Here is a 144,179-nt window from a genome sequence, read left to right as displayed (position 1 = left end):
ACAAATGAATGATTAATGTTTCATCTCACCCATGTCTTATAGTTAATTTGCTTCACATGTGGTTATTTTCACATGCACTTTTAGATTTTTATGTGATCTAATCTCTTTTATTTATAACCCCCCTAATCCAAAAAAGTTGGGACATTATGAAAACTGGCGATAAACCCAAAAAGTAAAGTCTCTTCAATTGTATTTTAAATGAAAACTCTACATCTACATACTATTTGATGATTTACCTTGTGAAATTAAACATTTGTTTAAAATATCCACTCTGTTTACCAATGGGTAGAGTCACCATTTCTGTTAATAACACTTTTTAAGCTTTTGGGCACTGAAGACAACCTGAGGTTGGCCAAGTTTAGCTTATTATGCAGGTCTTTAGCTGTGCATTTGTTTGGGTTATCGTTGCCATATTTTGCATTTCATAATGCGCCACACATTCTCACTTGGATCAGGGGGGCCAATCCACTGTAGCACCCATACTCTGTGTTGCATGTGTAGGATGAGCAGAATGCGGTTTGGCGTTCTCCTGCTGGATAATACAGGGACGTCACTAATAAAGATGGTGTTGACTCCGAAAAGAAAATTTCTCTGCATCAATAGTGCCCTTACAGAGATGTAGTTTACCCATGCCATGGGCACTGGCACACACTATGCTATGACTGATGCTGGATTTTGAACCTGATAATTACTTGGATGGTTCTTTACCTCTTTCACCAAGAGAACCTGTTGGCTGTTGTTTCCAAAACTATTTGAAATGTTGACTCATCAGACCACAAAACACATTTCCAGTGTACAGTACAAGTGTCTACCTTAGAAAAGACAGATTTATAGACAGAAAAGACAGAGCCTTTGGACAGCATTGATATATGGCGTACTTAAAGTTGCATTTGTAAATGCTGCAATGAATGGTGGTAACCAAGCCCACATCATGATAATCACTACAGAGGCATGAAAGTTATATTCAGTAACAAGCTTATTCGAAAACTAGTTTTCGGTCCCTACCATTTTAACGAGATTTGACGAGTTTCCTTGAATTTCTTAATAATATTGTGTACTAGCATTGGGGAATGTTGTCCTAAAAGTCTAGGATAATTTGCTAGCACATCTGTTGGCAGCACATCAGCTAGCCTCTCCACATCCTTGCTCTAGAAGAACTAGGAATTTCTTTGAAACATAATTGATTCACCTGTTTAACAGCTCTTGTTTCTCATCACCTTGTACTTTATTTCAAGCATTTCTACTTGTCACCTTGTTATTAGTCCTAAATTGGCCCTGTCACAACTTCTTTTAGTGCAGCCAAAAGATTTGAAATGATTAGCATATTTAAAAAAAAATAAACAATTAAATTCACATGGCAAAAAAAAAAATCTAATAATGTGTTGGTGTAGTGTTTTCAATATAGTACAACGGGAAAGATACTTTACAGATGATTCCTTATTAATTATATTGCCAATTTCTATACTTTCTAGAATTTCTAGAATTGGGGTTGTATTTTTACATCATTGTACAGGCTTTTTTAAACGCTACATGTGATTTCTTTCAGTATGTTGCATTAACTTTACATTGCTTTATTGACTTTCATTGTTATTGATTACATTTTCATAAATTTTACATTCTTGATTGATTTGCATGTTATTTCGGATGTCATTTATTTCCATACAAATCATTTTTAATATGTTTACTTGAATTTATATGTGCTTTGTCATATTTTAAAATCCACTTTCACATGCTTATCTTTCACATTAAACAGCCACAACACTAACCTCATCAGGAGGTGAATTGAATAACATTGATTATCAATTATATTCCAGTCATACTTATCTATGACCATGGAGCCCAAAGGCTAGCCTGTCTGGTCCAATCCTATAGAAAATAAAATATTGTTCGAATGACTGAACAAAGTTATTGCATGCTATGATAGAAAAGTATTAAAACACAGGCTGCCACATATTGAGCTTAGAAGGCAAAGGCTGTCAATGCAACCTCCAAATTTACCAGATCTCAATCCAACCAAGTACCACTGGTATGTGCTCAGTGAATAAGTAGAGGGTCCACCCTGAAACCCTATGACTATGTGAATTGCCCTTGTTGTAACCATATTTGTATAAACATGCATCCCATTCATGGTGTATTCTAGCTGCATAACCCCAGGACATTTTCCCAGGATTGAAACCTGTTACTGAATAAATGAATGAAGTGTATCGTCATGATCACTACTGATTAAAGCTAATTAAAGGCATGCACATTCCAACAGTAGGTAAAAGATACTACTAAATGGACAAAACATGCATAATTGATGATGCATCCACAAGATGGTTCTGTGTCTTTTTTGATGTCCGAAAGTGCAATAAGCTTTATGGTGGCTTTATGGTTAGCGCTGTCAGCTTGCACCTCCAGACTCCAGGTTCGATTCTCGCTACCTCTCGCTAGTTTGCGTGTTCTCCCTGTACTTGATGGGTTTCCTCCCATTCTCCAAAGACATGCAGATTAAGCTAATTGTTATTCCCAAATTGCCCGTATTGTGTGTGTGTGTATCCTGTGATGGATTGGCACCCGGTCCAGGGTGAGAAAATAGTGAGAGAGTGCATTGGAATTTTTTTTTTTAAAAATGAGCCAAACATGATTAGGTAGGTTTTTTTTTTTTTTTTTTTATCTGGAGCTCTCACTGAGTTTTGATATCCACTTGGGGGTGCCAGACCACCTATTTGCAAACATTGTTCTTGTATCTTTGGACAGACTTTCAAACATTTCCAGAAGAAGTGAACATATTACAGCTCATACAAAAATAACATTTTATCAACAATTACTTTCTGTAGGAATAGTGGTTACAGCCATCATGACTGTCATCATGTTTTTTGTTTTTTTTTTACTTACCTTATAATGACATACATCACCAGGCAGTTTCCCACCAGGCCAACGACGAACACCACGGAGTAGACAGCTGTGATGACAGGCACGATGGGGGACAGGGTGTCGACCTCGCTTGTCCAGGTCTCATTCCCTGAGGAGTTCACAGGCGCTTCCAAGTTCCCCAAGCACTCCTCAACAGCAGCAGATGCACACTGATCCTCTTTAAAAATCTGCATCACGCTCATATCCATCTAAAAAATTACAATGATTTAAAAAGCTAGTTTTCGCTTTATTCCTCACACACACATATCTTAGGCACCAACGTTCAATAGAAAACCCAATCGAAAGTCAATCAGCAAGTTATAGGTGAGACAGATCAGATGAGAGCAGCAGCTCAACCCCTAAAGAAGAAAAACAAGAAGCTTACCGTGTTGTTCGGTCAAACAGACAAGGAGCGAAAAAATGAATCAAACAGTGGGAGGAAAAGAAAAAAAAACCTTGTGGAAAGTCTCCGACGCGATTAAAAAAAAAATAAAGCAGTGTTTGTTCTCGCACAGGATGCGTTTTTCACGCGCACGAGCGCTCCAGATGCGCTCCAGCGGTGCCCGCGTGATGACATCAGAGCGCAGCGCAGCGCCTGAACCGCCCGCAGAGACACACACCGACTCTCAATGAAGTTTCCGAGAGGAAGTGTCGGTTTGGCAGTGTGTGTGTGTGTGTGTGTGTGTGTTTATATTCCTAAGATGTCATCCCTTGCTGTAAATGGAAATGGGACGTGAAAGAAAATCCTCCTGGAACACATGCAGGGTTAGAAAATAGTCCTCTCAGTCTTTCCTATTTGATGTCCAGCCACGTTTATCAGGACAAAACGTACCCGTACCTGGAGCTTTCCTTATTTTACACACTTCACGTGTAGTATGTTTCTTTTATATAAAAATATACCAACCGTTTTATCTACAGGACCATTGTTTGAACTTTTTATTAGCTTAATCAGAGTAATAAATGTCTTGTACCTTAAGGGTCTGGGTTCGATTCCTGTCTCTGGTAAGTGTGTGGAGTTTGCATGTTCTCCTCGTGTTTAGTGGGTTCACTCCGGGTATCCCGGTTTCATCCCACAGTCCAAAGACATGCAGATTCCTCTAACTGGTGTTCCCAAATTGCCAAATTGCTTGTAGTAGGTGTGTGTTGTTGTTGTTGTTGTTGTTGTTGTTGTTTTCTCACAGTAGATGTCATCCCTTGCTGTAAATAGATGTGGGACGTAAAAAAGAAAAGTCTTTTTAGTCTTTCCTGTTTTATGTCCAGCCACGTGTATCTGAACCTGTTACACACTCAGAACAAAACATACCCGTACCTGGAGCTGTTTTTATTTTACACACTTCACATACCTGTAGTATGCTTCTTTTATATGGAAGTACGAACTGTTTTATCTACAGGACCATTGTTTTAACTTTTTATTAGCTTAATTAGAGTAATAATCTGGGTTCGATTCCTGTCTCTGGTAAGTGTGTGGACTATGCATGTTTTGCCCATGTTTAGTTGGTTTCCTCCGCTTACTCCAGTTTTCTCCCACAGTTTAAAAACATGCAGATTAGGCTAATTGGTTTTCCCAAATTGCTTGCATTAGGGGTGTGTGTGGTGTTGCTGTTTTTTTTTTTAGATGTCATCCTTTGCTGTAAACCTATAAAAAAAAGTCAGTTTATCTACAGGACCATTGTTTTACCTTTTTATTAGCTTAATTAGAGTAATAAATGTCTTTTACCTCCAGGGTCTGGGTTTGATTCCTGTCTCTGGTAAGTGTGTGGAGTTTGCATGTTCTCCTCGTGTTTAGTGGGTTTCCTCCGGGTATCCCGGTTTCCTCCTACAGTCCAAAGAAATGCAGATTTCTCTAACTGGTGTTCCCAAATTGCTTGTAGTAGGTGTGTGTTGTTGTTGTTGTTGTTGTTTTAGACGTCATCCCTTGCTGTAAATAGAAGTGGGACGTAAAAGAATTGAATAATTCAAATAGAGTAAAAATTCACCTCCAGGGTCGAGGGTTTGATTCCTGTCTCGGGTCCGAATGCGTGGAGTTTGCATGTTCTCCTCATGATTAGTGGGTTCTTGCGGGTGCTCTGGTTTCCTCCCACAGTCCAAAGACATGCAGATTAGGCTAATTGATGTTCCAAAATAGTAGGTGTACAGTATAGTAGGCCTTTGTAGTACAGTAGTTGTGCGTGTGTGTGGATGTACGTGTGTGTGTTTTTTTAAATGTCATCCCTTGCTGTAAATGGAAGTGGGACGTAAAAAACATCCTTACAGAAAATAAGGAACACATGTTGAGCTGAAAATAGTCTTCTCAGTCGTTCCTGTTTGATGTCCAGCCACATTTATCTCTACCTGTCACACACAGAACAAAACGTACTGTACCTGGTGCCCTTCTTGACAGTAGTGTCATGTACTTAGTAACAGTAATATGTTTCTTTTTAATGGAAATACAAATCTTAATTAAAAACCTAACTGCAGTAATAATTACCTCCAGGCTCCAGGTTTGAATCTCACCTCAGGTCTGAGCGCATGAAGTCTGTATGTTCTCTTCGTGCTTGGTGGGTTTCCTCCGGATACTTTGGTTTACAAAGACATGCAGATTAGGCTAATTGCCATTTCCAAATTGCCTGTGGTATATGAATGAGAATGTGAAAGTGTGCGTGTGTGCCCTGCAATGGATTGGCATCCTGTCCTGGATGTACCCCATAAGATCTCCAGGCCCCCTGTAACCGCAGGATAAAGCAGTATAGACACAGATGAAAGTGGATGATGAAAGGTTGTATAAATAAATATATAGTAGATATATAGCATAAGGATTTACAGGTTGGCCCAAGAGTGCACTGTATTTTCTAAGCCATGGTGGTTCTGAAATACTATAATACTAGAATAATATATTTAGAAAATTTTTTTGGGGATTTGTCCTTTTTATTCTAGAAGTTGCCACATTGAATCATTTGATCCACAAGATCTATAACAGGTTTTAACGCCAGATGCCCTTCCTCCCGCAACCCAGCATTCAGTGACTGGGTTGTCGGGGTGTAGATCATGGCTAGGCAAGTTTGGTCTTCAGTTCTGCAGATTTCAGCTCTGTAGGATTGCGGCTCTCTACCCCTGTTGTAGGGTTAAGGGTTTTGCCCAAGGATCCAACACCGGTGACCCAGTGGTGGCAGGGCTCAAACCCCCAACCCTCCAATCAGCAACCCAGAAAGCCTCAACCACATGAGCCACCACTGCCCCCAAAACTGAAAATTACATATAAGGCCCACCCTGTACATACAGTAGCTCTGGGTGCCGTCAATGTAAAGTTTCTCTGAACGTTCTTATGTTCTCCTGATGCAGACATATGGGTTTTTACTGTGTTCTTTAGTGTTGTTGCACATATTGTCATGTGTATCAGGTATGCATGAGGTGTAAAAGTTTTTGTAAAATCATCCATTCAACACATTGGCATCACATCCAGGTTGTATTTCTGCTTTATGCCCAGATGCTCCTAATACACTGTGACTCTGACTAGGATATATATATATATATATACTGTATAAAGTTCAGAGTCACAGTGTATTAGGACATCTACTGTATATATAAAGTTATATTAAAGACAATATTTTCATTTTTTCATTTGACTTTTACACATCAGATCAGATACTCTTTGCAGCTTTGTGTGCTTTTTGAGTTTACAGTTGGAACGATTGGCTTATTCAGCACCACTGCCTGGTCCCTCACTGTGCTGTTTGCTGTGTTCTTAATGAACACATACTGGGTATTTTTTTTCTTCTCCAAGCTGCACTTTCATCCCTCCTGCTGGTTAGTTGCTCTCTAAGTATTTGACTTGTCGTCTGAATCAAAGCTTTTCGTTTCTTTCCTTACAGGCTGGAGAGCACCCTGGTGCCACAAAGGGATGGGGACATATGGCCTCAATCGTGAAATCAGAAAACTGTACCCAGTTGGTCTGTTATGTCCTCAGATTCTTCATATTCTTATTAAGATGTTCACATACTGTAGGTTTATTCATTAAGACTCTGTTATCAGCCATCAACAATCACAAGGTCGATGATCTCTCCTCAGGTGGGTCCATTCATGGTGATTCTCACAAAAAAGTATCCAAGGAGTAAAAAAAATAGCCAAACACAAATGGATCTTTTAGCCATTGTAAGGAAACACATCGACAAATGTGCTTCTCTCTGGCAGAGCCAGACAACCTGCTGGTAGACGATGCCGCAACTGGCATAGCTGTCATGTCTGGGAAGCACATGTGACAGAACTAGCTCATCTTACAAGGCTTGTTTTTTTGTTACTGAAACCATGTCTTATCCTATTTAACAATTTCATTTTATATCATTTTATAATTTTATATTTAACATGTTCCGAACAAATGTATATAAACCAATTAAGAAAATATATCCATGACAAATGTCACATACTGTAGGGTTTTTAACCCTAAAATTATCAAAATGTGTTTCATTTGGTCTTATCAGTCTGTGTTATATCCCCATGAGAACCAGGTCTGGGCTCCTGTAGGTTAACTAGACATCTCTTTAAAAAAATAACAGTAAGGGAAAGCCTGCTTCAGCAATAATTTCCCTGAGTGTCTAACTTGAGTGGTAACTACTCCACTGCAGAAATGATATCCTTCAGTATTTGCACCTCAAGACCATGCAGTTTAATAACGCTCTGTTGTTTCGCTCACTTTGAATACATTTTTAACACGAAGCACATTTGCCCTTTAGTAGGAGATTCTTTCATGGCAGATGTCAAGTGAAAATGATTGCTCTTTTGACAGGGCTTTAAACTTGCCACATGCTGAAGCAGCTGCAACTAGACCAAAGCTTATGCTTTCTGCAAGTGGGTATAAAAAAACAGTCATATCCAGGTACTACCTGCTAAATCAGTGGCGGTTATGTTTTTATTACATCTTTTTTTTTTATTACCACAGTAAATTAACCACCCAATACGCTCTGTAGGCTAAATCCAGTGAACATAAAAGAGATAGGTGCAAGCACTGCAGCGTAAATGATCCCACTGACTATTTGTTCTTGCAGTCTGTACCCATGAAGCCTTTCACTATAAAATATAAGATTATAAAGACTGTAGACTTGATAACATCTTTTAAGAATTGAGCTATGCAAATATTTAGTAACTTGCAAATATCAGCCTGTTTCTAAATCTCACAAATCTTACAGACTATCTCAATTTGTCCATTCGCACTCAGTACAGAAAGTGATAATATGTACTGTATGCTGACTATACATAAACTATTTTGTGTAGTCAGGATACATACAGTATTACCACGTTCTGTATTCAGGACATCTATAAATAGACAAATTGTGAAATTTATGATCATGTGATTATGTTATGATTATGTTCATGATATACTGTAGCATGCAAGAGACAAAACTGTTAATTGCTGTATGTTTGGATTTATGAAAATTGTTCTCTTTGAGACAGCATAGTAGCTTAGTGATTAACACTTTCGATTCACAACCCCAGGATTGGGGTTCGAATGTTGTCTTAAGTCTATGTGCATGGACTTTGCATGCTCTCCTCTAGTTTCCTTCCAAAGTTTAAAGAGATGTAGGCCAATTGGAGTGTGTGCTTATGCTGTGTAATGTGTTGTTCCTTATCTTGCATATGTTTAAAGCTAGAATACTGAAGTAAATAGGATTACTGAAGTCCCATAAGGACGCAGCAGGCCTACACTTAAAATGAATGATGAATCATTGCTTATTGTCTTATTGTCTCAAGTCTTATTGTGCTAAAACTTTATTAGTTCAAACTCATCAGAAGGTCAGAAAAGACATTATTTGTGCCTGGAGTTTTCATTAATTAGCACAAATAATCTGTACCACCAAGTTCTAGCATAAAGTCGTACAGTTTGAAGACTACTTTTTTTAAGACCTGTCCATCAAAATTACATACATTAATATTACCATTAGCGGGCTTCTGTAACTTGGACATCAAGTGTTAAAATGCCTCTGGGTACCACAGGAGGTGTGGTAGGTAAAGGCCACATGTGTCAGGCATGGGCCTGTTGTGTTGAGAGACACTACATGTCACTTGAGCAGTGGTTCAGCATCCATGTCCTACAACCAGCTGCCAATTAGGAAACGTCAGTCTGTCTAGATGTGTTAATGGAGATGTTGTAAATACCATTTCCTGACCCAAAATAGCCCTGAATATCTATTCAAGTAGCAGTTACTGTACAACGAGGCTTGTTTTCGCCTTGTAAAAACATGCACTTTTCACCATGGTGACGGAAAACACAGGGCCAGCACTTGATGAAAGGTAACTCCTTATTTTTCTAAACAATGTTTATAATGTTTCCAACCATTGGATTCATAATGTGCTTTATTATTACAGGATATTAGAAAGATACCCAATTTGATCAGATCAAGTTTTAAAGCAAGCTTTCACTGCCACCACATGAAAGCGAACCTTCATTATTATAATATTTGCATATTTTGTTTCTTCCAACGATAGCACCAAGAACCGAAACTTCTTCGTTATTAAATTCTTTATTACCCCAGAGCTGTTGAATTCTCCGAACCTTGGTCGGAAGTTATCGACTAATATTCTATAACAATATCTCAGGCAGTGGGTCTGGTTACATTTTAAAGAACTTTAATTAACTAAAGTTAATTTTAAGAACTCATTTTATTCATTACTTTAGAATGAGGATAGTAATAAACAGATTTTTAAAATCTGTTTATTTATGAAAATGTATAATCTTAAAAAAAAAAATTATGATTGTACATCTTAGGATAATATATATAATATTTATACTCTGCAGGACAAAGGGGTGAAGTTTTTCAGTTTCTTGATAACATTCCACTTTATTTATTTATTTATTTATCCACAGAAAGAAACTTGTTTCAGGAACAATCCATGACATTACATGTAACTATTAATAATTAAAGTACATACATTTTAAGTAGCCCTTAAAACCTTTTTTTTTTTGTTTTGCGGATGTTTTTTAATAGGCATATACTTTATAGGCCTCAGGATTGTGCAGTATAGAGCACAATGCAAAATGTTCAATATGATCAACTGAATTTTATGTTACTGTAAATTTTAACTATACAGTACAAATATGACTGAGCAAACAAAAAAGGGTCACATCAGCAAAGAAATAGCACATTTTCTACATTATCACATGTTTTATGGTTGTTTTTACGACACAAATTCTTATTTAAATAAATAAATAATAAAAAAAATCAAACAAATAATAATAATAATAATAATAATAATAATAATAATAATAAATAAATTAATTCTTTTTTGTTAAATAAATGGCATAATGTAAAAAAAAAAAACTTTCATTCAAAAAGTTGTTGTTTGTCTGAGGTTGTACAGTTTTTGCCCAATACTAAGCTCAGTTATGATCAGTTCATATTTATTAATATTTAGTAATTTTATACTTAAATTAAAAGATGGGGCACTAAGTTTTACACATGAATATACATGCGTTTATAAGTTTTACTGTAACAGTACGTGACACCAACAAAATTAAAATAGAAGCTCTATCAATATGTGTCATACTGTATTCTGAATATTCTTTGATGTAACTATGGATACAGGGCAGCAATGTTTTATTGCTCAGGCATTTAAGACTTTGAAAAAGAGAAGCAACCGTCATTGGTTTGACAGGAGCATAAAACATAGCAAATTTACAATGTGAATAAAAAAGCACTTCATGAAACAGTGAAAATCATTCTCATCATTGTAAATAATTGTTTGTGGTGACGTTATAGTTCTGAGTAAGAGTAAGAAAAAGCTTCAAATACAAAAACTGCAGCAGAGCAAATAAAGAGCGAGTCTTCTAATGACCTCCTTCCCATATATGCATCACACCACCACACTGATTTCATCTAAGCACACTACTAATGGATCAATATACTGTACATTACTATTAAATGTCCAGAACCCACGTCCTTACAGTATATGAAACCAATATGATGTGGAGATGACATGTTGCTAAGAGACTGGTATTTTTGTGTCAGGCACTTTATTTTTCCTGCACTCTCCTTTCTTACATCGCCTAATGTAAGGGATTATTGGGGCAGAAAGCAACTTCATTCTGCTTTTATTTTAAAAGGTTCATGTTAGAAAAGAGCCATGTCGAGTCAAGTGTTCTTTGGCCACCTCTGAGGCTCGGTTCAAGTGGTTGATACTTCTTGTGGGGACATGTAGGAAGAAACGCAAGAGCAGCTCATTCAAAGAAACCATTGCTCAAAGGCTTAATTAGAGTTCTTCAGAACTGTCTGTGCCATAATCTTGTAAGGTTTATGCATGGAAGGAGCTCACCAGCCCTGACACTACAATGGGTATGAAGATTATAATAAGAGTGTTTGACTGATAGTGCATCTGGTCAGTAACCTAGTGAACCAGTGTAAGGATATATTTATTGATGCACACTTCGAAGCACGTATGTAAGTTGCCCTGGCTAAGGACGTCTGCAAAATGCTGAGAATGTATGAAAGTAAATGTATCAAAAGTATTAACCAGGATGTTTCCTGATCAATAAAGAAGTCAGAAAACTTAATCAGTGAGATGCTAAAATAAAAAATTTTAAACACACAACATAAGGTCTCTCAACCACAACACCACCACAGGACTAATACTATTTTCTAAAACATCCACAATCATGACATTGGCTCTTTACACTCATGGACACATTCATGCGCACTTTATATTTATATTTCATTTCTTGGATCATTGCACACAAGTCATTTTAATAAGTCACCTTCATACATATTTGCACATTCCACAGTCATTTTTCTTTATTTAAACTAAAATTTTCATTTTTTTATATATATATTTTTTTCTATATTGCACAGAATTTTTTTTTGTTGTACAAAAATATTTTATTTTTGTTTTACCTAGCTAAATTTTTTTTTTTATTGTATTACTTTTTTATTCATATTTATTTCTTAATAATAAGCTTTTGTTTTTTAAGGTCGTTGGCGGTCGTGTAAGCATTTCACTACATATCGTACTGTATATGACTGTGTATGTGACAAATAAAATTTGAATTTGAACAGGCTTTGATGCTGTGAATACAAAAATGTTATATTTTTGTGACTTAAACAGAATTGGTTTTAATATTTAAAATACATGGCGATTATTAAATATAATAAATGTAAGAGTTTTTTTTTTTAGTGTGTGTGTGTGTGTGTGTGTGTGTGTGTTGGGGGCTGTACACACTCCTTGCTGCTGAACATTTAAGAGGTGCAACCAAAGTATAGACTTGTGAAGGAAGATGGGGGAAAAAAATGAGAATTTCATTCTGTATGAAAGGAGATAGTGAAAGAGAGGCAGACAGAGCGAGAAAAAGAGATATAGGTAGGAGTGTTCTCATGCTTTCATAATGACCTTGAAGTGTGAATGCAGGACCCTGAATGCAGCAAGTTTGTTTAGAGGCTGTGATGTTTCTATGGCAACCAGAGTTTCCTTGGAGAGCATCAGGAATCTGGCAGTTCAAGATGTTATTCCAGACGTCATATCCTTAATCTGTGAGACAGATGAGGTGAAGCGTTATGAATGAGATCAATTACAACTGGGGTGGATTCGATTAATTAAAGACTGCACCTTTTGTGCTCGGTAGGTAACAGGTTTTCTAAATGACTGAATGAAAGTTAGGGGCAGGAAGAAGACTGGACTTTGCATGCACTATGGTATGTCTCAGAAGATACAAAGGGACAGAGACATCAAGACAGTCTCCTGGAGCTGTCAGCCTGAGGCAGTGACTGAGGCATTTCCCTTCCCTGGGATTAAGAGGCCCAAACCTGTTCCGGCGTGACAGTGTCCCTGTGCACAAACCCAGTGCCGTGAAGACATGGCTTGCCAAGTTTGGAGTGGAAAAAACTTGACCTCGACCCCATCGAACACCTTTGGGATGAATTGGAATGCCGAGTGCACAACAGGCCTCCTCATACAGCATGAGTAATGTTCATGTGGCTGAATGAGCAAATCCCCACAGGAAAACTTTGAAATCTAGTGAAATGCCTTCCTAGAATATTGGAGAATATTGTAAAACTTTGGCAGTCACGTCCCCTCCATGACATCAATCACAACAGCTGATGGCAGAAGTACAGTATTGTTAACCGACATTAGGCTACTATGTACTGTAGCTTTGTTGATTATTATCTTCTAGGTGTTTTTCGAACCCCTCCCAGACCCCCCCCCCCCCCTCCAAAAAAAAATATAATAAAAATAAATACAAATTGAAACAGATACCTAATGATTATCTGATTATCTACAGGATTACCTGGGGATTTCTCATACAGATTAAAGAGTAAGCTGGCAACTGATAGCTTCAGTTCTGTTGATAATTTTTATATGTATTTTTCAAAAAAGAAGCAAACCTGTGAACGTGTGAAGAAGGTAATAAAGATATTAATTTGATTTATTATCATAACAAGATTACAAATATGAGATTCCTCCTGGATTTGGGGCCATTTGCTAGCATTAGCATTAGTGCAGGTAGCGTTGACTAATACTGACTTTTCATGCTTTTGAATTAATAGCTAACTAATTGTGAGCTAACTAACCGTTCAGGACTTGAGTCCCAAATAGACAGTTTAACTTTAAAAAGCAGACAATGGAAAGCGCACAAAAAGTTAAAATCTCTTTTTCCACACACTAAGTAGTGCCCCTGATCAGGGGCTAGAGAGGATTTGGGACTCAGCCTTGTGAAGCTACAGTAGATATCTCTGTAGCTCTCTTTGGTTTTAAAACCTAACATTGGTTTTTCTAATCCTAAGCCAATTACTAAGTAGTCAAGGTGTTTGAGATGACAATGTTAGCAGATGTGTTTTCTTGCTAAAAGTACCTCCGTGCCTGGTTCTGAATGTGGGTTTTAGCACTTACATCCAGTAAACAATGTCCTTCTTTCCATCTAGAAGTGGATGGGACCATGGAGGAGAGATGTCGTGACATCAGGTGCAAAAGAGGAATGGATCTAGAGACTTTTTTTTGGTTGTGAGTGCATAATATGCAGTCCTCTAAATCGAATAGAAGACTTACTACTTTACAACAAGGGGTAATTACTTCTCACAGCTAAAGGACAAGGGGCACTCCAAAAAGAGCCATTATGAACAAAGAAAACAGCTGGTTCAAATATAGGCGCTGGAACAGAAAGCTGGAACGACCTATTCTGAGGTCATGTAATCTCGTTGTATTGCAATTTCTGAATTTAATATTAAAGGGTCCAGTTAAAATAGATTAAATATTTTATGTTTGATAAACTGTATGAAAACACACAAAATACATGTTGTTTGGGTAGACATATTCTGTTAGGTAATGAACAAAATATGATAGGGGTGGTGTAATAGGGTAATAAATTCAAAATTCAAATTAAAATTTTTTTGGTTACATACACAGTCATACACAGTATGATATGCAGTAAAATGCTTAGACATAAAAAGGTAAAATAAAATAACTGTACAACAAAAATACACAATATAGAAAATATATGAAGAATATATGAAGAAATATAGAACAATAAGAGCAGCTGTACAAGTAGTCCACATATTTAAAGTGTCTTGTGCCGTGCAAATATGCTTAAAAGTGATTTATTTAAAGTGACTTGTGATAGAGTGATTTAACTAATGACCACGAAGTGTAGTTGTGCAGTGGCCACTAGTGTAAACAAATGTCCAGAATGTCCAGTGTGTGTGTAAAAACCATATGTGTGGGTCAGTACTATGTGTACTGATTGAGAGACCGTATCGCCTACGGGAAGAAGCTCCTCCTCAGTCTCTCTGTGTTGGCCTTCAGGGAGCGGAATCACTTTCCTGACCTCAACAGAGAGAACAGTCCATTGTTAGGATGGCCTTGGTCCAGCACCGCCTGCTGTAGATTGAGTGCAGGTCAGGGAGCTCGGTATAGATGCTAAACACACAACCCTCTGTAGAGCTCGTCTATCCTGCATGGTGCTGTTCCCGAACCAGGTACCTCACACTGAGGTATTTGAAGCTGTCCACTCTCTCCACTGGGCTCTCGTTGATGACGGGGTCTGGTAGTTCCTCTCCTGCTTAGTGCTGAAGTCCACTATCAACTCCTTTGTCTTACTGACGTTTAGAAGAAGGTTGTTCCTCTGGCACCAGTTGTCCAGATTCCTAATCTCCTTCAGGTAGGCCGTCTCGTTGTTTTATCAGAGATCAGGCCCACCACGACTGTGTCGTCAGCAAACTTAATGATGGTGGTGGAGCTGGTAGTGGCCACACAATCATATGTGTACAAAGAGTACAGCAGGGGGCTCAGAACACAAACCTGAGGGGCTCCTGTGCTGAGAGTGATGGAGGCTGAGACGTGTCCGCCCATCCTTACTGCCTGTGGTCTGCCAGTTAGGAAGTTGGAGATCCACTGACACATAGATGAGCTGTGTCCCAGATGCTCCAGCTTGGTGGTGAGTGTGGAGAGAATTATGGTATTAAATGCAGAGCTGTAGTCGATGAAGAGCATTTTAACATAATTCCCCCTTCTAGTGTCCAAGTGAGTAAGTGATGTGTGGAGGAGATGAGAGATGGCATCGTCTGTGGAACGATTTGGATGGTAAGCGAACTGTAGTGGGTCCAGTGTGTCTGGTAGTAAACAACGTAAATGTGGTGTTATATCAATATCATCCCAAACATTATTAATTTTAAGTAATAACAGTATTTTCTGAAGCTCATTTCTTCTTATCACTGTAATTTTCCAACTTTTTTTGTTAACAATGTAGACACATTAGCTCCTATTATAGTAGTTGTAAACAGTTATTCCCTCACCACTCTTTCTTTTTCTCTTTCTCCAAGACAAAAAAAATGCATTTTCTCCTATTACTAAGAAATCATCTGTCCTTAAGAGTCTCATGTGGTGAACATTACTGCCTGCTACAAAACTTTGGCACAGGAGACTCCTCCCATGAATTTTTTATAAAAGTCTGCATGCAACTATTATATTGTTTTCCTTTCAAACTTTTTAAAATATATTTTTCCGGAAGGCACAGTGGCTCAGCGGTTAGCACCGTTACCACTGAACTTTAGAGTCGGGGTTTAAATCTCTTCTCCGGTCTGCGCTTTTGGTTTTCCTTAGGAAATTGTCCTTGGATAAGCACTGTAGTCTGATTGGTGTTTTCAAATTGCCTACAATGTGTGATTGGGTGTCTGCCTGTGCCTTGTGCCATCCAGGGTTTTTGTCCTGACTTGAGCTCTGTGCTCTATGGAGTAAGGTCCAGGCCCTGCGTGAACACTAACCAGAATAATAAATAAATAATTAATAAATAGGTAAGAGAAAAAGGAATTGAATTAATGTACAGTATCTCACAAAAGGTAATGCACCCCTCACATTTCAGCAACCACTTTATGTTATGTTCTCAATGGACAATACTATAGAAATGAAAATTGGATATATTTTGGAGTAGTCAATGTGACGCTTGTATAGCAGTACAGATTTACAGCCTCTACAGTACATGCAGACTTAATGTCTAAATAACTGGCAACAAAAATGTCAAAGTGTCAATATTTTGTGTGAGCACCATGGTTATCTAGCATGGCCTTAATACTGCTGGTCATGAAATTCATCAAAGCTGCACATATTGTTGCTGGGATCCTCTTCCACTCCTCCATAATTCAATTCCATTTATTTCAAATGTATAGCGCTTTTAATAATTGACATTGTCGCAAAGCAGCTTTACACAATCAAAAGAATTATTGAAGTTTGTATAAAACGTGAATGTGTATGAATCAAAATGATAAGATTGTTTATGATGAGCAAGCCGAGGACGACGGCGCCAGTGGTGAGGTAAAACTCCCTGTCCCACATATCCATTTGACGAGATATCCAATAACGTCACGGAGCTGCTGGATGTTTGACACATGGCACTTCGCCACCTTCTGATTGAAGACAGGTGCTCAATAGGGTTGAGGTCTGAAGACAAACTTGGCCATTGACAAACACATGAACATGATGAATAAAACGTGATTTTTCATAGTTAGAGATGTACACTTAGGGTGTACTTACTTTTGTTGCCAGCTATTTTGCCATTATTGGCTGTATGTTGAGTTATTTTCAGAGGACAGAAAATGTACACTGTTATACAAGCTGCATATAGACTTTTACTCTAAAATATATCCAAGTTTCATCCTTTGAGACAATATACTGAAATTAGAGGGGTGTACTTACTTTTGTGAGTGAGTGCATATCATTAGTGCATATATGATGAGCATTTGCCATACAGGTTCATACAAGGAGTTATGGAGAGCACACCGATCTAAACCTTTGAATCGGCCGGCAATCAATACTCCATTCAGAGCTATTGTTATAGAAAAGTAATCTAAATACAGTACATTCCGAGCAATCAGAGTGGAGAATGCAGCAGAAACGTTGTAAACGGATTGTAAATTTTTATACAAGTCTCGTAGCAAGCTTGCACTTGTTATTAATATTCCAGCAATTCACTCATTACAAGATGTCTAATGTCATAAAAAGATATACTGTAAGAGACTGCAGCATCATGAGATTTTATAAAACAATCATGAAAAAAGTTTACGAGTTTATGCAATTAAAAAAAAATGAATACAGTAGTTTTTTAAAAAGAGCATGAAGGGCCTTATTGCTCATCTGTGAAATTGTGGCAGCGCTATAATGACATAATTTCAGAGTCCAGAGTCCTTCACCATGGTAATGTATGCCCTGTGTTTATAATTCAACACTGGTATTCACACGATGACATTTATGGCACAGTAATAGATCTGGTGATGTGATTAATCCAGAAGGCACAAACAAAGAAGAATAAAATAACTCCTGTCACCATGACAACAATCTGGCACGTCAATCTCTGAGAGTTCCCGTCATAGCTAGCTTTAAGACATTTCAGTTACAGTAAAGTGTGCTACTAAGCAGACTGTACATGTGCACAAGAACGCAGGAAATCTCCAATGATATCATGCCTTATTATAAATACTTGGGAAATGTATTGTAATGGGTCAGAAATTATCTGAAAATGTCAGTGTCTTAACACGCTGTGATCTTGTCTATATGGAGTTTTATAGTCACATGATCTTGTTACATAGATAAAACGTCAGCTTTCGAATGCAATTCGTAACTCTAGTTGGCTTTCCTATACATTCATCCAAACAGCATGTGTTATCCAGTCCTGTCTGCCTGATCACATACACTGTATACAAACATTACGCATGCCATCTCATCAGTCATTTCTCACTTCTCATGTCTACTTCTACAAGGAAGCAGAAAATTATGGGAAAGTAGAGATACTTTGTTCAGCGGCTCCTAAACGTGATCAAAGTCCTCGCGATGCGTCATACGAGCACAAAGCAAAAGATGGAGCTCTCACTAAAGCCATTAGTACTGATGGTGCAATAATGGAGGACCAATTTATGGACTCGCACCGAGTATGGGTGACCCTGTGGCCATTTCAGTGAGAAATGGAGGCTCATCTTAACCTTTTAGATCACGTATTATACTTGCTGAAGCATTCATGAAATGCTGCCACTGATTTCATTGTTCCTTTAATGCAAGGTTAGATTACGAGGGTCAGCCATTATATAGTACGAATTAAGCTTATTAACAGAGTTTCAATAATTGTAGGGGGGGAGGGGGCTGATTCATTTGATAGAACGGAGACGAAGCTGACATTTTGGTTTGGCTCTACAGCACTTTTCAGCGTCTGATGATTTTTGTTCACACAAAATGCCACAGATGTCAGTAATCAGGACCTAAATAGGAACTTGCGGTGGCTCTGAAAGGTTCATCGGCGCAAGAGTGGCTCGGCTGCAAGACGTGCCAAAAGGAGCCAATCACTGGCTGATTGTAACACAGCACAGTAAAGACATTTGTATAATGGTGCACCGTCTAAAAGAAGTGCTGTGGATTATACTTCAAAGGTCTCCCATACTAAGCCTTTTGTAATGTTTTGAGTCAGGAGATTAGGGTTAAGAGCTCCGAGAGAGTGTCATATCATATTAGTGGGGATGTTTTTGATCCTGGGAGGCTTTTTTAAATATTATTATTATTAGGAATTCCCATGCACCCATAGCAACCAGTGTGTATGTGTAGCTATATATAAGCAAGCTTGGGTGGCAGGGGGGGGCTCGAGTAGATGACAGAAACCAGACTATATACACACACACACACACACACACACAGTACATATTGGACAATTTAATGATGAAAAGGTCGCCATCAAGTAAAGTGAAGTACTTAATTTTAATAATTACTGCTTACATCCTATGAAAATGTGAAAAAAAAAAACCTGTATCTTGAAATATTAGAAAACTAGCATTTGGTATTGAAAAACTAGCAAGTTTGTGTATTTCATTTACGCAAAGTTGCTATCATTTCGTCGTCAGCCAAATATACTTCCTGTTCAATAATCAGAGAGTGATTTAAAAAAGGAGATTTTTGTCCTAATATGAATCCAGAGCATTAAAATTCACTGTTATTTCAGCTGTGAAAATATCAACTAATTCAAGTAAAAAATATTCCATTTAAATGTTGTAATTAATATCCATTAGTGCAGGTGTTTGTTTACATTAAGCAAGAGATTTATGATTAGCTTATTTTAAAGTAGATTATATAATCTAGCACTTAACTGTTTATAACATCCCTTTTTCTTTACACTTTGATTTTTCCTTTAAGTGCAGGTATTGTTCATCTGTATTGTTGGGCCCATTAAGAGTCGGGTCAGTCAAGGTGGCTGGCCAATCAAGCACGGTAATACCATGGTTTGAAAGACAGTGGAATTTTTGGCACTCTGGGCAGAAGTTCTGCTGTAACAAAGAAATCAGCATCTCCATAAGGCTTGTTAGCAGACGGAAACATGGAGTGCTCTAAAATCTCCTTGTAGCCGGCTGCGTTGACTTTGGCACCCCACTGTAGAAAATTCACACTGTACTTTGGTTCTGTGCCTCTCCACGCCTTCCCCCAGACACTGGGATCTTGATTTCCAAAATAAACTGCAAAATTCACTTTCATTTGAAAACAGGACTTAGGGTAACTAAGCAACAGTCAAGTTATTTTTTTTTCCTAAGCACAGATACTGTAAGACGCTTCTGACTGTCTCTGGTTTAGGAGTGGCTTACTAGGAATACTAGGAATGCAACAGTTCAAGTTTCCTGAATTTCCTGAAGATGTTGGTGTATGGTGGCTCCTGATGCACTGACTCCAGCCTCACTCCACTCTTTGTGAAGCTTTCCTAATTTCTTGAATGAATTTTGATCATCCCTGTTCATTGTGCACCTTTTCCCCTTCCAGTCAACTTCCTATAAATATGCTTAATACAGCACCTTCTGAGACTTCTGTGTAAATGCTATCTTCTGGATAACTGACAAGGTCATTAGTCTTCCCCATGCATGTACTGAACCAGACAGAGAGAGATTTTTTTAATGTTCATGCACATTCCTGTAAGCCATAAACAACACAATTAAAACAAATAGGCTTAGGAGATTTCACTTTACATGCGATGAATCTAGAGTGCACAAGTCTTTTTTGAAATTCCATTACTAAAGAAAATTAACTTTTTCACATTATTTTACCTTTTTAAGATGCACTTTATATATCTGTATGTTGGACATTTGTGCAAATCTGCAAAAATGCCTAATTCCCCTCACTTTCTCAGAGTCAGCCCAGAACTACATGGAAGGAGCTGGTCAATGCCATGAAGAGAGCTGGGACCATCGTTTCCAAGGCAACTATCAGTAATACACTAATCAGTAATACACTACTATCAGTAACACACTAAGACGTCATGGTTTACAATCTTGCATCGCATGGAAGGTTCCCCTGCTTAAGTCAGCCCATGTTTAGGTCCGTCTGAAGTTTACCAGGGACCGTCTGGATGATCGAGAGGAGTTATGGAACAAAGTCCTGTGGTCAAATGAGACTAAAGTAGAACTTTTTGGTTTTAAATCCATTCGCCGTGTTTGGAGGAAGAAGAATTGATGATGAGTATCATCCCAATAATACCATACCTACAGTGAAGCATGGGGCTGGAAGCATCATGCTCTGGGGGTGTTTTTCTGCACAATGGACAGGACGACTGCACTGTATTAAGGAGAGGATGAACGGGGCCATGTTTTGTGACATATTGAGCAAAAACCTCCTTCCCTCATTCAAAGCATTAAAGATGGGTCGTGGCTGGGTCTTCCAACATGACAATGACCCAAAGCACACCAAGAAAACCAAGGAGTGGCTCCGTAAGAAGCATATGGACTATTTAAAAGCAAAATAACTGGTCGTTGAGGGTCAGAAATCTGGCTGATAAGCAAGTGATCAAATACTTATTTGACACAGTTACTCACAAATAAATTGTAAAAAAGAAAAAAATCATACAATGTGATTTCCGGATTTTTCTTTTTAGATTCTGTTTCTCACAGTGGAAATGCACCTATGCTGAAAATTGTAGACCCCTCCATGATTTCTAAGTAAGAGAACTTACTTAGTTTCCCAGAATGTGCATAAGAATCAATTACCCTGGTTTAACCACAGACAGAAACACTGACATGTTTTAATGTAATGCTTAAAGCACGTTCATGAGGTGGTACATCGGACTAGACTCATTCAGCCACTGTGGCATTCCACCAAGCGTAGGCAGCATGACACAGAGACTTTCTGTAACACTCTGGAGTCAACTGTTGTATTAATTGTAACCAAGGGAACAGGCAATCTGGTGACCTGTGTCAACAAGTGCAAAAGGAGCTAGTCAATTTGAACTCATAATATTCCACCTGACTTGCCCAGGATATGCAGGACGACCAGAATAAGGGTTCGACTTTATTAAACAGAACCTTACCTAAATGCTTTGACGGAGAGAAATATTTCCTACATTAAAAAAAAAAAATTCTAATCTTCATTAAAATCTGAATCCCTTTATCTTTATTCTACACTCACATACTGTATGTCTCTAGAGTAAGGGCCCTAGAGGCGAAAAAAATCGGGAGACATTGCCCAGTAAAACCACTTCCAATACCATCATTACTCTCTTATCTTTCTTTCTCCTGAAGCTGTTGCCACTGAGGCCGGATAAAGTAGCACATAAAGCTTTAACTGCTCACAGCATTTCCAATCTGAAAGAGTTAACGGCGGTACCTGCATCAGTCAATGCTAATAGGGTGGAAGGTTATTTCCAGCAGGACATTGAGTAAGCACATAGGGTTCCCACCTGTTAACTACCAGCTCCACGGCTTGTTTTCCATTTCAGCTAGAGTCTGTACACAAATTATCCAGATGCTGCATCACACCCACCCCTCCTACCCCCACACGCTGTACAAAGCCAGTTATCTGTATTATTGCACTGGATGTGGTGTCTGGAGGTCATTTGGGAAATAGCATACATGCCAGGATGGCATTTGGAATAAAAAAATGACACTTTTATGCAACATTCGACCAAAAAACATTATGATCTATGCTTAAGTGCCATTATATATAGGATCTATGTATACTCAAGTTGAATGCTAAAGCACTAGAAACATCGTGCAATATAATAACAACCTTTCATTTTTTTCGAGTGCGTGGTCTGAAGCAGAGACGGACAATATTTTCATTGAAAATATTTTCTACCTGCCGCATGCAATGTTCTGATCTCTTCAAAGCTTCTGAGTTCACTGTGTGCAGGAAGTCTATTTTTATGTTACAGTACATATGAAACTAAGGTTATGTAAAATACAAAAACATTCATATGTAACAGACACTCTATCCAACACCAAGTTGTCAAGAGTAAGTCCGATCTGATGATCAAAAAACGTATATGCAACTTGAACCTTATACGCATGGCCAAGTGTACACCCTGGCCATGGTACCAATCCATCACTGGCTATTGCGCAATTTGAAATAGCTGAATCTGCATGTCTTTGGACTGTGGGAGGAAACCAGAACACCCTGCAAGACACATTTAGTCTCCTGCGTGCTAGATGTTGACTTAACATTCTGTGCTTCAAAAGTTACAGACTATAAGCTCCTGAGGGTTGCCAGGTTTCAGTAAAGTCCCCCGATACACTGCACAGAAAGACTTGCCCAAAACCACCCAGGCAATTGACAAAGAAGACACGTTATGCTTCTTTTAATTAGTCTTCATAGGAAACAAGTTTTTATTTAAACACGAATTAATTAATTAAAAAAAGCTTTTTTTCTGATTTATTATTCAGTTACTTATTTATTACAGCATATACAGTGGCATAGTGGTTAGGACTGTGGCCTCACACCTCCAGGGTCAAGGGTTCAATTCCCACCTTGGGTCTGTGTGTGCGTGGAGTTTACCCAAGAGACTCTTTCCCAAATAAGCTTATAACAGGATAATCGATATAAACAGTGAATGAATCCACATACACCACATGCTGTGTTCACAGGGTGCTCTAAATTTATGCATTTAATTAAAGAAGTATTAGGTTTCACATTCATTGCACATTTTATTTTCTTTCTTTTTTTTTTTTTTTACATGAAGGGAACTGAAATCATGAATTCAGGTAAAGAAATATCTAAATACACTGACAAATAAAAAGGCCCCCTATACTAAATAATTCAATTTAACTCAATTTTATTTGTATAGCGCTTTTAACAATTTACATTGTCACAAATAATGTTTAGTATGTTTATAATAATGTTTTCATATTTTATTGGCTAATTTATTTGTACTATAGTCATAATTACTGAACATAACCTTTAATGCAATAATTATGAATGTAAAAGTTTTGATTTCATAAAATATTTTTCTTTATGTCTCTTCAGTGAATTTAACTGATTATTGTTACAGTCTGTATCTCTAAGCATGACATGCAATACTACTGGTGAAAAGCATACTCTCATTCTACACCAGCATCATAATAGATCCTGACAGCATGTCTATTGAGCTTTACTGATCGTTATGGAATGTAAAATAATTTTTTTATAAAATATCATGAGATGGCTATTGCCGTTAAATATTAACAAAAATTTGTTGACTTGGGGGGAAAAAAGTGACCGTTTCTGTGTCCCAAGTGTCTCAACAAACAAATCACCTGCAAATTGCAAGCTCGAATTCTGGCAGATGCTACAGCCATGGCTGCCAGGATTAAGTGAAGGGGGGGGGGGGATACCTGCACTCTTACAACAATCATAGCAACACTAGCCAATCATTGGCATCCATGAGCTGGCAGTAGAGGTGGATAGCACTTTCCTGCTAGGCTTCGCCCTTCCTGTTTGGCAGCTGCCATTTAATTTGGCTATAATTAAATTCAAAAATTTAAAAAACAAACAAACAAAAAAAAAAAAAAAACATGCCAGAAAGTACCAGAGCATGTCTAGGTCAGGAATTTTTTTTCTAGGTCAAACATAAAAAAATAAAAAAATAAATGTGTTGGCATGGTTCTTTCTGTGCAGAACCATGCCAACTTCTAGTTTAAGTGCAAACACAGATGAGCATTTAAGGCAATAAATTAATACCGATGCCCGATGATGATCTACAGTTTAAGCAGCACTGGAGAAATGTATAGCAGACACCAGAATATGGTTTCTTAATTTAACCTTTATTGGAATGCATTACTATTGTATTACACATAAGACATAAATAACACTGAATATCACTTCCTTTGGAAACTACTCAACTGTTTCACAACAAGCATGAATATGCGCAATTCTACAAAAACTAATCAAATTTTGAGCAGCAGCTGCAGATGGGAAAATTTGCCGCTGCGTCTGAAATAGACTGCAAGTGTACACACTTCGTTGTAATGTATAGGATATATATACAGAGTATATAAAGTAATCATGCTCTGGTAGCACAGTAATCCTGGAGCAGTCGATTAAACATACAACATCAACACAGAAGGATCAGGGACGTCTCATAATGCAGCGATAACAGACATTCGCACAACATCAACTGATGCAAACACAGGCTCAGAGAGAGTTTAGCTGCGGGCGGCGACAGCCGGTGCAGTCTGCTCCGTGGACTGCAGCTGTTTGCCAAGATACTCCCTGCAAAACAAGACACAATCGTTAAAACCTCTTCACACAATTCCCTGTTGCTTCCAGTTTTATGGATTTTTTTAAATCAGCTGTGGGTATGTAGTCAGGTGGCACAGCAAGCTTTTCAGTCAAGAAGTTGAGGAAGGGGAAAGAAGTTTTTAGACTGGCGGTGAGATGTTAATTACCCTCCATTTTTAAAGGCAGTTCATTGTGACCTGTGTGTAGCTGAACACACTACACCTTGCAACTTTATCCAACTCACATTTGAGAATAATCTTTTGTTCACACGAAAAACGTTTTGTTCCAGAAGAGGATTCTAGGTATTGAAATCTGAAAGGGCTACTTTTATAAGCGGAACACAATACCATTTAGATTTCTTACTGTGTGAAACTACTTCCTGTTTAAAAGCTTTAAAAGCACTAAAAGCTCCCCGTATCTTTATTAAAAAAAAAATAAATAAAATCCTCGCATTCAAAGATCTTTGCTTTCCGGCTCATTTGGGCTGACATGAAGCAAATGACTCAATAATGAGAACATGCACTTGCATTTACACATATACTGTATGCCCTTTATTCATGTTGTTATCCAAAAGGAGTTAATACAAAGTATTTAATCAAAAAATGAATAAACGTCAATGCACCACGAAATGACTGTTGATACACTAATCTAGACAGGAACTACAGAAAAAAAATTACTTTGATTATACTTTTATCGTTTCAACTTCATGCTAGGACTTTGTGGAAGGGGCGTTATTCGAATGATGGGTCTGTGTTAGTACTGTATGCTCGTACTAATATTATCGTTTCTATGGTAACAGATCATTTACAGAGACCTGTCTAACAGATGCTCCATATAATCTAAGCTAATAGTAAAAGGAAATAAGGTTTATGGAAGGGATCTTGTTCGTCAGTAAAGCTTTCCGTACGAAAGTTAAACATTAAACAAGCAATGCATTACAATTAAATCACTTCCATCTCTGTTGCTGAAAACAGTTTTCTCCAAAGAGAAAAACCATCAAACAGCTGCTGGGACAAAAAGCGATAACAGCATGCTTCTGTGGCCTCCTAACTATCCCGGAGAGAGTGAGACATACGGCACAGCAAAAAGGAGCTCCAACAGTGTTCCACCTCGATAGTAACACAAGCTAAAACACCACGAACTCTCAGCAAGAGCTGAAACCTTCCTGACCTGTTCAAGTGGAGAGCAAAATCCCTGTTTATTTGCTCTGTAGCACTGGGAGCTCAACAATGCTTACAAATATCACCGAGATCTTTGGCAATTATGTCACTTTCCATCCTGTTAATTCATTTAAGTATTGGAAAAAAAACTCAAATTTATGCTAATTTAACAAGATGCCACCATGTGTCAGTTCCACTGATGAAAGACGGAGCATTGAAGAAAATGTGTGCTACATACAGTACAGTACAGTGCAAAAGTCTTGATCCAGCCCTCATTTCTTCATATTAAATACAATTAAATTATGTACATTAAATTGAAGAAATGGGAACAAATGTTTTCCTGCAGAAAGCTGCAAAGTGCCTAAAGATACAATTAACTAGTTTCTTACTGTCTTAAGGTACATGGTTTTCGATCATGGTGTGCCTTAACAAACAACAAACATTCCTCTGAAACATTTAAGTACAGGGACCAGATTGAAAATTAAAGTCAAACACTTTAAAAAAGATGAGAGCCAAAGAAGTTTATCAGGAATCATCGAAAACTATTCCTGAAGAATACATTAAAAATACAAGACTCTTTAGAAGGAAAAAAATAATAAATGAGGGCTGGCTCAAGACGGTTTGCACAGTACTGTACTGTATAAACAATGGACTCCAGCACTAACATCTGCTAATACCCCAACCCCATAGCAACCATCACAGCAATGAACATCGGTTGGTGGTTTAAGGCTAATGAATAACAAGTTTACCTGTGACTCCCCCATGTGTGAAATCATTAAATGTAGGCGTCCTACAGGCATCGCTATTTAACCATTGGTCTGAAAAGACAGCCATCAAACCTCTTTACTGGCTTACATATTTTTAAATTTTTCTAAGCATCGCTGTAGAAGCTTTCTTGCATACAGAGCTCAAAAGGCGAGGTAAACAGTAAACAGTGGGAACATATTTAGACCTCTTTACTTTTGCATATATTGTTGGTTATAGAATTTTGGCCATCCACCCACACATAGTGTAAATATGCATAAAACCAATGCAAAAGCAACAACATGCTTTTAGAGTCGAGTTTATTTTTCCCAAATGTATTAAAAACCTAAAGCTGAAATGCGTCATTTAGCTAAGTATTCCGACCCCTAGCTCACGCACTCCCAACTGAGCTCAGGTGTGAGCTGTTTGCTTATAATTATCTTAAAATGTCTCTAGAACTTGAATTGCACATGATTTAGAAATGAACATACTTGTGTGAAAAAGGTCACACACTTCATAGCACAGGTTAGATCAAAAAACCAAAGCGTGAAATACAAGGAGTTCAGTAGACCTTTGCAATCAATAAATGATGAGACATAGATCTGGTATAAGGGTATTAAAAAAATAAACACTGGGAGAGGTGTGGAAGCATCAGGACTCCCCAAGAGCTGCCTGTCTGTTCTGGTGAAATCTGGTCTGGCAAACCCCTACATCTGGTAAAAAATCTGCTTATCAACAAGTAAATACCATTTCTTCAGTAAAGTTTGGTAGATTAAGTATCACCAGGAAGAGTTTCTCACCAGCAAGAACTGGAAAAAAGGAAGAATTAAGCCAAATACAATGGGGTTCCTCAGACTATGACAAAAAGACATAACAAATGTCTTTCAGGGACTCAGATGAAGCCTTGATTGTTACGGGACATCTATGGGGGGACCTGAAAATGCAGTTCAAAGATGTTTTCTCTCCAATTTAACTAAACGAATCTTAGGATCTGCCAGGAAGAATGGGATAAGAAAAACTGATCAAAAATCCAGGTGTGCAAAGCTTGTAGAGAACCGAGTAGAGTCTAACCTGTATTTGATGCTAAATGTGTTTCTATGAAATACTGAATATAAGACTGTAATAACCTGAATGAGACATTTTATTTTCAGGTAGTCAGTATGAATTATTGTTTGTAGATTCATGGGCAAAAGCAATACATTTTTAATTAAATCTATGAAACAATAAAGTATGCAATAATTGAAGAAGCCTCTATGAAGACATAAAACTGAAAAAAAAAAACACACACAGTATGGTGATGAGAGTCTGTATCAGCATCTCTTTTTGTCCATTCTCACAAATGTTCACCTTAAAATCTTTTTCTTCCCTTATACTCTTTAAATGTTATAAGATTCAGAAAGCAAAGATGAATGATTAGATCTTTTAAGCAAAGATGAACATTATAAATGGCCAATTTACACACTAGAGCAAAGAATCAAAAAGAATCAAATACTGTGAAATCTAATTTATAGTATTATTTCGTTTTTTTGTCTATGAGTTGAACAAAGTATTGATGATCTTGAACAAAGTGTTTGTACCCATCCGATAGTGGCATCTGCAATGGCACATGTCCAACCTGTTAGCAGTCAATGGTAATTTTTTAAATGACCTTAGAGGGTCTGTGTGTATAGCCGTTATAATTAAAGGTGGTGAGGTCCTTGGAACACTAACAACAGCACATAATTGTTAGGGCATTAAAAACACATAATAAAAATTTAAAAGGTTGATTTTCATAATACAGATTCAGATTTCTATAAATGCAGACATTGTAATTCTATGAAAAAATAAGCTATTTAAAATATAGAGAAAAGTTTACATCACAGTGACTGACACGTGTAACACATTCCTAACAGCCATCCAAAAGAATTGGTTTAAAAAAACATTTTAATAATTACTGTATCTGAAATACCTACAAAACTTCACTCATTCAAGTACAAAATGGCCTCAATTAAGGTCAAATTAAGCTCTTTGGGCTGAGACGTGGATGAGAGAGAAAGCTAATATTTGTGGTTTTCTCCTTCTTGGCTTTAAGTGACTTTAATCAATATCTGCAACAGCATCAACATCAAAAAACGGTGAACGATTTTCCAACATCCTCATTTACCAAAAAGCGCATTTTGATAATTTTTTGATTGATTTGCTTTCCTTAAATGCCATTTTTTGAGACTTCCACTTATAATTGAAACTATTTTAAAGGAGCTTATCATCCCGAATCAAATTGCAAGTTTAAATAACAAGTGGCTCATGGGTATGTAAGAAATAAAACAAGACATGTTGTGCCCTTAGAGAAACTTTAAGAGAGTGGTTATTTTCCAATAACCATACAGTTATATTCCTCTTATACCACAGCAAGTTGCCAATATTTTTTATTTTTATTTTTATTCATAAATTCATAGCTACATTAAATGATAGTAAACTTTACGCAGGTATTCCTTTCTCAGCCTCACTTTACTTTACTGAATAAAAGGGGAAAATGCTTGTCATGTTAACGAGAAACTGTAAAGTGCCAAGTTTTCTTAAATCAAAACTTACTGCCGGTTATAAACCTGAGACACCAAAAACTCTTACCTAAATGTTAATTAAAGCTCTCTATGCGTCACCATATCAGTGATGATTTATCTTTTCTTTTAAAATAAGGCATGTTTTGAATGTATTTATTTTTGCTATAAGATTACCACCACCTGAACACTAGGAATTAGTTTTTGCTATAGAATGCAAATGAAGTCAAATGAGCACATTATTATAAGGTTGTCATTTGGATTACTGCCAGCACTATGACTTGATCATTTAATTAAATTTCAATCATTACTGCAAGTGCATTATTTATTTGCATCACCGACTGCATTATTTTTTTCTCTTACAGTAATTACAAACACTTTACCATGACTTGGGATCCTGATGCACCAGTTTCAAAACACTGCACCTGACATAAAAAAAAAATGCAGGTCTAATATTGTAATTTACCTGGACTGTCGAAAATGAAAAACTTACCAGTTATGCACCATCAGCTTCTGAACAGCCAGTAGAGCATTGTAGCGCACCAGTTGGTCCTCATGATGCATGTGGTTCATCACCAGCTGCTTCCCACCCAGCTGTTCAATCACCCTGATAGGGGTAAAAGGAAGAAATAAATGAGACAAAGACCAACATCCAAAAGAATGGGAAAAAAAGCAAGATGAATACAGGGCTGAGAGAACTCATGAAAAGGCTACAGAACAAAACAGTTTATCAGGATTAACATTATATATAAATATGATAGAGTGCTCTGAATCCAGAGACAATTAAAGCAATGTAGGGACATAGGGAACATACGATACCACTTCAACAATTAATCAATAAATTAAGGAGATTGGATTAGTGCACATATTGCTCAGTCATCATGAGTAGTGATATCCGAGGCTATACGAAACATAAAAGGACGAGACGTTTCTGCTTTAGAAAAAAAAAAAAAATAATAATTTCTTTCAAGATTGTTACGAAAACGTATGAAAACAGCTAATTTCAAGAGTCATACAGCTGAGTGTAAAGGCACTGTATTAACATTTCACTTAGCCTCATTTGCTAATCACTGCCAGCCACACCAGTCATTTTCAACAAAATCCATTTGGGAGCATTTGCTCATACAGTGCAAGAAGCACTGCTGTGTAAGGAGATTGCACTCTAAGGTACCAGCCATTTTAATTCGATGGTGAATATGTTTTTTTTTTTTTTTTACAGAAAATTATTTAAGCTTATAGGTTAAATGATAAACAGCAGAAAAAAAAAGTTCATTCAGAATAAACATACACCCTTTTCATCTTTTAAGTGTAATGAAAAAGACACAACAGTTGCTAAATGTTATGTAACTACCAGAGGAGAAGATGAAACAGTATAATGAAACAGGAGTAATTATCCTGGCGAAATCTCCAGTAGCGCAGTTCCATGAGACTAAATTGCTTTGGAGTGGTCTAATTTAAAGGTTAGTACCAGAGGTGATTCACAACAGCGAGCTCCTACGGCGAGCATTTAACTTCCTGCATAGACTTTTGATTGTTGAGAGCAGAGTAGAATGCGTACACTCGTGGTGGTCACCCACAGGACATAATGACAAGGAAAGCATCTTCATACTTCCTGCAAAAAAAATAAAATCACCTACTGCTGACTGCTGGAATAGAACCAATTCAGCGACAGGCTGGTGTGATGACGTTACCCCGAAAAGTTTATTATTTTCCATTAACAACACTGAGGCTGCAGCAGTCCACACGTAACTGTCACAGCAGCAATGTTTATATATGTATTTGCACCGTCATAAAGACAAACAGAGACTAAAAACGCTTTACACTGGCCTTTCCAAGGAGGGGAGGGAGGGTTGAACGGCTTACCTTTTGCCACGAGGGTAATGTCTCACGTACTCTCCTACATCGTGAGCAGCCACAGCAATAACCTGAGGGTCATCAGACTTCTCTAGGAGGGTGGTCAAAATCCTGGATCATAACAACACAAATAAACAAACGCTCATTTAATATCTGTGCAATCAAAACCTGAATTCGGGTATCTGGGGAGATATAAACTCTCCGATGCTGGCTTTAGACTGTGTGATTTTAGCAGCCGTTCGAGATTACTACTTGCCACAGTGTATGAGATGATCCTAATAAAAGCTTGCCAGACTTTTGTAACAGACTGTGCAATAACGTGTAATGTCTGCTTATACGACGGAGATACTCCAAAGACAGACCTGCGATTAAAGAAAATTACTATGTTCTACTTATATCCTCAATCATGGCTCATGCAGAAAATTTGTCACAAACAGGAACAAGCTCTTGGTCTAGCAATGCTATGTCTACAGAAATGACTTCAAAAAGACCAAGAAGAGAAGTCACGGCTTGCTCAAAGGACGCCAACGTGAATGGCGATTCTTCAAAGTCCACTTTATGTAATAAGGATACACCGAGCTGTATTTTATCCGCTATTTCTTTCTCTGCCATGTCCCTTTTTGTGCTGTCATAATAAATCTCTGATGAGACATCAAAGAAACATTCTCTCTGCTGCCAAAAAAGCAACAATCTGTTTTTCTTTTTAATCCCACATTTAGTTTCTGATTTGTCATTGCCACATTATGCATTCTACTCAGCAACCCCTATTGGAACACGATGCTACATCTTTGACAAAAAAATAAAAAAAATAAATACCCATTTTCTTGCTGAAATTTATTTGTAAAGCCAGTTTAACATAGAGAAAGACGAACGTTTAGGTGAGTCACAAGCCTAAAGATTCTCTTCCTTGTAATATGTAGCCTATTTCGCCTATTTCATGCAGGAGAAATACTGTACAGGCAGAAGTGTTATTTCAACAGAAGGATAAAATAACAAGCCATTCATCTAAAAGTATGCTCTTTATAATGACCCTGGTTCAAAACAGTAAGAGAACAGCAGCATGTGATTTAGAATGTAAATGATAAATACATATAAAAAAAAAACACTGTACAGTGTACTTCTGCAAGAATTAGAAGAGAGGGAACACAGACAACAGGCTGAAAATAAGCTGACGCTGCACTCACAAGAAGCATTGGTAATTAGGACAATTCTACAAGAATATATAATGGGTGACAGGCAAAGAGAGAAATCCATTAAAGTTGGAGACATTCGGATAATTAACTGCAAATAGTATAGGATGACGGACGGAATGAACTGAGCTAAAAGAAATTATAGGTTTTAAAAACAAGCCAGCAGTGATTATCGGAAAAGGAATGAGGAGACAAATGGGATGCATGAATTAAACCTTGTCAAAAGAACTAGAGGGAGCCATGATTAATGATTTAAAATTCCACAAAAAAAAATTAGTAATCCGAGACAACTTGTTCAATTTGTGCCAGTTTCAACTAGTATAACTTTAGGCTAAAAATCTTTTTTAAAAATAGAGGTTTGCATCCAACATCAGCTTTAATCCACTACCCAGATCAGCCATAGTATTAAAACTACCTGCCCAATATTGTGTAGGTCCCCCCTTATGCTGCCTAAACAGCTCTGACCTGTCGAAGCAGTGACTCTCATAGATCTCTGAAGGTGTGCTATGGTATCTGGCACTGAGACTTTAGCAGCAGATCCTTTAAGTCCTGTAAGTTATGAGGCTCCATGCATCGGAATTATCTAACCAGCACAACCCAACAGATGCTTGAACGGTTTGAGATCCAAGCAATTTTGAAGCGAAGTAAACATCATGAACTGTGTCGTGTTTCACAAACCATCCCTGAACAATTTTTTCGGTCTGGCAGGCAGCATCATCCTGCTGAAGGAGGCCTTTAGGGAATACTGCTGTTATGAGGAGGTGTACCTGGTCTGCAATTATGTTTAGGTATATGGTACAGTATGTGGTAAAGAAACATCCATATGAAGGGCAGGACTCAAGGTTTCTAATAACTACATAAATAAGCAGATGTTCATGTGTGCATATTATACAGTATACTGTATACAAACACAGACTCATTGATGAGACAGACAGTGAAAGAGCAAGGGAAAGAGCAAAAAAAAAATATATTTATATAAAATTTATAGTAAATCGTGCAAAAATCATAAATCGTTTTGTAAAATCAAAAACAATAGATCCACTCAATCCTCTTCAGTCTACACAGTCTACTCCCACAATGTCAACATCATAGTTAATTTAATATTTTCATGTTACGTCAGCCACCCACTTGAGCAGTTCGTAGTTTTTCTCATTCAGACGAACGGCATTCTCTCTCCAAAACTTCTCGGACTTGTGCACTGGGCTCCACTCAAGACGACCAGACTTCAGCTCAGAACTGTACTCATCAAAGGAGCTAAGCACAGATGGAAAGATAAAAGACATGAGCTTTGTAATCATTTCACAGATTGTTCTAAGCACATTCATAAATGCGTATTCCAATAATGTGATGAGTTGTTTTAATCGTTACAACATACAATCAGCTGACATTTCATCATGGTGCAGCTACACATTACAGTACATATAGGTGATGGTACACGGTATGGTAGTGAATAAGTGTATCAGGTAAAATAGTGAATTAGTGAACTCTGTTCACCTTTTCCTATTTGTCTTTATCAGTGTCACGTTTGGAATCCTAAAGGCTAGACATATTTGCTTGACTGATTATTTTTAATTCCAGCAGTGTAAATGATGAATAAGTGACAGTGCTGCCAAAGTTAATTAAAAAGAAGCCAGCACTGATCACAGAGGATGAAGTGATGAGAGAAATGAGATAGCATATTAAAGCTTAATCCGAAATCTTCTGTTGCCCATCTGTTACTATGTGCATTTTGTCAGCCTCCCTCTACCCTGAAAATGCCCCCCACCCAAGTAACATCTGGTCAATGGCGTTCTTTTACCATTAACAGACGAGTAAAGTGCAGCTGACAAAATGTATATCAAAACAGATGGGCTACAGAAGTCACTTCGGAGTGATTTGTTTATCTCCAATGTGACCTATAAAGTTTTGCCTGATTAAAAAGTTCAGTTAGTGTTTATAATAAAATAGCTCTTAAGCATACATTAAAAAATATTAAAATGCTTTCGCACGCATATATCAAATGCGCATCCTCAAGTTGGAAATCCAAATTTGTTGGAAATAACAAAGTAATGTTACCTGAGGTCTTGAACACTTTCTCCCAGTCTCTCCAGAAGGAACTTGATGTCATCAGTAATGTCCTCGTCATCATATTTCTGCTGGTCCAGATTCTCCAGTTGTTTCAGAACCTTGCACTGAATCATGGCCAAGGCGTACTCCTGACGAGTCTCCCTCTCTGCAGATTTCTCCAGCAGGTTCTATTTATGATGTGGAATTTTAGTCAATTTTAGCATCTAGTCTTCATTCTGAGCAATATTTTTCTTGCCCTTTCCTGACTTTAAAAAGAGATACGTTCATAAATATTATTCAAATATTAAAACTTACAAAACAACCCAAACATTAAAACCTGCCTAATGCTACAGTACGTGGGCTCCCCTTGTGACTTTAAGATCTGGAGAATCGGAAGGTCGAGTTAGCACCTTGAACTCTTTGTCACATATCTATAATAGTTTTTTGCTGTATGTCATAGTGCATTCTTAGAGAATACTTAGAGAATTTTTTTTTCCAGATGTTCTCACCCAGTCATTTGGCCTTTGTCAAAGTCACTCAGATCCATGTGCACTTTGAGAACTGTTTACTTGCTGCCCAATATAGTCACACCCTCTGACATGTGCCAGCATAAAAAGATAATCAACGTTATTCACCTGTCAGTGTTTTTAACGTTATGTATGAATGATGTATAAAAAAGGGCGATGGAGAGACCGACAGATATACACACACTTTATATAAATGCCTATAGCCACATGGCTCTTTCCATTTCAAAACAAATCACTTATAATTTAATAATGTGAATCATCCTGCATCATCACAATTCCATTCATCCGCTATACTAAAGTATTACTCATGTATCACTAATGTGATTTATTTTCTACATTATAGAAAAATGCTGCAGATTTTAAAGCCAAAAAATAACAACCATGGAATTATGTTATTAAGTAACAACAACAGTTAGGTGTTATATTAAGACATGAAGGTCAGCTGTATGGAACAGTTCTTGCAAGAACAGTATTGTCAAGTGCATTTGCAAAACCCATCAAGCACTATGATGAAAAGAGCTGAAAAAAGCAAGACCAAAAATGACCTTTGCTGCAGAGAAGTTCATTTAGAGTTACCAACCCCAAAATCACCAATTAACAAACAGCGCCTCAGATTAGAGCCGTTATGAAAGCTTTTCAGAACATAAGAGCAGACACATCTCAATATCATTTTTTAAATAATGCATATTTTGGATGCCTTTAGCATAGTTTTACAATGTAGATAGAAATTAAAATAAGGAAAGACCATGGAGTTAAAAAGGGTGTCCAAACTTTTCACTGGTAATGTATGTATTAATTAAACAATTTTCATTCAACTGTAACTTGTACAACATAAAATCCATAAAATATAATAATCAAGGGCAATCTGCTCTACAGACACAAAACCACCAAAACATCCAGTTTCATCCTTTGGAAAAAAATAAAATAAATAAAAAAGACTCGAAAAAAGAAATAAAATGGATTTATACTGCTCCTTGTAAACCACACAAAAATTTTAATGGACTGTTTTAAATGGACTAAGGGATGAAAATACTTAGGTAGTACACTATATAAGACCTTCACAAAAGCACAAACTAATCACTACCTTAACAGAAAAAACAGCAAAATGCATTAAACAAGCCTTTTTCACCATGTAGACTATAATAAAACCTGAACTATGATAGCTATTGAGCATTTTAGCAAAAGAAAAGGTCCGCCCCTGCCCCTAAAACCGCCCCTGTTCCCAAAACTATACTTTAAAGGTAGTTTTTCTGTAGCATTCAGCAAGACTTAAAACAAAGACATACCATACTGAAGAAATACTTAAATAAAAATAAATAAATAAATAAATAAAAACTACTACTCTCCAGAAGAATGTTTATTATCACTAATAGGTTTTTCTAAGACTGGTTTTGTCTTAATCAATTTTATGTACAAGTCATCTAGAAAAAGAGTAAATCTGTTCTAAATTCTACACACTGCACTAAAGACAAAACACTGCAATTGAAATGGTCATTGTAATCAGAGTTTTACAAATGTTGAAACCTTTAATCAATCATTCAAATAGGGAAATTTTTTCTTACTTATCACTTTGCTGGCTCTAGGTAAAATATTTTTAGCTATAATAAATATCAAAGATTTACTCAACCATGTTACAATTATACTGTAGGTGTTTGTGATTTAAAAATAAAACCGTGATGATTCATACCAAACTTTTTAATGTGATATGACAATCATTAGACAACAGTTCCGACTAAGTAATCTGATTGAGTGAGAAGCATTCTATGAGTGCTGATATAGAGCATAACAGCACTGGGACATTTAATCATATGCATGTATTACTCCACATCAGAAGTGTTCTAACATGGGTCAAAGTAGGTCAGTACGGTCTGCTGGAATGAAAAGAGGAGAGAGCAGCTGCCTGCCAAAACCCACATTCGACAACACCTTGTCTCCTTAGTAACTTGTTCTACGTCATTCCAAATTGCATTTAAACCATCTGTGCTTTTTTATTTCTGGTTAACACAGCTAAACAACTTCTAACACAATTCTGAATCCCAAATCCCTCTTTAACGCCAGATCAAGGGCACTATTTGTTGTGTGGAAGAAGAGATCGCACTAGCTTTCCTTTTAACGCTATTCGATTCAACCGCAGAACCCGGAAATTAGCCGGCATTCTAAATTGGAAATATAAAGGAAATCTCGTAAATTTCTCAGGACTGTCCACCACCACCATGGTTTATGCTCCTCAGCTTTTTGACTATATAATACCTGACTTCTTGTGCCTACAACCGCATCACAGACGTGCTGATATTTAGTACAACAGCTCTCCCTCTCGTGCTATATTGCTTAAACATATTTTGAGTGGAAAAACAAATAGAAACATAAAGAAAAAACAAAAAACTTACAAAACTCCTGGTTGTATAAGTGTGCACAGCCTTTCACTAATACTTGGTTAAAGAACCTTTTTCATGTGATACATTTATTGTTTTGAGGAAACAGTCTACAAGCAGGCGTCTTGAAGTCATTCCAAAGGCTGTTCAATAGAATTTAGAGCCGGGCCTCGTTCTAGGCCATTTTCAAAAAACTCTGCAAAACACTTCAGATGAGAAAAACAAAGAATTTTTTAGGAGAAATAAAAAGAAAGAAGATTACAAGAACCTGTCTGCATGAGTGTGCACTCCCTTTTATCACTAGGGAATGTGACTGCACTCAGAATTAACTACATCACATTCAGCCTCATGTTCGAATGTAATTATCTTACACCTGTCACCAGTTAACCCACAAGATTAAATGCAACAGCTCATTTAGAAAAAAAATTCTTGGAATCCTCAAGTTTAATACTGCTGAAGACCCTCTATAAGATCTCATTATCAAAATTGATCAAATGGGCCAAGGGTTATGAACGAGCTGTCAAAAGACCGAATGTACCATAGAACGGTGTGAATGCAACTAACAATAAGCTGAGAAATTGGAGCACCACAGCAATATTTCCAAGAAGAGGTTGTCATGCCAAAACTGAATGAAGAATACAACAATCACATATTAGTGAGGTTGTCCAAAGATTTAAGGCAACATTAAGGGTGCCACAGAATCATCTGGCAATTTCGGGTCACTCTCTGCATTTCTTAAACTTTGCCCCAGGTCTGGGCTATGGCAGGATTTCCCCTATAATAGTACAGGCATTGAGTGCCATGCCAACACCTCAGGTCAATTTTTAAATCCCTGTCCAGTAGAGGAAAATAATCATTTGCATTTGGGTGTCTCTCAGGTGCCTTTCTCTGTCTACTCTCTGCTTCAAAGTGATTCAGCAGCTTTTGTCAGCTCAAAACAAACAAACTTGGAAACAGTGTTGTGCATGAACGTGCTTGGTTTTTGGTAACCTGTGAACTAAATGGATTAGTTTGTAAACCTAAAGACCGTGGGTGTCATTGAAATGCAGAGGGATGACCATGAGTTTGAGCTGTGAAAAAAGGGAAGATAATACACTCACTTCACCTTAAAGGGGTCATCCAGACACAGTTTTCATTAAATGTTAATATGATCTTTAGGGTCCTAATGAAAAGTTTGTAATTAATTAGAAATTCTCAATGGTTGTGTAAAAAAAACACTACTTTTAACTGGTAAAAACTAGCTCTGTTCTCAGCAACCTGTTTCAGTACATGCTCCTTTAAATGCTTATAATCTGAGCCAGTTCTGTGGGGCGTGTCTTCACAACACACGTGGGGTATAGCCACGGGAGTGTAGTCCAGTGCGGGCAATGCTTTGGACTGCATTACCCACAAAGCATTGCCCACAACGCAGTGCTTTGTGGGTAATGCAGTCCAAACTGAAAAACGCTGGAATATAGAGCCTGAGCCTGTTTTCTTAAGTAGTTTTTGGTTTAAGTACCTAACCTACGCGGAAGTTTGTAATATCGCCTGACAGCGCAAAAATTAAAAGAATGGACATGCATCGACTCGATTTGTCTTTCACTGCATGGGCATGAATTAACGGGCTGTTACGCTGCCGCGAGCAACAACAACAAAAGCGGAGAAGCTTACTGAGAGAGATACAAACGCGATGTGTTTACTGATGACTTCTTAATCTTCGACAGACATCGTTATAAACCATCTAACGTTACAAAGGTAAGCATAATATAGTTTTCCGACTACGTACACAGTTTGCAACTAGACAATCACCTTAATGCTTTGTTTATTATAAACGGGCGATTAAAGATTATATAGAGATGGATGTACACAGAGAAGAAGCCATAACCATGCTCTATGAGAGTACAAGTTAACTTACACTCGGCATTCATCGTGATTATTAAAAAGACGATCTGCAAAGATTCATAGAAAAAGGAATTACACTTACCAAGCCTGGTGAAGAGGAAGCAGGAACACGAAGCGTTAGTACAGATCCATTTTTCAGGAGCAACTTCGTAGCAAAACCAGCTTTTTATTGACCCGCGTTTATAAAGCAGTCTAGTGAAAAATGATTATCGCAAACATGAAGGCATTTAGGTAGATCGGCGGGGACGTTAGCTTCAAAAACTAAATTCAGCCACTGCATCCTCAGTGGCTCAGATACCTAACCCTAGGTAGGTACCCTAGGTCACTAACCCTAGGTAGTAAATGACGACTGCTGTGTTCGCTATTACACCCAACAACTGTACACAACACTCGCTTAGGCGACATTTTGCTCCAGCGGCGAAAAACAATGGCCGACAGCTTCTTCTCACTCGGGGCGGGTCTTTGCTAAAACACCAGTGTCAATCAACTATAGTAGGAGCGGCCTCTTGCGGTGTGGCGTCACATCGACAGGCATTTGCGATTGGTCCTGATTTCAGAAGGGGCATGTTATTGTAATAAATTAAAAGAAAATCACTGGGCAGCCCTTTATCATCGTAGAGTGGTTGTGTACACACTCTCCTAACACACAGTTCAGTCCAAACTGCTTAAAAAAGTGCATGTAAGCCTGTATGACCCCTTTAAGTGAAATGTGCTAAAATGTACTCCTGCCAATTAGCAGCATTTATAATAATGGCAGTTTTGTTCTCCGCATTTTTGTCCCTTATTTTGCACAAAGTGAATTTAATGGTTGTAAAAGACACGTTAAGGGAAATTTTACAGTCTCAATTCATCAATACTATTTGATACTGTAGCTAACGTTAATTGAACTGGCTAGCTGCTACTTTGTAATGAGGCCCTGTGATCAGATTAGGCATCCTATTTACCTGGGTAAGGTTTTAATAGAATATTAAATGAGCTAAATAATGCTAAATATAGCACATGCAAATATGGCAACACTGACACTGTTGTATAACACTGTTATACATTGTTGTTTATTCATTTTTCTTAAAGATAAATATACAAGATAGATTGTTCTAACTTCTTTGATTGTGGAGTAATTGGTATCTTTGACAGCTATTTGTGTGAAATTAATACATTTTATTAATTTTCTGCCTGTTTCACTTGACCTTTATATGGCAATTACCAACCAAAAGTCTTGCATTCCACAAGAATAAATAATCAGAAATGTTCTTGTCACCATGCCAGATTTTTTTTTTTATTGGATTTTCTATTTATGGAAAACATTGCATGGGGTAGGGTGGCTAGAAGGAAGTAATTTCTTACCAAAAAAAGAAGAAAAGGCCTAGCCTATCTAAATTTTGTGGTGAAGCCAGTCATTTTGGTCATCATTTTAAAAGCTGTGTTGGGGAAAAAATAATAGAATTCATCATTCAAAGGACAACAAACCCAGAGTCAAGCATGGTAATGGCAGCATTGTGCTCTGAGGGAATCAAAGGTTGCTCCAAATACCAGTCTAGTTTGACACAAAAAACTGCAAGCCTCTTTTAGGCAGCTGAGGACGATGAACAAATTCACCTTCTAACCTGATAACGACCCAAAGCACAAATCAATAAGAATAAAGGCTCCAGAAAAAGAAGATAAATTCTCTGAAAATGGCCAAATCAAAATCCTATTGAAAACCTGTGGATGGTCTTGAAGAAAGTAGTGAACAAAAGAATAAAGAGCCCTTACAATTTCCGATTCTGTTTTTGCATGGAAGACATTAATTTTTCCAAATCAACATGTGCTAGGCTAATCAATTATTTTCCAAAACTCTAACAGCTGTACTATAATTTATTTATTTATTTATTTTTACCTGTTTACTTCCTTTACTTTTTTGTTGGTTGCTATTTCAGGTGAAAACAAAATCTAACATGATTGTGGTATAATATTTTTACATTACTGTACAAAAATCTATTACTTGTGTGCAGATGTTTTATATCCATTATATGTAAACAGACTCTCGGTGTTACTACCACAAAGCGCTCCTGTATTTTTGTCTGTTGGGTGAAACCAACTGCTGGCGGCGCTGACTGTATTCATGGTTTAAAATCAAACTATAATAAAATACACTGAAACCAATAATAAGCAACACTGCATGAGTAGACTAGGGAAAGAGGAAAAATCCGGCAAGGTGATTATTAGGCACTATACAGTAATTGCATGCTCTAGGCAACTGCTGATTGACTAAATATTGGTAGCGTTATAAAAAAAAAAAGGCTCTGACACAAATGACAGAGTTAGAGATAGATGTACTAACCTTAGTAAAGTCGGGATGTACAGTTATTACAAGTGAAAATGACAGCAGGAATATCAGAGTGCAACAGAAAGCCAAACTGATAAAGTGGTAGCTGTCACCTTGAATTATGTCAGTAATATATTTCTGAAAGAACCGTGTTAGCATATTAATCTGGTGCACAGAAGTACAGCTAAAGGGAAAGCTAAATTGAGAACTGCAGTAAGGAAACATGACAGGCTGTTATATATCCTCTAATAGGATGCACTGAGCAGAGAGAAGAACTCGAAGCAAGAATGCTATTAAAAATTAGGTGCTTTTTGTTTCCAAAAAAAAGAGCCGTACATAGTAATAAACTAAAAGTCAATATTATCTAAAGAATGATAAAATATGGTGGCGTTTTTTTTTTTTTTACTAACATACAAAGATGTCCGGCTTATCTTTTCTATTGAAAAACGTGAAACGAAAAACAAAAAATAAACGCCTGTGACAACATGGTAATAAATAGAATGACTTTTTCATCATACCTACTCATTTAACTGACAAATACTGACACACTTCTTTATTTACAAGTATACAACTTTACTTATTTACAAGTATACAACAAATAAGATAGATAAGAGAATTATATTAATACAGGCTTTGGAAAGCCATGTAATTATAAGTGAGGACACAGACAGTCTCTCAGTTAATCATGTTAATAAGATCTAAAGCAGATGAAATGAATGAAATACAGAATTCTAATTCAATACCGTCAGAGGCATTGACAATGAATTCATTACCAAACACTAATGCCTGTGACAGCGTCCAGCTTTCAGGGCTAAATCAAATACTAAGTGTCATGCGCGTTAGGCCGATGTATGAATCAGAGTGCGAATAACAGGTATTTTCCCCTCCCCTTCTAGCTATAATGTTTTAGTGCAGGTGCACATCTCCAAGATGGCGCTTGATAATAATAAGTGGAAACAAAATCGGATTTCAGCAAGCCTACAAAATAATGTGAGTATAATAGAGGTTGTGTGGAGCTGCCAGAGTGTGCCTCTGAACTGTCGCTACCATTCACAGTGGCAGTGAAACGGGGGGGATTCAAAAGCATGCTATTAGTATCCTGTATCCTAAATAAAGAAAATAATAGTGTTTTCTGTTATTTCATTATAAAGCCTCTGGAAATGATAAAGCTTTTCAGACTAAATGCATGATGTGGAACAAGTGCCAGTCCACAGAGAAGGTAGTGAAACACAAAGCAAGGTGTGTGTGGTGTGTAAGTGGGGGTGGAGGGGGATTATGGGGGGAATAAATAAAAATATAAATAACCCTGACCCACCATGTGAACCACTATCCTTTTAACACCCTCTGCCTGCCATCATGTAGAGTGAGAGGACATTTAGATAACTAATTTACCGGGAGAGAAGAGGAAAATGTCGGGCAAATGTTGCTGCCATGTGCTCTGTAAGTACAATATACTCTTACAATATTACAGCGTTGACCATTTCGTCAAAAGTTATGTCAACATGATGCAAAATTTAAAAAAATTTATAAATGCTTTTTTTTCCCAGCTACTGACTCGGAACATCCCAATTGCCATGTTGATTCATTTAGCCGGGATTAAATCATGTCTGCAGATTGAATCAGGAGCCTTGTATCAAACGATATCATGTAAGACGCTATGCTATTACCCATGCTTTTACAAACAATAGCAAATCCCTTTATCTTATGGGGGAAAAAGCCACAAGGCTGGAGATTGATTGCAGGCTAGGCAACTTATTTGGCTGATGGTAGCAAGGACTGGTAAGAGCGTTGTTATGGTTACGGCGTGTTTATGTGTGTGTGTGTCAAACCCGCACATTCTGGCCGTCTGCCAGTGCTTTGCTCTTTACTACACTACTATCCCACATTTGCGTCACTTTGCTTTACTACAGCATTTCTTAAAACAATCCCACAGCTTATTAAGACTTTAAATCTGTCTTGACCATGTATAAAGTGTTTGTGGTGGTGTGCGTACCCTGAAAGCGGCGAGGATGATGCGGGTGACCTTCTCTTTGACAGACTCCTGCAGAATGTCGGAGAGAGCAGGAACCACGTTGTAGCGGCGCAACTGCTCGCACAGCTGAGGGCTGAAGGCCAGCAGCCATACGCAGAAAATCATCTGGTATTGCAGCTGGAAGCCGCACTTGTTACTCAGTACTGCCGTGATGCTAGAAGAAGCACAGCGCACACATACACATGCACTCGTGATACACTCTCATTTTCAGGAAGTCTACCCGCAGACATCAACACGGTCACGTGGAAGAGCCGAGTTACTAAACACTGGAGATTGTTGTGTGAATTACAGCCTAAAAGGGGTGCAAATGGGAGTGCGTGTAGTATTCAACATGACAACATGATGGGGCTGATTATTATGAGAAACAGGTGGGAAATTTGCATTATTCGCCTGACTGCTTGTTTACTCTGTCAAAACAAAACACATATTGATACCTCTGTGGTCTCATTTGTGCTCCTCCAGTGGGTATCCGTCTAAGATCTGGCAATTAACACATTTTTTTTATGCTACTAAAGACATTTTAAATATTAAGTCTTACCAGTTCACTCCATCGGCTTCGACCCAGGCAAACCTATACTCGTTCACCCTCAGCATCAACTGCAGGCAACCAGCAACGCACTGAACGTACTGAGAGCTCTGTGTAAGGAACACACACACATACAAACAAACGTACACAACGCACACACACGCACACACAAATTGACATGCACGTGAACATAAGACAGAGAAGACAACACAGTCAGAAGATGAGCGACATTAACAATCCACAAAAGCAAGGGAAAAGGGGTGTATGGGGTAAGGCGATCCTGCGTAGGAGTAAGCAAATAGAAGACGATGAAACAAGGCCACCTAAAGTGATACAATACTTTTGCATTTGTTTATGCACGTGCAAGACCTTGGGAGAATCTTGAACATGCAAATGTAAAAAAAGAGACAGACGGTCTCACGATGCAGTAGAAACAAGACAGTGGGGTCTGCAACCTGGATGGAGAGAGGTTAGCAGAGTGGCTGAGAGAAGAAATAAGATTCAATTAATCAATGCTAGAGAGAGAGAGATAGAGAGAGAGAGAGAGAGAGAGAGAGAGAAATTCATGACTTTGCAAACCAGCATGAAGGAATTATGCATAAAAGCAGAGTGCTCAAGATAAAAAGAGTGAGGCTATGAAGAACAAATTAGTGGGCTGAGATTTCGTGTGTGCTGACAGGAAATTGAATTAGGGTGTGTGCTAGCTTGCATCATACCAGCACATAAATGATGAAACTTTATATATTACAACTAATACATTTTAATTAACCAAAGGAACCCAGTCTGCCAGTGTTCCTTTACCCTACAGAGACAGTGTCTGAGGAAAAGAATTTATTTAACCACACATACAAGTAAAAAATATATATATATGCCACAAAAAAAGCACTGCTTGGGCTCGGATGAATACAGACTGGAGCGAGAGTAGCTAAGGAGCATAGCTGTAGAGGTAAAGTGGGAAATTGAGTACAGGTGAATAGAAGAGATATGCAGCAGAGGGTAGTTAATGCCGCACTGAGCACAGCTGCTCTTCTGAAAGCTGGCCAAGATCTCTCCGGGACATACTCACTTCACTGGGAGAGATGGTTCCTGTTCCTGTTTCTGGACCTGTACCATGCAGTTTCTAACAAAAACATATGGAAAGAAAAAGAAAAGCACGTGTGCTGAGATACCGGACTTGGATGTTGATTCCTTGACCAAAATTTTCCCAGCAAGACACCTATAGGAAATCTATTGGTTTATATAGGAATCCAGTATGGATCGAGATTAAGGGGCATGACTGCAAATTAATGCTCAGATGCTCAGTGTGTATAGTGTATATCTGTTCACATCTTTACCCCATGTTATACAGTGAAATATACAGAAGAAAACAATTGAACTAAAGATAGAATTTCCAATTTAAAAAAATAATGAAAAAAATGTATTTAAAGATGGAACATGCAACTCTACAAATTTACAGATTTACAACAAAATACAATTAAATTAAATTAAATATATAAATAAAACCTACTGTATAAATTACATAGAATGTGCGAGTAGAGTACTATTTGTGACTTTATACTGAGTAAGTATATAAAATAAAACTATAGAAGGGACTATCCTTGTACAGTACAGACTGATCGGAAAATAACTAATATTATTTAAAATATGTTTATCATTACACTAATTCATATTTCATATGCATTTTTTCTGTATATACTTTATTATTCATATATGTACATAAAGAATGTACATCATGTCGAATTTTTTTAGGCATGTTATCTTCTAGATATGTCTGTCTACTGCAGAATGTTAGCATAGCTATACTGTATTATACTCTATATTACTACATGTATCTTCATTACTGTACCTGCATTTTACTAGACATGTAGACATGTATGTACTTTGAAAAATTACAATAAATTTAGGTCTAATCTAATACTATTATCTAAACCATCATATATTTAAAAGGAATGTGTGTTTAAAATGAATATCGAGTAAGGTTGTTTAACTGAAGAGTAAAACAATATGTTCAGCACATTCCAATTAGTTTATATAGCAGTAACTACACTGAGTGAGCTACAAACTACAGTTAGGCCACACTGAGGAAACATGAAAGTGCTGTTTGATTAAAACTCAACATCATTGAGTATAACAGGAGGATACCCAAGCTAACAGGTTAGGTAAAGATTTTCTGTCAAATTGTGTTACACATTTTAATTACACTAGTTGCTGTTTTTTTTTTTTTTTTTTTTTTTTTTACCCTTGTTAATTAAACTTCAGGTCGGCTATCTTTGAGAAAAATATTTTTAATAATTTATGATTTGTAAAACTGCAGAGAAAAAAAGAAAAACCAAAAAAAAAAAGAAAATAATAATAATTATAAAACATTACTGTAGTCTAGGAGCCTTGCAAAATATTAAAATAGGAATGTCCCTTTAAAATGTCTCCAAAAGAAATTCCTGTTTTCTTTTCTATCTAGTATGTTAATTTTACCTTGATTGCAGTCAGTTTTTTTTTTTTTTATTAGCGTAACTGAAAATGTAAGTGTTTCTTGTTGTCACATGCCTTGCATATAGGAAGAATACAATAAAAGCTAAGAGCCAGGTCTACAAAAGCCACATTTCCCACTTGATTAAAGCTACTTTCATTTAAGTGCTTTGAACTGGAAGGAAGTAATGTTTTCAAATGAAACTTCTCTATGCATATCAATAAAATGCATTAGTGCTGTTCAAAGACACAGAGGGGTACCGACATTATGGCTCAATCCAATAATTAATATTAGATTTGTCATGAAAAAATAAATAAATAAAAATGAATAAAAATAAAATGTTTGAAAAATCATATTTGAATGACTGTTACACACTTCACTTGAATGTCCTAAAGTACTTACGGACTAATCCGTAAAGTTTTACTGTTTTTTTTTTTTCATCCAGCTGTACAATCAGTACTGGCCACTTTATTAGGTACACCTTGTTTGTTGGACCCCTTTTTAGCTTTAGAACTGCCGTAGGTCTTTTAACCAGGTACTGGAAACATTTCTGGCCACTATTGACATGATAGCATCACACAGTTGCTGCAGATTTTTCGGCTGCACGTACATGATGCGAATCTTCATTACACCACATGCCAGAGGTCATTAAGAGATGGACAAGGTCAGCAACAATACCCGGGTACCCTGTGACATTTAAACAACTCTCATTTGGTACTAAGGAGCTCAAAGTGCGTTTACCCCCACACAATTACAGCACAATCACCAACCTAAACCGGTGATATTTGGCAAAAAAGATCCATGATTTCATGTTGATTATGCCAAGTTCTGCCAAGTTCTGCTAAGTTCTGCCAAGTTCTATGCATAAATAAATTACAGCTTCAATTACTGTAACTGTTCTTAGCTGTCAGGAGTGCTACCTGGTGTGTAGACCATCTGCTTCAAGTTTGTGCATTCAGAGTTACCCTTTGGCGTACCTCGGCTGTAACTAGATGGAATCTAAGTTACTGTTGCCTTTCTATGGGCTCTGGCCTTTCTCTTCTAACCTCTGACATTAACAAGGCATTTCTGCTTAGAGAAGTGGACATTTTCTCTTTTTCAGGCCATTCTCTATAAATCCTTGGGATGGTTGTGCATAAATATCGGATTCTCTTTAGTAGAGAAGCGGTTTTGGAAATACTTGACTATTTCCTTATGCCTAAATGCATCAAATTGCTGTCATTAAGCAGTTGAACAGGTGTACCATGTGTATGTAAAATGAAGCAGCCTGTGAGTGTATATTAGTTACTCTAAGTAATTCTGTATTTTAGTTAAATCCTAAAAACAAACGGTTCTTAATAAGAAATTGTTCTACTATCACCTGTTGAACAGGAAAATAATGCACATTACTAAAGGGCCAGGTTTTACTGCTTCTGCTATTCATTCTTCGTAAAACATATAAATAAATTGTCCAAGCGTAACCATTAAAAAATGTAAATTGCTATGATCGTAACCATTGAAAAATATAAGGTGCTATGATTTATGGCCTGTCCCTATTCACATCAAAATAAACAGACAAGCACAAGTATGCAAAAAATAAAAAATTATGGGGAACTGAACCACATATCCCAGGCAAATCTCTATTAGAGAAAAAGCAGTGTATCATTGGATCTGATTTTAATGCTTCTAGAATTGGGGCTGGGTGTATGGGTGTGGTAAACAATCTCACCAGCCGCTCAGGCCTTACCACAAAGTAATTAGCTTGAGTACATGAAGGCTTTCTTGAGTACATGAGGGGTTTCTTTTGAATGCACTGATGATTAATCTCATTGTGCAAGTTGAAAAAAAGGTTTCTAGACTTCATGAAGCGTTACAGCCGTTATCCTGTTCATATTTCCGAACAAAATCATGCATGCATTTCTACCTGGGAGCTAAGCTGTGTCTTGATCCAGTTGAAGTAGTAGTTTAGATCACTCCCTTCCATCAGATCCCGGCCCCAGGCCGCCAGCTTGGCGATGATTCTGGCAGCCTAAAAGAAAAGGAAAACATTTAACATGTATGTCTGCTTTAATAAAGGCAAAAAATTTACCAGTACTATGTCATCCAAGCCCAAAAACAAAAACAGTCAACTCTGCTAGACTGAAACTACTGAGGAAAGAAAATAATGTAATTTTCTGGCACATAGGCTTGCATATATAAGTAAGACTATTATCAACTTTTTACTCGCACATCTGTTCAAGGTGCTGCTGTCATCCAGAAATTGAGAGTTAAAATGCTACAGCCATCCATTACCCGAGAGAGCATAATTGGCTTTGTTCTCTCAGTGGAATGAATAGCTCTCCTCTCCCTCTCCCACTCCCTATCGTCAATTAGGAAAATGCTAATCAAGGCTCTGGTGTCCGTGTAACTCGGGAATACAAAAGAAGGCAGGTATCACTCCTCCTAGTGTGTTCAGCTGCCTGACAGCAGTTAAATAAGATGAGGCAGCTGGCTTTGCAAGTCTCAAAGGAAACCGACGTCACCACTCCTGCTTAGGGAAGGACTTAGGTCGGAACTGAGTACAACTAAACTGTAAAGTAATACATACAAGTTTTGAGGAATGATCAATTAGCTTAGAACTAAAAACTCTCTCACTCACCGCAGTGTCTAATGGTTTAGCCCACCAGACTTAATGCATTCACTTATACACCATTTTCTCACCAGTGATTCTTAATGTAGAAGTAACAAGCTAGCTAGCTAATTTCTTTCAGATGTTCGATAGGAAAGAGTAACGCAACATTTCAGTCAATTTTAAAGGGAAGTCACAATACTGTACATACTGGAAGCAAGGATTGTCAGGGCAAATGTGACTATTTGTGGTTGGATACAACTTACCTCTGCGCTGACCAGTTGTGACTCAGGAGCCAGGGTTATATTTAGGGATGATCATGCCAAAAATTTAGAGAAGTATTAATCTTTGAAATGCATGACCCCTATGTGTACAACCGTAAATGTTGCTGGTTCTCTTGACGAGTTAAAAGCAAACACTGACTGAATTAAAAGATTAAAATAACATGTTTGTTGCCAGGTAACAGAAATAAAACTACCGTAGAACACAAGTCAAATCCACACTTCTATGATTAAAAGGTTTTCCAGAGTGCATGTCAAGTGAAGCGTCGAAGGTGCAGTCTCTACTGGTTTTTCTTTTTTTTTCTTTTATCACCCTCCACTCCATGTGCCTTCAATCCACTGCGTGACATGCATGACGCCCGCAGCACTTGTCATGATTGGTCAGAGCCGCACAGCTGCCACTTCTAATTTGCATCCAGTTCAACTTTTAGGCTGCAACGAGAGTCGGGTCCTCACCTCTTACCATTCCACAATCATTTTGTCGAGACTCCACTTAAAATGAACAAGCGTGAAATACCGGGATGGTGAATTGGCTTGCAGCATGCACGTAATAGAAGAGCAAGCCAAAAAAAATTAATAATTCAGTGTGACTGAGCCTACGTTTTATTTCTTTTTGACTGTGGTGCTTTATTTCTGCTACAGAACCCATTATGTTTTAGCTGATCGAGGCTCAAAGACAAAGACTTTATTCAATCAAAATTTATGGGAAGAAATTCTAAAATATATTGCATCTAAGGCACCTCCAGGGTCCGGGTTCGATTCCCGGCCAGGCTCGATTCCCGTCTCTGTGTGCATGGAGTTTGCATGTTCTCCCTGTGGGTTTCCTTCCACCGTCCAAAGATATGCAGGTTAGGCTAACTGGCATTCCTAAATTGCCTGCAGTGTATGAGTGTGTGCCCTGTGATTGATTGGCACCCTGTCAAGGGTGTACCCTGCCTCGTGCCCTAAGCCTCCTGGGAATAAGCTAACCTTGAATACAGGATAAAGTGGTATAAAAGATGAGATGATACTGCATCTATATATATTTTTAACATGTTGTGAACTTGCTGCATATTTAGTTTATGATATTACAGTTCTGTAGCAATTAATTTATTTATTTATTTAGACAAAATGCGCACACACACAATTCAAGCCAGCATAATAAATTAAAGTGAATCGTGCCCAGAGTGTATTGTTGTATGCCTGTTTAAAGAAATACAAAGATATTCAAAGGATGAATCATAATATACAATCTGATTCTATAGAGTCAAGGCTGAAGAAACAAACCCAGACCATTTCTCTAAAATCTGATCTTATTTACTTTTGACCTTTAAACAAAAATCAATAATGTCAGCAAGAGTGCTTTTTTTTCCCCTTCTCAGGGACAAGGAACAGCCTTTATACTGCAAAACAGTAAATAATCGTTTATTCAACATTTTGGTTTAATTTCTCCCTCAGAGATTGTTCCGAAACATTCTTCCTGTGGGGTCTTGCTGGAGTAGCCTTCTTACATTTTCATTAATTTGCACGATTATATTCAGAGACATTTTGCTCCACAGTTTTGTTCTGTTGTTTATGTTTTCATCATCATGTGTCATTAGTCTAACGTCAGCCTCATTAGTCTCCTATGGCCTAAAAGATGCATCCTTGATCACATATGAATCCTTCTGAAGGTGGCAAATCTGTTTTCCAATTGTAAACATACAGTGCCATAAAAAAAGTATTTGCCCCCTTCCTGTTTCTTTAAAAAAAAAAGTTAAAATTATACAAAGATAACCCAAGTAAATACAAAATATAGTTCTTAAATGATTGTTTTATTTAATAAGGGAAGAAAAATCTGTTCAAACATGCATGGCGCTATGTGAAAAAGTAATGGCCCCCTGAACCTAATAACTGGTTGTGCCTCCCTTGGCGGCAACAGCTGCAATCAAGCGTTTTCGATAACTGGCAATAAGTTTTTTACATCACTGTGAAGGATTTTTGACCCACTCTTCTATGCAGAATTGTTGTAATTCAGCCATATTGGAGGGTTTAACTTGTTTAAGGTATTGCCATAGCATTCCAATCGGATTTACCTCCAGACTTTGACTAGGCCAGCACTTCATTAGATGTTGTTCGGAGTTCTTTTATGAGTCCCTGGATGAGTCGTTGTTGGCACTCTTGGAGTGATTTTGGTAGTCTGGCCACTTCTGAGAAGATTTAAAGATAATGGTTCGCAGGAGTCCAAAAGCCTTAGACATGGCTTGATAACTCTTTCCCAGACTGGTACATGTCAATTACTTTGTTTCTTGCCTGTTCTTGAATTTCTTTAGCTTCTGTGTGTTGCTTCTTTTAGTATGCTTCACTTTGTCAGACAGGTTCCATTTAAGTGATTTCTGGATTCAACAGGTCTGGCTATAATCAGGCCTGGGGGTAAAATTTAACCCAGCTTTCCAAAAATCACAGTTCATTCATGATTTTTATAGAAAGGGGGGCAATTACTTTTTTTTTACATATGGCCAGGGCTAGACAGATTTTTTTTCCCTGAATCAATGAAAATTAAATGGACAAATATGCAAAAAATAGTAATAAATTCAGGAAAATACTTTTTGCACAGCACTACAACAAGACTATTAGGCAAATACTTGACAATAAAAAAAATAAAAAAAAACACACTGGTTTTGTCCAATATCATCATTTAAAATGTTATATTTTTGTGACGACAAACATAGCCTATGTTTTTAGCACTGACTCAATAATAGAAGACAATCACAGTAAGTAATTAAAGCTGACATCATTTACTCACAACAGAGTGTCTGGCAGGAGTTAAGGAAAATGAATTTCGAGCATCTAATTGCAGTGGTGTTTGCTCTAATAACAACTTACCATGTGAACGGTGAAAAGGTCCTGGCGGTTCAGCATAGGCAGGAAATATGACCATGCTGTGTTTTTCGTCTTCTTGGCATAATCGAAGAAAATGTTGACTCGCTGATGATTTTCCTGGGTTTGGGGAAATGTTAATGTTTCTTTAGGACTTACATGGGATAACTGATTAAAATATATTAAAATATATATAAGCCTAGAGATATAATCCATTCAACCAGCATTCACTGAAGCAGCCATAGTGACCGACTGTTAAAGAAGATTGAAGTGAATGTTTAATGATGAAGAAAGTGGCATAACCTAAATGCTGATGTAAAGCTAGACACTTTCTCAATGGCTAAATTATTATGCAGGTAAAATAGTCACCCACAGAGGTGAATCCAGTTAAATAAATTTAACGGTTTCCAGTTTTAGTGACAAAAATGGCAAGACCTCAACGGAAGAAAGTGGGGCCACAAGGCACATGAGTTTCTCATTATTATTTTAATTATTCATAGAGGACATCAAATGTATTTCTAAGGTTTTTAAAAAGACTTCCATACCAAACTCATATGTTTATGTAAATGCGCAACATAAAACAGACATCTGTCTAACAGGATAAATGCACATCTGGTTTTTCAGGCAATTATTGTAACAGCCAGTGTGTGTGTTTGGGGAGGCAGCAAAACAGAATAAAAATCATAAAAACATGCCAGAATGCATGGTCGGAGTTGTATTTCAGCTGACATTTTGGAAACCTATAAGACTAACGCAAACTTGTTTAAATGGAGTAGTCTATATTATGTAAATGTGACCTTTAAAGTCTTGAGTTTTTTTCTGCTCAGCATTTGATCAATGATTGCATGGCCATTCGAGTTACTGCAAACGTCCTTTGAAGCAACTTCAAGCAAGTTTGGCTATTCATCTCTGACTTTTCTTACATTTTTGTTAAGAGACAGTACATACACAGTATATACTGTATAGTCCTAAAACCAGTCCTCCTGCCATATACCGCGAAGATCACATTTGTCCCCCCCATTCAAATTCTTGATGTAAATAGTAAATATTAACAGAAGCTTTTGACCTGTATCAGCATTATTGTATACATTGTGCTTCTGCCACGTAACTGGCTGTATGGATAACTGCATGAACAACATGCCCTCTGAAAGGAACAAACACCACCAAAGGAAAAATGTAAACACCTATTATAGTATTCATGTTTATTGTGCATACTAATGTGTGTGCGAATTTGTGTGTGGGTGAGTTTGTGTGAGTTTGTGTGTGTGCTCACGCATAATACCTGCAAAGTGTCATCGATCAGGGTTAAGATGTATTGAACCGTCTGTTCCTTTGATATGTGAGCCATTAGGTTAAGAAAGGTCTTTGCGCACTGCAAACAAACATTGATTTTAAAACATGAAAATTTATTTCCAGCAGATGTAAATGCCTTTCTTTTAAACAATTAAACGATCATTACAAGCATTAATGTTTTACATGCTAAAAAACAAATCACTATTGTGTTAAAAAATTTATTACATTTCAATATGTTTACTTTGACTGTTTTTCTATTCTTAAAAATGCTAAATAAAATTATTTTTAAAGGCAGTGGACATAACCTATACACAGTGATGTGATCATAACCCACCTGATGTCCTTCGTTTGTCAGAATTGCCTGCTTCTGCTCAGAATGAGAAACTTCAAACTTCTTAATAAATTCACAGTCTTCTCCAGAGATCATCTGGCCCCTAAAAAAAAGCAAATTAAAGTATAACCTTTGTAATTAAACAACCAGTTAGTAAGGTAAGAACATTACTAGGTACTGATGTGGAGCTGCTTTTATTGTCTGTGACTCCAAATACAATACGGTAAGATCTGTATGAAGCTATAATGAACCTTCCATTTAGAGTGGATTTTGCCCCCAAATGGAGGCTCAGAGCAGCAAAAATACCTCAAAGATCCTCGAAAAGCCTTTTCTTTCATCTAACCATAAACACAAGCATCTGGGGTTTTCTAGATAGAGATTTTTATACAATACTCAGGGAATGTTTGGAATAAAAAGAAGCATGGTTATTCTGAAGAGAACCTATACTCTACTGTCCCACCAAAGGCCCGGGAAACTTGTTAACATACATTACATGACATCGCATTGTATACTTCACGGCATATAAAGAGATTTTAAATAAAAAACCTCCTGTCTCTGGATTGTGGTTCTTTTAGGAAGCCAAAACATACAGCCACATGAACACAAAAATGCCTCCCTCAGCAAAGAATCGAGTCATTTCAGTCCACTGACCTAAAATCAATTGAAAATTTGTGGGGTGTAAAGGATGGCTGAAGATAAGAGTTTGCCTAAAGATGGATCACTATTGGGGTTTAGTTGGCAGAAGCTTCATCACGAAGACTGCTAGTGTTTCTATAACAACAGTGACTAAACGGCAAGCAACCGACATGCATTTAAATCTGTGATGAAGACCTGAGTAAACAGGGCTGGACATTGTGGTGTTCGTCAGGTGACTGGGAATGTCAGAAACTACAGAAAGAAATATTACAATAGGGCTGTAATGCAAAAACCTGAAAAAGCAACACAGTCAGTTGAGCCTCTGACAAGTGGGTAAGTGCATGCCTAGTGTACACCAAGAGAATGATACAAGCCTAAATGTTTAACCCCTACAGTAAAGGGGTTAAGTGACTCTGTTATACTTTTGGAACAATTCAACGGCATGCTTTAGCTCAACTTGTATATTAAAAGCGAAAGGTCACTGCTAATCAATACGGAGTTAGCCATTATGAGATGTGCCTGAGGGTGTTTTCCCAGGCTGATAATGAGTAGGGAACTGAACTGCTGCTAGAACTTGTGGTGGATATGGACTTAAGCATGTCAAGGACACACAAGATTTAGCATTAAAGGACAACAAAATAAGGACAGAAGGAATTCATCTAGGAGCAAAATGTGGAAAAACACAAGATAACCTTTTCATCTTATGTCCCCCAAATTATTTTTCCGCAAATATCTTTAATGTACAGACATACCAACTTTACAATCTTATTATATGTATAGATGTACAATAACCTTCATCTAATCGGAAATATTTTAAGACTAACAAAGGACAAGTTATCCTAATGAATTGAGATTGAGATAATGGATCAGAATTTCACTTTTCATTTCCTGATATTTACATCTAAATGTGTTAAATAAAAACTCAGAATATGGCACTAAATGTTTAATCAAAAGTGATACACTGATCATGTTGGCCAGGTGTACCCTGTTAGACGGATTGTTTAAACAATTAACAGCTTTGACTACCAACTAGCAAAGTGAATCACCAGAGTATACCACATTTAAACATGTATTTCACATTAAGTTTAACATAACTAGAGGTAAATATCAGCAAATGAAATGTAAAATTTCAATATATTGCTCCACATTCATCTTCCGCAAATTGCCATCCACTGTACCTTGGACAATATTGTCTTGCCTCATGTGGTGGAAAACAGTAATTAAAATATTACTTGGTACACTGAACAGTGGCATATTGTCAAACAAATCTCTCAACGGTGTGAGTAGAGATTGTAATGATGATAAAAACAGCATCAGGTTTGTTGCACTCAGAGGAGCATTTTCCAAAGAAACTACTGTATAAAGCAATAAAAGCAATATTAGGTTGGAATGTATTAATAAGTGATTAGATGATATCAAAATCTCAAACTAATAATTTCACAAATTTCTTCAGGAAAGAAAAGGATAACATATGGGTTGAGACAAGGCAGCAGGCTGTTAGTAAACCCAGCAGATCCTACTCCCATCATCTAACAATAAACACCCAGAGGGCTCCATAATCCAAAAACATTTTGATGAGGTTTGTTGCACTGGGTAAAACAATCATCAGTAAACAGGAAGATGACACTAAACATTAAAAAATAAATAAATAAAAATAAAAACCACAGTCCCTGGGCCATACGACCACAATTTGAAATAAAAATCGTTTATTACAACTCTGATTAAGAAACCATATCCATGATCTTCAACACACATGAAGAATCTGTGATTTTGGGAAGCAGCTCTATAGGAACAACCTACATGATTTCATTGTTTCCGTCTGGCTTCTGGAAGCATCGATGTACAGAATCAGCACTGCGCTCATTATAGTTATTGACCTAGAGGTTTCCTTTTGATTGTGCATGTGTTTCTTTGTCATATAATACAACATAAATGGAGCACTTAATGCTACTGACAAATATTTCTCTTGTGCAATAGTCAGTTTAAAAGAGATCTTATAGAATCACATATGGAGTAATGTGCATAAGTATTCTTATTTACAAATAGGAAACCTAAATAAAAACCAGTTTCATACTGCAAGAGACTAAAGAGTGGCATGCACATTTATATTCCAACAAGACAACAAATACTGGTGTGGCTCAAAATCAAGAACCTGTATATGTTAGATGACAATCGCTGTTTATCGACAGACTCCATCCAATATGAAAGAGGCAATTCTCCCCAAAATAATGGGGAAAATATCTGAATGTATCAGTGTTTGAGACATATCCCAGAAGACACTGTGGCTGTAATTGCAACAAAGCTGCTTCTAGGAAGCATTGATGTCTATACTACAATTTTTTGTTTGGTGCGTTACAATAAAAATAAATAAATAAATACACATTCAAATGTTAAACATATGTCCTAAATCAAATAATCAAAGTCTGAAAGTACCCCATTTCATGTTCTAACAATACAAAATCTGCAAGGATTTTGGAGTAAAGCACTGTAAACCTTGCACTTCTACGCTTATAATATAGACTCAATACAATCCACTTAGAAACTGCACTTTGTCACAGTCGATTGTCTCCCGCTGCGTATTTGGTCTTCAACGCTGGTTTTCCGTTCTGTAAACTTCTTCATGAAGGCTGTACACGTTGTTCTTGTCTATGGTGTCAAAGCAGCTAGCGGTTTTCAAACAGTCTTTAAATCAAAATTTATACGCTATAAACTACCAGTCAAAAGTTTGGACACACCTTCTAATTCTATGGTCGTTCCTGATTTTTATGTCTTTTTACATTGTAAAACTATCCTCCTCCTTCTAATCTCCTTTGAACAATTGATATTGAAAGGTGTCCTATGCTCAGTATAGCCCTGATAACAGTGCTGATAAATGGTGATTTCTGAGGCTGGTAACTCTAAATGAATTTCTCCTCTGCAGCAGAGGTAAGTTTTGGATTTGCTATCCTGGGAGGTTCTTGATGAGAGCCAGTTTCATCATGGTTCTTGATACTAAGTCATTTTACTAAGAAGTTGGAGGTTGGCCTTAGACGTGAGTGGAGGATAGTGAGTAAGCTTACACAAACATGCTCATATTCTGGACAGTAGTGAGAGATCACTGAAAAAATTGCATTGTAAATTATATTTTAGAGGCGAGAAAGGAGTTTAAGGCTTACCTCAAGGCCTAATGTTACCCAAAGAAAACATTTTGGATTTTTTAAATTACATTTTATAGCTGGTGTGAAACACTACAAAAGTAACTCACATATTTGCCTCAAAGCTGCTGCACATGCGGTCATGGTTTCCAAACCCCCTAAGGCTGTTCATATTAAGTTTATTTTTGTCTAAAAGATTTCTAGAGATTTATTTTATTTTCAATTTCAGCATCGACAAACAAAAAAGAAATAAATAATATAATCTTTATGTCTGTGCAAGTCAAGCTGATCAACACACACTGCCCTTGACTCATTCATCTATTTTGTCTGCCCAGCATCCAGTTCACACTACTCAGAACGTCATTCATTCGCTAGAGACCAGAGCTTCATTTAGGTGCTCCGCACAATGACTAAGTTAATACATCATGCAAATTATCTGTGATCAACCATCAGATTCTTCTAAACATGCATTACCAAAGGAATGAAATTTATTAGCTTGACAAAATGAGGTTATTGCGTGCAAAGGCACTTTCCATGGGTTGGGGTAAAATCAGCATTTCTAAACAATAAAATGTAATAAGGTTGTGTTATAATTATTCAATAAGCTTTTAACCTTTAACCTCTTCCCAGTACATCACATTGTAAAAAAATTCATAAAAAATAAAAAATACATGCACCAACAAGAAAGATAACACAGTCTGTTTTACGAACAGGCGACCTTTTTGTCTTTTTTTTTTTTAACATCCTCAGCTCTTGGGAATTAATACCCTCGCCTATTTTGTCCTTTAGTGTATTAGCTGTGAAAATGCACAAAAAACACATCTCAATCCTGTTTACCAGAAAATACAGCTTTACTTGTTTACTGCCCCTCACCAGTGACTACATCAGAACAGGTAGAGGTGTTGAAATATTCTTTAAATCAAGATTTATATATTATACAGTACCATCAAAAGTTTTGATTCATTTTCTACATTATAGCTCGATACTAGATTTTCTCAAAGCTATGAAATAAAACATACAGCATTAGGTAATTAAGTAACAGCAAAAAAAAAAAAAAAACGTTATGAAGCCTTAAGAGAGCAAACATCTTAACCAACTGTTCAAAAAAAGATTACTGCATAATTTGTATTGCTTCAGCATCATATTACAATGTAGAAAGAAATTAAAATCAGGAAATTGGAAAATGGGATTAGAACATGTTATATTTTTCAACATTTTTCTACGCTAAAAATGTCCAAAATATTAAATAATATTATATACATAAAAGCTATAATATTTATAAATAATTTTAATATTTTTTTTATAATTTAGAGCCTGGTTTTTGCAAATACACTTGACAGTGCAGCAAGAAGTTTTTTGAGAACAGCTGACCCTCGTGTCTTAAAATAGCAACTGACTGTGATATTTTTGAGAAAATCAAGTATTGTTTTGGAATATAGAAAATAAATCCAAACTTGTGTCCAAACTGGTACTAAAAACGCACACATTCGCCACTGGCCTTTTGAGTTTTCCTAAAACGTTTTTTTACTATAACACTCAAAAATAATTTATTAATATCTGTATATTGCTTAAGTTATGTGCTTTATACTTTATTTTCAAATATTTTCTAATGTACTGCACTTCATATTGAATAAATAAATGGGACTGTTTTTAAAAAAAAAAAAAAAAAAAAAAAAAGTTACATTTTTAAAACACAGGCAATAACATCAACAGGATTAAATCACTTCTAGAGCTACATCATGCTACGAGGAAAAAAGAAGCACATGAAGCTATTTAACAAACAGCCTCTAATTAGATGACACACTACTGTGATGTTCTATGCAAAAATCTCCCAAATGTGGGAGAGAAAGGACACACCACAAACCCGAGGGAAATTTCTCATCCTCACTACAGCACTGACATATTTATACTGTAACTAACACATCTTTCTAGGAACTTAAAAAAAACAGAAAACAAACGGGATTAACAAATGTCTAATTAAAATAGACTTAAATGAGCTGCATATGCACGCACACATGGAGACACACACACAGAGACAAAGACGCGCGCAAGCAACACAGATACACACACACAGAGAAAGACACACAGGCACAGACAGACAGAAAGACACACAGACAGACAGACAGACACACAGACAGACAGAAAGACAGACAGACACACACGCACGGATAGACGCACGGATGCACGGACGGACACACGGACACACACACAGACACACATACACACATACACACGGACAGACAGACAGACAGACAGACAGACACACAGAGACAGACAGACAGACAGACACACACACAGAGACAGACAGACACACAGAGACAGACAGACACACAGAGACAGACAGACACACAGAGACAGACAGACACACAGACACAGACAGACACACAGACACACAGACAGACAGACACACAGACAGACACACACACAGACAGACACACACAGACAGACACACACACACAGACAGACACACACACACACACAGACACACACACACAGACAGACACACACACACAGACAGACACACACACACAGACAGACACACACACACAGACAGACACACACACACAGACAGACACACACACACAGACAGACACACACACAGACAGACAGACACACACACAGACAGACAGACACACACACAGACAGACAGACACACACACAGACAGACACACACACAGACAGACACACACACAGACAGACACACACACAGACAGACACACACACAGACAGACACACACACAGACAGACATACACACACACACACACGCACACACAAGCACAAGCACAAAAACAGTCACAAGACTCTGACACCATCTTGGACATTTAGAAAAATCACTGTAGTTCCTGTTTTTGTGGGAAAATCCAAGGGAAGTGTCAACCCACGTGCTCTGCTCAGATTTCTGTGAGTAGTGTTGTCGTGAGTCAAACTGTCCTGAGGCATGTCTCTGATTTTAAGGCCTAGGCTGCAAAATTGATCACATAAAAATCGAAATCGTAATACGGACCTGTACAATTTCTTAATCCCAAAATGCTGCTATTTATTACAGGTAACGTACAGTGCATCAGGAAATTATTCACAGCGCTTTACTTCACTTCCACATTTTGCTATGTTACAGCCTTATTTCAAAATAGATTAAATGTATTATTTTTCTCAAACAATACCCCATAAGGACAAAGTAAAGAAAGTTTGTTTGAAATCTTTGCGAATTTATTACCTTTGAAAAAAAAAATTTACATGTAGATAAGTTATTCACAGCCTTTGGCATGACACTCAAATCTGAGGTCAGGTGCTTTCTGTTTTAACTATTCATCCTTGAGATGGTTCTACAACTAGATTGGAGTCCACCTGTTGTAAATTTAGCTGATTGGACATGATTTCAAAAGAAACACACCTGTTTTGTCTATATAAGGTCCCACAGTTAACACTGAACGTCAGTGCACAAACCGAGCCATGAAGTCCAAGGAATTGTCTATAGACCTTAGAGACAGGATTGTATCGAGGCACAGATCTGTTTTAGATGGTGGTACAGAAACATTTCTGCAGCACTGAAGGGCTAGATGAGCGGGCCACTCGGCCAAAGTGAGCGATCGGGGGAGAGCTTCAGTGTTTTTCTGTGGAGAGAGGAGAACCTTCCAGAAGAACAACCATCTTGCAGCATCATACTTAAAAAGACTTAAGGCTGTAATTGGTGCCAAAACTGCTTCAACAAAAATAAACTGTCTTCAGGTGCTGTTTGGCAAACTCCCGGCCATGTGCCTGTCATGTGCCTTTTACTGAGGAGTTGCTTCCATCTGGCTAAACAGGCCTGATTGTTGGAGTGCTGCAGAGATGGTTGTTCTTCTGGAAGGTTCTCCTTTCACCACAGAGGAACACTGGAGCTCTTTTAGAGTGAACTTTCTTGGTCAGTGTTTGTCGTTAGTATCTTTCAATACTTCGATTTTAGTTGGAATTACCATTTATACAATATTAACAAAACTTTTGCAAGGTCTTGCAAAGTCAGTAAATGACGTTAATTAAAAAATCAAGCATTCTGTTCTTTCCCTTACGCTCAAACCAGAGACGTACACAGGCAAAGCCACGGGTAACCACTACTAGACATAAAAGCAAGACGCATGCGGAGGAGAAACAAAACATAAAAGATTTCTCCCAAAAGGTTTTTTTTTTGCTTGATGCTGACTTACTGCAAGTATGACTGCCAGTTGACTTTGTTGGCTCGGACTTCGGCTGCCTTGGCGGCGATGATGTTGGTCGGGACAGCGGCATCTACTGCTCCTCGGATGTCCATGTCCACAATCCTGTCTGATATTCACGCTGAGAAATCTATTAAAGGAAAAAAAAAACAAATGAGAAGGATTAGACAGTGCCTTTATTAGGAACTGATTTAACCTCTGTAGATAACAAACACTAAAAGATGAAAAGTCTTAAGATATCCTACAACCAAGTCTGCGTATAGACGGAGAAATCACGTTATATAATTATACATAAATAATATAAATATTATTTAAAGATAATAAGATTGCTCTTTTAATGATAACTTTACGTTTTATATGTTGGAGAACCTGAAACCAGTCTCAAAAATCAAAGCTCGGTGAAAATATTTTGTACAGCTGAAATAAAGGGGTACAAGTGAATATTTAACACGCTGGAGTTGGTTTAAGATAAACCGTAGTCTTATCCTGATCTACTTTTTTCGATCTCTCATCCGTGATTCAACAGGATGTGTATTTGGCTGACGACGAAAGAACTAGTTTTAGCATAAACTTTTCTACATCCTCTTTTTCCCACTGACTGTAATAACATGAAATGACAGTAGATTCAAAATCTTGCCTTGAACTGGGTAAATTTTGTACACTTTCCTAATATTTTCCCACCAATTTTGGAAACCAATAGCATATAACCAAATAAGTCACAACAAACAAAATCTTGTGAGACTACAGCTTAAAAATAATAATAATAATAATAATAATAATAATAATAATAATAATAATAAGGAGTTCATATTTGTTGCAGGCAGACATGTATGTGAACTACAACCTGAAATGTTAATATCACTGATTACATTAAAGCTGATTAGCTTATTTTTGGCTTTAACATTTGAACTTTTTCCAATAACCCTTTAACCAATAAACAATATATCATTATTATCCTGTTAAATGCTAGTTCCCTCAGTGTATGGAGACTCTTGTCCCCCACATCCTGTATGGTGTAATGCTAACTAGCTTTGCACAAATAACTTAAATGTCATTGCCAGCTGTATGCTGGCTCACTTAGCTATTAACACGCACACAAACGCTGAGTTTCAATAATTCATTCCTATCCTGCTAGCTTTCTATAACATAAACTAGCGACGACACAAAGCGTAAACATTAACTGAATGGAAATGGAGTGCCAATGTCAGTCAGCTGACCAGGTTAAACTAGCCGGCTAGCATCGGGGCTAGCATCATGGCTAGCTCACTCTGCTGCAGCGCACTGTCACCTCAATACATCAGTACCGCACCATTAACCTGCGTTATACACATATAAACCAGCATCACTAAATAAAGTGTTTTATATATTTTTTCATATATACTTTAACCCAAGTTACCTTCGCCTGCCTTGGTTGTCAAAAAAGCAACAAGACGTCACAAGACCTGTGTCACGTGATACCGTCACGTGCAACCGAGGCAACGTTAACCCTTTCCTGCAACGGACGAGCTGAGGAGGTGATGAATAATTCATGAGCGTGGGCGGGGTTTATCCAATCACAGGGCAAGGTGTTCCTGTCATGAACACAAAACCTTCTCAGCCTTTGCAGTGTAAATACAACACAAGTGTCTCTGCGTTGTTGCAGAAGCCTTTCAACTGATAGCTGGCAAAAATAAAATATGTAAACATATTTGTATGTTGATAAAAGACAGACAATCTTTCCTTGTATTTCATGAGATGTTAGAGTCTATAAAAACAGGCATTTTTCTCTTTTTATTATTATTATTAAACATTTTATGTATTAACACCTTTCCAGTCACTCAAGGTCATCATACAAAATATAGACAAGCAATAGATAACAGTAGACAAGACGATTCAGCTAACTGGTGCTCCCAAACTGCCTGTACTGTGTGTGTGTGTGTGTATGTGTGCATGCAATGCATAGGCTATGATAGGATAAGCTTCGTGCCCCTGTGGTCTGAAATAATAATAATAATAATTATTATTATTATTATTATTATTATTGTTGTTGTTGTTGTTGCTGTTGTAGCCCTTGAGCAAGACCCTATCTGCTCCAGGTGTGTGGTATTCTGGCTGACTCTGTGCCGTGACCGCAGCTTCCTAACTAGGATATGTGAAAAAATCACTGTGCTGTAAAAAGGTGCACATGACAAATAATTGAATCTTAATGTTCTTTTGAAAATGGTGTTAATCCTTTATTTTTACCTGACCGTTGAAAGTTTAAACTGATGCTTTGAACTTTTTTTGTTCATTGAAGGTCCAGCAATTTATTTATCTACAATACTGAATCTCAGCAAACCAGTGAAATCAAAGTAAGTAGTGGACTAGTCAATTATAAGCACTGTTATTTTTTCCTTGCACAGTGGGGTTCTATCTGTGTGTGCATGGAGTTTGCTTTCTAATTCACCATACTGAGTGAGTGTGTTTATGCTTGTATGCTCTGTTATGGGTTTGGCATCCCGTCTAGGGTGTACCCCGCCTGAGACAGGCTCCCAGCTTTCATGTACAGGATAAGCAGTACAGATAATGAGTGAGTGAGTTATTGCTTCTGAGCTTCATTTGGAAGCCTTTTTCTCATTATTACTGCCCTAATTTACTTTATGCTATCTTCAACAAGCAGCAGTGCAGCAAACTCTCTTTGTCATGCTGCTGCTAGCTATTTTAGGTGGCTAGTTACATTATAGGATTAATGAGAAAATGAAACAGAACGCATTCCTAATATTAAGGAAAAATAATTCCATCCATCTGTGAAACTCTGTAGTCCCACTAGGGACCGCGAAGGCCAATGGTGACTATTTGGTTTATTACCTATTTTGTATGACTGTGGTAGGACCTCCAGTCAACACTCACACACTCATTCACACACTACGGACAAATTGGAAACACCAATTGACCTAGTCTGCATGTTTTTGGACTGTGGGGGGATAACGGAGAACCCGGATAAATCTCCAAGCACAGGGAGAACATGCCAACTACATCAAACCCAGGACCTGGAGGTGCAAGGTGACAGTGCTAACCACTAAGCCAGTGTGTCGCCAACAAATTGTTAATTGTTATTAATTTATATTCATTCTATATTTGCCAAATACCATATACAATCATATACAATCATACAATCACATACCAAAATACAATCAACTGTAAAAAGATCGTAAAAAATACCTGACTGTGGTGTGGAATTTTTTTTTTTTTTTTTAGCAGAAATGGCTATGCTTACAAAGTCTTTTTTCAGTAATTCCACCATCACAAAAGAAAAATCATGCAACTCAAATGCTAGCATAATTACATTTCACAGACAGTATGCACTTTGCAGTTTCTTACGTATGAAAAACTGGAGAGAAAAAAAGTGTGAAGATAACCACCAACTTGCGGTTCTATAATTGGATTTTCTAGCTAAAAATGGATCACCTTTATGTAAAAGCAGAGACAAGGAAAGGGCAAGATGGAGAGGAAGCCTACTGTCTCTAAGATTGTCAGCAGTCCTTCCCTTCCTCTTCACATTATCATTTGTTGTGTGGTACAAACGCCTATATCTGATTAGACCTTTTATTGATAGTAGTGGACAGACAGTATATATTTTATGTTGGATAGACGACACACAAATACAGGCAGACAAACCCACGACCATGTTGCTTTAATCTATCCTAAGCCTGTGAGATACACTAAACCTCAGTGGGACAGAGCTTAATAAGAGTGTGAACATAATCCCCTTTTGCCCTCTACACTAAGGATGCACTTACTGTTTCGCTTTTACTTACATGGCATGACTGTCTCAGGACAAGACCGATATATACATTTATGTCGTATTGCAAAAGGAAATGTGTCTTATGGAAAGTTAGACTGTGACATCTTTCTGGCTACGTGGAAAAAAGCTAAAAGGGAGAATGCCACATGGAGGGATTGTCATAAGGTGGGAAGTATCTTCTGTGGTGTGGTGTATCAACCACACTCCCTCCTTAATGTGTGGGCGGTTACAGTGGCTGCTCTGGGCCTGTCGGAATAGTGAGAGTTACCAAGCACCAGGAAGCTCTGAAAATGACACTGAATATGGACATAAAGGAAACAAATCTGAGTTTCCTTTATCCTTCGAGGTAAGAGAACATTAACCAGGGTTTTTGGTATAAGTAATATTAATAATAATAATGATGATGATGATGATGATGATGAACAACATACTATAACCTAAAGAACAACAACAAAAAACCCGAATGTCTTTTTGATTTATATGTAATTATTCCACATATTTTATATATATATATATATATATATATATATATATATATATATATATATATATATATGATCATTATTCTAAGTAATTTTTTTCATTGAGGAAAATAATGTGACAATATAATTAAAGAAGATTTATATGGTATTGTACTCCAGTCATTATATACAGTACAGTAGAAAGGAGCAGGTAATATCAACCTGATTTATGTGTAAAAGCTACTTCTGCATCATTTTCTTGTGAAAATAAAATGAACCATTATATATAATGTTTACGCAGAAAGTACTGTACATACAATATATGTACTGTATGTGTATCTACAAGGTACAATAAAAAACAATAAGCATGTTAACATAGAGTAGAGGCTGACAATTGGAGTGCAGTTGGGCACGCTGGATAATTAGCACCTGCAGGATTAGCCAATGTCTTGGTTTCTATTTCATCATCTTTAAAATTGACCTATCTCTGTAAGACATTAAGTCCACTTCAAAGGTTGTCTAATCAAAGAAGTGGCACACAGAGTGTTCCAAGCTGTAGTCTTAGGTTTAAATTAGCACCACGCTAAAACAAGCTTGCTATGTATAGTAACGGATTAACTGTTCCACAGATTAATTTTGCATATTTAGAAACAAAACAGATTAATGAGACTTAAGTTGCTTTAGTGGAATAATCCTTTCCTATTTGTAGTCAATGAGAAAGAAGTGACATCACTCTTATATCATCTCAGATTGTTCATCATGATAATGTAAGATAGGATTTTATTTATCTTATAAAATATGAGAATCCTTTAATTAATTGTTCCCATAATGTATTTAAAATTAACACTATCGTATATGCACAATGTAAAATCTTGACTTATATAATGGTATTTAACTGCAATGAAATAAGTGTGTGCTCATAGATCTCACTCAAGGATGAAGCAAGTCTCATTCACTGTTAGAGAATATTATGAACGGGTCTGAATTGAAAGCTAATGAATAGACTATACTGAATGCCAATTACTTCACTAAGGGAATCGCATATTCAGAGCTGATCCATTTAATTATATTTTTTGTCATTTTAAAACATGTATCTCAATGGCGATCAGCCTTGAAAGAGAGAAGAGACAGAGGGACGGAGCTGTGCCTCTGTACCCTCAGGAAATATCCAGGGGTGTAATCCGACCTTCACCTCATGTCCTGTCATGCAGTCTTGAGAATAATAGTAAAGTATCTTTTTTTATTAGTTACATCTTTAAGAAATTGCACAGAGAAAGTTTTCAAAGTTCAATTCAAATTGGAATGTATTCATTTGGCATATAGTTCTATATGGATCCTAATACCGTCCATGTAGTGAAAAACCAAAATAAATGCAAGACAATCATACATGACATTAGGAATATTGAATACACATAAAATATGAGTAATCATGAGAAACATGGCTTTGGATAAAAAAAAGAACACACTGTATCCGTATCTGTTTTAAAAGCATCTTTTGGAAGACTGCTAAGGAAACTGGATCATTTCCTCCATCACTGAACTGGACCGTTTACCCCATCCATAAAAGTACAAGTGAAAAGAGCCCAGTTTTAGCTTTACTACCAGCTAGCGCTTTTATTGTCAGGTCCAATTCTTTCGAAAACCATTGTGATCAGATTGGAACACTGCTTCTGATTATTGATGTTTTGTTCCTTTTTCTGTAAGCAATTACAGAAAGCTATGGGTAGCCAGTAGAGTGAGGTAGGATGAAATTAGATAAAACGCTCAGAAATGACTATTAATGCAAGTAATGCAAGAGTTCACAAGCTCTTAACTACATTTTGTGAAACGTTGGCCCTTTAGTCATTTAAGGCTTTTATAGGCTTTTGAATTGGTTCTTCTTGGTATAAGCTCTTTGTTATAGGATTTTTCATGGGTTAAGGGTTTACCCATAAAGACAAAACAATGATCTCTAGGGTGTACGACCCCAAGAAAGTATTCCAAAAGTCTAACTTCATTATTATGACATAATTTTAGGTTTGGTTAGAGTTGGACTCATATGAGCTCTGAAGGGATTGTGGAGATTTTATTGTGTAAATGAAAAAAAAAAATCAATGATGAGATGAAAAAATATACTGTTGATCCTATTGTTCTCCTTTATTTACTCTGAGTAGCTCGAAACTTTGATTGAAATGAATACAATCTAGGACATAAAGGCAATATAGAAGTTAGTTAGCTATCTAATTTACTATATTGCCCTCCAATCATTGAGTTTAGATGTGCCCCCTTCATTCTACTTATATTTACTATCTTTTGTACTTTGTAACACACTGGACTCATGACTGAGGATCCGGCTGTATAAAGTGTTGATTTACAAAATCCAGGCAGACAGGTCAGACAGAAATAATACAGCATTTAAGAGTGATTGAGCAGGTAAGGACCAAACACTGTAAGGTGTCATAAAACAAACAAGAAGGGTAATCCAAAGGGAAAACAAAGAACACAACAACGGCTCGGTACACAGTATTGCTTGTCAGGTTGAATAATACAAGGTTCAGAACTCATGCAAACATTAGGAATTGCTTGGCTTTGCACCCACGCAGACACACACACACTATATAAAGCTTCATCCTTGGTTCTAATATTTATCTCTAGATGCAACTTAGAATCATTTTCAGTGATGTTACCTGAGGTCATCGGGTGTTGACCCAGGTGACCCAGCCAGGGGTGATCGGCCCCCAGCTTGTATAACTTATGTAGTCCACGGATCACCCCATTTGATCCACAGCCATCTAGAAGCCTTCTCTGCCATGTCTGTGATGCTGCTGATGGCTCTCCTGTTACGCAGTTCGCTGAAGAGTGACTGGATTGCAAAGCCTCTGCATCTGACCTTTGGCTTGCCAGCCCCTCGTATTTGTCCACCTTCCTTTCAAAGGCCTCCTCAATCTGGTCTTTCCAGGGAGTAGTCAGCTCCAACCGGATCGCCTGTTTTGCTGTTTCTGACACCAGAAAAATGTCTGGCCTGAGCATGGTTACTGTGATAGGGTCTGGGAATTTAAGCTGTCTTCTTAGGTCAACCTTCAGCTGCCACTCCTTTGCAGTACCCAGGAGCCCACCTGCCTGACATTTGTGCTGCTTTGCCTTCTCCCAAACTTTAACAAAGTTGATGGTGTATTTTGCTGGTTGATGCTGCCTGTTGGTGGAAATCCCTGTACTAATGACCTCTGCGATGGCTCTCAGCACTTGATCACCCTGCCCTGGCTTAGTGGGCATGCTGGAGTTTTTGCAATGCCTCAGTACAATAGATTAAATGGGCCATCATAGAGTGAATGAACAAAGAACTTGTTTGATTGGCCACTCAATCTCCAGAGATAGGAGCAACTCAGGTCTCCATGTTGTTTCCTGGATAGACTGAAATACTGATTTTAGTAATGGCACAAAACAAGTGGGATTATGATAAAGGATTAACTGCTCTAATTAGCGTAAGAACCTTAACTTTAACTTTTTGAAGTTCATGTCAGCCACGGATCACTGGTGGACAAAAAAAATGATCTGAGCTAAGGATGAGGTCTGTTGGTGCTCATGAAATGTTCAGTGTCTCATTGATCTCACTGATCCATGCACTCCAACTGACTATTCATTTGTGGGTGATAACCTGAAGAGACATCACCACTAATGTTCAACTGCTGCCAGATATACTTTAGACATTCTCAGCAAAGATTAACTGTATCTATGTGGAAAGATGTGAGACGAGGTATGTTTTTTTTTTTTTTAGTAGAGCTCTAGTGCTGCCTTCCAGGCCCATTCATTTAGTTTTAGTGAAATTAACTACATGGCACTGCAAATGAATTGGCCCTATGTCATTTTAATTTGCATCAAACTGCACCATGAAAGGCAAGGCTCATCAGGGTGAAGATTGCATACTGAGTTAGTCCATCTTTGATGTCGGCATACCTTTGAGTAATGGAGTGAGCAGAGCTTCCATGGTGCTGAAACACCATATGAACTCCTGAAAGAACATGGCAAAGTACACTGACACTAAAGTTCCACAACATCCATCATCCATAACAATCACCAAATTAATCTCTGTACTTCAACTAGTTATTGTGAGGCCAATGACTTCCATTGTATTTGTTCCCCTCCCAGAGGTGGGAATCAAACCCTGACCCTGGAGGTGCAAGCCGACTTTGCTAACCATTACACCACCGTGCCGCCAATCAATAACATACATGAGGAATTTGGGGATTTGAGACACTCACATTCCTTAAACGGGATTATTATTTAGGTTAATACTTGTCCTACATGATTCATGAGTTCTTCTTCTAAGGGAAAAAAAATATTTCATATGAAAAAGAATATCATTTAGGTGAACTCTTTAGAAGTGGTTCCATTCTTAGAGTACCTCATTAACACATTTGCCAGTCCATCAGACATGATTAAGAGATCATAATGAGCTGAAGAGTTGATGATGTGGGTTTTCTATTCCTCTCTTTTCTGATTGAAATAAAGTTTTATGTACCATGTAAGCCCAATTTGGTTCTTGCTGATGGAACTCGGACCTTGCACCGACAACAGGGGCCTGATCACGACTAAGTATAAATATCCCCTGCCGTTAGTTCAAGGTTTGAGTGCAAGTTCCTCTTTCTTTATTTTTATCTATAGAAAATGTCTACGGTTATAGGGGAAGCAGATAGACAAACATGACTTAAGTCTAATGTCTTCTTTGCCATCTCCTTGCTTTGTGGGAATTACAGAAAATAGGTAGCCAGATCTAGCCTGCCAGTACAATTATGACAAGACTAAGTGACCAGGAAGGTTAATCTTTTAGATTTAATGTGTGTATAGTTATGGGTTTGATGCTCGTTTTTATCCATAGAATGCACAGGCCCTCCAGTGTACTTTCTCTTTTAAAAATTAACTGAGAACATTGCAATGGTTTGTGCAGTGTAATGTCATAACACATAGTTAAGGACTTTAACAAATGCTAGGAATAGAAGAACTGCTATGTGGTGCTAAAAAGCAACAAATTATCAGGAAGTTAAAAGCTAAAAGTATGCTAGTGTTCTAGGCATTGCGATTATAACCGGTGAGGACAAATAATGATCTAAATTCATGTGAAAGTCTTTATACTAAATGTGTTTTAACTTGTGAATTAACATTTTCTGTTTCTTTTCTTGTGCTATATTCTGCTTTACTATATGATTTTGTGGAAAACATTTCAAATAAAAGTGTTAACTTACAATGCATTCATACAATATAGACACCAGAAAACATTTACAGTTATAATTCTGACTTATACCAAATTCACCTATATTATAAATTCTAATAGCTAAATGTAACTAATGTCCACATTTTATTGACTGAGACTTTATATAAAGGGATATTTAAAAGTGTTTTTTTGTCAGAAGAAAGATGATGTGCGTAAACAAGTGAATAGAATTTATATAAATAATTTTTAAAAACTCTTTAAACCTCTTCTCTGCAAGTGGAGTGTATGAGCATAGACCCAGAGTGCCACCTAGAGCTTATACAATTCTCCTATTACTATTTCTTTCTCACAAGCATTTAAGCATTGAAATAAAATAATTCTCTTTATTTGAATTTACTGAGACATATTTAGCAAAGTCTGTGAATTACATATTTAGTTTTGACTTTTTTCTTATTTGATTCTTGTATATGTAACTATGATAACATGTTTAAACATTGTGTTATGACAGATGACCAGCAGATGTCAGTATTGCACTATGTGCAAAGTGAGATCCTTTAAGGACCCATATAGTATGTGTTATAGGGTGATAATTGCTATTGTTTACATAAACCTTGCTTCAGCAATTTCGCACATATTAAAGGTTAGTATTATTCAATTCATGCAGACTTAATCATACTGTATCTAGTTTATATTAATTTTATCAAACTATTATGAGATCAATTATTGTCTATAAAAGAAGTATAGTGAATTCGTGAGATCAATCACTTAACACCAATAATAATAATAATAATAATAATAATAATAATAATAATAATAATAAGTAGGAGAATCATTCTCTAATGTTTAACCAATTCATTGTCTTAGATCCAAGTGAAATGGGTTTTTGAGGGTATTTTAAAAACCGTAGGGCAGTGGTAAAAGACATTTGAGTACTGATCAGTAGGTTATGAGCTCAAATCCCAGCAGTGCCAAAGATAGACCCTCAACTGCTCAGCTATAAATGTACGTCGCTCTGCCATAAATATAAATGTAGTTAAGGCTTCTTGTGTGTTCTACTTGAAGCCACTTCTGATGGTGAAACCGAAGAATATCCCAATGGGCTCAGTGACAGGTGAAATGTACAGTTACTGATGGAAGAAGTGAGATAGTGCAGTTTCAGGACCATGGACAGAGTGGACCATGGACTGTGCTTGGACTGTAAAATTGTGGTATTAAAAGTATTATGAGAAGAATTGTTATTGACTGTTGCTTCATTCAGGGAAATGCCACAAATTCTACCAACCAAGTCACACCAGTCCAGCATGCAGCTTGGAGGAGAAAACTGAATTTTAGCCATTTTTATAGGACATCACCAAGTCATTTAACCCTGCTAGAGCTGTAGGCATTAAGACTAAAGATGTAGTGATTGCATGTCGTAATTCCACTTTCACTTGGAACTAAACCTAGCTTTAGTCTTTAATATGGCTCAGGGTGAAATAAAGAGACCACAAATAAAGAAATTTGAGCTTAGGCTGCAGAGAACTTGAGACCTTGGATGTATGAGGTGGTGTAGATGATGATGATGAAGAAGTAGATGATGACGAAGAGTAGTAGTAGAAGTAGTAGCGAAAGGTGGCACAGTGGCTTAGTGGTTATCCCTGTCAACTTGCACCTCCAGGGTCTGGGTTCGATTCCCACCACGGGGTATGTGTGCATAGAGTTTGCATGCTCTCCCTGTAGCATTCCCAAATTACCCTAAGTGTGTGTGTGTGTGTGCGCCCTGTGAGAGATTGACACCCTGTCCAGGGTGCTTCCTGCCTTGTGCCTGAAGTATCCTGGGATAGGCTCCAGGCCCTCTGTTACTCTGTATATTATAAGCAGTATAGAAGATACTTCAGTAGGGTTCAGTTCCCAACTCGAGTTTGCAGATTTTCCCCACTGCTTGGTGTTTTTTTTTCCTGGGGACAGAATGCTGTTTCCAAATTTCCTGTAGTGTTTAAAAGATCTTGTCAGTCTGTGTGTGTGTGTGTGTGTGTGCCGTGAGATGGATTGGCACCCTGTCCAGGGTCTATCTCCAGACCCACGTGACCCTTTGCAGGATTAGTGATATAAAAGATGTATGAATGAATAAATGATTTCTATTATTAATATTAATAGTAATAGTAGTATAGTATCCTCATTCCTAAAACTGTATACAATATTTAATATTACTTTATTGCTGCAGTATAGGGACTGGGGTTTAACAATAGTGTTACAGCAATAATAATAATAATAATAATAATAATAATAATGTTGTAAGGAGGTAACAGGCCAGAGAGAGAGAGAGAGAGAGAGAGACGCGCTGATAGAAGGCGCACAGCGCGTCGGTGGCATGCAGCGGATTTTACGCTATACCGCCACCGCGAGTTGCGGGAGGCACGCATGCGCACTGACCACAAGCGGCCGGGCTTTAGGAAAAAGGAATCCTTATGCCAACCGATGTAATCAAGGCGAAGAATTATCTCTTATCTCTGGGCATACATGGTGAAATTGTAAGTATGGGCATGGCAGCTTTGCTTTATACGCGCACAGATGTCGATGTGACGGCGAGGTTTGTTTTTTGTTTTTTTGTTTTTTGACGTGTGAAAGCGGCATGGCATGTGTGAGGTCCGACCCGTTTGCCATGGATGGATGGAGAGAGAGAGAGAGAGAAATGGTGATGCTGGAGCCCTTCACTGGGGCCACATTCATATCCGTTAATCGTTTTTATTTTAAAAATCGAGCAGATCAATCTCTTTAAAAAAAAAAAAAAAAAACGATCTCGCGTGCGTCGCGCTTGTGCTTGTGTAATTTTCCTGATTTCTTTTTTTTTCTCTCCTTCTGTTCCGCATCAGGTTTTTATTTGGCAACCCATCTCTATGTCTATAGGCCAGCTGTAGATGAGTAGAACCAGTGTGATCAGTATATGTGTTTGTGTGTGTGTGTGTGTGTGTGTGTGAATATGAAACCTCACTGCTTATGGACCAAAAGGCAGTGATCACTGATGAAGAGCTTAGACTGCAGTTGGAGATGCGCCCCCATCTCCTCCTCCCCCTCATCATCCTCCCCCTCCTCCTCCTCATCCTCCTCATCCTCACTGAATACTCTAACATCAGCTTTACCCAAAAAGAAGCCAGTGTGGAATTAACACACAGCCTACAGTGTATGTAGAAAAGGTGTTACAATGTTACAATTTAGCTACTTGGTTCCCTTTGAAAGCCACTGGACGCAGAGCAGCTCAGTGGTGTGCGGCGAAAAGAACATATTTGCTTTTGATTACTATATTTCTTTTTTCGTACGCTGATAGCGTTCTGATTATTTGTTTTTCATGAAAGCGAGCCTCCGTAAGTGCTTGGATAGTGCACGCAGGAAAACCCCTACTGTTAAATCAACAGTCACTAGAGCTATAAATCAAGCATGGGGGACTGATAGCTGGATGTGTGAGGAAGGCGAGCAACCTGAATTATATTAAAGTGTTCAACCAAATTCCGTGAAGTTGATTTTTTTTAAATAGAATCTTTTGAAATGAGGGAAATGGGATGTGTTGGGTGTGTTAAGGAATACAAACGATTGATGGTAAAGACATCTTTGATAAATAAGCCCGTTATACAGGAATTCAAGGTACTCATGAATTGGATTTCAGGATGCAGATACAGTCCAGTACAGGACACTTGACATGAACGCAGCTTGAAATGGAGGTGGAAGAAAAAAGAAAGAAGGGATTGCCTACTATCCCACCTGGAAGACGTGCTGCAGCATTGCCTCTGTTTATTGATGATGTTAAGCTTGAATGTGTTATAATGACTTGTATGAAAACATATACCGCAATTTACTGCAAAAATGTTTGCAGAGATACGGATGGTATGTTACTGTGCAAAAATTGTTTTATGTGGAAAGAGGGAAAGTATGAAATCTGCAGAAACAAAAAGTAAAACTTAGTCATTACCAAGTTTGAATCTTTATTCAAGCCAGTAATAGACAGAATCACAACAGATGTGAGATTACACTTCTGTCAGGTGTTCGTCTCATTTACACTGCCAAAGAACACATCAGAAGTGATAGTGTACAAATTTAAAGAATAAAAAATTAAAATAGGAAAGATCAGAGGTTTAAATCAGGTGATCCACATGACTAAGTTTGTTTCATCCTTTACAATTTGTGAACAATGTCAATAAAAAAACATATATATATATATATGATAATGGAGGCTATCACAAGCATCAAATAGAAGGTGCTCCTTCCTTTTGCAGAAACAGAGGAGATATCACTTACAGCTTGTGGGGGAGTGTGGTGTAAGACATGTTAGAACAGCTTTATTTATGGTCTAGTTGAAACATGCCTATGCGCAAAGATTCACTATCATTTGTCATCTCGTGGGGGAAGATTAATTTGTATCGATCTAGTCAATCTTCTGCAAAGGGCATATAAAGTAATTGTAAATAATTGTTCGATTGTCTTCTCCGTCCTTGGGTTGTTGTTGATGGGATTGGTTCAAATAAATGCAATGTCTGAAACAACCTGAAAATGTCAAAAGTACGGAGAACCTGAAAAACGCAAAATGATCAAAAACCTCCTCCACTTGCCATGGCCTCATTATTGCATAACAAGCCACCGGTTTCATTTGTTAATTAAATAAGACTGTAGGAGTGTAGCGTGTATGCGATGTTGGCCGCGCGTCTCAGTGGTCTGGTGTCTCCTGCAGCCCATGGGATCAGAGAGGATGGAGATGCGAAAGAGGCAGATGTCGGGGCAGCAGGAGCTGGTGGCGGGAGGCACAACGACGGGAACGGCGCCAGCCCAGCACGAGCAGGCTGGTCAGGGCGAGCGTGCCTCGAACGCCTGCTGTTTCTGCTGGTGCTGCTGCTGTAGCTGCTCATGGTACGAGTCTTCTCATTCCTTCACAACCAAACCTCATCTGCACACTGATTGAGAATTTTTAGCTTGAGTCACCGCTTAGATTCTAATGAGGTGAGTCAGAAGGCTTATTTCTCCGTTAGAAACACAAGTTACAGACATACCGGTCATGTGTGCATTACGCTGTGGCTCGTGTCATCACTGTAAAACGAGAGGAAGTGAACAAGTGTCATGTTCTACTCAAATAATCCTGGATCTAACAGACTTTGCACATGGCGTTGGTCAGCCAGGAGTGGACGCAAAGGTCAGCGATTAGACCTCAGATGTATAGACGTTCAATAATAGTATTAATAATGGATCGGAAGCTGATATGAGGCGTCCTAGTTTGCCGCGTGTTGTGTCTCTGTCGGATCATGATGTGCTTAATACCTTGCAGTCTCGCTGTTAGGAATGAAGACAGGGAGGAGAGGAACCGGAAAGCATCGCACGACGTCAAAACCGAGGACTCCGCTGACTGCGAGGAGAGGTTGGTTAATTCATGTTTAAAATGAAATAAACCTCTGTAAGATGTAATTACCTTTTGTATAATTAGCGGGAGTGATGTAAAACATTTAGCAAAGCATTATAATTAAGGGATCTAAGGGGAATATTACACTCAATAATGTTTATTATATCGAATACCGGGAATTACTCCAATATAGCACACTGTCCCAGAACCTGAAGCAGTTATGAATATTTAAGTAGCACAAAATAATTTTGCTATGCATTAAATTACAGTCATCGTGTACAGTGAGGACACAAACCTCTTGTTTTTTTTGTCAGCATGGTGCTTTACATTTCTCCTGTATCGTTGCATACGTTGTAGCAGTTCTGTAGTAAATGAATAAAAACCCCTACTATTATTCATTGCAGTCCAAAACCAACGATGGACGAAGTGTGCTCATGGGGGCAATCCTTCGACAAGCTAATGCGCTGCCCAGCTGGACGCTGCGCCTTCCGACAGTTTCTACGCACCGAGTTCAGTGAGGAGAACATGCTCTTCTGGCTAGCCTGTGAAGAGTTCAACAAGGAGACCAATAAGAGCGTCATTAAGGAGAAGGCACGCCTCATATATGAGGACTACATTTCCATCCTCTCACCCAAAGAGGTGTGTGCTTTTGTTTGTTTGTGTGTGTGTGTGTGTGTGTGTGCATGTGTGCACTTGAGCATGTAATTGTCAGAATTGTGGAGTACTGGAATGCACCGGCCATTATGTTCCAGTAAATGAAACGCATGTTCCACTATTTTTGTCATGACTGAGGGGTAATAACGGAAGAATCAAATACATATGAATTAATTAGTTTTTTCTGGTTATAAATAGGAATAAAAATCAAATCCTTTTAAGCTTTAATAGAGTTTCAATTTAATATGCAAATAATCATGTATGTTTTATACTGTAAATTGTGACTCTGGTTCCATAAAGACAAAACAATTATGAAACACACATGATCATATAGTTACAGTCGGCCAAAACTTTTTCTGCAAAAAAGTGTCTCACCTAGATGAAAATGTGAATTTTCAGTTAGGATCATATAACACCATTTTTCATAATACTCAGTGTTTCGTATTTCCAGATCCATGCTTCGTTTTTTGTAAATACGCATGCGTTTATTTTTTTAATCAGATAATATGAAACACATTTTCCATATACAATTTAATCCCTTTTTATGTAGTGTCCGTAACTTTTTGGAATTCAGACCTTTTAATAATATTGATTATCATTTATTTTAAAATTAAATTGTACATCAAAAGACATTAACCTTAAAAGATGTATTAGTCTAAAATGCAAAATTGTTATGGGTTTGGCATGGTTACGGACACTACAGATTTTTTTATTGGGGGGGGGGTCCGAAATTTTTTACAGAATGTTTTAATTTAGGCAACATTTTTTACAGGTCATATGCAACTAGACACTTACACCAATTTTAGTATTAATACTCATAAAGAAGTATGAATAATTAGCATTTAAAATTATTATTGTTTGTAGGGAGACTGTATAATGCTGAAACATTTTCCTTTTTATGGGGCACATATAAAATCATATCTCAAAAAAAAAAAACGGCTAAAGTTAGCAAAGTTATAGCTTTTAGGAAAGCAAGATTGGTCACTTCTATGTTGTATAAACTTCAGAAGTTGCTTCTTTGGCACAAACATTTTCTTCATTATATATACAGTATAACATAATAAAATAAAACCAGGACCAATACTGTGTTTTGACCGAGTATGTTCGATGTGTTATTTTCATATTAACCTGAAACTCTTTCAAATAACACACCAAACATACTGTATGTGCATAATCATGTGTGTTTCATAAATTGTAACCCTGGTCCCCAAAAAGACAAAGACAAAAGTTTAACAAGCCCAACAGGCAGAAGCTAAGAAACAGGAAATTGGAGCTGATAATGACACAAAAAAAACATGAGACACTGTACCTATGGCACATTTTGCACAGTAAGCAACTGAGACATGGGTGGAGTTATCTGACTAGCCTGGTGTCTCAATTGTACTTCATTTTCATTACATCCGTCTGTTTGTACAGTATCTGTGTGTTTGTTGAGTGTGTTTTCGGGTGTCTCGTGAAATCACAAAAAAAATAATTAAGGCTGATAAACAGAATAGATCAAAAGGTAGGAAAGGTTGAGTCGAGCCTCAGTCAAGTCAAGTTGGTTTTACTTGTCGCTCCTCTTTATAGCTACTATACATTACATTGGATGGAAATGTTGTTCTGCGGCACCATGATGGGACACATAACAGTACAGTAGTACAGTACCGCAGAAGAGTACATAACGTACGCATACACAACAGCGTGAGATGTGTGTGAGAATAAGATAGCAAAATGAAACACACTAGGGACACAGTGCAGAGACAATGGAACAGTGTTGTGTGACAAAGCTTTTCTAATGAGGAGCATTGGCAGTAAACTCTCCATGTTCTTTGGTCTACTTCTTTCTATTGCCCACCCTGCCAGTCTCTGGCTGGTGCCCAGATATGATTATTGACTCCTATCTTTTTATGAAACATGTCCATAATGTAGAATTATCTGATAGTGTGAGTAGTAGCAAGTTGTACAATAGTGCAAAGTATTGGGATGATGTAATAAAGAAATGAAACACCCGGCCTTAGAACTAACAAATTACATTTAGAAATAAAATACCTATAAATAGCTTCTACCATTGCAATGGTTTTTGTTTTCCAATAATACCTTATCTGGACACAAGTTGTTTTTTTGTTATTTTATTGTAATGTCTTTAAGGTTGTAGTGATCAATGATGGCGTTTCAAGGTTCTTGGGTTTTCTTTAACTAGTGCCTCCAGTGACTTAAACACAAGTTAACCACCAAAATATGAACTTTTTCTACTTTTTTGGATAAGTCTTGCACATGCATGTTAAAAAGCACTGCAACTTTAAAACCATGAAGCTCTACAATAATCAGATTGTGGAATGAGGGAGCCAGAGCAAAAGGAAGAAGGTTAAATGTGCATTCAAAATGTCTTGAGATTGCCACCCTAGATTAAATGGTTTAAAAGGGAGGCACGGTGGCTTAGTCGTTAGCGCTGTCGTCTTTCACCTCCAGGGTCTGGGTTTGATTCCCGCCTCTGTGTGCATGGAGTGTCCTCCGGGTGCTCCGGTTTCCTCCAAAGACATGCACATTAGGCTGATTGGTGTTCCCAAATTGCCCGTAGTGTGTGCATGTGTGCGTGTGCTGTGATGGATTGACACCCCGTCCAGGGTGTACCCCACCTGTACCTCATGCCCTAAGTCTCCTGGGATGGGCTCCAAGCCACTACCCTGTATACAGGATTAGGCAGTAAAGATGATGATTGAGTGAGTGAGTAAATTATTTAGATTCAGTTAAAGAAATGAGAACTGTTTTAATGTGACAGGCTGCAAAGTGTCTAAAGGTTTTTATTTTATTTTATTTAACTGTTGTTTGTGTTAACCCCTCAGCAGCAACCTTATTACCCCTCTCGTCTGTTCCAACCACACAACATTCAGCATCACCAGTGTATCTAATCACCGGCCTAAACATCTGTAATCATCTGCACATGTTTCTCACTGGTTGATGCATTAGGTTAGATGTTTTTATGCTTGAATGATTCGTAGGTCACATTGTGGCTTAAAAAAACAAAACATTCCTCTGAAACTGGTTAGGTACAGGGACTAGGTTGAAAATGAGAGATAAAAAGTCTTAACGAAGTTTATTCTTTAAGACTTCATTAAAAAATACAAAAAGTCCGTCCCTTTGGAAGCAGAAATGATAGGTGGCTCCAGACCTCTGCACAGTGCTGTAGCATAAGCCAAAATGGTGAAATTGTGAAAGACCAATTTAGCAAATGCTTAGAAGGGGTGGGGGGTGGGTGGGGGTTAAAGGTTGGGGATGGGGGGGGGGGTTGGATGTTGTAGTTCCTTCTAGTGGGAATGCACCCGCTTCCAATGAGCACCATCACAAACCCAAATTAGATTTATTGCACTCCGCAGATCGATTTTTGCGAATCGTTTTTAAATCACGCAGCTGCTCTGTGGCCAAAGGGACTAAATGGATAAAGTAATGAAACTTAACTTTAACATCATTAAGGTTTGTACAGGCATAAATTAATCACTAGGCACCCAGGATAAGCAGATTTCAGGTCAGCACTATTAGTTTTTTTTTTTTTTTGTAGCTGCCTGGAGGATAAGTTTGCACTTTTTATGCATTTTTAATGGAATAAACCTGTAATTAAACCACATGAATCTATCTCTGCCAAGATGTCATATGCTTGATGATGGAAGGTTTTTTACAGTGCATCTTTTCAGAATAAGGAGCACACAACTATGTTGATAACACCGGTGAATTTGGAACGCCGCAAATGAACACCAAGAAAAAAGATACTAATCCAGATTTATTTATTATGCAGTGAGAAAAGAGAACACTCAGGGAGTCTCATGTGCTCATGAAAAAAGTCAGTGACTTGCAATTTTTTTTTTTTTTTTATCAAGGACACAGACATGATGCAGTAATAAAAGAAGAAGATAACGATTTGGCGGAATTGTCCTGTCTTTTAGAATTAAGTTACTTGTCCTTAAGTTAGTCTGAATAAATGCAATTATACAACTAAATGAACATATATTAAGTTATCTACCATGTTTTCGGCAGTCAGATGTCCGTTCTATTTTTGTGCCAGCATTGGTAGTGGTTGCTTAGTAGTTGAGGTTCCGAGCTGGTGACATGTCCTTGTGATGGTTGTAAGTTTCTCACAGCTTTCGGAAATGCAAGAAAACTGTCAACTGCTCATTCATTTGTACAATTTTAAATTATCTGTGGGTTGACAGAGGTGAGGTGGCACGGTGGCTTATTGGTTAGCACCGTTTCCTTGCACCTGCAGGGTTGTGGGTTCGATTCCTATTTCGGAGTCCCTGTACTTGGTGGAATTCCTCCAGGTGCTTTGGTTTCCGCCCAAAGACATGGATATTAAGCTAAATGCCGTTCCCAAACGGCCCAGAGTGTGTGTATGTGTCCATAGCACAGAAAAAGGTTAAATATGGCTATGAGAGAGAATAGTGCCAGCCAGCAGATCAGTGGTGCCGATTCCTGGACAATGGAAGGATAAACGTATAACTTGGTCTATATTATAAACGTATAACTTCTTGGTCTATATATTCATTTGGTAATTGCATTAAATAGGAAGGACAACTTCCTATTTAACACTTGGGCTTTGTACAGAAGAGTGAGCATGTGGTATATATAATTAGTAAATATTCCTCTCATGGTGCAGTCTAATACCATTTATGTTGTCATAATAATAATAATAATCATAATAATAATCTTACAGTATGTGTAGGACAGCAGCTCACCAGTAGTGATACCCCATACGCCAAGTTATATCCATTGAAATTCCTTCCTGCTTCTGACTCTAGGAGGAATAAAAAATAAAAAAAAATAAAAATGTCGCTGCAGCAAACGGTCACTGGCAGTAGAAACTGTTTTGCAGCAAAGCTTTAACCCAAGGTTATCCAGTATACCAGAAACGGTTGGGTTGTCGTTCCCTGCTGACCCTCAAGCTATGAGTCATGTACTGATTGCTGCAGTACCTATTCAGTCAATTTTTACCTCGATCTTTGTGTTTCTCAGAGAGTATTAAATACTAGCTGCACCGACCCACATGGAGTTAGGCGTGTTTTTATGTCTACATCCATCAAGCATGAAGTTTGTACCACATTACAGCAGAAATCAGGCAAAGGTTTAGAGCAAGTCAGTTTCCCTTGACCAATGTCAAGTCCTTCCTAAAGCAGCAACTGATTAACAGATCACAGTCTAATACCCCTGCGCTGAGCAAAGACACTGTACGACTGGGGCTATTTTGGAAATGTTCATACTCGAATTATTGGTGCTTTGAGTAGATTATACTCCTTAGTGGTTAGCACTGTTGCCTTTCACCTCCAGGATCTGGGGTTGATTTCCGCCTCGGGGTCTGTGTGCATGTGGTCTACGTACATGGAGTTTGCGTGCTTGGTGGGTAGCAGTCTTGGTTGTGCACAGGTTAAGACTTGTCCACATTACCATTGAGCTTTCCCTTTTTTCCTTATGTTCATGTGGAAGAACATGTGTCTTCTACCCCACTGAAAATCTAGTGCCAACTTCCCACCAGCTGTTTTTTTCCTAACATCGCTACCTGAGCTCAGTAATGTTCCTGTAGGAAAAATGAGCACAAATCCCTACAGCCATGTTCCAAAGTCTAGTTTAAAGTCTTCCCAGGAGAGTAAAGCCTATGACAGCAGAAAATGCATACCAACCTTTTGTTAAAGATCAATGAGCGGGTGTATACTTTATACCGTATACTGTTGACCACACTGTATAATGTATGTGATCAAAGCCTTCTATCACAAACATAATGTGGACAATATGTAGCTAATGAAAATCTAATTAAAGTCATGGTGGTGTAGTGGTTGGCACTGTCGTCTTGCACCTCCAGGGTCCGGGTTCGATTCCCGTCTCTGTATGCATGGAGTTTGCATGTTCTCCCCGTGCTTGGTGGGTTCCCTCCGGGTTCTCCGGTTTCCTCCCACAGTCCAAAGACATGTAGGTTAGGCTGTTCCCAAAATGCCTGTAGTGTGTGAATGAGTGTATGTGTGTGTGCTCTGTGATGGATTGGCACCCTGTCCAGGGTGTACCCCGCCTCGTGCCCTATGCCTCTGGGATGGGCTCCAGGCTCCCGCGACCCTGAATACAGGATAAAGTGGTATAGAAGATAAGTGAGAGTGAGTGTCCAAAAGTCAAACATCAGTAAGTAGTTAGAGTGCGAGTCAAAATTTCCACACTCTGGCTGTAGATTTAATTTAAGTAAGACAAATACATAATTTTTTGACCTTATTTCCTTGCTTCTTCAGTAAATCTTCATCCTTATAGGGCTGCTTTCCCGGGGACCAAACAGGTGAAAGTCAAATAGAGCATGATCAGGACTATAGGAAGGATGCTTTAAGACCATTTGTTTGCAGAATGTCGACAGTCATGCAAGATCACTAAGCTCTCGGATGGCAGTCCCGGAGTTTGAATAATTTTTGATTTACCCGTCTAGGTTAAAATATTCATATGAGAGTCGGTACAAATACTAAGAGCATGATACAGTGTAGTTCTTAGACTGTAACTCTGGTGAGTAACCAGTAAACAAAAGCCAGGAGAGGGGAAAAAACAAGAACTACAGATCATAGTGACCATTAGATCAGAGTTACACCTGGAGGATTTTTAAACCAGTGGTTATGCCTACAGAGTGTAATTATTAAGGACATTGTGGCTCAGTGATTAAGACTTTGGACTAACGAGGAATGGTGGCGACCACCCATTGTTAGGTCCATGAGCCGGGCAATTAACCCTCAACTGCTCACTTTCTTAATTGTAAGTCTCTTTGGAGAAAAAAAGCATCAGCCTTTGTGAGCAGGATAGCAGAATGTAGCAGAATGGTTAGAACAATGTCCATATTCAAATGCCATGGATGTACTTTTACACAGATTGAATAAGGTGTTACCAACCTCCAACACGGCCAGATCAAGGTGAGGTCTGTGACAGAAGGTACAATGGAAAAAAAAAACGATGGAAGGTTTTTTATTAATTTCCTTAATATTTTGAGTTTTTATTACATCTGCAATAACACTGTACGATTTTGTTCCTTTACCAGGTGAGCCTGGATTCACGTGTTCGGGAGGTAATAAACAAGAACATGCTGGAGCCCACATCTCACACCTTCGATGATGCCCAGCTCCAGATTTACACATTAATGCAAAGAGACTCGTACCCACGCTTCATGAACTCCCCCGTCTACAAAAACCTCCTCAAGAGCGTCTCGGAGCAATGTCCAGAATCCTAAATCTCTGTGATCCCACTCGAATTCCCCATTCTCCTCCTTCTCCTCCTTCTCCTCCTTCTTCTTCTTTTATGGGTTCTTTCTGTTCATTATGTGGAGTTTGTTTTAAAAGGACCGTCCTGTGGGTCCTGCCAGGGATTTTAGCACATTTAGAGATCTGTACCTGAACAAGACACTCAGGTCTCCAGGTCACTGGATTTTAAAACAATGTCTCAAAACTCCTGAGGGCTCAATACCACAAGTACTGCTACAAATCAACATGGCAAGAAGCTCCAAAGGATTGTCAGCGCATTTTCATATTTCGAAGAAACTAAATGATTTGAATTGTTTTAACGATATTTTTTTTGTATTTATTTTAAAAGATGATGTGATGCCTGGTATGGGCGATTTACAGTATAGACATCAGATATATTTATGAATATGTAGTATTTTACTCTTGTCTTAGAATATTTCAACAAAAACAAATCAAATGGGTAACGCGACATTTCAAGTTCTAGATAATGTGTTGGAGAATCAAAGATCACGTCGAGGCAACACATCAGCTTTATTTAGAGGAAACCGTGAGGAAACGTCACTATGTGTGTTCCCTGTCATTATGGCTTAGCATGTCTAACTGGAGAAGATATTTATTATATATTTATGGTAGTTTATGGTTTTTGTTTATATGATTTCAATCACTATTAAAGGCAGATTAGTGAAATCCGAAATTTTTGATAAAAAATATGATACAAGAACAAATAAAATCACAAAACTTTAAATTTCCAGTCTTTACTTTGATTAACTTGATTTTTTCTGCTTGAAATTGGTGGCTATTACAGTATATAACAGCAACGCAACTATTATTTATACCGAGAAAAGAAGACATTTTTTTGTCTTTTTGTCTTGTATTTCGGATTTTATTGTTTTTTTTCCTCTTCTAGATTTTTTTTGTACCCGAACCATCTGATATCATGTCTGTATAATTCTGTAATGCAGCATTGGCACCAGCTCTCTTGTGTAGGAATTAACACTAAAACAACATAAAGCTGGTGAATAAACAACTGCGCAACAAATTATCTAATTACTAATCACAAACTATAAATTTTTTTTAGTTTAGGTGTGGAAATTTACACATTCTGCACTTTAAGCTCATAAGTATAATTTTATTTGAAATCCAGTATTACCTGATAAACCCTATAAGTGACCAGTTATCCCCAGACCTCCTCATATAATGGCTAATCATTACCTATATCCAAAATTTATGCATACTGGAAAAGGCTCAAGATACACCAATCAGCCAGAGCATTAAGAACATTAAGATTAAAACCACCTAGGGCGTGGCTCTGCAGGGCCCCTTCGGAGTGTGCAGTCATGTCTGGCAGGAGATCCTTTGGGTGCTGTGGGTTACAGGGTGGGGCCTCCATGGATCGGACTGGTTTGTCCGCTGCATCTCATGAATATTTGATTGGATTGAGATCTGGGGGAGTTTGGAGGCCGGAGCACCATGTGCATGGTGGGCTATGGTGCACTGGGGGTTCTGGTGCCTGTCTTCAGAGAGTTGTGCTGCATTGGCTTTTCTGTGGGAGGGGGATCACATGGCAGACAGGCTGGCTGGGCATGAGTGAGCCTTGCGTGCCCATGATCCAGTTTAGTGGTGTATCATTAATAATCAACGTGAATGTGTTAATGTTATGGCTGATCGGAGTATATATTAAAGTATAACAATCATGAGACTATAAGAGATTAATATAGGCATTTTAGTGTGAAGGTATTTTCCATTGTATTAAATATTTTTTTACGTTTTAGATCAGATTTTCCTAATCCTTTCTCCTTAATCCCACCTGTTTTTCTATTTATTTATTTATTTATTTATTTATTTATACACTTTTTACAGGTTTTAAATCATTTCATTCTGGCAACTTATTAAAATATGTAGTACAGGGACACTTAAAGAGAAGGACACTGGCTTCCCAGATATTTGTAGGTGACACCAAAGTAGCCAAGTCCATTTAAACTGTGTTATTATAATAAAACACTGATTAGATTTTTTTTTTCTCTCATTTTTCTTATGGTTTTGTAAATTATATTGTTGCCTGACTCAAAGACAAGATCCTCACTCGGGGAAGTGCCTTGACATTCAAATGTGTGACATCTCTCTTATGGCAATAGTTGAATCAGACTCTTGCCACAGAAATCGAACTCTGGCTCTTTGATCAATTTCTGATGTGATTTGTCCTGATGTGACTTCTGAAATCAATTCTTGCACTTCATTTGTGTATTTCTCATTTTATAACCCATTTTGATTCCATCGCTGAAGTCATGACATTTGAAGGGAGAGGTTCACAAGATTAGGACGAGTCGAAAAAGTGCGATTGATCCGAGTCCAGACGTGCTTCTGCCAGTATGTATTATGAATGGTTGTACTCCTGCTCTTTATTTACTCGACATGTGCAATCTGAGCTGATGGATTCACCACGTAGATCAACCTCAATCTAAGCCAATGTTTTTAAAGTGATACTGCCTATATTTTTATTTCATATTTTCTGTTCAGTTTGGTTTCGTTGGTGTCGTGAAAAGTACGCAAGAGTGTTATTTTCCAATCGGTTTACAAAAAGAGTATACATTTTTAAACTAATAATATCTGAATGTTTACAGTAATCCATTTCTGTTTTACTCGAACCGGGAAAAAAAATATCTGTGGGCATTTGAAATCTTTAAGATGAAAAATAAAGCACAATAATTTTACAGATTGTGGTGCTCTTGTGTGTGTGTTTTTTTATTGACATAATTCACAGGTTTTTCAGCTGTATGAAATGAATGGATAAGGCTTATTAAAGATACCCAAATATTCATTCTTAGGCACAAAGCTGAGCTGGATGTACTGGATATGTTGTGTTTTGGGGTTATCGTGGAGAATAATGGTGGGATCCCTCCCTCCTCCTCCTCCTCCTCCTGGAGAGGATGCACCTGGGAAACTCACAAAAGTGCTCACACACAGGGCATATCGTGCTCACTTATGCACTGCCACTAGAACTACACTGAGACATAGAAAACATTCTTCTTTATTATTATTATTATTATTATTTCCTATTTAAAATCGTGCATTTTCCACCTTCTGGCACCTAAACATTATAATATAAAATGTGATGATCTTGTGAGATTGTAAACCACCACCACATAGCAGGCTCATTTATATGCACATATTATCCACATCAAAAACAATCAGCTCACTGCTGTTTGTTATTCAAATAAGCCACTAATACAAGGCTTGTTAAAACATCAAGGCAGTGGGAGGAAATGCAACAAAACCCATTTGATAACAGTAAATGGGAAGGATATTCATATGCAAAGGCAGGACATGCATGTGTCATATGTAAAAGTATAGTCGCCCGACAGTATACATACTGTACGAGTCATTCAGAGTGCTCTTGTAGGAAAATAGTAAACAACGATGATTTGATATATTCCTCATGAACTAGAGCGAATTTCCAATATTAACTTATAGTTTTTTTTATTTATTAAAGCATTCATTCACAATATAATCATTTTAATTCATACATATTTTCTTACACATTTAATACTTTCTCACTCTGGAGCCTTATCCCAGGCGACTTTGGGCACCTCTGGATGGATCGCATGTTTTTGGACTGTTGGAGGAAACCAGAGTACTAACCACCAAGCACTGGGAGAACATGCAAACTCCATGCACACCTGCCTGAGGCGAGTATCAAACCCAGAATCTGGAGGTCAAGGCCACAGTGCTAACCACTACACCACCGTGCCACTATCCTTTTATACCTACTGTCTGTATGTCTGTCTCATTTCCCTAATTTTCTTTCGATTCTGGAAAGCTGCTTTGTGACAATGACCACTTTTAAAAGCGCAGTATAAATAAAATTGAAAAACTTTTTTTTTTAAAGTTACCCCTTATGTACGATAGCCATAAATAGTCATTCCTGCACTAATCTTTTCTGTTTTTTTTTTTTTATTCCTTTTAAGACATTCAGATGGGCCTCCAGTGGAAACATACTGTACATTCGCCACTTTTGTCCTTTTTTCCATTTTTGTTTTGGCAAGGCTTAAACACTAAGACAGACAGACAGATATATAGATACATTGTTTATTGATCCCATAGAAAATTCCAATTAGATGTTTCGCTTAATGTTAACTAATATAATTTAACCCCTCCCCCTGCATGTTACTCAGCTCTGTTGTTCTCTCGGCAGTAGCTCCTTTACACAGACACTGAAACAATGGCTTTTGATAAATGAGTGAAACAGCGGGAGCTTGTGGGATATAAAATGCAGTATCTGAGGGTATTTAAGCTAGAGCATTACCAGACTTACGGAGGCTCTGAAGACTACTGTATGTTACCTTCCTAAAGCCATTGTAAAATATGGGACCTTTAAAAATACAATGACCAGTTGCATGATTTCAGGGTAATAAAGGATTGAAACACCATTATAGAAAAGCAGTGACTCAATGGTTAAGACTCTGAATTACTGATTAAATGGTCCGGGGGTTTTACAACGCAGCACTGCCAAGCTGCCCTGTTGGGCCTTGAAGAAGGTCTTAACCTTCTCTGTTCCAGGAACACTGTATCATGGTTGACCCTGTGCTCTGACCTCAAAATCTGTACAAAATAAGACCTGAGAACGAAAAGAAATTCACTGTGATTTAACACACAGGAGACAATTAAAGGCCTTGTGTTACAAAATGTTGTCAATAATTACAACAATAAAACTTCTTAAATCTGATTTGAAGTCTGCTCCACTAGTGCCTGTGTAAGTAGGTTTTATAAACAATACATTTGAAAATATATAATGTTTTCAAACTCTATAGATAAACAAGTTTTTCTTTTATTCAATACGGTCCGATTAATTAACACCTGCTGAAAAATCTGCATTTAAGAATATTACAAATCACTTGGGAAGATAAAAACTTTTACATTCTTCTTACAGGCATGATAAAATCCCAACACGACACACACAAGTTCAACTGCTTAGAAAGCCACTTAAGTCTCTTGCATTTATTGCTAATCCTGGTAAAGTTTACTCCACTGCCTCGAGCTGGTGCTGTTCTAAGTTTGAAGCTATGGGTGTAACCAAATGTCTGCATCAGCCACCAAGGTAGTGTTTGTAGATCATCAGAGGATGCTAATTAGCCTGTATAAAAGTGAGTAGAGACACACGAATGCTATGGTTGCAATGTCAAATCGCAACAGCAGAATGGACTGAAGGGGAGGCTTACAAGCTTCTAGAATAGTTTACCAAGATTAGGATCAACCTTCAAACCAAAATGGGGCGGCGACTCGGGTTCAGGAGAACCAAAGCACTATCTGTGGGATTTTTTTCTTTTTTCCATAAACAGTGAAAATCAGTGCAGTTGAGCAAAGTTATGTGAATGTGTAGAAGCGCTGAAGGTATAACACAGACACTATATCTTGGAAAAATGTTTTACTCCTGAAAAGAAAAGAAAAAATGTAAACAGTAGAAATTTGCCAATCATGCATATAAATATGAATAAAAGTGGGATCAGTATCCTTATGTCAAGCTTATTTTCATTTCTAGCTTGTAAAAAAAAAAAAATAAAATAAAAAAACTATTACAATTAAAAAACCGTAACAGTTTTCGAATTTATTGAATATAATAAACTAAGAAAATTAGATGGCCTAACTCCTGGTTATTTCATTAGGGCATGGTAAAACGTATGTGAATGTTGTCAAAAAAGACAGCCATTAAACTACATATAAAAACCTGATGATAAAGGAAAAACAAATAAAAACGACACTAATCATACTCCAGAGAATGAGCCTAGCTAGACGTCAAGTTAAAACACAGGACATTGTTTTGATTTGTACCAAAACAAAGCTAAAAAAAAAAAAATGTATGGTGTCGATAGCCGCCGTGGTACACACAACGCCGTGATAAAAACAACAACTAAAAGTTCCTATCAACAGATAGTAGTAAGTGATGGTCCGGGAATTTAGCCACTTTCAGCACTTGATGATGCCCGCTCGGTCTTCAGCAGAACTGCAAGGTAAAAAGTCAAGGATCAATCAATACAGCTTTAAAAAAGGTGCAGGTTAAAAGAGAACTGTGGAAATTACATACAGTATATAAAGAAAAATCTTACCTTCCATCTATTGCCGCATTCATTGCAGAAGACAAATGTGGTCATGGGCTCGTCAGCACTTCTAGTCTGAACCTGAGAGAAAATTACAGAATTATAGAAATATGTCAAAAAGGTGATGGTTTGATGAAGTTCAGCTATGATAAAAAAAATTTAATAAAATAATGTATACAGCAACCCATGCTGTTTAATGACAGACATGCAGGAAAGGTCTGCCTGATAAACTACTAATAAATAAAGGTATATGGTATGTTTAACTATTTAAGTGCATTCCCAATACAGAAGCTGACTTGATTCCCAATGTCTGGTGAATTTTGCTTAAAATTTGTACAACACATCTGATGACAAAGTAAGACACCCATGTGCAAATGCTAAAACAAATAAACTCAGATACTAAAAAGGTCCATAATCTTTTTGTTTCTAATGACGAAGTAAGCTTTTCATCTGCGTTATAAGCATGATCCCTGTCAGTGTTGATCTGTATAGATTCTTTAATGCGAACAGTAGCAGCAAAAGTCTTGTTTCAGGTAAAAATACTTTCACATTTAAATAAACCATTTTAACTCAAACCAGTTTACACATTAAAAAACACCATAATATTTAAGAAATTGAGCATAACCTTAGTGCAAACGTACCTGTGTGTAGGTGCATTTATTCTTTTTGCATCTTCCGCAGGTGAACAGGTCAGTCGTTGTGCCTCCAGTCTTGGCCATCTGGTGGTCCCTGATAGCTTCTTTGGTCATATTCTTGCGTATCTCCTTTAGTTCGTCACTGGCCATTTCCTGTCAGAAAGCATACATTCGATCAAATAGCTTAAAATGAAGCCAGACTCGTCTTACATTTGGCTTAATGTGAACTAAATTCAAGTACACGAATGCTTCGTTCCACGAAAAATATAGATGCGTGTGGCTAATCGCGTATCGTCATAGTGATGATTTTTTATTTATATACAGTACAGTGCAAAAGTCCTATGCACCATATTATATGCTGTACAAATTTTGTTATACATGTTTACCATGTCTGCATAATTATGTACACAATCAGTATTTTTATATATAACTTAAAAATTAATAAATAAATAAATAACATTACAGGAGAATATATGCATGGCAGTAAAGGAAAAATAAATATAGTACAAGACAGACCAGTTTTCAGATGGAAACAAAAAACTAATGTACGCTCCTGGGATTTACATAAAAATAGAAAGGAGCGAGTGTGACAGAGTTACCAGAGGAACTCATATTGCAAGCTCAGTAAAACCTAACAACTATTTTACTTACAGTACTGTACAAAAGTCTTGGGCACATTCAAAAATATGGCATAAGCAAAATATGCTTTTGAAAACATTTCTGCATAAAAGAAACTTCTATAAAGAGCAATAGAGAGTAATAAAATAAAGTCAATATTTGGAGTGAAAACTCATTGTTTAAATCAGGAGTTTTAGACACAGATTTGTGCAGTTTTATAATAAGACAACTGTTAGGTTCACCTGGGTAAAAAGGGTAAATAAATTTATAATTAACTTGCCAAGCTGAGCACAGACTTGACACTTAACAACGGTCATGTTCTCACCTCTGCAGTCATTTTGGCGATACGATCGGGAGCCACGTTGCCACAAAGGACGTTCCTCCTCAAGTTGGGGTTTTTCATATCTTTAAGGTTCGAGATTCGGCTTCGGACACGGTTCTTATACTTCATGTCAGTGTTTTTGAACTCCAGGAAAATGCGTGCAGTTTAGTCAAGGATCTGCTACAAATATCATGACAGCTATGAAAAAAGCACAAATACATGCAGTATATAGAGACCTGCCCTAGTCTCGAGATTTTGAAAGGATATATTCCTCAATCTGTGCTCCGAGTTCATCGCAGTCAGCCCCGATGGTGATGTGGTCGTCTAATGAGCACATTTTAAAACATACAAAATTGTTATTTTTTCATGCCTTTTTAAAAACATCCCAAAAAACTTATGTTTCTTTAAAACACAGACCAGTTACAAAGATATTGCAGTTGGCAAGTCAGTAATCTTACAGATACCATGATGCTGCAGCACAGTAGTGTTAGTCCGCTTTCTAAACTGTTTTATTCTTCTTATGACAACAATCACCTATTACGCTGATACCATTTTTCTGAATGGCAATTCCACTCTTGTACGGCGACTTCACTCCGCCTCTACTTTGAAATAGACATTTGGTTGCTTTCGCTGACCAAAATAAGGAGATAAAGTTCACTCTATTCAATTCATGTGTTAAATTTTACATGAATAAATATTATGCCTTAGGACGGTTGCCAAAGTTCTTGAACTGAGTCGACTTCATTCATAAATCTTCAAAGGACTGCTGCTGAAAGCAAAAAAGTGTGTATGTTGAGCATGACTTGCCTCCCGTCTGCAGGGCGGCAGACAGCATTTCCCTGCACTTAAGGCGCACCGAGTCGGACGTTCCTGGTGCTCGAGGAAATGGGGACATTTGGGTGGTGGATATCATATCGACAGTCTCACTTTTACTGCTTGAGTTACTGCTGGAGCTGAAAGGGATCACAAACCAGAAAAAAAGAGGAGAGTGAACTAGGGACACTAGAACACACAAAACCAGGTTTTCCATTAACTACTCATAATGCTTATTTTTTCTTGATAATGTGCAATAAATTTAACTACTTGGGACTTAATTCTCTGTATCACTTGAGATTTTACATTTATATTTAAAATTTATACTAGTCTTTGGTATGAAATCCTGACCACCACATTAGCAATGTAAAATTTATATTTAAATATATAAAAATATATATGTAAATATTTTCTGTTACACTTTGTTAAAATCATCATTTTCTTATTTCATATGAGACCCTAATTACCAGCATTAAATACCAAGTTGTTTGAAAACATGCTGTGTGGTCACATTATAGATAAACAATTCTGTTGCTGTCTTGTCTGTTATGTTTCTATCAACCTTTATTTGTGGATTTTTACATAAAAAACATTTTTAAAATTAAGGTTACCTTTCCTCTCTCGGCTCAGGGCTTCCTTGCGACTGGGACGTGACCGGTGTTGCAGGCTCCTTCTTTTTCTCTTCAGATGATTTGTCTCCACCAGCGGGCTCATCTATACTCCAAATAACACACACAGCACATCAGGCACAGGTTTATTCACTACACTGAAAGAATGACAAGTGTTGAACTTACCCAGAAGCTTTTTCCAGGACTTGATAAGAGATTTAGCCAGTGAGGTCACCTCTTCGTCTGTGCTCTGCTTGCGGATAGCGTTTACAGACATCCCGATCCTGGTCGACTGTACATAAAAACAAATAAAAGCAGGGAACAAAAAAAAAGGACTGATTTGATTTGTTCATGTTAAACAAAGTGATAAATCAGTAAAACTACACTGGAGAAAAACTACATTACCTGAAGCAACTCCAAAGTCATAGGGATGTTTTTCAGTTCCTTGAGAAGGTCCAAAGCCCCAGCCTGAATAATAATAATAATACACAATAAAATAATAAATACCAATAACAAGAAACATCTATATACATATAAACACACATACAGTGAGGTCAATACGTATTTGATCACCCTGTGATTTTGCAAGTTCTCTTATTTTGAAATCATAGAGGAGTCTACAGTTTTCAGCATAGGTGCATTTTCCACTGTGAGGGACAGAATCTAAAAAGAAAAATCTGGAAATCACATTGTATGATTTTTTTAACAATTTATTTGTGAATTACTGTGTCAAATAAGTATTTAATCACTTGCTTATCAGCCAGATTTCTGACCCTCAAAGACCAGTTAATTTGCTTTTAAATAGTCCTGCTATGCTCTGCCATTCTAAATTGGTAGCACCTGTTTGAGGTCATTAGCTGTCATAAAGACACCTGTGCAACCCACAATCAGCCAAAGTCTAAGTAGATACATGGGGTATCGATGATGCTAAGAATGGTAAAGAGTCAGCCCAGAACTACATGGAAGGAGCTGGTCAATGCCGTGAAGAGAGCCAGGACCATCGTTTCCAAGGCTACTATCAGTAATACACTAAGACGTCATGGTTTAAAATCTTGCATCGCACGGAAGGTTCCCCTGCTTAAGTCAGCCCATCTTTAGGTCCATCTGAAGTTTGCCAGGGACCGTCTGGATGATCGAGAGGAGTCATGGGAGAAAGTCCTGTGGTCAGATTAGACCAAAGTAGAACTTTTTGGTCTTAACTCCATTCGCCGTGTTTGGAGGAAGAAGAATGATGAGTATCATCCCAATAATACCATACCTACAGTGAAGCCTGGGGCTGGAAGCATCATGCTCTGGGGGTGTTTTTCTGCACAGGAGACAAGACGACTGCACTGTTTAAAGGAGAGGATAATCGGGGCTATGTATTGAGACATATTGGGCAAAAACCTCCTTCCCTCATTTAGAGCTTTAAAGATGGGGTTTTTCCTTAAACACCTCAAACAGGTGCTACTAATTTAGAATCATGATCAGAGTGTAGCTGGACTATTTAAAAGCAAAATAACAGGTCTTTGAGGGTCAGAAATCTGGCTGATAAGCAAGTGATCAAATACTTATTTGACACAGTTACTCACAAATAAATTGTTAAAAAAATATCATACAATGTGATTTCCGGATTTTTTTTTTTTAGATTCTGTCTCTCACAGTGGAAATGCACCTATGCTGAAAATTGTAGACCCCTTCATGATTTTTAAGTAAGAGAACTTGCAAAATCACAGGGTGATCAAATACTTATTGACCTCACTGTATATAAAATGTCCATGTACTGTATTATAGAACTGCATTTCTGATCAAGGTAAAAAAAAAAAGCAAATTATATTAATATTTTATCTTGTATATAATTTTTTTACAGATTTTAATTCCTAGCATTTACTAAATTATTAGCATTTTAATCCATGTGATTGTCTATATTTTATCCAACTGCACAGTTTACATGTTACTCACATTCTGTATTTGCTTTTATTTTTAAAGCTGTCATCAAATGTTGTAGCTTTAGATGTGTAAACCATTTTTTTGTTTGGTTAAATACACATCCAATATATATATATATATATATATATATATATATATATATATACATATACACACACACACACACACACACACAAGTTTCCATGTGTTTAATTCCATGTTCACTTCCATTAGACATAAACGCTTTCCCCTTCACCAAAATACACATTTCATGTTGCACCAGTTACAGACCCTAGCACTGAACACATTTCTTAACAAAGTGTTGTTTAAAAGTTTTTTTTTTCAGCCTCAAAATAGCTTTACAGACATCAAAAGGTTCTTGTTTTTTTGAGAAATGAGCCTGTCTTCTATAAATTCATCCGAATCATCACTCTCTCCTACCCAGTGCTTACCACACATGCGCAGACCAAAAATAAGTCATGATTCGCTGCAGTGCACCCTGCCAATAAATCCATGCTACTTGTTGTTTTTATGTTTAGTAATGAAAGTTTTTTTGTTTGTGGTTAATTTTATTTAATTTGCATGGTAAATTTAAATGTTGACTAGTGGATTGACAGATAAGGTTAAACCAATGTGTAAAAATAAATAAATAAAAAATTTAATTAAATCATCAGTGTTAAATCGATAAAGATTATATTCTAAAAATGTTAACACTGTCACAACATGCTACCAGTATGTTAGGAAATGTTACCTCTGTTAGAACTGTACTATATTTTTGCAGTGCTACAACTATTTAAACTAAAGATACGATATATTGAGAAAGTAGTGAGGACTGACATAACTATAAATTTCTGCTACTGGTACGTAATGGTTTGCTGCCCTTACGATTCGCTATCAATTTCTGCTACTGGCAAGATACAACCTACAGAACTTCAACTGAGTGGTACCGAAAGGGAAATGTGTAGAGAAAAAAAGGAGTGTGTTGAAGTACCAGGTAAAGCAGACAAAAAGTTCAAGGAACAATAACAAGTCAAGACAAGATCAGGGAAGCATAGATTAGATGTTTTTAAGGAAGTTTGGACTAGAAAATTGGCTTTAAAAGGCCAGAAAAAAAGAGGGAGAATGAGACCTACAGTTGGTGGTAAAGTAACCAACCTACTGGATTCCAACCCAGAGTAAAAAACAAAAGGAAAAAGAAAAAGAAGAAATTCTGGCAGGGTAAAGAAAAAAATTAGAAAACACCAGGATTGTCAATTCATGTTATCTATATTTTTTTGGTACTTAAGGCATGGGAACTTTTATTCATTTTGTTAATAATGTTAAACTTACTACACTTTTATAGTTTTGCTACAACCACACAAACCTATAGGTATGATATATTGAGAAAGTAGAGCACACTGAGTTTTACCTATAAATTTATGCTACTAGCAGGGTAGGAACATTAATCCATGCTACCTATTATTTTTTGGCTACTTAAGGCTTATATCCATAAAAGACTGACAAACTTGGAAAGTTACAAACTTATTTATTTTGTTAATAATAATGAGCTGGGAGCATTGTTTGATGGGGATATTTGCCTATAATTTAATTTATGCTATAATTAGTATAAAAGCATGCTCCACTTACTGTTATAGTACATTCTAGTTATAGTACCTTTAGCATTTAGCATTTTACCACAAGGTAGTGTGAATCTAGCAGTAACATAATTTGGCAGAACACTGGTCAGGTTTAAATCTGATAGCATTGTAGCTAACTGGGTAAGTCACCTTCATTCACCAAACTGACTAAATACTATTTATCTAATAAACACACCAAGGCTTATCTACTCTACAGGCGTCTTTAATCCATTTAACCGAAGTTGTAAATAAGCTAACGTGTAGCCTGGTTGTATTTTCGGTTTGAGAATAAGAAACGCCCCGGTCCCAATCCGCCCCCTGCTCGCTACACACACCCTACACCAAGCGCGGGATCAGGACTACTTAGTAGTGCACTACATGTCCACTAGGAGGCGATTTAGGACCGCTCTCCTGTTATAGTGGCTAGGCTCGGTTAGCTTCTCTGTCCCTGTTTGTGTTGGGAATTCATTCATGACTGAACAACTCACCCCGTTTTTCTTCTGTGCCAGTTTGTCGAGCTTCTTTGCAATCCTAATCACTTCTTCCTCTTCCTTCTTGCCCATGGTGGCGATTTACTCAGTAATATGAAGCAAAAACGAGTTTAAAACGACAAAATCCTTCGCGTCTAACAGAAGACCACCGGCGGCCCGCCGAGTAGCGCAGGCAGGAAGGAGATGTGTTTACGTCTCCCCAGGCATGGCTAATCGAGTTTAGCGAGCCGGTCTAGCGAGGCATGACTAATCGATCTTTAAGTTATCAACCACTCTTTCATCGCCTCTTTATCCTGTAGTAGCCTTACTACCCTAATAGTTATAGTTAAAAGGTTAAAACTAAAAACAAGTTTATCAGTTTTAATTTAATTAAAAAAAACTCCCTGAGATGGTAACAGGGAACCCATCCTCATTTGGGTGAGATGGATAGTGAGGATTGATCTGTATCATACTGTGTGAGACTGGAGGTTCAGTATAACAGGAGGTGTGTTTAAGTTAAAATAGAGTCCAGTTCGTTATTGGAGGGCTCAGGTAGACTGTAGGAAACTCCAGTCCTAAACTATCGAGCGACTGAAGTCACAAGTCCGTCTTTGCGGAAAGTGGAACCGTCCCCTGTCACCACACACATCCCACAGGACCCCCGGACGAGTTAGACAGGTCCAGGGGGCAGAGGGGGTCTGGATCACTGGCAGCTCAGGAGCGACATGTATAGCTCAACAGAGAGACAAGGAGAGAGAGAGAGAGAGATTTCTTTTTTACTGTAATTTCACAAAATTTAGTTTGGTGTGACAACATTATAGGGTATTGTTTCCCAATGGATTGGTGGAAAAATATTAGGTAATTGTACAAAATGTTCAGAGTTTATGGCAATATTTTGAATCTACTGTCATTTCATTTTATTACAATTAATGGAAAAGAGAGGAAAGTTTATGTTTTTGCCTTGTTTACGCAAAATTGTACTTCTTTCGTTGTCAGCCAAATACACTCCTTGTTCAATAATAGGAGTGAATCACAGATGAGAAACTAAAAAAGTACATTGCTTTTATTAAACATTTTAATTTCACTTCTGGTGCAGGTTAAATTTCAGGCAGATATCTAAGTATCGCAAATTTTTTATTAAATTCTGCCAGTTTATCATGCTGTGATATAATCTGTCTGGACAGACTTACAGTACAGCTGCAGGTAAACCTTATATATGCAGATGGAGTCATGGGTAACCTTTAGTTAAGTTATACTATCTTGTTATAACAGGAAATTGGTGAGGTTTTATTTCATGCATGGCAACACAAAGCTTATAAAATATCTCCCATACCCCCTTATTCCTATACTGATAAAATGTTTTTTATTTCAGTCGATATTTCACAGAATTTTCCTGCTAAAACATTCTGGCTCTGTGATTGTTTAAATTGGTGGAAATCACATTTGGGTACTTCTTTTTACCCTGAAGAAAAATTAAGTACATCTACAGAGATGATTGCAAGCACTGTGACATCACCACTATGACATTAACACTATGATAGTTATGATACGTGGTGTAGTGGTTAGCACTGACGCCTTGCACTTCAGGGTCCTGGGTTGATTTCCGGCCAGGCTCGATTCCCGTCTCTGTGTGCGTGGAGTTTGCTTGTTCTCCCCATGCTTGATGGGTTTCCTCCGGGTACTCCGGTTTCCTCCCACAGTCTAAAGATATGCAGGGTAGGGTAATTGGCGTTCCCAAATTGCCCATAGTGTGTGAGTGCGTGTATGTGTGTGCCCTGCGATGGCTTGGCACCCTGTCCAGGGTGTACCCTGCCTTGTACCCTAAGCCTCCTGGGATAGGCTCCAGATCCCTGCGACCCCGACTACAGGATAAAGCGTTATAGAAGATGAGTGAGTAAATTATGACATCATTGCCTCTCAATGATAGTCTCATAGTGCTGATGTCATAGTGTGTGAGGGCCCTAATGTAATGCTTTTTTCCCCATCATCCAGGTCTTTTGAAGCACGCCCAAGTGGTGATGGCCCAGGTGCTTGGGCCCGCTCAATGCTGCTTGCAACTACATTACGTATTTATTATTTTATCTATGCTTCTATAATTCTAGAAACATACAAGAATAATGATTTCACTTTAATAAAGTGGAATGTATTGAGTTTGCATGTTCTCCTTGTGCTTTCCTTAAAGTGCTCTAGTTTTCTCCCACAGTTTAAAGACATGCAGATTAGGCTAATTGGCATAGTTTTGCCCATAGTGTGTAAATAATCGTGTGACTGTGTGTATGTTTGTGTGCTCTGTGATGAATTTGTCCAGGGTGTACCCTGACTTGTGCCCTAAGTCTTCTGAGTAAGGCTCCACTACCCCACACCCTGTATACAGTATAAAGTTGTATATATATATATATATATAGAGTCTGAGTAACAACTGAATGAAGTATACTTTGACCATGTCTTTAAAATATTCATCACACATAAAAGTAGGCAGCATCATCTAGCTACTGAAACTCCAATTGACTCTGCACACTTCTTTCGCAGACAATGCAAGCATGCAAGAATATATATACTGTATATATATAAAATTATAAAAGTTATTTATGATATTCTACATATACAGTTAGTTCCAATCCAGGCATGATAGTTCCTAACAAATTTAACAGTATGCAGTGTCATCAATTTTATGTCATACTTTGAGGCAATAATCTATCTATATTACACTACCAGATTATCATTAGGCGAAGCCACAGGTACACTCAGTTGCCAATACATTGGTGGCTCAGTGGCCGCCATGCGGAAGGCACAGGGTTAAATTTCCACCCAATGCCCAAACCCCAGCCACTGGACACAGTGCAGGTCCCAAGCCTGAATAAAATAGGAGGGTTGCGTCAAAAAGGGCATCTGGCATAAAACCTGTGTCAAGAAGTGTGCGGATTGGATGGTCCATTGTGGCGACCCAAATATTACACTGGGTATCATTTATTGTGTATTTGGACATGAAAGGGAACTGTATAAAAAAAAAATTATCCACTGGAAAGTCTGGTGATGGATTACAGATGCTTTGTGACTGATAAAATTTGATGAAATTCTGCAGGTTGCTTTTGCCCAGAAGTTCTGACCTGGCTAACAAGAAAAAGGTTGATGAGACAAGAGGGCCAATAAAGCACAGGAATTGTGGGTGCAAAATCATTGTTTTGCATCTCTGCCTCTCAATTTTTGTAAAATCTGTGGTCTGAATTGAATTGGTCACAAACAAAGACTTTCGAATGTAGGTATGTATGTGCAAGATCCATTTTAAAATTTCTCCTACAGTGCATGTCTTTGGACTGTGGGGGAAACTGGAGTACCCAAAGGAACATACATACTCCTCGGCCACAGACCAGAGGTGAGATTCAAACTCCCAACCCTGGAGGTGCGAAGCAACAGCTCAACTAACCTCTGAGCCATCATGCCCCCTAGTGGTTAATGTGTTATTATTTTTTTATTTTGCCATATAATTGTTGTAAGTATCTGTCATAGCACCAAAGACACCCTGAATGCGGTGTCAATCCATTACAGGCCACAAGCACACACACTCACACACTGCGAGAACACCAAACCTATACTGCAAAACCAGCTTATCCCAGGAAACCCAACAAGTACAGTGAGAGCCTGCAAGCTCCATACACACAGACACAGGAGGTGTGATTCAAACCACAATCATGGAGGTAAAAAAAAAAAGAGGTAATGTAACTTGTTTGCTTGTCTGCGTGTCACTACCCAACACTTCAAATCTTAGACTGCACCTCAAGATGGTACTGTCCTAAATCAGAGATCTTTGAACCTACTCAAACAACCCACAGATCATTTTACTCTAGCATGCCAGTTCCCCGTGTGACGTTGTGTAACTTTCAAAGCTTTATTGCACAACTGCATGTTTGAACAGAGCAAGGACTTTTCGTGTCACTTCGCATTACTTCCAGGGCTCAGATTAAATTTACTCAAGTAGATCAACTTTTTTTTTCTTCTTTTTTTAATCATCATAATTTGTATTACTCCTCTGCTTGTACAGGCACCTGTAGGTCTTCCACTGAGAGGCCCTAGCCAGATTTCCTTATTGTTAGCTGCAGAATAAATCCTAACTATCTCTCACACACTAATCCCTCTTAACACACTGCTTAAATCTGATTACATCTCTGCAAGAAACTAGAAACACCCTCAGCTGTCTTCTAGCCATCACATCACAAAAACACATTCTTCATTTGATCTGTATAATAAATTGTTGATGATCTGTGAAAGTGAAAAATCTCTTTAGTGGACAGAATAATGGAAGCATCTTGTTTAGTTGGTCACTTATAACTTACTGAGTTAGACAAACCATACCACATAGTGGGAATACCAATGTGAAAATGATTTTAATGCACATTATTATTATTATTATTTATATATATAAATAGTAATAATAATTTATATTGTGCTTTGGCTCTTTAATTAAAATCTTCTGCTGCGTATTTCCTTGCTCAAAATGCTGATTAACCATGAGCAAAAGATTACACAAATTAACTCTGATGCCGGCCATCCAGAAATAGCCACCTGTGTGTCATAGATAAGCTTTTCAGCAACCGGACTAGCAGCTCGCCAGTCGCACATCAGGAACACCTCAAATGTAAATTAAGGTAAGGTATTGCAATTTCTATCACTGTTTAATTTACTCAACATCCCTGAGAGCAAATATGAAGATTGTGCAGTCTAATTAGGAAGAATAAATATAGTAAGTACATTTTTTTCCAAATTAGAAAACATTTAAATAGGCCACTTATGCACTTTTGGTTAGATTCAGACTGCATTTCATCGGCTTTGTACATGTACTTTGCACAATAACGATAAAATCTTTAATTTTATTTAATTTAGATGTCTTTCTTATTCTGATCATTTAAACTTACTCATTTATTTACTTCAGAGGGTTTTTTTGTTATTTAAACATTGTTATTTATCACTATATTCACTTGCATGATGTATATGTGTATAAGTTGTGTGTATAAGTTTCCAAAACTGATTTAAGAATGTATTTTTAACATTGTCCCAGGACACACCATAAAGCTGAACACTGACTAGGTTTTACGATTTTAATGTAAATGTCATATGATTTAATGACATCAGACCAGATTATTTTTTAGATAAATAAAAATTAAATTAGCCCCGAAACAAAGAATCCACCAACAGTTATAAACAATGTATATGTCAATTAAAGTGCTGCATAAAATTTTTTAATAAATAAATATTCAGAAAGTAAGGTCATGTAGTACTGCATGAGGCACTTAAAGATCCCAAATTTTAGTAATACTAGAAAAACAAATCTTTAATTTCTAATTGATTTAAATGTGTGGTTTTTTTTTTTTATAGCAAATCATATTCATCATGAATACCCCTCCGCATCATGAGCCACAACAGCCAGATGTTTTCATGCAGAGCACACAGATTTCGCCCTCCAAACTCCTTTTCTCATCCAAAGAATCAAAACGAGTATGTTTTTACAAAAGTGAAGACCCGCATTTCTCTGGACACTGGCTAGTAATCAACAGTCGTAAATTTAAGACCTTTGATGCGCTTCTGGACGCCCTTTCAAGCAAAGTGCCTCTACCGTTTGGGGTTCGCACCATCACAACACCTAAAGGTAGACACACTATCCAGAGCTTAGACCAACTGCAGCATGGGGCTTCTTATATGTGCTCAGATCAAAGAAAGGTCAAACCACTGAACCTGGATGAGATCAAAAGGACACACGCTCCTTGGAACAGCGTCAGACCTTCTAGCACAGGACGTCAGGGACGCAGGGGACTGATCCGGCAGCTGGTGAAGAAGAACGAAGTGGGCAGGATGGCAAAAAAGTCTGACAGTTCTGTGACAGTTTGGACATCAAAAAGGATGGTGGTTTTTAAAAACAGGGATCCTAGCACAAAGCATGTAGTTGTGTTGCAGAGGAGGACAGCTCCAAACTTTGAGGCTCTCTTGGAATACCTCTCTCAAGTGATGCAGTTCCCTGTGGTTAAGCTATACACCGCTAATGGCAGACGTGTAAGTGCTTTAAATATATTGTCTTTTGAAAAAAAAGGGTCACACAAATTTCTCCAAAATGTAGTTGATCACCCAGGATGAGTTTGGGCTCTTTAGTTCTACACTTGTTTTACATCCTTACATTTAGTCCCCATGCTTCACATCGAAATCACCACATTCTCTGCTCAGTAGGCATTATTTGATTCATTGATTCCTTTTGTGCTTGAACAGTTTTATAAAAAAGAATAAATCATTAAAAAAAATACATTTGAAAAGATCTGATGTGTTGAGGTTAAGAGACCATATTTCAGCATTTCTACACTGGCATCTGTTCAAGTATATTTGAGTTGATTTAAAAATGTAAAAGTCTTTTTAAGTCTTTATCTGATTTTCACATGATCAGTTTTACGGTCTACTAACAAACTCCTTTTTAGCATCCAATATTCTCCAATAAGACACAAGGGCGATCATGTAAGATCACCTCCAACTATTGATCAATTTAAGGTCATGAACTGATGGCCGGACATTCTCCTTCAGGATTTTCTGGTAGATTTATTATCTAATTATGGCAAGTCTGTGAAGCAGACACTACCACCACCTTGTTTGACTGTAGATATGGTGCTCTTTTTATGAAATGATGTGTTAGCCAGATGTGACGGGATGCACACCTTCCAAAAAGTTCAACTTTTGTCTCCTTAGTCCGCAGAATATTTTCCCCAAAGTCTTGGGAATAATCAAGATATTTTTTGGCAAATGTGAGACGAGCCAGTGGCTTGTACCTTGGAATTCTCCCATGGATGGCAATTTAACCCAGTCTCTTTCTTATAGTTGAATCATGAGCACTGACCTTAACTGAGGCAGTTCTTTAGATGTTGTTCTGGGTTCTTTTATGATCTGCTAGATAAGTGTTCTTTGTGCTTTTGGAGTAATTTTGGTAGGCCGGCAACTCCAGGGAAGGTTCCCCATTGTTCCAAGATTTCTCCCCAGTTGTGGATAATGCTGGAGTTCCAAAGCCTTAGAAATGGCTTTGTAACCTTTTCCAGACTGATACATGTAGAATACTTTGCTTCTAATCTGTTCTTGAATTTCTTTAGATTGTGGCATGATGTGAGATCGTTTAGCATGCTTCTATTCAAACTATTTCTATTTACAGATAAAAGATTCTATAGATTCTATTTAAGTTATTTCTTGATTCAACAAGTTTGGCACTAATTATCCCTGCGTGTGGCAAGTAAAAATTAACTCAGCTTTCCAAAAAAAAAAAAAAAAAAGTGGTCTAGTGGTTAGTCACAGTTAATTCATGATTTAGCGATGGGGCAATTACTTTTTCACATAAGGCCAGGTGGGTTTGGACAGATTTCTTTTTATTATTTGAACAAGGCATTTTGTATTTGGTATTTATTATACTGTACATTGGATGGAAGTTTTGTGGGGGAAGGGGGGAGATACAGAGGTATTGTTTTGCTGATTCACTGCCTCTTCACTGTAAAATGCAGTTCATCCTCTAGGCGTTAATTATTTTTCATTAACATGATTTTTCCCAAGGTACTTGAGATTTTTATGGTCTTCGAAGTTATGTGTCTTGTTTTCTGAGCAGATTTAAAATGAGTGAGCTTGGAGTCATGGTTCATTTCATAACACTCGGGAGACCCGACTGAACATTTTAATATAAGTTTCTTATGTTTATAAGCAAAATTAATGGAGATACACTGTAGCTGCCACAATTTCAGCTGGATCAGACTTAAGGGTCCTGACAGACAGTAACCTGCTCTTACTGTAGCTCAGTCTTTCATTTATGACCACACCCTGGACAAATTGCCCATAGTGTGTGTATGAGTGTGTGATTGTCTACGCTCTGGATGTGCCCTGTGATAGATGGGCATCGTCCCTTGAGATAGGCTTCAGGTTTCCCTTGACTCTGTACAGCATAAAGCAGTATAGAAAATATACTATGGAATGAGCTCTGATTGGGAGTAACTATTGCAGAATGACTCACATACCAATGATAACTAAATAATTCTTAGAGAGAAATAAATACATTTTACACCATTCCATTTGTAGGTTGAAGGTCTGTCAGCCCTGATCCTGTGCTCTGATGTCATCGTAGCAGCTGGCAATGAACCCTTTCAACTAGCCAACTTCAATTTCCAGGCCTCTACTCAACCCTCACATTTAGTCATATCTGAATCCACGGTGCCAACAAAGACACAGCCATTGCCACGTAAGCTTTATAAAAATTCCTGTTATGTATATTTATGCTGATGAGGATTTCCAGTGCCCTCCAGATGGAATAAGTCTGACTAAGGGTCAGAACACAGGTGCATAGAATCATCAATGGGACATATATATATATATATATATATATATATATATATATATATATATATATATACAGTGGTGTGAAAAACTATTTGCCCCCTTCCTGATTTCTTATTCTTTTGCATGTTTGTCACACTTAAATGTTTCTGCTCATCAAAAACCGTTAACTATTAGTCAAAGATAACATAATTGAACACAAAATGCAGTTTTTAAATGAAGATTATGTTATTAAGGGAGAAAAAAAACTCCAAATCTACATGGCCCTGTGTGAAAAAGTAATTGCCCCCCCTTGTTAAAAAATAACTTAACTGTGGTTTATCACAGTTAAAAGTTCAATTTCTGTAGTCACCCCCAGGCCTGATTACTGCCACACCTGTTTCAATCAAAAAATCACTTAAATAGGAGCTACCTGACACAGAGAAGTAGACCAAAAGCACCTCAAAAGCTAGACATTATGCCAAGATCCAAAGAAATTCAGAAAAAAATGAGAACAAAAGTAATTGAGATCTATCAGGCTGGTAAAGGTTATAAAGCCATTTCCAAAGCCTTAGGACTCCAGCGAACCACAGTGAGAGCCATCATCCACAAATGGCAAAAACATGGAACAGTGGTGAACCTTCCCAGGAGTGGCCAGCTGACCAAAATTACCCCAAGAGCGCAGAGACAACTCATCCGAGAGGCCACAAAAGACCCCAGGACAACAACTAAAGAACTGCAGGCCTCACTTGCCTCAATTAAGGTCAGTGTTCACGACTCCACCAAAAGAAAGAGACTGGGCAAAAACGGCCTGCATGGCAGATTTCCAAGGCGCAAACCACTTAAGCAAAAAGAACATCAAGGCTCGTCTCAATTTTGCTAAAAAACATCTCAATGATTGCCAAGACTTTTGGGAAAATACCTTGTGGACCGACGAGACAAAAGTTTAACTTTTTGGAAGGTGCGTGTCCCGTTACATCTGGCGTAAAAGTAACACAGCATTTCAGAAAAAGAACACCATACCAACAGTAAAATATGGGGGTGGTAGTGTGATGGTCTGGGGTTGTTTTGCTGCTTCAGGACCTGGAAGGCTTGCTGTGATAGATGGAACCATGAATTCTACTGTCTACCAAAAAATCCTGAAGGAGAATGTCCGGCCATCTGTTCGTCAACTCAAGCTGAAGCGATCTTGGGTGCTGCAGCAGGACAATGACCCAAAACACACCAGCAAATCCACCTCTGAATGGCTGAAGAAAAACAAAATGAAGACTTTGGAGTGGCCCAGTCAAAGTCCTGACCTGAATCCTATTGAGATATTGTGGCATGACCTTAAAAAGGCGGTTCATGCTAGAAAACTCTCAAATAAAGCTGAATTACAACAATTCTGCAAAGATGAGTGGGCCAAAATTCCTCCAGAGCTCTGTAAAAGACTTGTTGCAAGTTATCGCAAACACTTGATTGCAGTTATTGCTGCTAAGGGTGGCCCAATCAGTTATTAGGTTCAGGGGGCAATTACTTTTTCACACAGGGCCATGTAGGTTTGGATTTTTTTTCTCCCTAAATAATAAAAACCATCATTTAAAAACTGCATTTTGTGTTTACTTGTGTTATCTTTGACTAATAGTTAAATGTGTTTGATGATCAGAAACATTTAAGTGTGACAAACATGCAAAAGAATAAGAAATCAGGAAGGGGGCAAATAGTTTTTCACACCACTGTATATGGGCTATGTCAAATCACAGGATCACTGCAAAAAATGATAGCAAGTGAAAATATCTTAAATCTAATCATAATTATCTAAAATTTCTTAATATGAGATTAATACAGTAGGTAGATCTATGGCAGATCATTGATCAACAATCAATTTTTGGAGACAAGGGGACCATAGGTGAACATACATACAGACATTTACATGGATAGGAGATGGAAAAGAATTAAAGAACAAAAAAAACAAGCAATCTAATCACAAACATAACACAAAACAAGTAAACATTTGGTTAAATTACAGTAGGTAATAAATAAGCCATCAAACATGCCATTGCACTAAAATGCAGCACCTGGACTTCTCTGAGCATCACTATAATAACAATTGCCATCATTTCTGGTGGTTAGTTAAGGCGGTGGTTAGTTAAGTTCATGCTGACATAATCCTGCTCCCAAGTCCAGAGAAACTAATCTCTTACTCAACATTATCCTGTATTTCTGTTTTTCTCTCAGTTGGTTTTGTTCTGATGAAGGTTGCATGCTCTGAATTCGCCGACTTCTTAGTTCGTTTCGGGACCATCGCTAGTGTTTGTGGAACATTCGAGCCATTACTCTGAATCCTGAGCTCAAACCCTTTGTGTGTCAGACCTGCATCTGCCTCTTTTCATCTCTACCACTTTTTGGACTAATCCTGAGCTCCAATTTGTCATGTGAATGACCTATTTCTGTTTTTGAATACTTTTCTCCTTCCTGTTACCTCTGTTTGGCTCTGTAGGGGCTCTGTTTTCTCTCCCAGTATATAAACTGATGTTTCTCTAATTTTGGATGTTGAACTATTACTGTAGATCTCCGTTCTCTTTTGTTTTGGATAAGAACTGCGTGTCACGTTTCTTGGATAACACCAAGTGTTCAGGGTTTTTTTTTTTTGCCAGTTCCATGCTCTTTCATATAAAGCAAGATAAAAGGTATTGCCATAGGCTTGGTTTCTTGGTCCATTCCCCATCACCAAAGTTATCAACTTGACTTCTGCATGTCTGACATTACCAAGATCTCTCTGGAACCACCCAGCCTTCCATGTCTTCAAGATTAAGCCAGTAGATAAGAGCGCTCTCATGATAAATTGTCACCTGTTTCATTGTTCTGTGCCAGATCATCTCTAGCAGAACGTTTAAGCTATTACTGAGAATTCCTAACTTGAACCTGTCTGTCTACTTGTTTTTGGACTACTGGATTTTGGACCATTGGATATTGGACTATTGGATTTCTATTGTCTTCTTTTTCAGATAAGAACTGTGTTCATGACAATGGGTGTTTGGTTATCACCAAGTGGACTATGTTAGTCTTTTGCAAGTTTAATAAGATCAGCATTGCTTCATTTTTTCATGGTGTCCACTAAAGAGGACTTCTGTTTCCTAGAGACAAACATTTTGGTGCTATATCTTTCTAGAATGCTTGTATAACTTTGCTCAACTGTTGAGTTTTTCAAAGTTCTTTGAGAATATTCATGCTCTCACGACAGCCCACGGTTTATGAATCAACTACCTGTCTGCTCAGCTGTCCGACTGTGAGGAACCATCATTTACCTTCCTGCTATTATTAATGGTCCATTGTCTCCTGCTTGGGGCTTAGCATCTCTATCATTGCACCACCTCCTGTTCTTTCATTTTTGATCAACACCATTTTCATGCATGCAAGAAAAGATAGGAAAAGATAAACAGACATTTTTAAAGGGTTGTTTCAGAAACATTTTCAGACGGGAAGATTAACATTGTTTAAGATTGTTGTGTCAGTGATAACAAGGCGACTGCATTCAAGGAAAACCCACTTTTCATTAAAAAAAAATAACACCACACACAGTAAACAGACCATGAAAATTTATTATTAATACTTCAGAATGCTTTGTGGCCGGTGGTTCGGAGGCTCCTTTTTAACATTTAACATTATGAATTTTGCTTTGCAGTAGGTTAGTTCTACCCAAAACCTATCAATCAGGCATTTATTGTAAGGGTTTGAATCGATTTAAAAAGCTTTTTAAAAATGTGGGTGAAAAACACATGTAAATAAAACTGTAATAGCATTGTATGTTCATTTGAATATTGCTTATTGAATGTCTTATTTTTCTTTTTATATATCAATGTTCAGGAAGGGTGCCAATAGTTCTGGAAGGCATTGTGAAACAATCAATATACTACTTTCTTACATTAAATCTTTTTAGGATTAGATAGATAGATAGATAGATAGATAGATAGATAGATAGATAGATAGATAGATAGATAGCATTTTATTAATTAATTGATTAATTAATTATTTAACTTTCTCTTCTTTGTGTTGCCCCTTTGCAAACCCTGAAAAGAAGTTCCGCAAAAATCCTCTCGACCAAGGTCAAGAAATTTCTCTTTGTCATCAGAGAAATATTTTGTAAATCAGTTGAATATGTCATTAAATGGAAGTCACTCCGGAGAGAATGAAAAAGGAAAAGTAGGATCATTGAACAAACAAACACTAGAATCAGAAGAGATGTCGAAATGTGACTTTATGTCTGGTACAGAAGAAAGGACTAACTTAATTATGCCTTCAGATGATGAGATTGAGAAATCGTTTCGTGTGAATCAGGATGGCAGCATGACCGTGGAGATGAAAGTTCGTCTCACTATAAAGCAAGAGGAGATGATTCACTGGACCACCTCAGTGAGTCGAACCTGTGCTAACAGCCAGGAGATGGCAGCATTCCCACAACCAGTCTTAAGCTACAACTCCACAGACATGTCAAAGATAGATAGCTATGAATCCAAAGATTATAGTACACAAATTTATAAACCTATCAAGTTAAATAAGGACGAAGAAAATCACTGTACAAGTGCTATAAATTCAAAACCATGTTTCAGGAGGCTGCCCACTCCAGGACCTAGGCATGTCAGAAGGAAAGGAACTTCAGTGAAGAATACAAACAGACTATCACAAACTGAGGTTCAGGAAAGCGTAGTTGGTACATGCTCATATGTGGAGCACACAACTGAAGCTGATCTACCGGAAGGGTACTGTGTTGTCAGTCATAGCAGCTCTAGCAGTACAAGACCTATACCAAAACCCAGGAAGAAAAAGATGGGAGAAGCCAAGCACAATAGGAATTATTCTTCTGTCTCAGGGATGGCAGAGGTTCTTCAGCTGCACAACAAAGGAAACCAGATGACAGAAACTGTAATGCATATTTATCAGTCACAGGATACATGTAAAAATAATTTTGAAAACCCCTGGGCTGATGTGGATGACAGGTTCGAATTTGTGTCTCAAGAACCCAAAAAGCCAGATCGTCAATCTTCAAGCAATGATTGTGACACTGGTCTTAACAAACCAACAGCAAGTTCTTATTCTGGGAATGCTAGGAACAATAAATGCAACAATTTACTATCTGGCCAATCAGATCTTTCACAAGCAATAAGCAACCATGCATCCTCATTCACCAATTATGAAAACCATGCTGGGTGTGAACCCTCAATCAATGAAGTGGACGCTTTCAATAACGAGGACTCTAAAAATAAAAAAAAATTATGTAAAAAGCCAAAAATGGCACAAAAATCTGAACAGTCAAACAAACATAAGTGTTTGAAATGCAATAAAACACAGAAAGGCAGCGTTCCAGACTTTTTGAAAGACCTAAAGAACAGCGGCTCTCCAGAACGTCAAAGCTGTACAGAAAGTGATAACTATGGGCAGACGAATAAAAAGACAAAGAAAGGTCAGTCACCTAAGAAGGTTCAAACATGTCATTGTAACACGCTGAGAGACACATCTCAAAATTTAGGTTGTACTCACATCCTAAGGCCTCACATGAAGGAAGAATTAGACATCATCTTATCATCTCATTCAGCACCTTTCCATATTCTGACGAAGCATAGGTCTGTGAATGGCAGCAAAACAAAATCTCCTAAAGAGAGCAAGGAGTTGAGTGAAAGTGTTTCTATGCCAGTGCTCCATTCATCTCCCTACAATGTGCACGAGTATGTGAAAAACTGGCTAGAAAAAAATCACCCTGAATCAGTGTCCTATATGGATGAGTTAGACCTGCATGAATCTAGAGCTAGGTTCCAGATTGAAAGTGATTTCTCAGATATTACAGAGATGAGAAGTGAATTAGACAAAGACAATCTGGTGGAGAGCTGTGCCTCTTTTGAAGGTTCTGCTGTCAGTAAGCCAGTGTCTCAACATCTTAGGTGTGGGAGAGAACCTATGGATACACAGATCCTGATAAGATCATGTAAATCAGTGCCAAGTGTAAGAATGCATGCTGCTAAACAGGAGCTTGGCGCAAAAAATAATCGGTCTTCAGAAAACTTGGTTCCCCAGTTGCCAGATACAAAGGTTGAAACAACACCAAACACACAGTTGAACCCTGGGTCAAGTATGAAAGATGTTTTGGAGCAGTTATGTTTATCAAGCCACTCTATCAGAAGAGCCTGTAGTCATTCCCATCTATCGTCTTTGAAGAAGATGAAAAAATCCAGTAGCCTTCCTGACTTCTCATCACAGATAGCTTCTGTTGTTGGCTCTCGAACGAATGTTCTTCTCTACTTCCTGACAATGATGCCTCTGAGAAATGAAATCACCAACTTTACCAAAGACTCAAGTTCTGCCAATGCAAATAACTCAGGCTGCAATCCAGAGGCTCTGCAGGTCATTCAATCCCTACAAAAATTGGCCAGCATAGAAGATGAAGAAGTGTTTACAGCCAGCCTGGCAAGTCTCCTCAATTCAACTTCAGCTCCATTAAAAAAGAGCTGTAGAGATTTCCAAAAGAAAAATAATTTCATAGAAAGTCCTCCACTGTCATCAAGACCGTCAGAGCAAGAGTCTGCACTTGAGGTCAACTCAGAAGATGATTATAAAGATAAAGGGCACATTTTTGGTATCAGAGAGGTAATGGACAATCTAAACATGTGTGAGGATCTACGCAGAGAGATTTCCTCACTTGTTAGTGGTGATCTGACAAATTTTTACAGAGAAAAAAACACTAAGGAGCATGTTGGTTATGAAAATGAAAACACAAGTGAGAGTATTGCTTGTGAGAATGAGAATGGCACTTTGATATATGAACCAGGGAAGTTCCTTGGAGAAGAAAGAAGATATTTAGAGGCGAGAGAAAGTCAATATGATGATATTACAAACACTGTATGTTCAGATTTTTTCTATAAATGTAAAGAATTGCGCGTTCTTGAATCGAGTTCCCCTAAGCCAGCAATTCTAAATAAAGAATTATCTATGGGAGAAACAGACATAGTAAAAAATGTCCAAATTGAGGATATCACTAAACAAAAAGAACAAAGCAGAGCAGATCTATGCGAGGAAAAACAGGAGATGATAAACAATGTGCAGGTGATTGGGAAAAGGGTTATAGAAGATGATATAAGCCATGTTGATGAGTTTAAGGTGCTGGATTACAGTCCAACTAATCTGGAAGACAAAGTGGAATGGCAGGAAAATGTAGGTTGTATGCAATCTGGATCTGAACTGCTTTCTCCCGTTTTAGAATTAGAGGCAAAAGATGGCATATCAAATTCTGGGGTAATTAAAAACTCTGTCAGTAAAAGGACAGATTGTAGTGTCATAAATTCAAAGATGGAAGATGCGTACTCTGAAACTAGGGAACAGCCAGACATAACATCAGTGGCTTCAGAAACAGAGACTGTAGAAGCAAAACATTCAAACAATGGTACTATCCAATTATCCAAGAATGTAATAGAGGAAGATGCTAGATCAGAGGCACCCGACTTTAGTGGTGAGGAACATGATCCAACCAGTGATGATAATAATGGTCCAACGAAGTTTGATAATAACAATGACTGTGAAGAAACAATGTGCAGCACATCAGAATGTGAAAATCCAGCTGTCCAACCACAAAACTTCTCATTGTCCGATCAAGACGATGAACCCTCTAACCACTACAAGTCAGCATCTTGGACATGGCAAGAATCAGAAACTGAACCTGAGCTCCAGAAATCAGAAGAGGAAAGTGTCACTAAGAAACAGGCTCAGGATGCTTACGAGAACGAGGAAGAAGAAGATGAGGATGAAGATTTTGATGCAGAACCAAACTCGACTCTACCGCTGTATCAAGAAGGTAAATATTCAGACCCCTCTAAGGCTTATAAAGGCACTGAAGAGGAAGCTGGGCATGACATCCAGACACTGGAGGATGAAATTGTTAGTAAGGAGAAAGATGATGACAAGCAGACCACTGCATTAGATACTAACAAAGACTCAGATACTCAGTCCCGCCATTGTTTCTTGGAAGATCCTTCTACCAAAGACCTTCTGAGGAGGGAATCGTGTAAAAGCGAGAAAAAACCCAAAGCGCAGTCAGACGATTCTCCACGAATAGAAGAAGCCGACATGAATCACAAATGTCAATGTGTGCACCCTACGGTTTCCCCCCAGCAGCTGCTGGATTTTGTCAACTTAGCACTGAAATCCTCTGCACTGGTTTTTACATATGATTTAAACGGCTGTCTACGACTTGAGCCAGACAAATGCAAAAACAAAGCAATGACTTTAACTAAAAGCAATGTAGACAATCAGTATGCTAGGAGATGTCTTCCAAGCCCCAACACATCTGACCTCTCTGATTACAGGACTGATACATCAGACGGTGGAGGTGACCCATCGCAGGTTTCTTCTGATCTTTTTACCGAGGGTGGAGAAGATGAGGCAGAGATGTTGTTCCTTTACCAAGACAAGATGGAGCAAAGCTCTGAGAACATCAACAGAAAAGCTAAAATCCTGGATAATTGTACAAAGAAACATCATCCAAACACAAAACAAATAGCTGGCTCTAATTTAAGTAGCATCAACAGTCAACACTCTTTTCCTGACTCCATAGTTAACAGTACAATGCAGAACCCAGTCTACTGTAACTCTTCAGACTCTACTGGGAATTCTGAGCTTAAACAATGTCTAGCCTGTCATGTCACAACTGAAGGAATCCTGATAGATAATGGTAGGTGGCTTCTTAAAGAAGATCACCTTATTCGTAAATCTCCTCCTGTTCCAACAGGAATGTATGAAAATATGGATACAACATCGGTTGACACAGGTCAAGAAATCACAAGTGAGGATGCCCCCTACATAAATCCTGGGAGAAAACCGTCCCCACTAACCGTCATATCATCTTCTGAGGTGGAAGAAATGACCAAGCCATCAACACCCAAGTGTACATACTTTAACACGACTCACAGTAGTGACTCCGACCCTTTCTTGGATAACCAAAGCGTTAGCAGTAACAAAGAAAGAGGTTTCACTCGAAAAAGTAAGGAAGTATCACCACTAGGAGAAAAATCGAAAATGCAGGTAAAGAAAAATGGAAGCCTCAACTCTTTTGCATCTGTGGAGTTTAAACTGTCCACTGGGAAAGTCCATCCAGAGGACAGCATGACTTCTAGTGTGGTGGAGAAAACTGCCAGATCTCAGAGATTACAGTGTAACACACCATCAGAAGAAGAATCGGTACAGGGTCTGAGTTTTAGATGTGGACAATATTGTCCAATACTATAAGCAACAACTATATACTGTATGTTACTTTCCACTTTGAAATACTGATTACTCTCTAATCATATCAACAGAGTTTACTTCTCCACTTTGGAGCCTCTATCAAAAATAGTTCATTGATAAAACTTAAAAGCAGTTTAAAAGTTTGAGTGGAATATTGAAGGTAGGTGAAAAACCTAAAACTTTTGTTTTTGAAGCATGATAATATTCAAAGTAACAAGGAAACGTCATATAAGCCATTATGTAATGTTTATCTCATAAAGGTCCAGATGCATTTTAAATGGCTCATAGGAATTTGATGGTAATGAAATAAATCTTGCAAAAGGTTTTAGCAGTTTAATCAAAACTATTTTGGCTTTATTGAAACGCCTATCCATCATGTAATGTAAAAAAATATATATATATTCCTACATCGTGAAGTTGCTTTAATATGGAGGTCTAAATTGAAAAGAAAAAAATGTCTGATCAAAAAAAATTATAATTCTAAGATTTCAATCACCTTTAGCTTTGATTACAGCACACAGTGTGGTGGATAATTCATGTGTGAAAATTATTCCTCATGCTCCCAGAATCACTCTTTCACAATTTGAGTCCTGGCATAAGCCTTTACCATCAGGGACGAAAACCTCTATTAATAACCTGGTCTTTCACTACATTCTGGTACAACTGACTATTTTATTGTACTCTTATATATATATATATATATATATATATATATATATAAAGAAATTCCAAGAAAATGTCATTTACCAAAAAAGAGAAACAGGTTGGAATAATTTCTTTGGTTTCTATATCCCAGACTCCCATGGTCATGTCTGATTTAAATAAACTTTGTTAATACCTTTATTTCTCTCTGTGTGCTCTGTATTTATTCTTATATTCTAAAGAAGCAACAAGAATGTGAAAATTTTTTGTATTAATTGTAGTAAATACTGCAATAAATGACACACACAATCGATATATGTAAAAAGATTTTTTTATGTAATTCAGGGCAGCTAAATACAAGTTGTAGTGGAACATTTTTACCAAAAAAAAAAAGATCTTGCAATACTTTAATTTACATACATACAAAAAAAAAAAAAAAAAAAAAAAATCAAACTCAGCAAGGCACAAGTCCAGCAGTTCAGTCTCCTGTGCACAGTTTAGCCGCCACTGGGGGAGGGGGTGGAGAGGGTGGAGGGGGAGGGGGATAAAATAAATAAAATATTAATTTAGCTCATCAGACACAGCATCAGAAGCAGTCCCCGTTACACATTAAAAATGTATCAAAGGTGTAGAGCAGAAATAGATTTAAAATTAGTTAATACTTACACAATGATGTTGTTAATGGGAATGTGGATGAGCTTGACAAAGAACCCAATGAAGCCCATGATTGCAAAACCAATCGCTGTGGCCATGGCAATCTTCTGAAACTCTGCATAAATTTACACAAAACAGGAATTAATTATACAGGTGCATGACAGCATTTTCTACTTTTAGCTCAAGATATTTAGACAGAAATAATGTTGTTAGATTGAAAAAAAATGCAACACTCTCAAAGAGTGGGTAAGAAAATAAAAATAAATAAATAATGTGCTGTTACAATTAACAAAGGGATGATGTGATGCTGTATTACAGGAAGTTAGCATCCTGAAGTAGATCACTGTCATAAAGTACTTCATTTCTCCTAAACATCAATTCCATATCCCTTAAAAAAAAAGAGCTTTTTATAGCCACGTTTAAAAGCATAGAACAAGTTAGTTCTGTTGTTTCGATCATTCTCTATACCATAGGTAGCTTTTTTCTGAATATTTTTTTCCTTAGTAACCTCAAGAGAGAGGTGACTGGAAAGAGAATGGCTGTTTATACCTGAATTAATAGGAACCATTTTGTTTTGCAGATGTATAAAAAGATAGTACTTTGATAAATATCAACCCTTTTATTCATATTTTGTAAACAGAGTCCTGTGAATTACTTGTTACTATAAATCAATACCATATTAAACTGAGAGCATTAATACAAGCATGTGAAATAAACATGGGACTACTGTCAGAGCTGCAGGTATAATTAACCAACAACTTTCTGACCAATCAGGACTGAATATAACAAATAGGAGCATCTGTAACGTTATTAAAAGCTTATCACTATGCTTTAAATGACCTACGCGCACATACACAAGTATTGACTAAAAAAGTATTTGACCAAACCATTGTATCCAAATACAGACAGTGGATACATGATGTATTCAGACCCCCTTACATTTTTCACTTTTTGTTATATTGCAGCCATTTTCTAAAACCATTTAAGTTATTTTTTCCGTCATTAATGTACACACAGCACCCCATATTGACAGAAAAACACAGAATTGTTGACATTTCTTCTGATTTTACTTAAATGATTTTAGCAAATGGCTGCAATATAACAGAGTGAAAAATTTTTGTGGATTTAAATACTTTCCATACCCACTGTATACTTCAACATGGGGTTGGTCCCTAACTTTTGGGGCTATACCAGCTTCCACTCTTCTTGGAAGACTGTCCACAAGATTTCGGAGTGTTTTTGTGGGAAATCATGCCTATTTATTCTGTTACGTCCCATAGTATTTTCAGATATGTTCCTTGTGTTTTGGTTCCTATTTTTTTTCTTTATGAGGTCAGGTACTGATGTTGGCCAAAAAGGCCTGGCTCTCAATCTCTGCTCCAGTTTATACTAAAGATTCTTTGATGGGGTTGAGATCAGGGTTCTCTAACTCATCAAACCATGTCTTTATAGTTCTTGATTTGTGCACTGGGGCACAGTCATGTTGGAATATAAAAGGGTCTTCCCCAAACTGTTAGAAGCATGACATTTTCCATGATGTCTGGGTAAACTGAAGCAATAAGACTGCCCTTCACTGTGGATAAGAGGTCTGACTGAAACACCTGAATTCAATCATTAACATGTTTGGCCAAATACTTTTCTCCATATAGTATATGGACTTTAGTGTTATATACACAAAAATGAGATGTATGACGTGTTATGTACCTTTCCTATCAGGTTTTGTGCATCTCTTCACCAGTCTGATGGAGTCCTTCACAAACTGCCGGCCGGGCTCAACAAACTGCATGACCTGATCCATCTCAGCGGTGTTCTGTATAAATAAGAACAATATCAAGCGTTAACAGTGATATTGTAACACTTTAAAGTTAACCAACACACAACAATGAACCTCTCACAGCTAAGGCTAACATTTTCAACACATATTTACAATAAATTCCCTACATTTCACTTAAATTGCTACACCTCACATATATTTTAATACATTTAATTAATAAAATACTCAAACAAAAGTGTTAATAAGGCTTACATTTGAAAGTCTTGTCGAAAGCAGAATACAGTGAGCTTCCAGCAACACCAGCAGCTTCTGAAGATACACGTAGAGCTAGGGCGAAGTGATGACGCTGCCTATTGCTCGCGCATGCGCAGTGCATACAATCTTATAAAACGTTGCAAAATAACCGGAAGTCTGTAGCAGTTTTCCACGTGACCAGATATTACGCTCAACGTCTATAGTAACGTCATAGTTTGAACAAGACAATTGAAACAAAGACTCCGTGTATATAAATGAAATGAGTTTTAAGGTTTGTTTTTTTTTCATTCGTTTACTTAAAATTTTAAATGTTTTTTTATTCTAAAAAAGTGTTTAAATCTATAATTTTTTGAAATCTTAAAATATATTTAAAATATTACGATTTAAAAAATATGACAAATTTAAACTCGTTTAAACACTTAAGTGACTGAGTGAAAGAAAGATATAAAAATATTTTTGTTTCTGACCCAGCAAAATAACGACCTCACCATAAGTTACTATCTGTAGTTTATCCTTTTGGCCACTAGATGACACTACTGTGCGCTCCGTTGAAAGATTTCAAATAATAAACGGTTATTTTTTTTCAGAGTACAGTACTAGAGAGAAAGTCTGTATTGCTTCAGAAATCTGTCAAACTAAAATTTCATGCCCATATCGAGGCTGTTCTAATACAGAGTGACCCAGACTCTCTTTACTTCCTTAGGGGAAATAAAAAATAATTAGGCAGCATGCATAAGACCAGTAGGAGAGGCACTGGTGGCTCAGTGGTAGGTTTCTCGCCTGCCATGCGGAAGGCTCTGGTTCGATTCCTAGCCAAAGGCCAAACCCCTGCCACTGGATGCAATGCCGGTCTCAAGCCCGGATAAAATGGGAGGGTTGTGTCAGGAAGGGCATCTGGTGTAAAAACCTGTGCCAAATTGTTGTGCGGCTCGGATGGTCCACTGTGGGCGAAAGAGCAACAACAACATAAGACCAGTGGGAAAGAAGATCACGTGTGTGTTTTCAAGTAACGACAATCATGTAGACCAGGGCTTCTCAATGTCCGGTCTCGGGTCTGAATCCGGCCCACAAAGCAAGTCAAGCCCAGCCCACACCTCAAATTATGAATGCAATAATACCATGTAATAAAGTTTATGTTTCCTACCTTTAAATAAAAATTATACTCGTCAATAAGCTGTTAGATTCGCAGTTTATTTGGAGATTGTTACGGCGATCCTGGCCCAAGATTAAGGCTAAATATAATAGTTTGACACTGTTGTCATGACAACATTAACAACAGGCAAGTTCGCATGTTCTGTCTTGAGGGCACAGAAAAGCAAGGCTTTGGCATCTTTTGTCACTGTAAATCACATCTCCTGTGCGGTGAGGATGTCACGGTCCAAATATGCAAAGAAAAGGTCAGTGTCTCCTTTTTGTATAAAGGTCTAGGCTGCTGACTGAATGCAGACAGTGCCATTTCTCATACTAGGCTAACTGTGTATCTTTGGGTCGCTCATGGGTCGCATTTTTTGTTTAAATATTTAGTAACTGTAAATGGAGATGCACAACAAAATCGCAAACAATAGAGAATAGACAGCGATGTTGTCATGCGTTTTTCATGCGCATCTACGCTGCAGCCAGTTGAAAAAGCTCAACCCTTTTCAGAATGGCGCAAGTGCACAGCATGTGGTATGACAAAAAAACAACCGATCAGCTTCAATCTTTCTGTCCTCCTGGGTCAGCTGATGAAATTTTCAGTGTTATCTTTGTACTTGAAGGATGAAAAGCTCCTCAGAAAACACCAAGGCAGCGCAAGCTTGTAAACACTTCGGAAAGAAGGAGTAAGCAGTGTGGCTGGCATTTCCACACGTTTTTAGGCATGACATGTTAACAGCCCCTTAGGGCATCTATATGATCATAGATATATCATAGATCTATGATCTATAATAAATACAAAATATGCGAATGGCACGCTCTGTGGATTTAATTCATTTGATTCCTGCATGATGCATGCTAAATAAACCTTCTCTTATTCAACCCTGGCTCTGAGTCTCCTTTGTCATAAAATGTTATATTTAGAAGGATTTATTCACAATGATGGTGAGCAATCATAAGGTTACTATTATTATAGTTAACATTGTTTGGCTGCACGATAAAAAATTACAGGTTTGGTTGGACAGGGGGTAAATATTTTACTTACATAGGTACAATCACAAGTATTTTTAAAGTGGTACCCTACTGTGAAAAATGCCTCATTTTTCATAAATACAGTATGTTTACGTATATATACTGTATATGTTTTCTGCATTTATTGATTAATGTATGTAGATTAGTTCATAACTAACAATAATGTTAAGCTTAACAAACACAGATGTTAAGTCCGGGAGTGTTACTGTACTGTATGTTCATTAGTGCAAATTTGACTTGCTTAAAGGTAACTAGAACTGTGTGTTTTTTGTTTAGAGCTGTGTGAGTGAAAAAAGACTGAGTGCATATATGCACCCAGACTGTCTGAAATATGATATGCAGGTATAATGACTGTAATTAGACAGCTTTAAACACTGACTGTGTGTGATTGGCTTCTTGCACTGTTAACTGTTAGAATCAGATTTTCTGCAGGTTTTTCCCTTGTTGAGACACCATCGTTTTTTTTTTTTTTTTTTTTACATTCATTAATTCATCCTCAGAAAGCACTTTATTCTGGTTAGGGTCAAAGTTGAGCTGGAGCCTATTCTGGGAAACATTAGGTGGGAGGCAGAGATATTCACTGAGAGACAATTTTTTTTGTCACCAGTCTTCCCGCTAGCTTGTTTTTGGGAGGTGTGAGGAAACAGGAGAGCCCAGAGGAAAGCCAGAAAAACAATCATCCCACACAGACAGCTCAGAACTGAAGTGATATCTCAGAGGTGTGAGGCAGAAGCTCTATCAGCTACTAGCTAACGCTCACTGAGCTAATGTCCATGCTCAAACCAGTTTACCAACTTTCCTTAAAATATTCATTAAAATCAATCTCATCCCACAATACACACATAATACAGTCTTCTCTTCTGCCATTCTCTAAGGAGTTTAGCTCAGAGAATTAATTAGCATTATTATTAAGGTTAGTGTTTCATAATTGAATAGGAGTTTCCATCACGACACAATGCATGTACACGTTACTTGTTACACTCATTTCCTTCTCCTCTATGCATTCATCAATGCCATTGCCAATTTCTTGCACCACTTTTGGTAGGTTTTTACCACTACAGACCAGGAACATCCCACAAGACCTGCAAGTTTGGAGTTGCTCTGACCCAGCCGTCTAACTATCACAATTTGGCCCTTGTCAATGTCACTTCAGTCTTTATGCTTGGCCATTCTTTCTGTTTCCAACACATTAAAATCAGATGGACAAAACATTCAATTGCTGCTTAATATATCCCAAACACTTCCAGGTGCCATTGGCATGAGATATTTAATCTCTAGCTAGTGTGACAAGGGCCAGATTTTGAAGGCTAGAGGACTGGATCAGAGCAACTCCAAAACTGCAACTCCCTCTTGTGGGATCTTCCCAGGCTGCTGTGGTCAGGACATACCAAAATGAACCCAAGCAAGGAAAACCGGGTTGTGGGTGGCCAAGGCTCACTGATGCACATGGGGAGTAAAGGCTGGCCTGTAGTCTGATCCAGAAGAAGTTGATGAAAAGGTCAATTGATGAAAAAAGGGAACCCACTCAAATTTAAACAGGTGGTCATAGTGTTTTGGCTGATCAGTGTATGAGACACTTCACAAAAGAACGCAAATCAAGACAGAAACAGTGACTATGAGAAAGACCATGGAAATGTAAAAAAATCAGAATCTAGCAATATAATATAATATATAATTTATTGATCATATACTATATTGACAGTACAATTATGCAGTGTAGACAACTGTTGATCTTCTGGGATTTTCACACATAAAAGTCTACAAAAAAAACAGTAATCAACATGGTGAAAAGGCATTTTTATGCCACGGGTCAGACCAGTACCTACTCTTTACAACTGTGAAGAGCAAAAAAGCACCCCAGCATAGAGAACTACTGGTAACTGTTGAGATGGATTAGATACAGCAGCAGATTTCCACATCGGATTTCACTTCTATCAACCAAGAATGGGAATCTGTGGTTATAATGGACATAAGCAGATGTACAAGTGTTCCTAATAAAATGGTTGGCGTGTGTATGCTTAAATACTTTTGCATTTATTTCCAGTTAATGCCAAGCATTTGGCAACTGATGTCCCACAACTTCTGTGCCATTTCATCATCTCTAGCAGCTCTGGTGCAACTTGAAGGTCTACAGTTGCTGTAAAGTGGCACAAATTAGAATGATGACATCATGTTCAACGATTACACTTCATGCACACATTGTAATATTTTGTAAAGCACCTGGAGACAATTAGTAACTATATGAAAATGTAATCACCTGAAATAGCCACCAGTGTATGAGTCAAGGCCTGGTTCCAAAGCGCAGTAGATTGAAGTCTGAGCTCCTTGTACTGGGGTCTTAGTGAAGGGCCTGACTAATTTCCACATGCAAAGGAGCCCAAGGTTCATGTGTCGCTTTAGTTTAGTACGAACGATGCCTGGGTGGACAGCATATACTGTCACACCTGTGTCTGTACAATATGCAGTATAATTGTTACTGGTGAGAAGGCTGTGACAAAGTTTAATGCAAAATCACAGCACCTTGTTAAAAAAATGAATTTTATATATATATGTAGTTAACATATAATTTTGACATTGAAGGGCCTTATGTCAATGACTAAATGTCAAAATTAGTAATATGAAACATATAGTATATAAAACCCCCCTCTGAAATACAGTTGTGGCCAAAAGTTTTCAAAATAACACAAATCTTAATTTTCACAAAAAATTAGCTGCATCAGGGTTTTTAAATCTTTTTGTCATATGTTACTATGGTATACTGAAGTATAATCACAAGCAATTACTAAAGCATGACATGGGACTGATGGTAGCTTTCACCTTCATACATCTCAGAGAGCAGCAAAGAAGCCACTTTTCTCCATAAAAAAACATCAGGGACAGAGTGATATTCTGCAAAAGGAACAGTGATTGAACCGCCGAGGACTGGGGTAAAGTCTTTTTCTTTGATGAATCACTTTTCCGATTGTTTGGGTCATCCCAAAATCCCATTGGAAAAAAGCTTTCCAGGAGAAGAAAAGCGAAGCATTACCCTTAGTCCTTTGTCATCATGCAAGAATGGGCTGCCATCAGTCAGGATGTGGCCCAGAAGCATGTCAGGGAAAATTGCAAAGGTCTTGAAAAAGAAGGGTCAACACCGCAGATATTGAGTCTTTGCATAAACTTTTTTTCACTAATTTATGTGACTGACTACACAGGCCAGCCTTCACTCCCCATGTGCGCCTTGGTCATCCATGACCATGTCACCGGTTCACCTCTTTTTCCTTCCTTGGATCACTTTTGGTATGTCCAGACCACTGCAGCCTGGGAGGATCCCACAAGAGCTGCAGTTTTGAAGTTGCTCTGACCTAGTTGTCTAGCCATCACAATTTAGCCCTTCTTACATAGCTACATTTTCAATATCTTGTTACGGTTTCGGCTGGAACTGGGTGGGATATTATAGCTAGCAATAATGTTTTTCTCCTAAAGTTGATGTGTTGAAAAGCAGAAAAAACTGGGCAAGCATAAGAATTTAAGTGACTATGACTTTGACAATTGTGATGGCTAGAGCAACTCTAAACTTGCAGGTCTTGTGGGATGTTCCTGGTCTGCAGTGGACAGGACATACCAGAAGGCATCCAAGGGAGGAAAACCGGTGAACTGGTGATGGGTTCATGGGTGGCCAAGGCTTACTAATGCACATGGGTTGTGAAGGCTAGCCCGAGTAGCCCGATTCAATAGAAGCGCTAGTGTAGATCAAATTGATGAAAAAGCTTCATGCTGATTGTAATAGAAAGGAGTCAGAACACACAGTGTATCACTTTTATGGTGGCAAAAAGGGTGTACCTACTCAATATTAGGCGGGTGGTCATAATGTTATGGCTGATCGATGTACGCTCATATAGTACATCTCTGTATGGGTTTTTAACCTTGAGAGAGTTAAGAAAAGACACTACTGATAAACAATGTATTTATAAATTAATAAAGCGTATAATTAAAGTTGTAATGGATGTCAAATTACTGTAAGTCACTCAAAGTAACATGCTGTTCCTTGAAAAATAAAATTTAAAAAGTTAACAGTAGCTTAAATTGGCTCACATCACATTACTTTGTCATTTACAATTTTCCCATAATAACATGCCTTGTTGTATTTTATTCAATACTTGAATGATGAACTTTTTCATATCAATATATTGTTCGTAATTAACTAACACTTACTGACTGCTGATGCTAATTATTATATATATTAAAAGCAATCTCTTTGATGGTCTAAATATCCAATATGAATGTTAACATGTTCCACTAAGCTGCTAACATTACACTTGAGTACATTGGAGCTTGTCAAACCTACCTGCAAGTCTTTTGGCCAGGGATCGAGTACAGAGGATATTGGCCAGCTTGCTCTGTCCATATGCCGTCCTGCTATGGTAACTCCTCTCACTGTTGATGTCATCCAGTTTGATGGTACCCCAGCTATGAGCCATGGAGGACAAGATGATGATTCTCGACGGGGCGGACTGTTTCAGCAAATCAATCAGCAGGAAGGTTAGCAGGAAGTGTCCTAGAAGGCAGCGGCATTGGTATTGTCAGAACTAGGGCAAACTAAATTAACTGCCATAACCTGGCATTAAATGATTTTTTTTTTAGAAAGATATAGAAATCCTATCAAATGAGTTACCAATGAATATACAGTTATGGAATGCTATAAATTGAAGTTGATCAATTCTGTTAGATGAAATGAAAGAAAAAATGATACTTTACCCAAATGATTGACTCCAAATTGCATCTCAAAGCCATTAGCTGTCTTGGAATATGGGCACATCATGACTCCGGCATTGTTAACAAGAATATGCAACTGCTTCTCTTCTAAACAGGTAAAAATGAATAAATAAATGAATAAAGGTACAGTAGTATCCTGTATTTTGTATCAAGTAATACAGTTCTGATTGTAAATAACATGTATTAAAATATGTTACAATATACAGTATGCACGCTTCCTACAGGGCTCATTCCCGCAAACCACGTCCTGTGAAGTTGTGGTCAGTCTTCACTCACCATTATTTATTTCTTCTGCAAATTCTCGAATTGAATTGGTGTCTGCCAAATCTAGTTTCCTGATAATGACGTCTTGGTTGCCTGACTCTGCAACAATTTCTCTCTGCGCCTCTCCAGCTTTGATGATATCTCTGCATGCCATGATGATCCTGGCCCCTGTGAGACAACACTACCAAATCTGACTAATCATCATGTAATGGCGGTGATTAAACAACTGTGACTTTTCTACTCGATTAGTTATTGTCTGGTCAATGTATGATATACGGAATCATATCTTTGCAAGTACTGTACAGTACACAGTAAACAAATGGATGTCATGGTTACCTCTTTTAGCTAAATCTCTTGTTGTTTCTTTGCCAATGCCAGTGTTGGCTCCAGTAATAATAACCGTTTTGCCATCAAGTCTTACCATGGAAGACCACTGCCCAAAGAAAAAATCCCTAACACAAGATGATGATCATTTTATTTGAGCAGTCTTGTGGAGTGGAATGCGTTAAACATTACTGGCTCTAAAACTACAGTATGTCTAAAACTATGCCTAAAAGGATTTCAATATGAATATATCATATATCTTTTTATGGCTGTCCATCCATCCCATAATAAACGCGGTTTACACAGTTTAAGCAGTCATCATTTTTTACTGCATTACCGAATTAACACAGTATTTAACATCATATACAGAAATTTACTTTACCTTAGTGTATATATGTTGGCCATCTTGCTCACAGAAAATACCACATCTATGAACAAAAATGCTTACACACACTTTGTGTGACCTGCCATGTGTTGGTCTGGATTAGTGCTCGGCTAATCCGCAACTAATCTCCAAGGGAGGGTTCAAAACCTCTGGCCTCCTGTTTATTAAGCTAGCGTGCTTTCCAGCAATGGTGTGTATCGCCATACCACACTCTCAGAGAGATCAGATAAGCAGGGCGCTGAGCCGGGCATGATAACATTTATGCTGCAATATCTGTCTACTGTGGATGGGATGCCAGGTGAAAGTGGAATATCAGTGCATGAGGGAAACAATAATGGTGTTTTAAGCAGGATTTTAAAAAGTGTAAATCGAAGAATGCTGTAGGTACTGTAAAAAAAATTAAGAAATAAAGGGAACACTTTGTCCCAGTTTGACACCCTTTATAAGGGACAAAGTGTTCCCATAATCTTCTTCCCATAATTTTCTTATGCCACCAAGTTGGAAAAAAAAAAAACTTTGAAACAAAGAAGTACTGTGAAAATAAGAAGGATTACCGTAGGCTTATGTTAATTCTTTTCCTGCAAAAAACGTTACTTATTCTATTACTGTCACCTCCAAATCTACTGCCATTTAAGGTGCCATAAAATAATAATACATAATAATAATAGTAACATCAAAATCAAGATAATAAGAATCTGTTATTTTATGCAATGAGAATGATATACAACAATCATTATTTAGTATCAAGTGATTTATTCTCCAAAACCTGCTGGATCTGGCTGGGCATAGAGTCAGTAAGACATCTGCAGTACGCCTGGTGTCACTTGTTTAATCCATGCTTGCTTGATTGCGTCCTGAAGATCGTGTACAGTAGATTGGTTTTTGCCGCCTTCTGCCTTTTTCAGCATTGTTCAACAGTTTTCTATCCGTTTAGGTCTGGGGGTGACCCAAGCCACCAAGCTTAAATTTCATATTACAAACGCTAATATTACAAGAGCTAACTCTTTAGCCAAGTAAGCTAAAAATAATACGTGAAATCACCTGTTTTTGTGCACATGGAGAACTATAATACATGGCATATCTGGCCTTAGATCACCACTGTATGATCTAATCCACTTTGGGCATTAAAAATCTCTCTCTCCTTCATACACACACACACACACACACACACACACACACACACACACACGTCTATTAAACTATATCTTTCCTGTTAATTTCCTCTTTTACTTTCAGAGCATTTACAGTATATTGCTTCACGCCACATGGTGATACAGTAAGTAGGGTTGTCAGGTCACATCTTCAGGGTTTCTGGGTTGATGCTGAGTTCGGAATATTGTCTGTATGGATTTCCTTCAGGTTCTTTAGTTTCTTTTTACGTAGAACCTGGGGTGAATTAAATATATAAGAGAGAGAGAGAGTGTGTGTGTGTGTGTGTGTGTGTGTGTGTGTGAGAGAGAGAGAGTGTGTGTGTGTGTGTGTGTGTGTGAGTGTGTGTGTGTGTGTGTGTGTGTGTGTGTGTGGTGATCTACAGTAGACTGACCACAAATCCAGTATTATTGCTGTTTTAAGCGTTTGTAATATGAAATTTTTAACTTTGCCTTACATAAACTTGAATTACTTGCACACATGGGGGGGGGGGGATGTTGCTATTATTTATTTCAGATGAATCTAAAGCCGCATTCTTAAAAAGTGTTGTATAATTTTGACTCCTTGGAAAATTAGAGCTTAGAAAACAAAATAGCTTTACAAACATTTTACTATTTAATCAGGTGGTTGGATATTTCTGCACTATTTATTTGGTAAAGGTAAAGGTGAAGGGATAAAATTTAAGTAATCTGTCTATATAGTATAACTGATAATATAGTATGCAATTGCCTTATGGTGTTTCTCAGCATTTGTCAGTTGGCTTTACAATGGAGATGTGCTGACAGACCACATGCTTAAAATGACAGCTGTTGGAAAAGTAGAGAAAATTACACTTGAATGAAAACATGGTTATTGAATTGTATTACATTGGGTGGCACGTTGGTGTAGTGTCTAGCACTGGGACCTCACACCTCCAGGGCCGGGGGTTTGATTCCTGGTCTGCATGAATTGGGTTTTCACCTTCTCCCTGTGATTGGTGGGTTTCCTCTGGGTACTCCAGTTTCCTCCTTCAGTCCAAAGACATGTCGAGTGAGCTAAATGCTCCAGGCTGTATTCTGCCTTGCGTCAGTCTTATTGGATAGGCTCCAGGTATCCTGAGATCCTGTACAGGATAAGTGATGTAGAGAATGAGTGAGTATTGTGTTTAATATATTGAACGAATAGTGAGTGAGAATAAATTACCCAAGTTGTCCATGTGCATACAGTAGATGACTCTCAAGGGTTTAATGTAAAGGGGTTTTAGGTGTAGCTAGTTAATACATTTAAGAGAATAAGAAATGTATTTAGGTTAATAGGAGAAGCAAATTTGTCATTTGTCCTCGGAAGGCCAAAATAGAAATAGTCATTTTTTTTTTTTTTGATTGAGTAAGAACATACAGTGGTCATTTTAATATCAGTACAACTTGCTGAAAATGATACTTGATGATAGAAATGTACATTTCACTTTCACTTACTCATCGTCTATACTGCTTTATTTATTTATATTAGCTCCGAGCTAAATGTATTAGAGCTACCCATGTTAAAATGTGTTTGTAAATGTATTATTCTGAATATTTTTTATGTAAAAATTGACTTGCTACAAAACAGAATCTTGCCATTATAATAAGACCAATTTACTTTTTTACTCTAAAAAAAAAAAAGGTTGACCAGTTTGCAATGTCTTTTGATCAAGTTCTTAAGTAGGCTTAAATCATTGGCTCTTCAGATTAATCATCTACTAAATTCACTTAAAATTATAGAGCATTAAAATGTTGCTTATCAGTGAGCAACGATCCTAATCAAGGGAAACAGTGGGGAGGAAGAGGGAACTAAAGCTTCAGTCCAGTTCTGTGTTGTTAAACCCAGTTCTGTGTTAGAACAGGAAAAGTGAAATTACACAGGGTAGTCAGATCACTTAATATGCTGACATGTCGAATAAATAGACACAAAAATCAGGCTGCATTTGTTTTCCCTATGTCCCTATTTCACTCAATATTCTAAAATAGCATAATGTTTGATTATACATTTTAGTTCACATGTACTTTTAAGCTGTTGATTAAATGGCGATGCACACTGAGGTATACACCAATCAGCCAAACATTAACACCACCATCCTTCCATCCATCCATCTAGTAACCTCTGTAGTCCAACTAGGAACGGTGAAGGCCAATGGCAACTATTGTATTTATTTCTATTTTTTTACAACCGTGGTAGGTTGAAAAAAAAACGTAACATTTACACGCTACGGTAAATTTGGGAATGCCAATCAGCATAATCTGCATGTCTTTGGACTGTGAGAGGAAACCAGAGTACCCGGAGGAAAACCACCAAGCACACGGAGAGTATGCAAACCCCAAGGTGGGAATTGAGCCCGGACCATGGAGGTGCAAGATGACAGTAACCACCATCACCAGGTGAAGTGAATAACATTATTAATTATCATTTATAATTGTCAGTTATCAATATAATAGTAAACTGTTGACATGGTCATAGTCACCATAGGCTTGTTTATGCTTTTGAGGAGCAAAAGATAGCCTGTCTATGGTGATCCCACAGAAAAGCTAATGTAGCACAAATTCCTGAAAAGATGATCAAAAGATCTCAATCCGAACAAGCACCCATGGGATGTGCTGGACAAACAAGTCTGATGCATGGATCCTATTGGGTCCATTGCTAACTTCCTGGTGCCAGACATCACAGCTTACCCCCATAGGTCTTGTGGAGTCATGTCCCGAGGGGGCAGAGCATCCCTGGCAGCACAAGGGGAACTTATACAATATTTGGTTTAATGTTTTGTGGTTTAATGTTACTATTTGAGCTGAACGGTGTGTTTCAAAATATATATATATCATCTGGCTGAACCCTTGCCTCAGGGGAAACTCCAATGTCTCAAGAATCCTTTCTGCTTCCTTATACCACAGATTGAATGTTGTTAAAGTGTAACAAACTGTTCTGAAGGAAAGGAAAGGAATTAAAATTTTGTCCTCCATGTAGATAGGGTTTAAAGTTCACTAAAGTGGAAGCTCATTTCTTTCTCATCACAGTCTGTTTGCAGTATATTGTTATGTTATGTCACAGACACATGACTTTCACTGTGTTTTCTTATGTTAATTAGTGATAAACCTACCTCATTTCAAGTGACTGTTCTCTTTCTTCATGGTTTCCATATAATTTTAATGCTTTCAGTACTGAGTTGGTTTAAAAAAATCATGCCAGTGAACGTCCGTATTTTAGCCCATTCAATTTGTTAATCGTTAATCTCATGGACAACACTTCCTCAAGTGTGTGAGGGTTGGCACATGTCAAAAAGGCAGAGAGCAGCAACATACTGAGTCATTTTTCTGTTCAGTCAAGTAGACTCCTCGTATTGAAAACGCATTGCAAGTATTCCAAGTATGAATGGGTGAGTAGCCTTTAAAATAAAATACATATATATTAAATACATTATATAAGAAATAGAACAGGTAAAAATATGTTTTATATTTATGTCATGATCATAATGCCTGTCTGTGCGGCATCATATTGTGATGCACTTCTATTTTAAGTAAACCCTGGCATGTTAAGAAGGTAAAGCACACTCAAGAAAAAAATACATCAAATTTGTTCATGCTATTTTTTAAACCCTGAATGCAAACCATTTGTTTGTACTAAAGTATATTAATTCATTATTCAATAACTCTAAAGAGATTAATATAAGAGGAAGGAATGCGAGTATGGTTTAAACATTAAACACCAACACATCTTCATGAAGCTCAACACATTTAAGTCTCTTACACAAAAACATCCTATACAGTTGGTTGCTTCCTTTTTTGTGGCAACAGTTTGAGAAAGAACCACATACTACATGGGTGTGAACATCAAATGTTTGGCCATATACCGTACATTTGAATATTTCTGATGTTGACTTTTATTTAAACAAAACAGGAAATACCTGCCGTTTCAAAGCTGTGAAGGACTACACAAATTGCATCCACCTCAATAGATGCAGTTACTCAGACATGATGCAGTATGTACGGTATATTCAGAACTTAACTTAATTTTGTTTTTCATCAAACTTCCTCGATTAGGCATCCTAATGATGGGAAATGTGTGTTGTGGCAACAGTCTTTGCTATTCATTTAGCAAACTACTGTATTGTTTAGAAATAAAATTTGGCAACCTGCGGTATGGAAAATTTGGCAGGACGGGAAGTTTTTCACAACTTCTCTTTCAGCTTGTATTTCCACTGAAATTATCTTTAATGTCATTGCACTGTATTTGCCCTTGAGTGTCAAATGCAAATAATTGAACTGGATATTTAAAATACAGTCATGTCCTTAAGTATACAGGTGCATCTCAATAAATCAGAATATCATCGAAAAGTGGATTATTAAATACCTTAGACTGAAGAAGCTATTCAGACGAGTATTGAAACGTATCCACTGAACCAGAAAAAGATCCAGTTAACTTCCAGACACCATCTTAGCAGTTTTATGGATGGTGTGCTTTGGAATGTGAGTCCCCTCTGCCAATCATTCTGGTACAAGTTAAATATTGTATCAAGACTGAGCAGGGTTTATTTTTTTAAGTTATAAAGCAATGTCTAATCTACTCCTGTTAGCAGGAGTTTGCATTTTTCCCCTCTGTAATCCTCTGTATTTACAGTCATGAAAGCATCTCTTTGTAGTTTGTAGACTTTGACAATGATACATCTACCTCTCCACATACTTATTCCATCCAGGAAAATGTCTGGTGCCCTTAAGGTATTTAGGTGTTGCTGAGCATTCTTTCTAAGTGCATTACTGTACTTATTTTTAAAACATGCACCAAATCGCTGGTCTGTTTGATTGTTTTTTGCCTAATTCTTTATGTCCAACAGTATCTCTTTGGACAACATATTAAGATTTTCCATCAACAAAATACCAATCTGTTTATCAGCCAATTGTCCATGTGAAAATTAAGGGACTTTATTTTGGGTACCGAAGTGTGATACTTTTATGGTATCTGAGGATATGGATACCTAAGGAGTAAATTAAATCAGCGCCTGTGAGCCAGTAAAACGCAGCATGTGTCATATTTTTCTCTTTGTAGTAATAATTTAAAGATATAGAAAATCATTATTATTATTATCTCTGCATTGTAAAAAAAAAAAAAAAAACATTAGAAGAAATTACTCAATGTAATGGAGAAAGTACAAGCTTTTTGGCACCACGGTGGCTTAGTGGCATCCTCAGGGACTGTGTGCATAAAGTTTGCATGTTCTCCCCGTGCTTGGTGGGTTTCCTGCAGGTGCTCTGGTTTCCTCCTACTGTCCAAAAACATACAGACTAGACTAATTGGTGTTCCCAAATTTCCCGTAGTATGTAAATGAGCGAGTGAGTGTGTAAATGTGTATGTGTGTGCCCTGTGATCCATTGGCACCCAGTCCAGGGTGCACCCCGCCACAAGCCCTAAGACTCCTGGGATAGGATCCAGGCTCTGTGGACAGGATAAAGTGGTATAGACAATGAATAAGTGAGTGAATAAGTAAGAGCTTTTTCACACACAATGAGATGTAACAGCTGTGTGCCCATAAAAAAAATAAAATAAAATAAAACTGAAATAGTGAGGCTAATCAGTTAAAAGGCCATATTTCAAGCCTTGCATTGGGAAAGAGTGGTTCTGGGAGTATTTGAAATTGGAGCAACTAACCACCACATTACGCAGCATAATAAAGCTAAAGGCCATCTTAGAGTGTCCAATATTTCTTATGCTAGAAAGTATATTATTTACAGTGAAAGTGATTTTCTAATTGCACTTCTCATTGCCTAAAACCGAGAAGAACCCTAAACTCTTTTGACGTGTTTCAAGTAATATATTTTCCACCATCACTCTTTAAGGCCACATTCTAATATGTACTTACAAACAAAGCCATCATAATTGTAATGCAACTCAAGATGTGTATACCAATAAATGACAGATTAATATCTGTCAGATTATTATCTATTATTGCATATTAATGTTGTCAAATGATTGCCTTTTTTAGGACCGAAATATCGGCGAACTCCACTGACCCCATACCAAGTGGATACAGGATCAGCCTGACAGTGCTCTATCTGCTTGTCTTCATTGGTGGGATCGTTGGAGTGATAATGATGAGCACCACCCTTATGTCAAACGTGCTGTCTGTCACCAGAGTGTCAATTATCAACCTGCTGGTGGTACACGTGTTCTTCCTTCTCACCGTGCCCTTCCGTGTCTACTACTATATCTCCAATAACTGGAAACTAGGCAGCAGTGTTTGTAAGCTGGTCAGCAGCATGCTTCATGTGCACATGTACCTCAGCTTCATCTTCTATGCCATCATCCTGTGTACACGGTTCATGACTTACTTTGAATCGAGACAACGACTGGAATTCTATCGAACTCTGCATGCTGTAATAGCCAGTGCTACAATCTGGGCCATCATTTTGGCTATTGTTATCCCTTCTACCATGAGTTATGGATCAGGAATGAATACAACTAGTGATCAGTGCTTTGTATTTGGAGCTGCTCTTAAAAATACAAATGTGAAAGTGCTGAACTACATCATCTGCACTGTGGTGCTGCTGATCTGGATAGCCTTGGCCTCATGTCAGTGTTACATACTGTGGCGTGTGTGCCGAAAACATAGGAACGTCTCATGGGTTCACCAAGAGTTCTGGGCTCAGATTAAGAGTCTGAGCTTTGTGTTGATCATGCTCATTTGCTTTGTGCCATACCAGACTTTCAGGATCTACTATGTAAGCACATATTCTCAAGAACTTCAAAAAATCAACGAGGTTTTTCTGTCAGTCACGGCGTTTAGCTGCTTTGACATGCTTGTGTTTGCTGGCAGAGGTATGTGGCAACTGGCTTACAAAATGTGTTTTGTTTCGTGATGTATTTATATACTGTATATAGACCAACTTATTCCAAAACTCTTCGTTGAGGTTGAAGTCAGGATTTTGTCCAGGTCACTTAAGTATTTTCCTTTGAGCTCAGTTGCATTGCCATGCTCAAACAAGTTTAGGCTTCTTAATTCCAGTGAAGGATTGTACACCACACTGTTACACTGATACGATTGGTGGCTTCCAATTTTGTGGCAACAGTTTGGGGAAGAATCAAATATGGGTGTGATGGTGAGGTGACCAGAAATCTTTGGCCATAGAGAGTATGTAAAGTAATCATCTTGAGTTGTGCCTTTAATCATCTAGTGTTGGGTTTCAAAAATAACCATCACATGTTTGGCATCTTGGGCCTTTAAATTAATCATCATTTAGGAATGAGAATCACAAGGGACCAGGGAGTATGATATTATCACGATACCTCAGTGCTGATTTGATTTGTATTGCAAATTGGTTTATAAATATTCTACACTGAATATCGCCTGTAGTCACATATATTAGTAGGTGGAAATTATTAGTTTGCACAAAATTATATATATATATATATATATATATATATATATATATATATATATATATATATATATATATATCCAGCCAACAGACCTAACAGCAGCTTTTCAATAGCAGTGCAATGGTTATATACATTATGAAGTTATGAGTAAAATGGAGACACTTCTCAGTTATGCAAGATTTTGACTGCGCATCTTAGATATACAGCATGATAAAATAAAATAAAAATTTTTATAACACTATAAAAATAAGAAAATAAAAACACTATAAAAATAAGAAAAAAAAAGAAATAATTGATCCATGAACATCGAATGTGTGTTTGGTCAGCTATCACTTAACATTTTCCTTACAGGATAGCTTATCAAATCTAAATTAAATAGCATTTTCTAAGTGTTTTACCGAGTTAAATACTTAGAAACCATTACAACAAAATCAAAGTTGTTGTTGTTGTTGTGTTTCCTTCTGTCATTTTCCTGTGGAGAAATGACAGAACATTTGAAGTGTCTCACCTTGCCTCCTTTCCTTTCTTTTTTATTATAATTATTTATTTTAATATGCATTTTCTGTGATACCAGTATTAAAATATTCATAAAACGCAGCATGTACTGTACAAAGTATGCAGACATAAGAGATGAAAAGATGAGATGGTAATAGCATTGATTCTGTTGTAATCAACCTGATTTTCACTTCTTTCACCCCCAAGCATGATCCTTCATTAAGCCTGAACTATACTGACACCACTCAATAACAGTTGCTTAAAAACTGACTGTACAGCCAACTAGTGGATGTATCAAGGCTCCTCTGAGGACTGAAGCTGTTTCTTTAATGAATATCAGCACAAATCAGACATGGTTTGTTTTGTATCTTTAAGATTGGTTTTAAATATGTCTTTTTTGTGAGTTAAACACTTACTAACTATACTCATGTATAAGTTATGTCTTATAATTTGTATAGTATGTACAAATTGTATAAATGTATTAAATACTGAAAGTTATGGCTCATGTTTTTATTTTACATTTTTCATCAAGAACCACCAAAAACTGCAATTCCACAGTACTGTGAGATGAGTCTAAAATAGCACATAAGACATACAGATTTGTAAAAAAAAAAAAAAAAAAAAAAAGTATATAAAAAAAAGTATATGCACCTTTCTGTTTTTTTATTTTATTTTTTTGCATATTTGTCACACTTAAATGGATCAAATGATCAAACAAATTTTAAGTAAATTTGAGGTGTCACTTTTGGTTCTTGCTCTATTTTTCTCAGAATTTTATTTACTGCCAAGAATCAGTATTAGCAATAATACTGACAACTATTGCATTAACAGCAGTAAAGTCAAACACATGCTCGCTATGCATGTCATGCAACATATGAACCATGCCACCACATTTATTCAATGTACAACATCAATTTGGCAGCTAAAGACACCTGCACTCAGAGAACTCAATAACTAAGCTTACCCATGATGGATATTGACACTGCAAACAACAGGTGATAAAGAACTGGCACAAAAAGAGGATGTACTCAGGAAGTGTCTTGCAGTGTAAATGTTGCATGTGCATGGTTGTTTTTTACTGTCTACCCATATATACACTTGGTTGTAGAAACCAGTTCATAAAAAAACACATAGCATGGAAAAAATCACACTTGCTTTATCCTAGCAGTTATTTATTCACATGGTTTGGTTATATTCTCTTTCTTTAATTCAGCAGTACCCATCACCCATTGCAGTGAAGTTAAAATAGCTTCAGGGGGCTGGGGACTGTGGCCTAAATCCATTCTTTTCATCTCCTAATCTTCTGCTCAAGGTCACTGAATGAATGGCTTTTTGTGCATCCAGTCCACGGTAGAATGAGCATTGATCTTTAGTTGAAGTGTGGTTACGGCTTTAGGCTCTCGATGGGCAAAACCAGAATCTGCTGGGCATTAAGGCTGTTTTGATAGGCCACTGCTTGTCACACATGACATCATTCAGCATTCTGTATTTGTCCAAATGGCTTTAAGCGATGGCTGCCTGCACTTCTTTTGTCCCTAATCACTGGTTTAAATACTGATATACTGGAATAAACAAATATAAAGGATACTAAATGCATTTTTAACAAATCATTAGACTGAACTCATGTTGTGAGCATGTTAGTGGCATAAATATTCCAATACTCACTTGAATGATCAAAAAAGTCAGCATATGAATTTAATGAGAAAATACTTAGAAGTCTCTGGCTGGATAATTACTGTGGCGAATAATATGTTTCAGCTGGCAATAATTTTAACAAACAAACCAACCAACACATTTCACCCTATATCATGCAGTAAGTAACTTTATATTTCTTAAACAACCATATTAAAAGATTCGTCTCTTGGTTGTGAAAAGGATGTTGCTTTGTTACAGAAGCTTCAAATTGTTGGCCTGCTTCAAGGAAAGAAAGCAACTGAGGAAGTGGGGTAAGAATTGTGTAACGCATTATTTAAACCTGGAGGGACATTGCTGAAGTGTCAACCTCACAAAAATAATGCGTTCAGGGAAAATAAATTATTGAGTGACCTTGATCAGAGAACATTTAAAACTCTTGGTGAAGTTGCCTCATAAAAATATAAATAAATAAAAGTAAGATTAAAAATCAGAGCTACTGTATGTTAAAAATGGAAATAAGAGCATTTCTACACACACAGGCTAATTAGAAAAAACGACTTGGTAATTACGTAGGGAGCATGAAGATTGGACTTTGGAGCAATGGAGACAGGTCATGATGAGTCCAGACTGATCCTAATTCTAAACGATAAGCGTCAGGGTAAGAAAAGAAACACATGGAGTGACGCACACATCATGCATAGCATTCACTGTGCAAGCCTCTGGAGGCAGTGTTATAACCTGGTCAGGTCTAGACTCTGCAATGATATGGGCAAACAATTAAGTCAGCTGATGACCTGAACATACTGAATGACCAGATAATCACATCACACAATGGATTTTCTCCTACCTTTATGTAACAGACCAATTCCTGGACAAAAAATGTGAAGTTGAGAGTGGTTCTGGGAATCATTTTCACACATGAAAAGGGTGGGGACCACAGAATCCTGACTTTAATCTCATTGAAAGTCTTTAGGATGTGCCGGAGAAGATTAGACGGAGTGAATTGACTCATCCATAATCAATAAAAGATCTCATGCAAAGATTGATTTTTAATGAAATATTAGTGTTTTGGGCAGGAAATGTGTAGTATGTCTTTAATGTCAGCGTGTAGTAGTGAGAATCAAAAAATGATTTGTGCATTATTTTGTTGTTTTTATTGTTCTTGTTATAAAAATAAGCTATAACAGTTCTAATCATATGCAAATCCATTCATCCATCTAGGAACTTTTGTTAGCCCAAATAGGAACCGTGGAGGCTAATAGTGATTACCAATGTATTTATTTCCATTTTTATGCCCGTAGTAGGACCTCAGATCAAGATCCACACACTACAGGCAAATTTCAGGCAATTTGCACATGCAGGTAATTCATGGCCACAACGTAGTATCTTGTTCCCACGCCTTAATAAGTCGTGGCCACAATGTTGTATCTCCTTCCCACACTTAAGTATGTCACGGCCACAACACAGTATCTCATTCCCACGCCTTAGTAAGTCACGGCCACAACATAGTATCTCCTTTCCACGCCTTAGTAATTTTTTGACACAACATACTGTAGTATCTAATTCCCACGCCTTAGTACAGTAAGTCTCGGCCACAATGTAGTATCTTGTTCCCATGCCTTAGTACAAAGTGGCCATGTATTTTTTCCCCCCAATGTCACTAAAAGTCTCTTTAATCATTTCCTCCTCATAAAGGTCATAACATAGCTAAGCTAACAAACATGACATACTACAGTACGCACGCTGTTTAGGGAAAAGCATGGTATGCTATTTTGTAGTATCCATACTTACCGTCGTATACTATTTCAGATACTATTTAGTATGGTAGTATGCGTTTTTGGACGTTGCCATGGTCACACACATCACACGCCTAGAGAACTGATAGGACCAGGGTGGGGAATGATGATGGGTTGCCAGATTGGAACAAGACACGTTGTTTTCTAGTGCCCGTTATGACAGTATTCCAAACTGTAGGATTGCTTCAGTATTTTGTGTTCTATAATGTCAGAAACATGCATATCAACACCAGAACAGGTAGCGAGGAACTACATTGCCTGTTGGGGGTATTACGATTTAACACATCAACAAACTAATCTGTACAATCTGGCAACCGTGAGGCGATGCCGTAGATATGACCAGCAGATGTCGCTGTGGGACCTCGGCTTGATTTGCTGCAGTGAGGCGGCGGAGAGGAGAGAGAGAGAGAAGGGATGCTACAGCAGCACTGAAAGAGGAGGAGGAGGAGAGCTGGCTGTCTCTCTCTCTCTCTCCGCAGTTTTTTTTTCCCCAGCTCGTTTCCTCTCCCGGCGGATGTGTGTGTGTGCGTGTGTGTGCGTGCACGGATGCTTTCTACGCCTCGGCTCGCCGGTGTGTCTCACCAAAACGGAGCGGAGATTGTTCGAGATGTTTAACGGATTCGGTTTGACGAGCGGGCTTTAATCAGAGGATCGGAGCGCGAGCGCGTTTTTTTTTTTTTTTACGGTAAGCGCAATGTCATTCCAGCTGACATGCACACACACGCGCGCGCGCACATACACGCATGCATATAGACGCACACGCTTCCTGAACTACACTGCAATATTGACCGTGCATGTATTTTCAGTATGCATGAAATATGATGCATGTTCTGTTTTTTTGCGTGTGTGTGTGTCTCACTGTTCCTCGATTTAGTACTGTAGACTGATAATGGACTCCATTAGAGGCCGATGTTCCATCCGAGGAGATGGAGATGGAGATGGGGGTGGATGGGTAGATGGATGGGTGGGTGGGGGTGGGAGAGATGGAAATGGGAATTACTTCCCTATTGACCTCAATTGCAATCCCTAGACTTCTTATATTCGTAGTTCATGGTGTGGCCTTACAAATAGCCAGAGCACCTGACATTAATTAAGGAATGAGGTATTGATTGGGACTACAATGGAAACAAAAGGAAAATGCATTGTTTTACAACAAGAGCAAGTATCATTTATTTATGTTTGCACAAATGCACATAGAGAAACACCTGCATGTCCATGCATACACAATTTAACCTGGGCTTCTCACAAACAATGTGACACGAGGCCATGAAATCACACCATATGATTATTACCGTCATAATAATATACTTCACATTATGGTATATGGCATCTGTATTCACGTACACTCTATGTTATATATAAAGCCTGCACAGCACATCATTTACCTCTTTAATGGTCAACCTTACTGTAAGGCATGGATGTGTAAGAAGCTTGCGGTGTATGAAATTCACGTTCAGTCAGTCTGGTTTGTGCTTTTGTTGAGCGATCGGCCTGTGCAGGTCACAAACGTACTCTTAAATATACTCACTCTACGTACAAGCACGTACAATAGGGAGCGTATGTCTACAATGTCTACAGTATGTCATGCATCTTGGAGAAACAGGAGAAAGTTCAGCCATGATGAATACTGACAGCATTATTTTTGTCTCATTTTTCCATTACAATATTACAAGCATTTTAGGGATAAAAAAAAAAAGAAAAGAAAGGCTGTTGCTGGTGATTGGGGCAGTAGCCTCTTTTGGGAGACTGATGTCATGCTTGTCCAGCTGCACCTTGATAGATGTAGGATAATAGACTTAAAGCTCAGATCAACATTTGGTGCTGTTATGAACATGAATTATTGAAATGATGCATTTAAACACATCAAGGATAAAGACGTTATGCATTCTTCCACCGGTAAAATTTTATCCCGTGCCATCAGTATCGCTGGTTGTTGTCTTTGCCCGGTGTTTAGATGACTATGTAAAGGTTTTAGGTGTAGTACATTACACGCAGTACAAAAGTTTCATCTAATTACATGCTTTGGAATCCTGTTTTAGTTGGTGCTGTTTACCAACAAAACACAGCATCTTCATTTCTCTATCTCCTTTTTTTTACTGTAATTCAGATATTTTTTATTTTTTTCAATGATATCTTGTTTTCTCACTAGAAAGGCTTGTGTTACACATGATTTTGGATGCTGTTCGATATATATCTTACTGTTTTTATGTTGTGTACCAGAAGATTTTATGTTTTACTTTAAGAGGACTTGGCAGCCTCGTGTGATTGCTTTGACCGGAGGTAAAAGCATAAAAAACATTCTGAGCCTGAAAACCTCCTTAACAGGGATAGATCCAAATTCAGTTGCCGCTAGACACACGATGGGGATAAAAAACTAAGAAAGCATAGTTTTTGTGATATAGAATAAAATCCCAACAGGATTTAGCAGATTGATCAGTCCTTTTTAGTCAGTTCAGTCAGTCGGTTTCCTCATTATGGTTCTTCTCATCATTATGGTTCTTTGAAAATTCAGCAATGACCACGATGGCTTTCATTGTCAACACAGCTGATTCCACAAGCAGCAGATTGTCCGTGGCTGGCACGCATGGAATGACACCGCAGTTTTTTTTTTTGACATTTGTGAAACTGTTCCCAATATGTGATGCCAACTGGGCTTTGAAATGTGTTGATTAATTTCAGATCTTGTTAGTTATTCTTTGTTTAGGGCCTTATAAGACTGTTTGTAACTGGAAAGATTCCTGCTTGGATCTAAAAAAAAAAAAAATCCTGTTATCTGTGTATCGCTTGTTTAAAATTTATAGACAGTGGGAAATTAAAGTGAGCTTGTTATTTGCAAAGAATTTAGTAACCATCATCCTGTTTGGTAAAATTGCCAGGAGGGTCCTCTTGGATGTAGTTCCTCTTTTGAGTAAGAGTCATTTCCCTGTGCTGTTAAATGCCCAGATCGAGTGTCTGCAGGAGCTCTCTTTTCCTTCTTTCATTTGATCAGTGTACCATGGAAAGATGCAATTATACATATATCTACTTATGCTCCGGAGACTAGGAGCTAATTTTGTAGTGCACAGTCTGTAAGATAGTGCCAAACAGGAGATCAGAGAAACATGCCTTGACTACTAGGAGTCAGGAGAGACAGTTTGTGCTTAGTGAGCCTTTACATTTGCAATGAAAACCACTGACACATGAAATATGAATTATGAGACACAGGGATATTGTGATTTATTTATAGCTCAGTTGACCTCTCCAGAGTGATTAGTTCATTTCGTTTGTTTGCTTGTTTGTTTGTTTTGGGTGACTTTAATAAAATTTTAAGGCCCCTTATAGGATCATCTATAGCAGGCATCACTAAATGGAGGACCCCAGTCCGGACTAGATGCTTTTTTGATTAATAAGAAACATTTATATATCAGTAATCTACGGTAGCGCTTTTTTCCTTGAGGTGGGTGTGGCTATAGGCATATCTCAACAGACCAAATTAACACGATAGTTTACTTTGTAAAAAGATAAATGGAGTGTATGTTTAGTCTTCCTGCTTAAAGTTTCAGTTTGTCTTTTATGTTCTGAAACCCGCTGCACTAATAAGAAGCAGTAATGTGAAGTGCCACCACTGTTTTTTTAATCGCGGATCATTTAAACAAACATATCTGAACTGAGAGCCCAGTATGACAGAGCGACCAGAGTCCTTTGACATTTATTTATAGCCCAGCAAATGACGTTTCACTAAAGATTGATTAAAATGTGTATTCCATAAAAATACAAGGAAATATACAAGATCATCAAAGATCAAACTGTCCACATTTAACATAGTTACTGAAATTTGACAATAAGTATTATTGAAACGCTAGGGAAATTTTTAATTGCCTATTTTTATAGACTTGCAATGAATGCATATATAGAGATCAGAAGCTCGAAGACATGTTATTGATCCAACCTTCTTAATTTATTCTATGTGAGAGAGAATAGAGTAGGCCTGGATGTCAGGGCTATAAATGACTGAGTCATATCAGATATTCGCCCAGTTGAAAGGGAAGATAAAACAGATAAACTGATCTTTCGTATATACAGTATACTTGCAGGTTAAGTGAATAACATAGATTATTTCATTATGATCGCACCTGTCACCTGTCATTAGGCAGCAAGTGAACAGTTAGTTCTCAAAGTTTATGTGTTGGAAGAAGGAAAAATAGGCAAACATGAGAATCTCAGCAACTTTGACAAGGGACAAAGTTTGATGGCTAGATGACTGGGTCAGAGTAAATCCAAACTGGCAGATCTTGCAATGGTTAGAACAACCAGTCAAGGTACCGACAACAAGGTTCAAGGCTCACTGATTCGTGTGCGGCGGTAAGGCTAGTCTGTCTAGTTCGATCCCACAGCTGTGCTAATGTAGCTCACAATCCTGAAAAGGTTAATGCTGGTTATGATAGAAAAGCATCACAACACAAAGTACATCACAGCCTGCTGTACATGGGTCTGTATAGCGGTCAGAGTGCCCATGCTAGCACCTGTCTACAGCCTGAAAGTTTCTTCAGTGAGCATCATAACTGGTCCATAGAGCAATGGAAGAAGGCGGTCTGGCCTAAATAATCATTTTCAAGTTTTCATGTGGATGGCTGGGTGCGTATGTGAGTGTCTGTTAAAGAGAAGGCACTATTGGAAGAAGGCAAACCAGTGGAGGAAGTGTGATGCTCTGGGTAATGTTCTTCTGGTAAACCTTAGTTCCTGGAACTATGTGGATTTTTCTTTGACGCATACCACCTACCTTAACATTGTTACAGAACAAGTAGACCTCTTCATGGAAACAGTATTCCCTAATAGCCTCTTTCAGCAGGATAATGTGTTCTGCCACACTGTAGAAATTGTTCACGAACGGTTTGAGGAACATAAAGTGTTTTAAGGTGTTGACTCGGTATTTTTTTTACACTACTTAACTGTGTGACACTGTCCTTTCAATGAAATAATACGGTTTCTCTAAAGGTACTTGCAAATCATATCTTTCTTGATGTCGTTGCCATTTTCTTACACTGAGAAAAACATCATTAAAAAGCCACATCTGAGATTATACAGTGAGATTATATTATGCAATACAGTTCTTCTTTTGTTTTTAAATTAATATTTTTTGTTTGCAATCAACTTCAATTACATTGTCATAAAAAAGTGTTGTTTAGTGATGTCAGGACCCTAATATTCCACTAATAATTAAAATAATGGCCCAATTAGAATAAAAAATGCACGAACAGCTCACTCGGAATAGTCTAAACTGATATGGCATGATTGGAATGTATTTTCAGTCAAAAAGAGAGGGGTGGGGTAGACCTTTAATAGACCTGATTGGCTCGCTATTTACGTGCAGAGAAGTATCTAACCAATCATAGATTTGACTGAATTCTTGTAATTATTAATAGTGCAGAACGTGGGACTTATCGGTAAAGATGGAAGGTCTAAGCTAACTCAAAGTG

General features: G+C 37.6%; 8 protein-coding genes across 13 annotated transcripts in view; 3 read left to right on the top strand and 5 right to left on the bottom strand.

Moving 5' to 3' along the window:
• Positions 1–3,382, bottom strand: part of oprk1 (opioid receptor, kappa 1) — a 7,032-nt gene extending 3,650 nt beyond the window's left edge. Inside the window, exons 1-2 of the mRNA XM_053497084.1 lie at positions 3,281–3,382; positions 2,878–3,104 (exon numbers count right to left, since the gene is read on the bottom strand). Coding sequence (XP_053353059.1) covers positions 2,878–3,104 — 227 coding nt within the window. The 5' untranslated portion in view covers positions 3,281–3,382. The remainder of the gene's footprint in view (positions 1–2,877; positions 3,105–3,280) is intronic.
• A 20,965-nt stretch (positions 3,383–24,347) lies between these two features.
• Positions 24,348–63,278, bottom strand: atp6v1h (ATPase H+ transporting V1 subunit H). Of its 3 annotated transcripts, none has more exons than XM_053492953.1 (14): positions 63,154–63,278; positions 61,749–61,887; positions 53,800–53,899; positions 53,455–53,544; positions 52,179–52,292; positions 48,370–48,474; positions 45,066–45,119; positions 44,012–44,109; positions 43,435–43,627; positions 34,366–34,544; positions 33,439–33,564; positions 31,130–31,231; positions 29,760–29,873; positions 24,348–24,816 (listed from the first exon to the last, which is right to left on the bottom strand). In XM_053492953.1, the coding sequence occupies exons 2-14, from the start codon at positions 61,850–61,852 to the stop codon at positions 24,750–24,752; spliced, it is 1,446 nt and encodes a 481-aa protein (XP_053348928.1). In that variant the 5' UTR covers positions 61,853–61,887; positions 63,154–63,278; the 3' UTR covers positions 24,348–24,749. The 3 variants fall into 3 exon arrangements, with proteins under 3 accessions (XP_053348928.1, XP_053348935.1, XP_053348945.1); XM_053492960.1 differs by lacking the exon at positions 63,154–63,278 and adding an exon at positions 62,853–62,963; XM_053492970.1 differs by lacking the exon at positions 45,066–45,119.
• A 2,381-nt stretch (positions 63,279–65,659) lies between these two features.
• On the top strand, positions 65,660–85,121 carry rgs20 (regulator of G protein signaling 20). 3 transcript variants are annotated; one of them, XM_053499221.1, is made up of 5 exons: positions 65,660–65,866; positions 75,869–76,044; positions 76,457–76,546; positions 76,933–77,167; positions 84,210–85,121. In XM_053499221.1, exons 1-5 carry the CDS (start codon positions 65,660–65,662, stop codon positions 84,396–84,398), a joined length of 897 nt encoding a protein of 298 aa, XP_053355196.1. In that variant the 3' UTR covers positions 84,399–85,121. The 3 variants fall into 3 exon arrangements, with proteins under 3 accessions (XP_053355196.1, XP_053355187.1, XP_053355179.1); XM_053499212.1 differs by lacking the exon at positions 65,660–65,866 and adding an exon at positions 73,602–73,679 and having other exon boundaries at positions 76,469–76,546; XM_053499204.1 differs by lacking the exon at positions 65,660–65,866 and adding an exon at positions 73,602–73,679.
• Positions 85,122–89,815: 4,694 nt separating this feature from the next.
• Positions 89,816–97,684, bottom strand: tcea1 (transcription elongation factor A (SII), 1). The gene is made up of 10 exons (XM_053497882.1): positions 97,509–97,684; positions 93,902–93,964; positions 93,683–93,788; positions 93,500–93,602; positions 92,883–93,028; positions 92,343–92,399; positions 92,079–92,233; positions 91,142–91,288; positions 90,510–90,581; positions 89,816–90,406 (listed from the first exon to the last, which is right to left on the bottom strand). The coding sequence occupies exons 1-10, from the start codon at positions 97,581–97,583 to the stop codon at positions 90,398–90,400; spliced, it is 933 nt and encodes a 310-aa protein (XP_053353857.1). The 5' UTR covers positions 97,584–97,684; the 3' UTR covers positions 89,816–90,397.
• A 5,191-nt stretch (positions 97,685–102,875) lies between these two features.
• On the top strand, positions 102,876–115,736 carry LOC128525934 (oxygen-regulated protein 1). The gene is made up of 3 exons (XM_053497556.1): positions 102,876–103,532; positions 105,573–105,732; positions 109,864–115,736. The coding sequence occupies exons 1-3, from the start codon at positions 102,876–102,878 to the stop codon at positions 115,053–115,055; spliced, it is 6,009 nt and encodes a 2,002-aa protein (XP_053353531.1). The 3' UTR covers positions 115,056–115,736.
• A 285-nt stretch (positions 115,737–116,021) lies between these two features.
• On the bottom strand, positions 116,022–118,496 carry LOC128525976 (protein transport protein Sec61 subunit gamma). The gene is made up of 4 exons (XM_053497560.1): positions 118,375–118,496; positions 118,053–118,158; positions 116,361–116,463; positions 116,022–116,201 (listed from the first exon to the last, which is right to left on the bottom strand). The coding sequence occupies exons 2-4, from the start codon at positions 118,144–118,146 to the stop codon at positions 116,192–116,194; spliced, it is 207 nt and encodes a 68-aa protein (XP_053353535.1). The 5' UTR covers positions 118,147–118,158; positions 118,375–118,496; the 3' UTR covers positions 116,022–116,191.
• A 3,743-nt stretch (positions 118,497–122,239) lies between these two features.
• On the bottom strand, positions 122,240–126,353 carry si:dkey-94e7.2 (uncharacterized protein LOC100141353 homolog). Of its 2 annotated transcripts, none has more exons than XM_053497557.1 (7): positions 126,269–126,353; positions 125,899–126,014; positions 125,575–125,730; positions 125,281–125,385; positions 124,871–125,080; positions 122,801–122,993; positions 122,240–122,680 (listed from the first exon to the last, which is right to left on the bottom strand). In XM_053497557.1, exons 1-7 carry the CDS (start codon positions 126,289–126,291, stop codon positions 122,578–122,580), a joined length of 906 nt encoding a protein of 301 aa, XP_053353532.1. In that variant the 5' UTR covers positions 126,292–126,353; the 3' UTR covers positions 122,240–122,577. The 2 variants fall into 2 exon arrangements, with proteins under 2 accessions (XP_053353532.1, XP_053353534.1); XM_053497559.1 differs by having other exon boundaries at positions 122,801–122,960.
• A 7,033-nt stretch (positions 126,354–133,386) lies between these two features.
• Positions 133,387–134,392, top strand: LOC128521068 (probable G-protein coupled receptor 141). The gene has a single exon (XM_053495533.1). It carries the CDS (start codon positions 133,387–133,389, stop codon positions 134,275–134,277), a length of 891 nt encoding a protein of 296 aa, XP_053351508.1. The 3' UTR covers positions 134,278–134,392.
• The last annotated feature ends 9,787 nt before the right edge of the window (positions 134,393–144,179 follow it).

The sequence above is a fragment of the Clarias gariepinus genome, chromosome 1, assembly GCF_024256425.1.
Source record: "Clarias gariepinus isolate MV-2021 ecotype Netherlands chromosome 1, CGAR_prim_01v2, whole genome shotgun sequence".
Lineage (NCBI taxonomy): Eukaryota > Metazoa > Chordata > Actinopteri > Siluriformes > Clariidae > Clarias > Clarias gariepinus.
The sequence above is the reverse complement of the archived record's forward strand: the minus strand, read 5'-3'. Positions and strand labels throughout refer to the sequence as shown.

Coding starts and splice junctions, on each gene's coding strand:
- atp6v1h (XM_053492953.1), bottom strand. CDS start 61,852: ATGGACATCCGAGGAGCAGTAGATGCCGCTGTCCCGACCAACATCATC. Junction 52,293..53,454: donor TGATCGATGACACTTTGCAG/GTATTATGCGTG, acceptor CCCCAAACCCAG/GAAAATCATCAGCGAGTCAA. Junction 34,545..43,434: donor TCATCCTCGCCGCTTTCAGG/GTACGCACACCA, acceptor CATCATAAATAG/AACCTGCTGGAGAAATCTGC.
- rgs20 (XM_053499221.1), top strand. CDS start 65,660: ATGCCACATGGAGGGATTGTCATAAGGTGGGAAGTATCTTCTGTGGTG. Junction 65,867..75,868: donor AGTTTCCTTTATCCTTCGAG/GTAAGAGAACAT, acceptor TGTCTCCTGCAG/CCCATGGGATCAGAGAGGAT. Junction 76,045..76,456: donor TGCTGCTGTAGCTGCTCATG/GTACGAGTCTTC, acceptor AATACCTTGCAG/TCTCGCTGTTAGGAATGAAG.
- tcea1 (XM_053497882.1), bottom strand. CDS start 97,583: ATGGGCAAGAAGGAAGAGGAAGAAGTGATTAGGATTGCAAAGAAGCTC. Junction 92,400..92,882: donor TGCCGCCCTGCAGACGGGAG/GCAAGTCATGCT, acceptor TGTGCTCATTAG/ACGACCACATCACCATCGGG. Junction 91,289..92,078: donor TCGCCAAAATGACTGCAGAG/GTGAGAACATGA, acceptor GCTTTCTGACAG/GAAATGGCCAGTGACGAACT.
- LOC128525934 (XM_053497556.1), top strand. CDS start 102,876: ATGAATACCCCTCCGCATCATGAGCCACAACAGCCAGATGTTTTCATG. Junction 103,533..105,572: donor ACACCGCTAATGGCAGACGT/GTAAGTGCTTTA, acceptor TTCCATTTGTAG/GTTGAAGGTCTGTCAGCCCT. Junction 105,733..109,863: donor AAAGACACAGCCATTGCCAC/GTAAGCTTTATA, acceptor AACCCTGAAAAG/AAGTTCCGCAAAAATCCTCT.
- LOC128525976 (XM_053497560.1), bottom strand. CDS start 118,146: ATGGATCAGGTCATGCAGTTTGTTGAGCCCGGCCGGCAGTTTGTGAAG. Junction 116,464..118,052: donor CACAAAACCTGATAGGAAAG/GTACATAACACG, acceptor AAATTTATGCAG/AGTTTCAGAAGATTGCCATG.
- si:dkey-94e7.2 (XM_053497557.1), bottom strand. CDS start 126,291: ATGGCCAACATATATACACTAAG. Junction 125,386..125,574: donor TGCAGAAGAAATAAATAATG/GTGAGTGAAGAC, acceptor TTACCTGTTTAG/AAGAGAAGCAGTTGCATATT. Junction 122,994..124,870: donor CCTGGCCAAAAGACTTGCAG/GTAGGTTTGACA, acceptor CATATTGTACAG/ACACAGGTGTGACAGTATAT.
- LOC128521068 (XM_053495533.1), top strand. CDS start 133,387: ATGATTGCCTTTTTTAGGACCGAAATATCGGCGAACTCCACTGACCCC.